The sequence below is a fragment of the Xenopus laevis genome, chromosome 3S (genome assembly GCF_017654675.1).
Source record: "Xenopus laevis strain J_2021 chromosome 3S, Xenopus_laevis_v10.1, whole genome shotgun sequence".
Classification (NCBI taxonomy): Eukaryota; Metazoa; Chordata; class Amphibia; order Anura; family Pipidae; genus Xenopus; species Xenopus laevis.
Genome location: NC_054376.1, coordinates 105,588,574 through 105,732,752, shown reverse-complemented (window position 1 = coordinate 105,732,752; position 144,179 = coordinate 105,588,574). Strand labels below are relative to the sequence as shown.

The window sequence follows — 144,179 nt, the reverse complement described above, 5'->3', positions numbered from 1 at the left end:
ATCAGGATACAGAGGTCAGAATCGTCATGAACAGGTAGGGGTCACAACAGGTAGTCAGAACAAGTTCAGAATCAGAATAGCAAACAGCTAAAGGCACCAGGAACAAACCTATAACGGGCAAAGCAAACTAGTATGATGACCCTTTAAATATTTGAATTTTTGCGTGCCGTGCGTGACCCTAGAAGACCGGCGCCTAGGAAGGAAGAGGACGCAGCGGGCGTCCCTGCCATGGGGGTGACAGGCGTCCCTGCCGAGGGGGTGACAGGCGTCCCTGCCGTCCCCCCACTAGACCACCAGGGTAAGCTCTTAAATGTGTTAAATCAGTTTTTTTCTTTAGTATATACAATAGAGGAGTCTGAGTTCCCAGGCTCACTTTATAGTTGCACTAATGGCTCAGCTCAATCTAGCCAGTGGCTGACTCAGGATATGATTCATAAAGCTTTAATAAAAATTAATGTAAACAAGGCTCCAGGGTCTGATGGCATACACCCCTGGTTCTAAGAGAGCTGAGTTCAGTTTTAGACCAGCCCCTATTTCCGATTTTCTCAGATTCACTGTCATCTGGTATTGCACAAATATAAGCCTACTGAGTGGCCTACTGAGTGGCTATATCTCCTTGCCTCTCCAGCAATCACAGGGTATGCTCACTTTATAGTTAACCCCCTGACATATTGTTTTCTACACAGGTCTGATACCTTTTGTTATTTATGCTTCCCTATTAAGCATGCATATGAGCTTGAGCCTATCTCCTGACAGCCCTATATATGATGTACTACCTACTTTCCTTCTTAAACAGATTTTTTTCCATATTATTATTAGGGGCATCATGCCACCCGGCCGCTTGCTGATGAGCACTGGGGACACGCACGGGGTGCGCTCATGGTGCAGGCCGGGGCGATAGGAGCACGCAGTCACGCTGTGGATGCACGCTAGGACCACGCAGCCTAGGGGAGCAGGCCCTGACAAGAAGCACTTAGCCACTGAACATCTGACTCTGAAAGAGCATATTTGCCTGGTAATTAGGGTTGCTACCTCACCCTTTTAAACTGAAAACATATAAAATCCACAGCCTGCATGGCTAATTAGCAATTCATTTAGATGCATGATGCATGGCTGCACAAATAGCTGGCCATAGACGTAAAGATCTGATTTTCGGACCGTGTGGAGAGTCCCGACCTTGTTCTCGGTGATGACAGCTCCTTTGGTTTCCTTCGGCTCCTTTCGTGGCTTCGGATCTTTTCACGGCTTAAGTTCTGCTCGTGTCTTCGGGTCTTTGGGACTTCAGGTTTTCAGGTCTTCATAACTATGGCACTTTGGGACATTGGCACTCCGGGACTTCGGGTTAAGTGCACGCCGGGGGTAGGGTAGCCAATTTTCTTATATTTTTTACCGGCTGATGGGGGGCGGGAACAAAAGGGGCGGGCCGTGACTTCAAAAGGGGGGGGTTATTTTCATGTATTTTCTAACCCCCAAAAAGTAGATTTTTGTTTTCCTGACAATCTAACCAACAAACCAACGAAGATACAAGCAGAATGTTTACATGTAACTCTGACTGCTATCTATGGATGTTCACACAAAAGAAAAAGATATGCTGGATTTTTTCTACTTGTATGAAATTTGGCACAGAGTATTTGCTAGGGATATCCTGCTTCTAAAAATAAGGCAGGAATCTGGTCATCTTCAACTGTAATAAACAATTCAATCTTTTACATAAACACCATTCTGCTAATCAGACCTACTTTAGTTTTATGATCTAAAAATATAGAAAAATGTATGATCTAAAAATATTGAAAAATATAGGAGTAAGGTAAAATGATTTAATTGAAAAGAACTGTAAATTTCTTTCTTTGTTATTTTCCTGGGGAGTGCAAAGTCCATTAATTAGATTCACAAGGATGTAACCAATCACAGGCTTTTGTGTCTACTCAGTAGAAAGATCTGCTCTCCTTCGCAGGCGCCCTCATACCCTTCAGTGTATTGGGTTTTGAAGCATTCTACAACATAACAAATGCTGTGTGGTGTGTCATCCACTTAAATGTGCAGTCCAAATTACAACATTTTGTGCTTTTGGATATATTTCAAATCTAATTGCAAGTTCAAAGATCACCATGATCTTAAAGTGTTTCTTTTATTTTAATTAAACATCAACGTAGCATGGAGAAGCTTTAGCAGAATTAATATTCAGAGGGAAAATAGGAGACTTAAGGTGGCCATACACGGAGAGATCCGCTCATTTGGCAATGTTGGCAAATGAGCGGATCTCTCCTCGATATGCCCACCTTGAGGTGGGCAATATCGGGCTGATATACCTTGCACCTAGGGCCCAACGATCGGATTCTAACAATGGGTAACTGGCGGTCGGATCGCGGGACCGCATCAACGAACAGATGCGGCCGCGATCCGGATTTTTAGTCCTGTCCAATCAACATCTGGTTGACTTGTCAAATATCGATCAGGGAAGCCCGTCGGAGGGCCCCATACACGGGCCAATAAGCTGCCGACTTGGTCTGTCGGCAGCTTTTATCGGCCCGTGTATGGCCACCTTTACATGTATTTTAGTGTATAGAAACAAGGAAGCTGTATTACCATCTACTGAGTTGGAGACCCCCTCCTGCCCTGAACCATTGTTCTGTGGATAGGTCAACAAATTGATTTCTATCATTACATGTGCTGAGCCTTGTTTAGTAAGCTTTGGAGACATGGCTGACTTCTAGCTGTTGCTGCACAAGTCATAATTGCACTTAGGGTACAAGGGATGCTTTCTATTTTGATTTGATGCAGAACAAACTGATTTTTCCCTTGGTGTGAGGGGTGAGGCAGCAGAGCCGAAAGAAAATTTAGCTTGTTGACCTGGTAACCTGAGAATTTTTAAATCAGAAATGTGATATCAGAAATAAATCAGTCAATAAATCAGTAAATCAGAAATGTGATATTTTTAAGTGTCTCCATAAATGCTGAGATTTTATTTTCATGATAGTCCGCCATAATTATGGCTGCAGCATAAATTAACAAACATTTCATTCTATGTCATTTTAACAATAATGGTAATGTATACGGCATGTTAAATTGGTTTAATGTGTACATTTTGGATTGCTTGTGTTTGCTGCATTGCTTATTTGTTCTGTTCCTACATGTGCTTGCTCAGAGAAAATGTTAGTGCTTAATACTAATCCAGGATCAATGACCTGTAAAGTTCAAGTGTTGTTGGAAATACACCCAGACTGTGCCCATTTCCCCCCTGAAATACTCAGACACTCAATGCTGGGAAAAACGGATGAGCTCTTTTTTAGTGATTGAAGTGGTGCAGGTTTTATAAGTAAAATGCAGAACGCCATTATATTTTACTGGAAGACACTATAAAAGAGAATTTACCTCTGGTCAAGGTTTCCCGACCCACACATTTCTCTGCTGTTTATTCAAACCTTTTAAGGACAATGTTCTTGTTTACTGAACAGTTTTCTTCCAGCAGAACCGAATGTAACATTTAGTGACTCATTTAGATTTAACAAAAGTGAATTGTTTTTGATCTGAATGCTTACGAATGTGCAATTGTGCAGATCAAAGTTTCAAGGCAAAGATATTAAGTATAATTTCCATACTAAATGGATATTCTTGGTGCCATTGTCTCTTATGTGGGTTCAGTCCATTGATGCCGCTGTTTAGGTTTTACAGCCCCAATATTTTGTCTATTATGGATATCATAACTCCATTCACCTTCTTTCATCTACACTACTCACTATGTGCCTATATACTGTACAAGAGCTAATTAATCATTTATGGGGTTATGTAATAGAAGGCACTAAGTTTACCCAGGTGCAGTAACTTGTAGCAACCTATCAGTAGGAAGCATATACTGGTCAGCTGTTTAATGTATATAGGAAAGTTGCTGATTACAAAGAAACATTTTAAGGTGGAGATCCATGTTAAATTAACCAGATATGAAAATTCTTTGACACATGTCTCACATACATCATCTCCTTACCCCAATTAACAAAGCACTAAACAATACTAGTCTTTCAACATACAACATAGTATTGTACCGAAATTCTCATGAGGCGGAACAGACATTTTCATGCTGAAACCTCCTGAGGCAACCCTCAATACATGAAACCCCAGGAGTCATTGCGCTGATAACTTACTAACAAATTATTTGGAAAGGCCGTGACCTGAATGTCCCTGGCACTTACGTTGGACTTAAACTCCAATAAAGTCTTACTGTTAATGGATTCATTTTTGTGAAATAACAAGCTTACCAAATAATGTCAATTTGCTTTCATGATTAAGTTGTATTTGAAAAATCTAAATAAAAACCAAAACAAAAATTAACCAGATATAATATATGCATTTTTTTTTTTCAGGTAAAAATGCCAACTAGCCGCCACAGCTCATCGCAGGAATCTGGGCCTGTGTGTATTTGTGGCAAATATAATGCCATCTCAGAGAACTGTAATATGCAGACTGGTTCCCTTCATACAAACCACTTCTGAAGTTTTAATGAAACAACTGTAATGAGGAGCAGGACCAGTTGTGAGTCAAGGCTCTGCTGATTAGAATTGATTTCTGGTAAGATTCACAGCACTAACACAATATTATATGAATGCTATTTCTCTGCAACAGATGCAATCAAATGGTTTTTCAGTTCTTGATGATCCTGGATACCTCAGTCCTTTGGGTTCATTAAAAGAGAACCAAACCCTTTATATTAAAATTCTCCTATCACCCTACCCTACATAGACCCCTTCCCTGCTCCCCCCAGCCTAGGTGTTACCCTCGGTAAATGCCCCTAACTACTTACCCCTCGTTGCAGATTCAAGGCATCAGAGTTCACGGGCACCATCTTCTTCTCTTCGGTAATCGTCATGAAGTAAGTGCCGTATGGGCGCATGTGCAGTTGGAGCAGTCTTTCGGTTTTTGACAACTGTGCATGCAGGGATTTTAATATAAAGGGTTTGGTTCTCCTTTAAGTTGCAGTTAAGATCACAGAGCCTTTAAAGTAATGATCATAAATTGGCCAAATCACAATGAACTGCGTGGCATTCTCACAAGCCATCTAATGGAAAACTTTCACTGAAAACTGAAAAGGCCTGACAGTTAAGGAGGTGTGTGTATTCTAGCCCTGGGGTGAAAAACAACATCTTCAGATAATTTATGAAACCTTTGTACGAGAACCTCTTACACACGGGGCCCTGTATCTTCACTTTACTACTTATATATAGTATTGAAGTGGGAAAAATATTTGTTCTATCTCACTTGCTTTTTGTCATGTTTTGAAATATTTTTCCAAATTTGACATTAGCTATTTGTAGAAAGATAAATGATTTGCATCTGTAAATTCATATCAGTGGAAAGCTGCCAAAAAATACTGAAAACTATTGTTCCTCAAACTCTGAGCCCCACTTACAGTTCTGATGTGGGCCATGTTCCTCGTACTTTTTCACAGATCTTAAGTGCCAATCTTGTTTTCTCCTTCAGTAAACCTAACACACATAACTGCTACCAAGTTTTCAGTGGAGACAATGCAAACAATTATATATAATTGGCATGAGTAAAAGTATGCAATAAAAAGTTGCTGGATACTTGGCAAAATCTTTGTAACATTGCCAAACCTTGGGGGAAATAGTTTTTCTGAGTCCTAAACAGTCACTGGGTCTGATGAGCTCTCAAGAGTCCCATCTGGAAATGAGATAATATTGAAGGCACATTTTACTTTGAATTTTATACTTCTGGGGGTTATTTAATAAAAGGCAATATGTTTGCCCAGGAGCAGGAACCCATAGCAACCAATAAGCAGGTAGCATTTACTGGTCATCTGTTTAAAAGCAAACATCTTATTGGTTAGTATGGGTCATTGTTCTTGCGCAAATTTAGTGCTTTTTGTTACATATGGAGGCTGGTGTTCAACCTGTTACACCTTTATCTCCAGCAGGGAGAGTGCTGAAGGCTCTACTCTGCCAGTGTGGTACTGTATTGTAACATTCTTTCAGGCCCTGTACCAAGAAATGAAAAGTCTGCTGGGTAAGATGTTAGATGGGGAGTGGTCACAAAGATCCAAATTCAATGGGGTGCTGCCCATGGTCCTGATATGGAAGAAGTAAGATACTTGTGTAGACTATGAGATGCCTTCACCCTCTCATCAGACTGGAATAAATAAGAGCAGTGCTAGCGGGTGGAGCTTTACTTGTGGGCATGTGCACGCAGGGGGGTTTGGTGCAAGCAGGTCAGGGTGTACCCTTGCAGGGAGGTTCATGTGAGAGGGGGACGGGGGTGCACAGGGGCACATCAAGTTAAAATCTGGCACTGTAGTCCACAAGAGGCCCAGTTTAGTGAAGAGACCGAAAATGGCCGTCAGAGGCAGTTTTGCTTAACTTTGCGAAACACGCATTGGGCCATTTTGTGGCACACAGCTCTTCTGCAATTTCCACTATCCCTTATTAAACTGACCCCTAGTTCTCAGCAAGACAAATGAGCCCATATCTTTGACAGCTGGAGGGGCAAAACCTGGCTACAAAATCCAAATGCAACCCATCGCTCTGCTTCACTTTGAAGAAGAATAGTGAAAGTGTCAATAAGATGACAGTGTTGTTTTACGTGAGGAATGAAGTCTGATTTCTAAGGGCATTTGTCTCAAAATACATGACACAAGAAGTAACCCCATCTATGCTTTGATTATTTTTAACTACACTAGACTTAATTTGTAAATTAGCCTCGGCTTGTCAGTACGGATGTGAATCTACAGTATATGATTCAAGTTACATCCCGATAAGAGCATTTTATTCTCTTTGGTAAATTCCCTCTGTATTTTATTGTCACTGCAAAGCTTATGGAGACATAGGGGATTCACTAAGCGTCGAATTTGCGCTAGCGTCCACTTCGCTTACATCGCAAAACTACCCCAGGCATAAATTTGCCAGGACAACGCTAATTCACTAAAATCTGAAGTTGCGTCCAGAGCGCCAAAAGTTGAGCTAGCGTTGCCTAATTTGCATACGGCGGGAAGTTTAATGGACGTATATGTTGCAGCAAATACATTACACTACACAAGCCCGGGAAACTTTAATAAAATAAAATAAAGTTGTGATATTGCCCTACACATGAGCCCAGTGTATAGTTTATGTGCCATATGTTAGGAAATGTAGGGGGGAAGCCGGGTACCCCAGAAAAAATTGACGCTCTTTTGCAGGCTATCACCCTGAAAAATGAAAAGTCGCCAGCGTTTTTTGGGACTTAGAAAAATTTTCAACTATTTTTTGAGGAAGTCCTATCTACTCTATTGCACTTCTCCTGGTCTGAGGTGGCGAAGGCAAGTCTGGCGCAAGCGGTAATGTTCAGTAAAATCCGCATCTTAGTGAATTTGTGTAGTTCCGTCCCTTAGTCAGAGCGCAACTTCGCCAGCCATTAGGGAGCAAAGTACCACTAGAGTCTATCTACTTCGCAAGCGAAGTTAAGCCTGCACCCATTAGTAAATCAGTGAAGTAACGAAATGACATCACGCTGGCGAATTTTCACTAACGTTAGTCACTTCGCCCTTTAGTAAATCTGCCCCTAAAGCTTTAAATCCAAGAAAAATGGAACAGGAAACAGTTATTTAAGTAACTCTTGGAAGGGGATCTTGCAGAATATTACAAACCAATGTATTACAGTCCTCTCCGCCAGTATATAAATGAAAGGAAAAGCAAAGCTGTTCATATTTGCTCTCTTTTGTCTGTAGATAAATAAAATGCCTTGTTATCCAACATTTGCTTTAATCTCAAAGGAGTGCCAGACAAAAGAGTGTTTACTGTAATGATTAAGCTAAATATACTGTACACAAAATCAGAAGGGCAGCCTGCGGTATCTTCCTAAGCCCTTCATGTGCAGGGATTTTAGAGAATGGCAAGTAATGTGAGATATATTTAGATCTGTGTTTACTTTCAGATAAACTCAAAGTCCTGCGATAGAAGGAACAGACTGACTTGAATAAAAGGCACGTTCAAGCTCCATTCATGTAACTCACGTTATAAGATGAATTTTAATCATTCTGCGTGCAGCGAATCAGTAAATCTGCTACTAGCGTTCAATAAGTTTGAAGGCCATTGAAGAGGAATATTGTTTCTTGTAAATGTTATACAGGTATTGGGTCCGTTATCCATATGGATGAAAAGGCCATTGCTCATAAACTCCATTATAATCAAATAATCCACATTTTTAAAAATGATACCCTTTTCCTCTGTAATAATATCAAAATAGTACTTTATTGTAAAAAAATTAAAAAAAACTTTATTTTGTTTTATTAGGTTTATTTAGGGGCAGATTTACTAAGGGTCAAATTTCAAAGTTAAAAAAACGTTGAAATTGGACCCTCGAACTGAAATTCTTCGACTTCGAATATTGAAGGATTTTAAGGGGCACATTTACTAAGCTCGAGTGAAGGATTCAAGTAAAAAAAACGTCGAATTTCGAGGCTTTTTTTGGGTACTTCGACCATCGAATAGGCTACTACGACCTTCGACTACGACTTCGATTCGAACTAAAAATCATTCGACTATTCGACCATTCGATAGTCGAAGTACCGTCTCTTTAAAAAAAACGTAATTAATCCTCGATATTCGACCCTTAGTAAATGTGCCCCTTAGTGTATTAGATCGATCAAATAGAAATCGCTTGATTGACGATTAAGTAGTTCGAATCGAACAATTCGAATGATTTTTAGCGATCGATCGAAGGATTTCTATTCAACCAAAAAAAACGTAGAAAAGTGCTGTGGAAGGTCCCCATAGGCTAACATTGCACTTCGGTAGCTTTAATTTGGTGAAGTTTGAAGTCAAAGTTTTTTTTTTCTAAACAGTACTTCGATTATTGAATAGTCGAATAGTCGAACGTTTTTTACTTCGAAATGTTCGAATCGAAGTTGAAGTCGAAGGTCTTCAAAACAAAACTTTGAAATACAAACTTTTTTAACTTTGAAAATTCACTCAAGCTTAGTAAATATGCCCCTTAATGTTTACATGATTTTCTAGTAGACTTAAGTTATGAAGATCCAAATTACAGAAAGATCAATTATCCAGAAAAAACCCAGGTCCCAAACATTCTGGATAACAGGTCCCTTACCTGTATATGCAAAAAGTAACAGTATTATGAAGTCAATTAGAAATCAGTAAGAAGACCTGTAAATCTATAATCTATAAAGGTATTAATATTGTTCTCGAAGCAGCGTTGGTATTCTCCATTCTCCCCCCACAGCAGGATTAATTTCATCATTCATTAGGGAAAAGAAACTATAATTTTGAAGGAGATTAAAAATATAGGTGGATAAAAGGTGAGATTAAAAATGGGAATCACTAAAACCAGAATTCCAAACCCTTAAATGTGACTTTAGATTCAGTTCAATATTCAGCAAAAATGTTTGTGGTGGATTTGGTATACGGAGAAATCCAAAATGATGGACTGGTGTATTCCTGTGGTCAGTGGAGATATTATTACAGGGGGGGGGGGAAAGGGTCACACGTAAGATTTGAACTAAATAGGATCTTATGCCTGAAATGCATAAGCAACAGCAATAAAATAACTTAAGCACTCATTTTGTTTTGATAATACTTGTCGGAAGATCATGTCACTCTATCTCTCCCTTTGATAGTTAAATGACACTAAGCATTATTCTCACTGAAATGTAATGGGAAAATGACTTCTAGCAGAACTTTTACCCAAAAACTTTTAGAAAAGAATGTAATGTAACTGCTGCCCAAGAAGCCCACAATTACATCAGGGGGTTGAAAATAAAGCAATGTTCTTTCAGCAAAGCCCCTACGAACTTTCACACAGCAAAGAAAACAACACACGTTTGTCTATTTATGTGACTAGAAGTGACTTGTCATGCAAGCAAAGTCCCTTCCAAGTGGAACTAATCATAAAACTAATGCAATTACTGAAATAATAACAATTCACATGATTGTCCCACGACAAATAATATGTTACAGAAATATTTGATGGATATTTCAGCGCTGCGCAATATGTTGGCGCTCTATAAATATATGTTAATAATAAGAAAATAAACTTTTCTATGAGATTATTTCATATAGGGTAAAATCTCTGTACTATAGAGTAAATATTTATATGTCTGTAGTTTGAAATTGCCCTAAAATTGATAAATAACCAACTGAATTTAAATTAACATTTATATATACAGAGAAATACAGAATGCAAAACTAAATATATAGTGATGGGTGAAACGTGAATGACACCGGCGTCAATTTGCGGGCGGCAAAATTGACACCGGCGACAATTCCGATGCCGACGGCATTTGACACGCAATAATGGGCGTCTGTCTACTTGTCGCCAACTTTGGAACTGTCGTCAGCGTCAAAAAAAAAAATGTTGACGCCAGTGAATTCTGCAACAATTCCGCAAATGTATTTGCCGGCAGCAAATGTGGAGATTCGTTGCGAATTCTCGTCTGGTGAATAAATTCGCCCATCACTATAAATATAGTCATATATCGGTCCTTGAATTAGCACAACATGAGGCTGAGAAGTTGGGAGCACAATATAAAGGATAGCAGACTGAGGTTAGCCGCTGCTCTTACCCTTGCAGTACGTCAGAACTAACCCACAGCAGTAACCAGTCTTTATAAAAGAAACAAATCAAACTGTCTTGTGTAGTTTTTCTACAGTTCATTTTACAGGTTCTGTATATTTCTGTGATAAGCACATGGCATATATTAACTATAGGGGATGAGATAACATTGGAATGTACCAAAGACAGTTGCCAAGAGTGGTGAGCCCAAGACTATTCTCTAAGGGCACCGGAGCTTTTGTAGTAGCAGTTTAATGTGTTTGGAAACAGAAAAAAAAGAGTCCCATGCTTAGTGGGTGAGATATATTTGTTTCTTATTCTATGCAGAGTGGAGGAGCTAAATGCAAAGGTACTATACCTGTTAGAGATGGACTAACTATGAAGGTTATAAGAAACAAGGGAAGGTTGTGCTCACCACTAATTTTTAAAACCATTAGGCGGGGGTGCAATGAGGGTGTGACCACATAATACAAGTATAGAAAAATACAAGAGTCCACTGCACTCAACCCATTATCAATAAATTTCAGACAGCGACATTTTGTGCATACTGCTACTAAAAAAATGCCTTACCCTTTAAACAAACCAGGGATTGTTTGGTCCATATATTGTAATATATTTAAGCTGGCAAACTACGTCAAAGTCATCCCATATCTGGCCAGTCCTACACTCAAATTGCATCTACATAGTAACATAGTAAGTAAGGTTGAAAAAAGACACATGTCCATCAAGTTCAAACTTTTTTTTTTTTTTAACTACCTATCTGCCAGTTGATCCAGAGGAAGGCAAAAAACCCATCTGAAGCCTCTCCAATTTGCCTCAGAGGGGGAAAAATTCCTTCCTGACTCCAAAATGGCAATCGGACTAGTCCCTGGATCAACTTGGATTATGAGCTATTTCCCATAACTCTGTATTCCCTCACTTGCTAAAAAGCCATCCAACCCCTTCTTAAAGCTATCTAATGTATCAGCCTGTACCACTGATTCAGGGAGAGAATTCCACATCTCACAGCTCTCACTGTAAAAAACCCCTTCCGAATATTTAGGCGGAACCTCTTTTCTTCTAATCAGAATGGGTGACCTCGTGTCAGCTGGAAAGACCTACTGCCAATAAAGCATTAGAGAGATTATTATATGATCCCCTTATATATTTATACATAGTCATCATATCTCCCCTTAAGCGCCTCTTCCCCAGTGTGAACATCCCCAATTTGGCCAGTCTTTCCTCATAGCTAAGATTTTCAATACCTTTTACCAGCTTAGTTGCCCTTCTCTGTACCCTCTCTAATACAATAATGTCCTGTTTGAGTGATGGAGACCAAAACTGTACGGCATATTCTAGATGGGGCCTTACAAGTGCTCTATACAGTGGAAGAATGACCCCCTCCTCCCTTGACTCTATGCCCCTTTTAATACAGCTCAAGACCTTATTTGCCCTTGATGCTGCTGACTGGCATTGCTTGCTACAGCCAAGTTTATCATCTACAAGGACTCCAAGGTCCTTTTCCATAATGGCTTTGCCTAGTGCAGTCCCATTAAGGGTATAAGTGGCTTGAATATTTTTACATCCCAGGTGCATGACTTTACATTTATCAACATTGAATCTCATTTGCCACTTAGCTGCCCAGATTGCCAGTTTGTCAAGATCCTGTTGCAAGGATGCCACATCCTGGATGGAATTAATTGGGCTGGATAATTTTGTGTCATCTGCAAACACTGATACATTACTTACAACACCCTCCCCTATGTCATTAATGAACAAGTTAAATAAAAGTGGACCCAATACTGAGCCCTGGGGGACCCCACTAAGAACCTTACTCCAAGTAGAGAATGTACCATTAACAACCACCCTCTGTACCCGATCCTGTAGCCAGTTACCTATCCACGTGCAAACGACTTCATTAAGCCCAACAGACCTTAGTTTATAAAGCAGTTGTTTGTGGGGCACAGTATCAAACGCTTTGGCAAAATCCAAATAGATCACATCTACTGCCCCCCACTGTCCAGAATCTTACTTACCACATCATAAATGCAATCAAATTCGTCTGACATGACCTAGCCTTCATCTGATTCATTAAGAATTCTATTGCTTCATTATACATTTTACAAAGGGACTAAGTTTTACCTGCAACTTACTTGCTGCTTTCAAAGTAAAACTCCCAAACTTGGCTGCCCTTTTATTAGACACCAGTGGGATCACCTGACTATGGCTGGGAAGGGTGGGAACTACAACATGGAGCTGGCCACTGCTCCTGTATAAACTATAAGAAACAAGGCAAAGTTGTGCTCACCACTAATTTTTAAAACCATTACGCAGGGGTGCAATGAGGCTGGGATATTGCAATATATGGACAAACAATCCCTGTTTTGTTTAAAGGGTAAGGCATTTTTTAGTAGCTGTAAGCACAAAGTGTCTCAATTGATAATGTGTTGAGTGCAGAGGACATCTTGTATTTGTCTATAACTATGAAGGTTCTAAATTTAAGAAGTATATTATATGGTTCCCATGTGAACTCTTCCACCAAGTGGTATGGGACCAAGTGTCGTTGAAGAGCATTCACAAGTCCTGCCTACTCCAAACTTTTTGTGAATTGGATGGGGTGCAAGTAAATAGATATTAAAATGCAAGGAAAAACTTCACAGATGCCAACGGTCCTTCCGTTTCTGAAAAAGCAATACCTGGGCTTAACAATTGTAATTCATTTTAAAAATACAAAGGGGAGATCATTTATCAGAATCTGAAAACTTCTGATAATAGTCAGACCAAATCCGCGTGGATTTTTTCCCCTTATTTATCAATACATTTTATCAAAAATTTCCTGTTTGAGAATATACTAGATAAAATCATTAAAAAAATTGAATCGTCCACATTTTTCGGACTTGACGCCTGAAACCTCAGATTTTTTCGGATTTTTGCCCAAAAACCATGAAATTTTAAGATTATTGCACAAAACCCAGCATTGATCAGAGTATCAACAGGACTTCCCGCATTGACTTCTACATGAACTCTGCAGGTCTGAATTAAAGTACTTTTTTATTCAGACTTTTAACACCCTTTGGGTTTAATAAAAAAAAATCACAAAAAATTCGGATTTTATAGTAAAAAAAACTAGAATTTTTGAGACTCCTACAATTTTATGAAAATGGATGTATTTTGTAACAGAAATCTAACACAACTACAAATATACTGTAACAAACATTCATAAAAAAATATAGTCATGGTAGTATTCTTTCTTATTCTTTGTTCAGGTATGGAATCTATTATCCAGATGGCATGGGACCTGGAATTTTCTGCATAAGGGATATTTATTAGTGATGGGCATGCGCCAGGCATGGATTCTCTGCAAATTTCTGAGTTTCGTGGCCCGCGAATGTTTTCGCAAAATTGTGGGGAAAATTCAGCAGCGAAAAATCCGCTGCTTCAAAAAAAATTGACGTGCATATATAATGATTCTTATGCCCATTGACTTTAATCCATTTGGACAAAATAGTCGCGCATATAAACATTTTTAGTAAAATAGTCAAACCAAATCCGCATGGATTTTTTCCCTTTATTTATCAATACAAATATCCCGTGCGGGATTTTTCCCCGAAAGCCACAAAATCTTCAGATTATTGCACAAAACCCAGCGCAGATCAGGATATCAACGGGACTTCCACAATTGACTTCTACATGAACTCGGCAGGTCTGAAATGGAGTACTTTTTTATTTTGACTTTTAACACCCTCTAGGTTTAATAAAGTTCTGCACCTGTGTAAGCAGGGGCCATTCCCTGTACAGTTCCCAAAAAGTACTATACATCACATTTACAAGAGATACCTTGGAGTAGTGAAAACATTGCAGGCAGAAAAGTACCATGGGTCCGATTGCTTTTAAAGATGAGTCTGGTATTTTGTAACAGAAAACTAACACAACTACAAATATACCAAAAATTCATAAAAAAAAAAAATATAGTCATGGTAGTATTCTTTCTATTCTTTTTACAGTTATGGTATCTATTATCCAGACTGCATGGGACCTGGGATTTTCTGCATAGGGGATATTTATTTTTATAAATAAGCTTAAAATGATTTGTGAATAAGCAGAATCTTGAAATAAATCCAATTTAGAATTTGCACACTTTTCTGTGTAGTTACAAAAACAAGAAACTATGAATCCTAAAGGATAGAAATATATGCACAAAATGTAATGAACTTGAGCATTACTTCTACCACATCTCAAGTTTCTATTTAAACTTAATTACATCTTCCAGACTACAAAGTAAAAAGAGATTAAATGAAGCCTTTACAATCTGAGGGATTGACTGCCATTGGTATAGATACAAATGGAGGCAATATCATAGGTGCTGGCACAGGTACAGGGGGCTATATGACTGGTAAGGTGGGAAATGGAAATGCAGGACTGGGTGGGGGGGGGCACTGATTGAAGCCTTTGCCTTGGGTGCAAAAATACCATGGCCCGGCCCTGCCTCCCTGTGTGTGTGCCATTCTCTGCTTGCCCAGTGCTGCTTGCCCTACCCTACCTGTGTAATGTAAGCCTGTTAGGGGTTTGTTAGTATTTGGAAATTGTTGTTAAGGGCCCCTAAGGTGTTTAATCAAGTGTTGGGGGTTGTTGTATTATCCACAGGGGAGGATGAGGCATATGGATTTAAGGGGATGTTTTTAACATGACTTCAATTTCTCACATATGAGTGATGAGGGATTTCCCTGCAGTGAGCACCAACCATTTGGTTTTTTGGTGTGCTACCACCGTTAATGTGGATACGATCTTAAAAGTTCTTGTGGTAATATGGGTGTGGTTTACAGTGGGTGTGGTTAAAAAGGGGGAGTGTCCAACACTGACTTTCATTATCGGCCCTCCTCCACATACGCCAGTAAAATTTTGGCCCTCGGTACCACAGAACTTGGACAGCACTGCACTAACCTATCGTTTATTTGCAATGAGTCTGCTTATCTCCCTAGTTGGTACATTATTTTCATTACGATTGCTGTCAGGGGCAGAACATCGGCTGATCTGTTCTTTTACTACTTTATTTGATCGGAATGGTTAGTGGCAGGTCGGGAGAGGATTCGAACGATCGGATCTTTGCGTCTATGTCCAGTTTTAATTAATTTTGTGTAGGTTCAGAAAGGGCAAACATGAGGGGTTCTTGGAAAATGCAAAACAAATTATAGTATATTTTCAGTTCTGGAGCAGTGTACTTGAGTACTGTAAATCTTCCTCTAAGACATGTAGAATTCTTAACGTATATGGTAACACTGAAAAACACTGAATATGAACAGAAATGGAGTGGATTCCTTGAGCATTTCTAACTGCTGATCGCAGTTATTAGACCGATTAACCCCTTTAAAGATGGAAAAAAGCCCACATAACAAGACTTATCTTAAAAATTCAATACTGATTTTTGCAATAGTAACAGTTAATGGTTTATGATAAAATACATTTAAAATATTTCAAGAACAGGAAGGATGAGCAAAGTTATGCATCGCCCCTTCACTGCTGCTTCCTGAGCCTCAATGAGGTTACTTGACCTTCCCAATCATAAAGAGCGAAATGCATCCAATGTTCTATACTGCTGACTTGCAGCCCTTGACTGGCTGATCCACGGAGGGCACTGAGCCTCTGCAGTAAATTTCCATGATATGCTTGTCTGGTATTTGTCGCAGTTTTGCTGCACTCATTCCTATTAGCTAGTGGTTCATATTTTGCTGTAAAGCTGATGCATCTGATGCTGTTATTTACTTCTTCAAGGCAAAACTAAAGGAGAAATAGATATGCTCACACCCTGCTCTAGGTCACCTGAGCAATAGACTCTTGAGATCATGCTTTCATGTGTATCTGACAATTATAATATGTTGTAGATCAAACCAGTATCACAATCGCTACCCAGTTTTCCCAAAGGGCCCCATATAAGCCCACTGTACCACACCAAAACAATTCTAAACATTTTCTTCAATACCCCTTTGCATCAAGGATGATAAAAAGACACTTCCAATAGCTAGGCCGAAAAATGTCTGGTAGTCTACGTAGCTAGCCTGCTATTCAGTCTTATAAGTAGTTTAACAAGATGACTGATTTCAGATTAGTGCAGCATGTGACTCCAATTAAAGGATAAGTAAACTTTTAAAATAAGTAAATGTAAAATTGATAAGTGGGCTATTCTAAGCACTTTTGTAATGTACATTCATTATTTATTTTGTTATTATTCCAATGACTACCCCAGTCATGTGACTTGTGCCTGCACTTTAGGATGGAAGTATTTTCTGGCAGGCTGTTATTTATCCTACTTAATGTAACTAAATCAGTCTCAGTGGGACTCGGCTTTTACTATTGAGTGTTTTTTACCAGGCAGCTGTTATCTTGTGTTAGGGAGCTGTTATATGATTACCTTCCCATTGTTCTTTTGTTAGGCTGCTGGGGGGGGGAGGGAGGGGGTGATATCACTCCAACTTGCAGTACAGCAGTAAAGAGTGATTGAAGTTTATCAGAGCACAAGTCACATGACTGGGGGCAGCTGGGAAACTGACAAGATGTCTAGCCAGATTCAAAATTGAATATAACAAAATCTGTTTGCTCTTTTGAGAAATAGATTTCAGTGCAGAATTCTGCTGGAGCAGCACTATTAACTGTTTTCCCATAACAGTATCCCTTTAAGGGATACATATACTGTTAATATGAATGAATTTAGTTACAACAGCACCACCTGCTAGTCATTTTCCAACCAGTTTGACAGCCAAGTAGTCAAGGAAATTGTCAGGAGAAAGAAAGAGGCTGCTCTGATGTTCTTCTGCTTACAGAGGACCTGAAGATGGACGTGTGGAACTTCACTGGAAGAATCTGCATCGAAGGGTAAGTATGGAGTATGGGGCATTTCCCCGGGGGGTAGTTAGCCTGGGGGAGGAGGGAGGGGGTCTACCTGGGGTGGGGGGTACAGGTTTTTTTCTCCACAGGTTGAATTCTCCTTTAAAAGCAAGAAGTTGCTGCTGTTTCACTTGTGTTGAGAAACTTCTCCTGAGGGCCAAGAACCTTCTGCAAAAAAACACCTTCAGGTTCATTTTTAATATATTATAGAATGGCCAATTCTATGCACCTTTTCAATTGGTCTTCCTTTTTTTAATAGTTTTTTAATTATTTGTGTTTTTCTTCTGATTCTTTTCAGCTTTCAGATGGAGAGTCAATGGCCCCATCTGTTATGTAAAGCTATACATGTATTGTTATCAGTGTCGGAACTACCGGGGGATCAGGGGGTGCGAACGGGCCAGGGCCCGCACCCCCTCAGGGCCCCCCCGGCAGCCCATGTGCCATTGAAAATGCGGCCGTACGGAGGGGGACGGGGCCCGGCTGCGCGTCACGCACCAGGGCACGCCCCCCTCTAGTTACGCTACTGATGATCACCTTCCTGATCAGTATGATCAGTATGAACTAGCAAGAGAAAAGATTATGGGACTAAACATGAGCGCTTTGTTCAGAGTTGGAGTCTCATCCCATGGGCACAGACCCAAACAGCAGAATGAGATCATGCAGGGTTGTCTGCAGTGCAAGGCATAAAACTGGATCCAGGCAAATACTTATCAAAATGACTGTAGGATTTAAACCATAGGTTACTGGCCTATACATCAATTAATATACATTTTTTCTTCCTGGAGTTGTAGTTCAAAACAAGAGGAGCACACCAACTAAGGCATCCCTGTTTCAAGCATGTCAATTTATTTTCCCAACTTAGCTGTTACTTGGCAGCAGAATGCCAAAACACTGTATTCATTTTATTCAGTATAAGGAAACACCAGTAACCTTCTATCCTGGGCAATTAGTACTTATGCTAGAGGGGGAGACTATTACATTTAGGACCTTCATTTATGAATCATCAGGCAGGGTGCCAAAAAAATTAGAAAAGCATCAGCATGGAGAATACATCGGCCCCTTTATTCAGCAATGCTGTATTCATGAAGGGTGGGCTGGGCAGTACATGGATATCCCCTTGGATGCCCCCCTCGTTTGCCTGTCTGAATACAGTGCAGGGCTGCCTTGCACTTTGTTATGTAAAATGACCTCAAGATCTGCTTCTTATAAGAAGATATTAAGGGAATTATTCTTTAATTAACATATGGATTTTGGGAGCATTTTATCTAAAGAAAGAAAACTGAGCTTGACACATTTCAATATAATCTTTCAATAGAAACATGTGAACAGCAGCAGATGCAAATGGAAGACTTTAAGGCAGAGAGAGATCCGTCTACAAATGTTTGACATGCAACTGTGGGCATAGGAACTGCCAGTCTACAGTCTGTGAGCGCCACCTACAGTATAGACCAGAGTGTAGCATTTCCTCTCCTTCACAGAACAAGACCAGCTACAGTACTTTGTACTTATAGGTAATTATGCTACTAAATATCTAGGGCACAAAATATATAAATGATGTAATGGTCCAGGGTTTATGTCCTGATTCAGACAGCTGTGAACTTGAAAAGAAGAATTGTTACACAGGAGAATATCAAATATTAACCATTATACTAGAACCCTTAAATCCCATACTGTATATTGGTTGCAGCTTAATTATCATAGCAGACTCATAGTTGTCCCAACAGATGTCTATATGACATTTTAAAGGGATACTAAAGCCTATAATAGAATAGCGCTAGAAATTCTGTATTTAGTAACGTAAACATTCTGAACTTACTGCACCAGTCCAGAGCCCGAGAAGCCTAATTAAACAAACAATTTATGCTTTAAAAGTTGGCCACAAGGGGTCACCATCTTGTAACTTTGTTAGGCCATCTTTACAATACCATGACCATGCACATGCTCAGTGTGCTCTGGGCTGCTGTTGGGAGGCGGAACATTGGGATTGTTATACATTTTCAGAACAGTAACAGAGCCAGTGGCTCTATTAATATGCATAGTAATCCTCCAATGAGAATCACAGCTGTTCTGTGTGAATCTGACTGCATGTTCTTTGTTCCTGCAATTGGAGTTGGGAGCAGTAAGCAATGACGGAAAGCACTAATCAAGTCCTTTATCCCAATGTCTGATTCCAGTGTCATATAATGAGGCCACAAATTATGTAATTATCTCTGTATGTAACAAAATAGCAAGATGGCTGACATAGTGCTGGTGCTCATTGGTCAGTTCTCTTGCATCTATAATTAAGTATTTCTTCAACGTCTGTAGAGAACTAAGGGGGTCTAAAAAAAAATCAATACTCAAAGGAATTCCATAAATGATTCTACCCGAACAATCCCCTGGGCATAGAGACACAGACATATCCTCGGGATATCAGAAGAAAACACTGGTGGGCCCAGGCATCAGTGGGCCCTCTTGCTTCTAACCATTTAGCCTTTTTCATGGTCATTCCCTATTTCTTTATGGGAAAAAAATGCTTAATAATGGAAGAATATAGCAGGTAGATATAAAAGACTAGGAGAATAAAGTGGCTGAGTAAGGAGAGGGGGAATAATAGTTTGGAAAGTGGGCCCATGGTCTAAGGTTTTCTGGTGGGCCACTGGAATCCCAGTCCGACACTGTACCTGTGTATAGGTTGTCAATGCTTACTAAACCTGAGACTGTAACTTTATAATACATTGTCCTTCTTTTTTCTTGCTAAACCAAGGGCAAACTAGCTGCAAAGCCAACAGTCATTAATAGTTACAAACTAAGAAGAAATATTTGTGTTGCAGGTGCTCCCATCACAGTGGAGCTGAGAAAAACATCCATTGCGTGTTTTACTGTATGTGGTTAGAGTTGAGAGAGTGACATAAACCACATGAGAAGTTCAAACGTCTAGAAGAACCTATGGCGAAATCACAATTTTCTTCATGGAGGAAAAATTCCCTCCTACATATAATAATTTGTTATATCTGCCAGCACTTATTAAATTACAAACGTAAATAAATTAGAAACCTTCCTCCAGCTAAAATTACACTCTAGTTACAAGAGCTTCCTGGGGGGCATTAAATATTTGGCTTTTGCTGAACACATTTAGCAATTTAGTGAGGGGGGGGTAAAAGTGCCCTTTTCAAGAACATTCTGTTACATCATACAAAAGCTGAAAAGAATTTATAAATGTAGTTTATACTCATTGCATTGTAAGAACATTCTGACTCTCTATAATCCATATGTGTAGCCAGTAGATGGGCTGATGTATGTTTCCAATGGTATCAGTGTTTAGTGAAGCACAATAATATATAGGGCTATGTATATTTTCTCCATCCTACTTAAGAAGATGTAAGTAGTAGGCAGGTCTTTATTTTTAGTTCCCATCTACTGGAAGTGAAATAGTAAAGAGCGGTAGCTAAATAAATGCTCCTAGGTTGGGAAGGGGTCCCAACATCATTTACTTGGGACAGAGCTAATACAGCATTAGATATTTTAAAATATTGAAAATCACAATACTATGAGTTTGTGCCAGCATGATTTTATGTGTAATAGATTTTGCAATTTAATTGCCCTTTATCAGGAGGTGAGCAAAAACCTAAACTCTGGGATGGCAGTGGATGTGATCTACTTAGAGTTTGCTAAAGCACCTAATACAGTACCACACAGAAGGCTACTGATTAGATTAAGGAATATTGGACTGGAAGATATGGTTTGTAATTCTATAGAGATTTGGCTGAAGAATAGATTGGTGGAGAATTTTCTAATTGGACCAGTGTTATTAGTAGAGTATCACAGGGCTCTTGGCCCTTTTATTTAAACTTGTTATATAATGACCTGGAGGTGATCATTGTAATTACTTTCACTCATTGTGCTGATCATACAGAAATGTTCATGGACAGCACTGAACAGCAAACTGCCAAACAAGGCCCTATGTTGGTTGCAAGGTTATTCTGGTAGAAATAACATAAATGTGAGTTATATTCTAAATGGCAATGTGTTGGGGGTATCCTTAATTAAGAGGATCTTGGGTTTTTGTGGATAACAAACTGTGTAACTCTAGGCAGTGTCATTCAGTCGCTAGTAAATCAAATAAAATACTGTCTTGTATAAAAAATGGCATTATTTCAAGGGATGAAAACATAATTTTGCCTCTTTATAGGTCCCTGGTGAGGCCTCAACTGGAGTATGCAGTGTAGTTTTGGACTCCAGGTAGGTAGGTAGGTAGGTAGGTAGGAAGGAAGGTAGAGGTGACATGATTACTCTTTACAAGTACATTAAAGGACATTATAGACTGATGGCAAGAGATTTTTTATCCCATAGAAAGAACAACACACCAGATCTACATCTTATTGGTATAGCTATTGGTATATATAGTTATACAGTATATGAATGTATAGATAATGTATAGAATGTAGAATGTATAGATAGGTCTATATACACACACCTATATCTATATCTATAGACAAATACAAGAGTCCTCTGCACTCAACCCATTATCAATATATTTAAGACAGCGACATTTGTGCATACTGCTACTGAAAAAATGCCTTACCCTTTAAACAAAACAGGGATTGTTTGTCTATATATTGCAATATATTTAAGCTGGCCAACTACGTCAAAGTCATCCCATATCTGGCCAGTCCTATGCTCAATTTTATCTGATTCATTAAGAATTCTATTGCTTCATTATACATTTTACAAAGGGATATATATCTATATATATATATATATATATATATATGTGCAGTTGGGCACATTTTAAATGGCTGAACTTGATGATCTTTTTTTCAATCCAACTATGTAACTTTGAGGGATCTTAAGAGCATAGATGGGGTTGTAAGCTAGAGCAACTCTTTCTAGAACCAAGTATGCAAGTAAAGTACATTCACAGGAGGGTGTAATGTTGCTGTTTCTACCATCCGACAGCAACCAACCAACAGATTCAATAAAATGTTTTCTCTCAAGCAACTGACCAGTAAATGCAACCTATTGTTTGGTGGATTTGGGTTTAACATTGTAAAATATGTGCAATGTTTGATACAAGACTATTAACCTATAACTGTAGCATTTACTGATCAGCTCTTTAATGTTGGTTGATGTGGGTTACCAGACCTGGTTACTCTTTGTGCTTTTTATTAGTTTACCCCATGGAGTTACTTTAACTGTGGCAAACTTTGCACTTGTCTCTACATCATCCAGTACCCTGGTATACAGACAGAAAATATTACTTCTAGGACCTTAACTGTCTAAGTAGCAAGGGTTTAAAGGAGAAGGAAAGTATTCTTCCACTTGGGGGTGCCAAAAGTTAGGTACCCAAAAGTGATTGTATTTACTTACCTGAGACCCCGGACCGGTGCTCCTATCAGCAGAAAACTGCCGGGGTTCTTTCTTGTCGTGACTGTGCATGCGCAGTAGAGTGAAACGCCAAACTATTTCGTTCTACTGTGCATGCGTCTGCCCTGGGAAATTTGAAAAAAGTAGAAGCCGGAAGAGGATCGCTCCGTGGTGCTCGCTGGAAGAACCCCGGGCCAATGCAATTTTCTGCTGATAGGAGCACCGGCCCAGGGTTTCAGGTAAGTAAATACAATCACTTGGGTGTGCCTAACATTTGGCACCCCCAAGTGGAAGAAGACTTGCTTTTTCCTTTAAATGAGTGGTATATAGAAGGCTGAGAACCTCAAACATATAATAGGGTTGTTTACGTAAATAAGTATGTTATAGAATGTCTATTCCAAGCAACTTTGCAATTGGTATATTTTAATATTTTTTTTAATTTTTTGCCTACCTTGTGTTCCTCTTTCCAGCTTTCAGACAACAACTATTACTCTGTGAGGTTACAAATTCTTGATCTTGTTACTTTTATTTCTTATCTTCCTCTTCTGCAATTCTTCACCTATTCATATTGCAGTCTCTTATTCAAATCACTGCCTGGTTGTTAGAATAAATAAGACCCTAGCAACCAGATTGTTACCAAATACCAAACTTAAAAGATGCCAAACTAAATAGCCAAATAAACGAAAAGCCACAAAAAAATAAAAAATGAAGACCAACGGTATACTTTTCATATACCATACAAAAAGTTAATTCAATGGTGAACCACCCAATAAAGATACATGTAAAAAAAAAAAACGATATTTTCTTATAAACGCTATGTAAAGCTATTACCGGTAATGACTGGTCTCTTGACAAGCGGATGCAAGTTCAGTGTTAATGCAATTTTGTGTCATACATGAGAAAGAGTAGCAAAAGTCCAGTATTCTTTGCCAGCAAAAAGGAAACCACCAGAATACTCAATTATCATATTCCCCTGATTATGCTGTTCTTTACTAGTGTCAAATCTGATTTCCTTTCTGGCATTAGTAGGACATAAATACACATTTTGGTTAAGGATAATTTTTTGACATACGTTAAAAGAAAAAAAAAAATGTACTGGGAAAACACAGATTGTACTAGTATTTGTTTACCCTCTAGGGCAAATCAACAGATTTGTACGGCTGTAAAAATAGATTTATGTTTGTCGTATCAAATAGTTTTGTATTAATGATATTTGCCACTATTTAAGTATATGGAGTGGTGTATTTGTATAATTTGGAAAGTAGGGTTCATAAAACATTAAACCAAGAACCCTAAGAACTTTTACAACATACACTTACATAAATTTGGAATACTCTATAAAATAAAAGTTTATTGCACAAACATGTAATAGGCCCAACCCTGGCTGGCAAGCTGCTGTCACTATATAAATGATTAGGTAGGCCTTTGCTGTGAAAAGGACACGTGGTACACACGGATGCAATTAACCAAGGCAATACTTGAAGCTGATAGTCCACTATTTTTCTACACCATGAGCTAATGGTTAGACTTTCGAAGGGGCCATTGCCCACAAGTTGTATTTATTTTGTCTATTTTGGCCAAAGATTATATTCCCACATGATATTTTCATTTATTCAGAAAAAATGTAATTGCATTTATTCACAGGGCAACCCTTTTGAAAAAAAAAAAAGTGGTATAAAGGTGATACCTTGGCTAATTAATATAATCATAGTAAGCTTTCAGAACATTTTAGTTCCTTTTTCAAGCTAATTACAATGAAGCTGTGTGTAACACCCGCAACTGGTTTTGAACCCCGGCACATAAGCGCAGGCACGCGTCAACTTGGGCGCCGGCGTCGAGGCACCCACGCACGTCAAATCGGACGCCTGCGCCGGAATGGACGCTCGCATACTTAGGAGCAATGACCTCTAATTTAGGGTCTATTGGTCCCTGGTGTGTCTGTCTTCCTGAGCCTGCTCCTGATTGGTTCCTGTTCCCTTAAATACCTTCCTCCTCTCATTGCCCAAGCTGGCTTCAGTTCCTACTGTTCCTGCTAAAGCCCTGGTTGTTTGAGTTTCCTGGTTTTGACCCTCTGCCTGTTTTCCTGACCTCCGAACCTTCGCTGCCTGAATCCGACCTCTGCCTGCATTTAACTACGCCTTAGCCTGACCCCTTGGTACTTCGCTTCTCTGAAACCCATCTTCTGGAAATGACCTTTGCCTGCACTTGACTACGCCTTGCCTGATCCCTTGTTACTTCGCTTCTGGTAACTCGCCTGGCTTCTCTACCACCTCCGCAGCAGAAAGCCCGGGGCCCCAAAAGGGTGTCGGTGAATACCGGAGCCGTAGAGAGGTTCCTGTTACCATCAGTTCTCCTGGATCAGCTACCTTCCTCAGGGATCCGAGGTAAACAGATCGTTATACTGTGGTGTTCTCTGGTATATATACAACATTCAGCTCATAGGTCAAATGACCAACAAAAAGGAATATCAATCTATGTGTAAGGTGTCAAAGTCATTTACGAGGGGATCTGCAAGAGACAAGCAGATAAGGTACAAGATAATGTGTGTGTGTATTTCTCTTTCTCAGACTTTGCACATCACCGATTCACTATAAGCAATAAAAAACTGGACACACCAATAGGAAATCATTTCAATAGCCCTCATCACTCCATATAGGATTTAAGAATTTTGGTTCTTAAGAGCAATTTCAAAACGGGTAATGAAAGAAAAGTGTGGGAATATAAATTAATGGAAACTTTTCACAGTCTGCTAGAGTGAAATTCCGCCACTCTCCATTCATTTCTATGGGATTTTGAAAGGCATATTTATCAAAGGATAAAATTTCACCCTTCGATAAATACTCTTTTAAAAATCCAATAAAAATGAATAGAGAGCTGCGGAATGTGGTGATCCCTAACTTCACTCTTTGATAATTATACCCCTAAGAGAGATGGCCTTCCCATACATTAGAGATTTCTGGATAACTGGTTTCTGGATAACGGATCCCATACCTGTACAATGTAAATGTCTCTGTCTGACTGTTTATATGTTTATATCATTTACATGTATGTTCCTGACTCCTGAAACCATTGATAAAAATCAGTTGCAAATACATCTACAAATGACTGTAAAATCGTTTAATAAATGTAATGAATGTATACTGAAAAGTTGCTTAGAATGAAAGTTTCCTTCACCCAGTTTTTGGGATAGGACCCATTTAATGCATAGCTGCCTCTCAGTGGTTGTTCTTTTATAATAAGAAATCTATTTGGACTGACCAGACAGCTGAAGACATTAGCACACAGCAATGTTCATTTTCGAAATAGGTGTACATTTCATTAAACCAAACACTGAGAAAAATAATATCAGATATCTGTTCCCATGAGCTGGCTCACCAGTATGAAGACTACAGCAATCGTAATACTTAAACAATGTAGGATAGGATGGAGCTGACAATCCGCAGGCTCTGCTGCAAAAAATTCCTTTATTATCACAGCATGTTTCGGATCAGCATGGATCCTTTATCCACATGAAAAAGGATCTATGCTGATCCGAAACATGTTGTGATATTAAAGGAAATTTTTTGGAGCAGAGCCTGCGGATTGGCAGCTCCATCCTATCCTACATTGTTTAAGTATTACGTTTGGTCTGGCTGGTGTGGCCTGAATAGGAAAGCGAGCAACTACACAGGTGGAGACTGTGTAGTTGAACAAAACTTCATTTACGAAGACTAGAGCAATATTAAAATAGGTGCCAGCATATTTTTGTAGGGGATAAAGATTGTTTTAGAGACAAAATCAGTTCTGTATATACACAGAGAAAACAATGAGGATCAACAACTGTGTTTGTTTGGTTTGTATCACTTAATAGAAAAGTTTGCTGTACCCTGCTGATGAACAGAACTGCCAAAAATCATCCATTTTTGAAATAGAACAGGATAGCATGCAACACAAGAACAAAATGATCCAGGAGTCGTGTTATCTCAAATACAAAGAGGGTATTTATATGTAAAGCTAGATCTCAGACTTTTGGTGAGGACCTGAAAACTATAACATTCTGTTCGGATGGAAACTTGGGATCAGTCCTTATCAGTATGACAATAAATCCAGCAGCACTTCCGATATGTGATTCAATTGTTTATTCGTGCCGCTAGCAAAGCGTCGTTTCGGGCTATTCCAGCCCTTTATCAAGCCAAGTGAACTGTGTAATAAAACTCTTAAATAAGTGATTTAGGGCGAGGGGTTACAGCTTGGTTCCCACCTCCCAATCTGGGACTCAATTCGCAGCATTCCCAGTAAAACATCATAGTAAAAGTGTTATAGAAATAGTAAAAGTGTTATAATAAAACAGTGTGATAAAATTTATATTACATAATATCAAGTGTTAAAATATGGTATTGGAGCTTCAAAAAAGTCCTTAGTTTTAGCAATAGCCCACCAATAGTCCATGTGCTGTGCAATTGTGCCAATTTTATGTATAAACAATAAAACGATTTAAATTCTGTTTCAATTGGTATTAAATCACTCACATGTTAATGCTCAATGTCTGGAGTGCTCAGTATTTACAGTTGTCAGGACACCAGCAAATCCCAAGATATGAGGAGTAAAATTCTAAAAAGTAAAAATATAACATATTTAATATTGAATCAATGTCACTAGGTATACTAAGATAAATTGTACTAAAGTTGAAACAGTAATTTGTTACACATAAAGCACGATTTATAGGAATTACCACTCTAAATAAACATTTCAGGAGTATACTCTCGATTTAGTCCCCCCAGGACTCAATGTACCTCAATACCCACTTCGACTTCAAATCGAACGATTCGAACTAAAAATCGTTCGACTATTCGACCATTCGATAGTTGTAAGTACTGTCTCTTTAAAAAAAAACTTCGACCCCCTAGTTCGCCACCTAAAACCTACCGAAGTCAATGTTAGCCTATGGGGAACGAACGAATTGCGGTAAATCCTTGACTTCGATATTCGAAGTCAAAGGATTTCAATTCGGCAGTCGAATATCGAGGGTTAATTAACCCTCGATATTCGACCTTAAGTAAATTTGCCCCTTTGTGTTGTCTCACCAACATATGCTAATCCACATGGACATTTTATTAAATAGATCACAAAAGTGGAATTACAAGTATAAAAGTTTGTGATGTTGATTCTCTGCCCAGTATGTGGATGTGTAAACTATTGCCCTTTTGTAATATTGGGATCAGTCCTTATTAGTTACTTAAAACTACGTATACTATCAACCCCTGAGGGCAAAAAAGATGTGTTGTTCTGATCCAGACTAAAGCAAAATCCAAGTATACTATAGGGGTTGTATGCTGTATTGCACCTCAATGATGCACCCCAAAAATCTGCCTGCAGAGAAACAAATTGTTAAAATGGACCCACTATGATTGAGTTGAAATGTAACAATATTTTGTGCATAATAAGGACTATCAGTCCTAATACATCTTTGTCTAACTCAGCGCATCTCCTCTGTTTATTAAATGAGAAATGAAAGTTACATAAATAATGGTCTCGATTCAACTCAATGCTCTACATGTGTGATAAAGAAAATATGTGTTTACCTGCAATAAAGAATGTGCTATTGTACCTAATTCAATTCATTGCTATAATATATTTAAATACATGCACTTGCATATTTATTGAATTATTTAGACAGGGGACCAGGGAATGTGCATTGATTCACTCGCCTGATCAGTAGCACTTCCATTGTACTTAAACATATTATAATTTAGCCTTAGGAGTGCACCCACAACCCCCCTTTTTGTAACTATAATTAAGCTTTTTCAGAATGTGCATTTAAAAGGTTAAAGAAAAATACATAGTATAAAGGTTATTTCAACATAATGGCATGTTCCCATAATTGATGATTGATCCTCCCATCATTTAATTTTGTGGTGTCAGGTTTGATTTGTTTATGTTCATAAATAGTTTATGTTTGTGTTGACTATTCCAGTCTGCCCTTACAAACCCGGGCCGCTTGCTAGTGCCACATACTGTAACAAGTAGATAGGTGTTGTAAAGAAAATCAGCAGTAGCTATGATGCAACACAAATTAACCAAAAATCAAGCTAAGCACTATCACCATGCTATTTTGTTTTTTAAACGATTAATCTGTTTTTTAAATGACCTTTTCTAATTCAAAACAAGTAATGCTATATTTTTGTTTCTAAACCAAGTGTACACTTTGTATCTGTATTTTGAAGTAATTGCTTCCCATCTAATAGTCTTGATTACATCGATTAAGTAAATTGTTAAAACCATCCACCAACCTGATAAATTGTCTCGAAAGGTTGTATGGGTAACTGCCCCTCAGGAAGTAATTTTAGATACGAAACGCGTTGGGCTACAAGTCCGTTCTTAATTTCAAATTGAAATAAAAAATTGTTTAAACCCATACGGAACCTCTGTATGATTCCCAAAATTACCTAAGAAACTACTAGCCGAATATACGCCAAATCCTCTAGCCATCACAACCGCCGTCTGCAACTGAGCCTTCCATCTCTAAATCAAACGACCGAGACCGGTGAATCTTCAACTACCTGACCGGCATACTGCTAAAGGAGGACTGCAATACAGAATCCCATTCATCCGGCTTTAAGATGCTCGAAAAATTAACCCTTCCGGTAAGCAGAACCCTCACCCTCCTTCATCCACATACCGGCGATTCTGCACTATTTATGATTTTTTTCCCCGTTAGGTATACCGCTACCGAAATCCAACGAACCAGGATAAAGACACAGCCGCTAGTAATTAAATTTGAAAAACCCGACAATTACACGTGAGTAGTTCTTGAAGCGGAAATTACCCTTATTACAAGGATAATACACTATCGGGATATTTCCTTTTTTCTTTTAGGTATTTTAGGTAAAAAAAATCCAGCAGCGCACCGTCTCCTGCATACTAATTAGACATATGCTAATGAGCCTGTGGATCCACTGATTTTATCGGTGCAGCTTAAACCCCCTGTCGCGGCCCTTCATCTTTTCAATTTATTTTCAATATAATGGATCCTAGCACAGTTCAAGGTGGCCCTGACAAGACAAACCCACATGGTGATTTTGCTAAAGAAAACCAAGTGAAAGTGAAATCAGATCACCCTCCACCTCCAGACAATGATGTCAAGATTGTTTCACATTGACACTTTGCAACTGGTTTTGTTGTTGTATCTTTATTTAGAGAATAATCCTTTGCATTAAATCTTATATTTTTACTGTTAGCATGTGTCTGGTTGTTTGATTCTCTTCCATATCCATTTTACCGTTTTCCCATTTTCCTTTCATTGGTCATTGGCTATGGATGGTACAAATTAGAGCATGTATGGGGGGAAGACAGAGGCCTACATGGATTCCCCACCCTTACAATAAAGACATTGCAGGCAGTGATGTGTCTGTGGGGCAATATTCTGTTTTTTCTTTAAAGTGCAAAAACATTGTGGACGGCACTCATTTGTTTGCACTTTGCACCCTGTCCTGCACATATTAACAATGCCCTATTTACAAATATTGCTGTTGAGTTACCTATTTAAAAACAAAAATAGTTCTAATTTTATTGTCTTTGAATTGACTCCTAATAAGGGAACACACTGTCAGTATTTCCTATTCACGTTCTTTAAAATAATGTGATTTTAGTGACAGTCACAGCAGCGGTAGAATTTAGGGAATTGTAGTACATGGAAATGACCACAAGATGCCATTAGTGGGTTATTTTAAAAATGAATATGTTGCACCTTTCTACCACTAGATTGCAGCATTCAATCAGCTTATACTACAAATTTCTATGATTTGCAGTTCTCCACAAAAATAGAAAACTGGCCCAAAAAGTATCCTGTGTTCCTTGGCTAACAAGTTTACTCTGACTTGTTAAAATCCCATGGCATATAGGGGGGTCCCCATATATCAATGAATAATATAAAAAAATCTAAATAAATAAATATTTATTTATTACTTATTTATTTATTTAGATAAATAAATATATAAATAAATCATAAATAAATCTCAGTGTTTATTTTTCAAATTGGGTGCTTTTCTTCACACAATACTATGGGTCCTGTTCTGTATTTAAGACATGGACTCTGTCACTCATTCCATTCCCCTACTGAAAAATACCATACCCTTTCAACAAAACAGGTATTTCAAATATTGCAATATATTTAAGATGGCCAACTATGTCAAAGTCATCCCCGGTATGGCCAGTCCTACACTTGAAATGTATTTGATTCAATATATGGGTCATACTGGGGATGACTTTGACGTAGTTGGGCAGCTTAAATATATTGCAATATATGGACAAAATATGGACAAACAATGCCTGTTTTGTTTAAAGGATAAGGCATTTTTATGTAGCTGTATGCACAAAATGTCTCAATGTCTTAAATATATTGATAATTGGTTGAGTGCATAAGGACCTCTTGTATATGTCTATTTATATACAAATGAAGACTTTCCTTTAAAAGTAAATCTAAAGCTTTCCATTGAGCATAAGCAGCAACCAGGCATAAGCAGTATGACTTCTAATTCTTTTCCCCATAACATTATAGAGTATGTTAATGAATTATGAATTTTGCGTGTATTGATTATAAGACAATTTGCTATGGTTTGCAGTTTACCATACATCTCAGACTGTGCAGCTTCATCAGAAATAAGCTTAATAAAACTTCTGTACAATGTAAAAGCAACCTGAATTGTAGGACAGAGAAAAAGGAAAATGTAAGTTATAGAACTGTGTTGGGCAAGAAAGTCACAACTTCACAAGATATTTTGTTCTGGTTGTAGAGCTGCGAGGGTTTACAACCTGCTGATATAACTGCTGATTATGGGACGAGTCTGTGTATAATGGCTAATTTACATTGGATCTCTTTTCCATGCTATGTTGTCTGTGTTACACTGCAATACAATTACATTCACATTAAATAGGTTGTTCAACTTCCAACACTTTTTTCAATTTAGATGTTTTTGAATAGTCCCCCACAAAAAAAGACTTTTCAGTTACTTTTCATATTCTATTCTGCATTTTTCTATTATTGCAGTTTAAAGTTTAATTGTTCACCTTCTTATATCTTTCTAAAGCAGCTCTGGGAGGTGGGGATTGCCAGCTCTTTAAAGGTGGCCATACACAGGGAGACCTACTCGTTTGGCTAGCGGATCTGTCCCCGATTTGCCCACATTGAAGAGGGCAATATTGGGCTGATCCGATCGTGGGCCCTAGGGCCCAATGATCGGATCAGAACGGAGGCCAAACGGGCAGTCAGATCACAGGACTGTATCAACGGAAAGATCCAACGGGATTTTCTTACCTGCCCTATCGGCATCTGGCCGACTATCTTCCAGATATCGATCGGGAAAGCCCATTGGGGGGCTTTACACATTGGCCGATAAGCTGCCAACTAGGTCTGTCGCCAGATTTTATCGGCCTGTGTATGGGGCCTTAAATGTTCTAAATTGATACATTGAGTTGATACATTTCTTATCTTTGTCCCTGCTGAGCAGAATCTCTGAGTTTCATTAAAGGGGAACGCGGGGTTCCAAACTAAAATTTGATAAAGAGGCCCACATAACACAGAAACCCCTAATATAACCATCACAGTTCAAAAAGTATGAATAAATGCCATTTTCTATGCAGCAATCCAGCTGTTTAACAGTTCTTGTCTTTTTGCATCATTTGAAATCCTAGCAGGGAAGGAGGGACTAAACACTGATGTTACAAATTGCAACAACTTCTCCACAGCTTACAGACAGCATGCAGGAACTACATAACCCACAATGCATTGCACTGTGATGTTCTGTTCTTTATTGAAATCACATGTGCAGGGAATTATGGGGTTTGGAGGACAGATAGCTGTTGATACAAAGTAACAGTAGTCAGCCAGCTCTGCAAAGTAGTCAGACAGATCAGCAAGAGAAAAGGGGCTAGGCTAAGTGAACTGTTCCAAGCCATTAAAAATCATGAAAAGTCTGTATATTTTTTTATTTATATATATTGCAAAGTTGCTTGAAATTCTGTTTACTTTTCAAAAAGCTTAAGTTATGTTTGTGTCGAGTTCCCCTTTAAAAGCAGCTGTTAAAATTGATCCAATAGTTGCTAATACTCCACAGATGCTGCTGCACATTGGCAAATAATAACAGTTCAGAATCTTCACTTGGATCACTTAGCTGCCAAATTGGATCATATCATCCCCCTCACAGTTGGACACACACAAAAATATTCTCAAGTATATATAGTCCCAAACATTGATTCAACTAATATAAAGTGGACATCAAAATACCCATATGTGATCAAGATTGTCGTTACTGTGAGTCACCAATAGAAATCTCACTTATGATAATAACATAAATATATAAAAAAGTTTAAAAAAAGTTTTTGAAAAGGACTTCATACATAAGCAAGTGGCAATAACAGGGCTCCTCCTTTGCACCATATGTTTGCTGGCTCCCCTTAACTTGTGATACGCAATTTAAGGGGTGGGTACAAGGCAAGACAGGAAACACCCGTGTGCCTCCTTCCAACCTGACCCTCATGAATACAGTACTGCCAAATGTAGGCAGAGCTGTATTCATGTGGAAAATGCCAGTCCTGTAGGCATTATTGGTGGGGGACAGTATGCAAACAATGGAAAACATTGAAGCTAACTCCTGTTTTTTTGCACTATGCACCCTACCCCAACATTTGTAAATGAGCTCTCTGGTCTCTATGGGAATTACTGCCAGATCAGAAGCACAAGGACATTTGTTTTCACCACCCCGTTTCCCTGCCAAAGTGTAATTGATTTCCATTTTCTCTTTTTACTTGTTGCCATTCTTTGTATTGGCTTTCTTTTCTATTGTTTCAATGTAAGATACAAAACAAATGTACATTCACAGTATAATGATAATTATGAGCCTGTCTATATGGCCTTGTAAAAAAAGAATGAGTGTATACAGAAATGCTTTCTCATTTTTTTTTTTTGTAGATAAAGCACACACATTATTTTTTTTGTGATCAGTTTTTCACAAGATTTTGTGTGTTTCGCAATAGGTATGCACTGGTGTATATATACATTAGCACAAAGTTTAACTCATTTAGGGTGAGACTTGCAGAGAACATTTGTAGAATTATTGGTGAAAAGCTGACAGCTATGGAATTTGAATATCAGGCAGGCTATTAACATCTTCAAATGGGTCACTGGACCTCTGCCATTGACTTCTACATGAACTCGGCAGGTTTTAGATGGCGAATAGTCGAATTTGAGTTGTTCCCAGGGTCCAAGTATGATAAATTTTGAATTCAAATTTGAGTTTGGATTATGCCCAACTCGAATTTGTGAGTTTTGACCAAAATTCCAACTCAAAAATTCGAACCTTAATAAATCTGCCCCAATATAATATATATAATTTTTTGCTGGGATATTAGAAATATATATCAAAGAAGGATGGTCCCACCCTGCTTTAGACCCCCAGGGAAATAAAGGCCAGAGTTATGGACAATAGGGGAAATAGTGCTGGTGTGGAGGGGTGAATGTTCTTTGCACAGGAGTGAAGGCTGCATGAACGTTAACAAAAGCTAGGACTGTAAGCAATATGGACGTGCCATTATTGTCTTAGAATTAGTAATTAGAGGATTTGTGTATATACCAAGTACTTGATGGAATCCCTGTCAGGTTGTACAGCGTTTTAAATCTGTGTTGCTTGATGTCTCAGCTGTTTCCCTTCACAAGGTCTTGTTAGAATGTTGCGGCACTGATGAATTTGATGTGCTGTTACTAGGATTTAGCTTTTGTATGCACTTGTCTGGTATCTGCAGAGGTGGGTGCTTTAGTACAGCTCTCACTGATATCTGTCAACTCCTCTCCCACTTAAACATGACTCACTATGGGGAAAAGCCTTCACTGCAGCAAGATCGTTCATACACCCAGCTGTGTCCTCCACAACAGAAGCCTGACAATCCAGACAAAAGCAAGGAATTTCATTCATGTGCCATTTTTACACGACCTGAGGAAGGACAATAAAGAGTTACTTGCACCTAGCTTTCACTGTGGTTCCTTTAACCTTAATTTTGTGATTTATTTTATTATAGTTGAAACGTGTATTATGTGGCAATGCACTGTTTTACATATAAATATGATAAAGAGGTATTAAAAGATATGTGCAGATTATTTATACAGCACCAACAAGTGCACTTTACAGAAATTGATCATAGACAATTGTCACTGCCCCAGTGAAGAGTACAATTTATGGTCCCTACCATGCACCCAAAATGAAGTCAGGTTGAATCAGGACCCAGTTAACTTGCATGTGGGTAGAAATGGGAGTAGCAGAAGGAAAGTCATTTAGACACAGAGAGAACAGTGCCATTGAATCCACTGCCTGGTCGCTACAGTATGATAGACTTTAGAAACCAGATAACACTTTAAATTCCAAATTGCAGAATGTAAGGTAAAAATAATGCAAAATCCACAAAGAATAAAATATGAAGAAAGTAGGTCATCTTAAAACTTGTTCCTCTTGTTCCTTTAGGAGAAAAGTTTAAAGATGTCTGGTTCAGAATGTTAAAAGACAGGTAAACTTTAAAAAATGTGTGCAAAATTAGTCCTTTTGTAAGCACTTTCATTAATTACTTATTTTTCTCAGTTACAGGGCTATTCAAGTTTTTAACTGCTGCCAATATGACTTTTGTATCAGCAGCACCACCTGCTGGTCAGTTCCTCTGACTGGACTGATTAAGAAGGAAAACAAAGACATGTTCTGATGTTGCTTTGCTTAGGATTGCTGCCTGCCCCTTTATCTTTGTCTGGATTTCAACTTTGAGCCTCTTAACTGTGTGTGTACAGTGTATTGGACTTTTCCTGCCTGTCTGCATTGTTGCTTCCTCCTTGGTACTCACCTATAAGAGCCATCCAGTGTCGGACTGGCCCACCGGGATACCAGGAAAACTCCCGGGGGCCCAGGTGTCAGTGGGCCCTAGTGCTCCTAAACATTTGGCCTATTTTATGGCCATTCCCTATTTCTATGAGAACAAAGAGGCTAAATCAGGGGTGTCCAAACTTTTTACAACGAGGGCCAGATTTGGTGAGGTGAAAATGTGTGGGGGCCGACCATTGAGCTGACATGCTGGATCCCAAGCAAAATGAATTGTGAAACCACTACAATTTATGGGATCTCTTTGTACAGAATATGAGCAAACTTAGGGGAACTGTTCCTGCTGAATTGTGCTTAGTACAGGGGAATATCTATATTGCCATAGTTTTATGGCATCTCTCTGTACAGACAATGAGCAAACTTAGGAGCTGTTCCTGCTGAATTGTGCTTAGTATGTTTAAACTTGCAGCAGTGGGTGTAATGAGGGAAATGGGATCTTTAGTTGTGCTCTCATTTTTCCCCTCACTCTTGAGATGTGCGCGCGAGAGAGAGCGACTAGCAGGAAAGCTAATGTGATGATCATCATTGTGTACACCACGTGCATTATTATTATATTGTGCCTGTATATTAGATATATGAACTTGTAATGACACTGGATGCCGTGCTGATTATGTGGAGCTAATTTTGCTGCTTAAACATTCAGAAAGGACATTTTGGAGAGAGAGAGAGACAATGCAGATTGCACCCAACATACGGAGCCACCCCAGACTATTTGGTAACCTGGCTAAAGATGTGCAAACTCCTCCCTCTCTGGAGGGGTTTGTAGTTCATTCAGATTTGGAAAGAAACAGGTTGCCAGTCTTGGGTACATATTCCTGCTTACATTCATGGTTAAAGTGGAACCTTTTACTATAAAGTACCCTTTTATTACACAAAAGTACCCTTTTATTACCCAAAACAGATTTTTTTTCGTCACATAACTTACCTATTCCCATAAAAACTTGGCTCCTGTACAACACAGTTCACAAAGAGCACAGTAGTGTTATACATCCAAGTTATTTATTCATGCATATTTACAATCAGTAGAGATTAGGGAACGAATTATAAATAAGAGTCTATGAGGCATTTATGGACACACAATTTGTAGACAGCCCCAGCATAGGAAAAAACTGCCATCAGAACTATGTTTTTGGAGTTCATATCAGTAGGTATTGGATTACATAGAATTACATTTAGACATATGCTGCTGACTGTACTGATATATAGCCATATGGGATGTGTATTCAGTGGGGGGAGAGAGAGAGAGAGAGAGCGCGCATGTGCGTACTGGATTCCCGTAGTATCGCAACAGTTGGGCAGCATTTCCCCCGCCAAGTCTTCTCACTTTACCTCACAAGTGCGCCGGACGTCACAGGGCCCGGAACAAGCGGTTGGCTGGTGATCTTTTTTTCAGCAGGGGGGCAGATCTTTTTCTCCATGATGGGCCGGCCTTTCAGGTTAGCGGGCCCTGATTGGTGGGAGAGCAGAAAACCAGACTGTTTACCGGGTAATCCGGCCCTGGCTGCGGGCCAATCAAAGATCAACCACGGGCCGCAGTTGGCCCGCGGGCCGTAGTTTGGACACCCCTGGGTTAAATAGATGGAATAATATGTTATAGTATGTATAACTAAAGAGACTAGGAGAAAAGAGGTTGAGTGAGGAGAGGAATAATAATAGTACTGAGAGTGGGCCCTTGGTCTAAATTTTCTTGGTGGGCCCCTGGTGTAAGGTTTTTGGGTGGGCCCCTGGTGTCCCAGTCTGACACTGGAGCCATCAGGCCCCGGCACAGCTAACTAAACCCTCTTTTTTATAGGCATCCTAAGGATACTGAATTCAGGAATGACATATAAGTGATTTTTGTAATGGTTTTAGTGACCACAAAAGCTCCAAGGGCTTGAGGTGGCAGTCACTGCAGTAGGTATGTTCATGTTTTTGATCCGACCATCGGGTGAGGTTTTCCCTGGGTCCCAGGTACTCCAATGTGACGCTGATTGGGGAGTGCAACAATTGAAGCAAGAAGTGAAAGCAGCATTTGCAGAGAAAAGAGAGTGAAAAAGACAGAATTTGGGACTAAGATGGACTGGGGTACATCAGCCATTTTTAGAGAAGAGGAATGGAGGAGAGGTGTATTTAAGGCTAGGAGGGATAAGTCAGTAGAGATTGGGGAAAGTATGGTATGGATAGGAGGAGTTAGTGAGAGGAGCAAGCCTTGGTTGACCCCTGCCTGCCTGGAGATTATGATTCTTGACACCTATCTTGACCTTTAGCCTGTCTATATATTCTCTAATCAACTACTTGTAGAATCAGGAGGCACAAGTTGTCATAATTCAAATCCTACAACATCCACCCATGTGGCTCAATGAAGTTAAAGTTAGTTCATTATATTTATATTACTTCCAGCACTTGTTCTGGTTCTTGTCTGCAAGTCATGCGAATGACCTCACATTCCTAAACTCCCCATTTTGGTCAGTGCCCACAAGCCTGCCATGGTTTCCTGAACCAATGTTCAGTTCAGTTTTAATTGTAGTCCTTCCTCTTTTGGTGAGTTCTTTGGTGGTGTACATTATCACTTACTGATGAAGATTTTAGCTGGGCCTCTGCTTTAGTTGAAAAAGAAGATCTTCTACTAGATTATTCTTCTCCTCCATTCAACATTGGACTTGGGGGTTTCCACGTCAGGGTCCCCGAAACCCCCAAGGGCCTCCTTCCCAAGCCATAAATTCCTCTCTGACCCCCTCCGTACCACCACCTCCCTAGGAAAAAAGCTGGCTCCTAGCTCTGTGGAAGTGGGTCTGGCCTGGCGGGACCCACAAGGGCTGGGGCCCACCATTCTGACCCTGCCTTAATCTCCTTCTTTAACAAGGTTTTTGATGCTCTTCTATTTATTTGTCAGGAGTTTTGCTCTGTAAACATAGAGCCATAAAGTTCGACAACTTGGCAGCTGGAATAGGGTGGAACAATGAGACTCTTGTTGCTGCCTTTTGACAAGGGCTTTCTAAGTATCTGAAGAATGAAGTAACTGCTCAGGACTTGCCTCAGGGTTTGAAAGATCTGGTGGGCCTTTTATAACATTGACACTTGGCTATGTAAACACAGTCTGTGAAGAATTGTTCCTTTAGGACTGTCTTTTTTTGCCATGTGATTAGCCTCTTACTGTTACTTCTTCTGCTGCCTTTAAGGTTGAGGCGTTCAGCTTATGTCTCTTTTTACTCAAAGTCTGTTTCCTTTGAAACCTTTTTGAAGTGTTGGTAAATTGGAAACTTTATGGAAGCATTGTATTCCTTGTTCCTTGTGGCCTTATTCTCAGCACTGGATTTGCAAATGAGGTGCCCCTAGGCTGGCTGTCTCCTTCACCCCTACCCCCAAAGATCACGCCCCCTACCCCCCAACGCGCTCACGCAATTAATAACTCACCTATTGCTGTATTGTCTGTAACTCCACTCTCTGTGTCTGGAAATATAGATATCCATGTTTTATATACTGAAATTATTGCTCTAGCCTAAAGTTTCAGCTTGTCAATAGCAGCAATGATCTAGGACTTCAAACTTGTCACAGGGGGTCACCATCTTGGAAAGTGTCTGTGACACTCACATGCTCAGTGGGCTCTGAGCAGCTGTTGAGAAGCTAAGCTTAGAGGTTGTTGCAAATTATCAAGCAGAAGATGAGGTTTGTTTGTAATAAAAGCTGATGCTACAGGGCGGATTATTAAATTCTGATGCTAATTGCACTAATTCTGTACTGTCATGTAGTAATTACCTGTATTAATTACTAATCAGCCTTATATTGTTCTATGTGTACTGTATATTGTGAGTGTGTCCCTAAGCTCAGTAAGTGACAGCAGCACAGAGCATGGGCAGTGAATCAGCAGAAAAGAAGATGGAGAGCTACTGGGGCATCTTTGGTCCTTTACTGCTAAAAGGATGTGGTTGCCTTGAGCTGGTACAGAAGCACAAAACATAATGTACAACATTTCCTGCTACTTCTTTAGTTTAACTTTCCTTGTACTTTAACGGGATGGTTCACCTTTTAGGTACAATGGCCAATTCTAAGCATAATGCCTCCTACTGCTCATGTGCCACCAAATACAGGAAGAAGAGCGCTCGGGCGAAGATGGCGCCCGTGAACTCCGCAAGGGAGGACCTGCACGGAGGGGTGACTAACATGTTAGGGGCACTTGCCGGGGGGAGGTAGGCCGGGGGGAGGAGCGAGGGGGGCCTCTGCAGGGGAGGGGAGAGGGATTTTTGTGCCTAGGGGGTTGAATTCTCCTTTAAATCCAATTCTCAAAAGAGCAAACAGATTTTTTTTATATTCAATTTTGAAATCTGACATGGGGCTAGATATTTTGTCAGTTTCCCAGCTGCCCCCAGTCATGTGACTTGTGCCTGCACTTTGGGATGGAACTACATTCTGCCAGGCTGTTATTTCTCCTACTTAATGTAACTGAATCAGTCTCCGTGGGACTTGGATTTTACTATTTAGTGTTGTTTTTAGATCTACCAGGCAGCTGTTATCTTGTGTTAGGGAGCTGTTCTGTGGTTACCTTCCCATTGTTCTGTTGTTAGGCTGCTTGGGGTGGCAGGCAGGGGGTGATATCACTCCAACTTGCAGTAGAGCAGTAAAGAGTGACTGAAGTTTATCAGAGCACAAGTCACATGACTGGGGGCAGCTGGGAAACTGACAATATGTCTAGCCCCATGTCAGATTTCATAATTGAATATAAAAAAAATCGGTTTGCTCTTTTGAGAAATGGATTTCAGTGCACGATATACTTTATTTAGTAGTCAGTAGCCATCGTTCTCATTCTATGTATGTTACCCTTATTTTACAGAGGAAGAACACTTTTAAGTTAAAAGGTAAACGCCTGTTCCAGTCAGTGTAGCGACTATACTAGTACATGAACTCGCCATGAATTACAGAGAACTTCCAGTAAACTGCACCACACACATCCACTGTCTGAACAGAATTCCAAATGTCACAGCAACGTCACAGAGAACGGGGCGGGGACTGTACTAACAACTGGGAGGTGAGTGCGTGACGTCACCTGCGCGGATACGCGCAATTATTCCCCTTTACTGTCCGTGCCCGCTTTCGGGGCTGCGCTGCGTGAGCGCGCCCGCCTGCCTCTTTGAAGGCGAGAGAGCGGTAACGGCCGAGCCTGCCCCCGCCGGCGGCACCCATGGGAGGGTGTGTGGGAACTCACCACGACTCCTCGGGAAGCCTGAACGAGAACTCAGACGGGACCGGAGGTGGGTGAGGAAAGGAGAGATGGTGGAGGATGATTGGGAGGGAGATCAGGGGGAGGAAGGGAGATAGGGAACAGATCCGCTGCTCTTTTGTCTCATATTGGCCCGATGCACAGAATCACCCCCTGTGGTGGACTGTACCAATCTGCTTCTCCGCTTAACCCCTCCTGACAGTCAAAGTGGCAGCACCCACCATTCCTGAAGGGCCCTAACAGCTGAGCTAGTCCTTATGGCTTGTTCAGTGCTGCACATAGTAACCAACATGAATGAACCTGTGCCAGTAGCCGGGGATACACCGTTTTCTTCATTAATAATAATAATAATAATAATAACAACATATCTGCCTCTACTGCTGCTAATAATAGGCACAATCTACTTATCTGTCTGATTATATGTGTATAATATACAGCTCTGTGCTTTCATGATTCATTGCTTTATTCCAGCAGGTAGAATTAAATGGTTATACAAAAAAGACAATATGTTGATATAGTGAATAAAGTACCCACTCTTGTAAATTATAAGGATATTATAAGGTGTTTTTATACAGGTCATGGAACTCCAAGGTAACTTCTAATATCCTCATATTTTACAACTGGGGGTACTTTATTTATTATAATACACAAATTTTAGTGAGTCATGTGACAGAAATGACATCACTACTCACCGTTTATAACTGATGACATCAGAACTTGTATAAGGATATAATACACAAAAGCCATGAATATCTTGTAATTTATATCCTTATAAACGGTGAGTAGTGATGTCATCGGTTATAAACGGTGAGTTCTGATGTTATTTCTGTCACATGACTGAAACTTGTGTATTATAATAAATAAAGTACCCCCAGTTGCAAAATATGAGGATATTAGAAGTTACCTCGGAGTTCCATGACCTGTATAAAAACACTCGGCCTTCGGCCTCGTGTTTTTATATGGTCATGAAACTCCTTGGTTACTTATAATATCCTTATAATTTACAAGAGGGGATGCTTTATTCACTATAACATTTACAAGATATTCATGGCTTTTCTGCATTATATGTGTATAATATACAGGTCTGTGCTTTCATAATTATTTGCATTATTCCAGGAGGTAGAATCAAATGGTTATACAAAAAAAATCGACAATATATATAGTGATTAGTGAAAGTACCCCTATTGTAAAATATAATGATATTATAAGTCACAGAGGAGTTCCATGACCATATAAAAGTATGAGGCGAAGGCCGAGTGCTTTTATATAGGTCATGGAACTCCGAGGTAACTAATATCCTCATAGTTTCTAACAGGGGGTACTTTATTATAATACACACGTTTTAGTGAGTTATGTGACAAAAATGACACCACTAGTCACTGTTTATAAGGTTATAATTGACAAGATATTCATGACTTTTGTGTATATATATATATATATATATATATATATATATATATATATATATATATATATATATATATATATATATATATATATATATATATATATATATATATATAAAATCATGGGAGGCTACATATGGGTCACAGACAGGGCACTTTTCCTTTAAATGTGACACAACCCCCCCAAAAAAAAAAAATATGTTTTTTTCCCAATGAAAGAAATTGTAATTGTTTGCAGCTCTCCAAGATACGTTCATTGCAACTTTTTAACAGTTTTAAAGTTATTTATAACTATTACTGAATATTTAGAGCAGTATATATCTGTCTCCTGTTCTCTGCCCTGGGATGCTCTTGACTTTTGAAACTATGTAGCAGAAGCCAAAAAGATTAACTGATGTGAAAGAAGCATGGTTGACTTCAGCTACAATGTGACAGCACCAGCAGTGCAGAAAAAGGACAGACCGACGATACTTCCTATGAATATTTTTTTTCTATGAAAATTGTATTTTGGAGTCTAATATGTGCGCATATATATATATATATATATATATATATATATATATATATATATATATATATATATATATATATATATATATATATATATATATATATATATAAACAGTGCCTATCTTTTTTTTAAAGAGATGTGGTAGGGGATAGTAGAGAGGTCCTCCTTCCTTCCATTCATTCTGTACAAGAAAGTATTCTGGCACAGTATTCTGCAATTCAACTATTTGTGAAGGGATGCTGGGAGTTCCAGTGAAAGTAGAAAGGCTGAACATTATAGATACCCCCTCAGCCAAAGCAAAGCTAGCTCTGTGTCTGCTACTAATGAAATTCAGATTGTCCACCTGGGTAACTCAACTCCACATGGGCCTTCTGAGATCAATGTGACCGTTATTGTCCCATCACTGTCAGAAGAAGAAGAAAACTAACCTTAAACTGTCACGTCCTACTGCCATCCTGCTATTAAAACTCCAGCAGTAAAATCAGTTTGCCTTTAGTTATATAAAGGTTGTGCCGCCATTTATAATGCCTTTATTACTTGGGGAAGAAGCCCCCCGGATGCGTGCTTGTGTTTTCATTTGATAGGATTTATTTCTGGACTATACTTTACTCAGCTGGCAGATTGGCTGAACGTTGTCATGAGAGTTATATAATAAATGTTTCTGTCAGTATTCTCCATTTTTTAACCTTGTACACAGTCAACGGATCTTGCCTTGCTGGCCTAACGGATCTACTTTCATTTTGATAAAGGCCTTAATTCATTCTGACACAGATGTGAAAGTCTAGCACGTAGGGAAGCTGACCCGCTGCAAGGCAGATATTCCTTGAACTGTGCAGCTTTAAACATCTGCTAGTCTGGCACCCACATGCTCTGCTGCTGCATTTCACTCCCACCCTTCAATGCCACAAGCTTGATTTGTCACTTTAATTACTCTAACAGGCATACGTACCGCCAACTGTCCACGATTGTTAAGGGCAGACGGGGAAACACAATAGTTGGCATATGTTTTTGTGAACTTATGTGTTTGTCCCCATCATGCTGAAGTTCTTTGTTAGACGTGGACTGTCCTTCCGACGCATTTCATCCCACAATGTCCAAAGCACTGCCATTGGCTGAATGTGGCCCATTGCATGCCTGATAACTCGCTTTTAATGTATTCATCAGGTCTGGATATATATATATATATATATATATATATATATATATATATATATATATATATATATATATATATATATATATATATATATATATATGTGTGTGTGTGTATATATGTATATATATATATATATATATATATATATATGTGTGTGTGTGTATATATGTATATATATATATATATATATATATATATATATATATATATATATGTGTGTGTGTATATATGTATATATATATATATATATATATATATGTGTGTATATATATATATATATATATATATATATATATATGTGTATATATATATGTGTATAATATATATATATATATATATATATATATATATATATATATATATATACATATATATATATATATATATATATATATATATATATATATATGTATATATATATATGTATATTTATAAATGTATAACTCGGAAAATTGTCTGATTGCTTAATAAAGTTGGGCAACCGGGCATTGTTGTGTTAAGAGGGAATTGTGGGTTTGCAAATTTTGCTCAAATACAACATCTAGGGTCATCTGACTATTGTAAGTTGAAAAGCAGCTGCAGAACTGCTGATCTTAAACCCAAAACATTTAATTTTGCCTAATAAAAGCAATTCCAAAGAACATTCCAGTATATGTGTATTTACAGGAGAAGGAAAGGCTCTATTTACTTGAGAGTGTCAAAAATTAGGCACCTCCAAGTGATATAACTGTATATACTTGCCTCACACCCGGGCCAGTGCTCCTATCAGCAGAAAACTGCACCGGCCCGGGGTTCTTCCAGCGAGCACCACCGTGCGTTCAGCTTTCGGCTTCTTTCATCACACGAGTGGCAGTAGCGCAAAAAGCCAAATGTTAAAGGGGAACTATTGCAAAAATGAAATATAAACTTCATCATACTGAAATATGTAACTTTCTAAATATAAACAATTAAAAATTCTGTACCGTTTCTGAAATAATCAAGTTTATCTTCACTATTCCTCTCTCAGCATCTGTTTCTCTTCATTCTGTCTTCATTCAGGAGTTGGGTGTCAGATATTCATTGACAGTTAAGCTGGCCATAGACGCGACGATTCTTCTTGCCGAACGACCGATTTTAGGGAAGCCCGACCAATCCTTCGAAATTATCGTGCGGTTAGTGGGATTCGAACGATCGTACATCTTACGATTTTTCGGCCGACATCTGTCAGGAAATTGATCGGCCAGGTCAAAAAATTCTGAGAAGATCGTGGTCTCACGATCAGGATCTGATCTTTTAAAAATCTCAACATCTATGGCCAGCTTAAGATCCAATATATCTTATAGGGGAGGCTTCTTTTTGCCTAGAAGATGTATTAGAGCTCTCTCTATTAAAATCACCAGACATCATGTCTCTCTGTATGCAGAATTTATGCAAAAGCAGTTATTTGTTAGATTTTGTTTGTACTGGAATCAGTTATTTGAATGAGCTCTAATATATCTGCTAGGAAAGGAGCCCCCCCCCCCCATAAGATAAATTGGATCTAACTGCCAATTACTATCTGACATCCAACTGCAGCAAGAAGCGAGAATGAGGAGAAACAGATGCTGAGAGAAGGATAGCGAACATAAACTTGATCTTTTCAGAAATGATGCAGAATATTCAATTGATTGTATTTCCAAAGATTCTTAATTCATTATGCTTGAGCTTACATGAAATTTCAATTTTTGCGATAGTTTCCCTTTAACGAAGAACTTGTTCTGCTGCGCTTGCATCTGCCCCAGGAAATTTGAAAAAAAAAAAAGAAAGAAAGCCAATCGCTACGTGGTGCTTTCTGGAATAACCCCTGGACCGGTGCAGTTTTCTCCTGATATATACAGTATATATAATATATATATATATATATATATATATATATATATATATATATATATATATATATATATAAATCACTTGGGGTAGTAAAAAAGTAAATAGGCCTTTTCATTTCCATTAAATGTGTATTATTTGCAAGTAACCACTGCTGAAAGCAGTGTTTGGCTGTTTTCTTCTAATCTCCAACTTGTAGAAGAGTGAAATCTTTTCAAAACCGGCAGAATAATACTTATAGCAATTACGTTTACAAACAATGTCAAAACCACTGGGCATTTTTAATAAATGGATGTTGGAAAGCTTTTTCTTTCATTAGGCAAAAGTCAAATTTTTGTCCAAAAGGGCGGTTGCGCTAAAATGGATCAAAATGTTGCAGTTATTTATTCAATTAATGAATTCATTAAAGGGGTTGTTCAGTTGGTTTCAAATAGTTCACCAGAAATAAAGACTTTTTCCAATTACTTTCTATTTTTTATTTGTGACTGTTTTTCTAATATTGAAGTGTAAAGTTTCATTTTTCACATTCGAAAGCAGCTCTGGGAGGGAGGGGGGTCGCCGACTCTTTAACTGTTCTAAATTGATACATTTAGTTGATACATTTGTTATCTTTGTCCCTGCTGAGCAGAATCCCTGAATTTCATTAAAGGCAGCTGTTAGATTTGATACAATAGTTGCTAATATTCAACAGATGATGCTGCTGAAAAATGTATCGAGTAAATGTAGCAAATTATAACAGTTCAGATGCTCCTGTATCACTGAGCTGCCAGACTCAAACACCAACTTTAAACTTACATTATGGGAAAACGGTAAAAAATAAAAGATGGAAAGCGATTGAAAAAAAGTCTTTGCTTATGGTGAACAATCTAAAAACAACTGAACTGAAAAAGGAAAACAACCCCTTTAAAGGCACACTTGCAGGGTCGGACTGGCCCGGGCCCCCCTCCGGCACCCCCTGCCACTCCGGTGCCGGGAATGTGTATGTGCATCAGTGCACACGAGTGCACGTTAGTGCGCTTGCATGCTGCGCAACGCTAGTGAAATTTAGATTTTGTCGCGGGCTACTGGGAAGCAGATCTGGGCTGGTGGGGCCCACAAGAGACTGGGGCCCACCAGGTTTTACCTACCTGTATTAGACATTTGCACTGCCTTTCCAGCCCAGCATAACCGCTACCTGCTGAGCTCAGTCAAGACAAACCACCACTCCACTGGGAAGCCATCTGTATAAGCAAACCCCTACTTTCCCAAAGATGATGCCTTTGTTAGGTTTTGTGATGAGGAACAGTTTATGATACAGAAAACTCAGCGGACTGCTGATTTGTTTTCATTGTGCTAATACAAACAGGAAGTAGAATGTGACATTAATTAAAGTTTCACATTTAAAGGGATACTGTCATGGAAAAAAAAAAAATCAAAACACATCAGTTAATAGTGCTGCTCCAGCAGAATTCTGCACTGAAATCCATTTCTCAAAAGAGCAAACAGATTTTTTTTATATTTAATTTTGAAATTTGACATGGTGCTAAACATATTGTCAGTTTCCCAGCTGCCCCCAGTCATGTGACTTGTGCTCTGATAAACTTCAGTCAATCTTTACTGGTCTACTGCAAGTTGGAGTGATATCACCCCCTCCCTCCCCCCCCCCCAGCAGCAGAACAATGGGAAGGTAACCAAAAAGCAGCTCCCTAGCACAAGATAACAGCTGCCTGGTAGATCTAAGAACAGCACTCAATAGTAAAATCCAGGTCCCACTGAGACACATTCAGTTACATTGAGTAGGAGAAACAAAAGCCTGCCAGAAAGCAGTTCCATCCTAAACTGCTGGCTCTTTCTGAAAGCACATGACTTGGCAAAATGAACTGAGATGGCTGCTTACCAATATAACAACTAAAGAAATATACACTTGCTGGTTCAGAAATGAAATGTTATATTGTTAAGTGAATTATTTGTAGTTTTAACAGTGTAATTTATAAATAAAAGCTACATCATAAAAATCATGACAGAATCCCTTTCTCTTTTTTTTTTTTTTTTTTTTTTTTTAAATGCAATATATTGATTACAGATACTGAAATTGATATCCAGGGCCGGATCTAGGGGTACTTCTTAAAGGGTTTTCCCTCACTGTGTGCCCTCCCTCTCTGCCATTCTCCTGTCACAGGGGACCCCGCTGCCCACTACATCCCCAGGGTAAACTTTTTTCTTTACACGGCCTTTCCATAATTCGGAGCTTTCTGGACTATGGGTTTCTGGATAACTGATCCCATGCTTGTATTTTATATGCATTAACGACTAAATAAAACTGTATTAATAAAAGTGCCAGTTACCCTAACATGAACATAATGCTCCTATAAATTAATTATTTTTATGGAGATGTGTATATTCTTCTAGGGGGAAAAATGTAACTGTGTTTGATTCACTGGACTGGATTATTTGGGGGAATAATGGTTTTGACTTGGCTTGTAGTTTCTGCCACCACTGCATAACTGAACTCGTTGGCGCTGATAATGACAGTGTGGTACGTAAACCCTTGTGCAGCAATAAAAACTCCAGAAATGGCCTCTGCTTATTTAGCAAGCTCCATGACACTTGAGAGCAGTGTGATTTCAGCAAGTTTTACACACCATTTACAAAGCCTTGCCTTTGTAAGCAGATCCTAATACTAATGTAGGTTTGTCCTTCCTCAGAATGAGTATGAGGACTGAGTGTAAATGCAAGCCTTAGTGACGTATACTGTATATGTATCTAGAATGCTTATGTTGTCTTTTTATATGATGCTGAACATAATATTATTCATATTAATGCAAGAGAGGAGATATTTTTGTTATAATTGCATTACTTTTCTAGCCAGTACTGTCACAATGGACCATTTTTTGGCACAGTGTATTATTGACAGCTTTGCTTAAGGTTGTGGTCCTCGTAAGCAACATATTGTTTTCCAACCCCTTGGATGTTGCTCCCAGTGGCTTCAAAGAAGGTGCTTATTTTTCAATTTATGGCTTGGAGACAAGTTTTGGTTGCATAAAAACCAGGTTTGCAGCCAAGCAGAACCTCCTGTAGGCTTTCAGTCCACATAGGATTACCAAATATCTTACTTGGCACCTCCAGGGACTTTTTTTATGCTTGTGTTGCTCCTCAACATTTTACATTTAAATGTGGCTCACAGGTAAAAAAAAAAGATTGTGGGCTCATGGCTTAAGGCAGGGGTCTCCAACCTTTTTTACCTGTGATCCACATTCAAATGTAAAAAGAGTTGGGGAGCAACACAAGCATGGAAAAAGTTCCTGGGGTGACAAATAAGGACCATGATTCGCTATTTGGTAGCCCCTATGTGGACTGGCAGCCTACAGGAGGCTCTAACTTGGCAGTATACTTAGTTTTTATGCAATTAAAACTTGCCTCCAAGCCTGGAATTGAAAAATAAGCACCTGCTTTGAGGACACTGAGAGCAACATCCAAGGGGTTGGAGAGCAACATATTGCTCACGAGCTACTGGTTGGGGATCACTGGTTAAAGTATTGGAGACCTTCTTTTTCTTAGAAAAATGAGGATGGGGGCTATTCTGGACAGCTTACCCTTTCATGTGGATGTGCTGATTGAACAGTGTTTTTCATATACCAATATTGCGATTCTAGTGAGTCCCATCAGGCCCAGACTGGCAATCTGTGGGTTCTACAATAGAAATCTGGCTCTCGCACACCCTTTGAGAAGATTATTACAATGATGTCTGCTGCACAACGGTAGAGGTCTGGCAACCCCAAATCCAATCTAGAAGCAAAACAATCCAAAGGCACACAGAGCTGATGCAAGCAAGGAACACCTTGCACGTTTAATGCGGAAGTGCAGTGCAACGTTTCGGGGGCACGCCCCGTATGCTTGACATAGGGGCGTTCTGGCAAATGCCAGAGGGGCTGCTGTAAGTTGCCATAGACATTTATTTATTGAGCTGGGTGGGGGGGGGCTGTTTGGGCCTCTGTGAACCTGAAACGCCAGGGCCTATTTTGATTCCCAGTCCAGACCTTAGGCCCATGTTAGTATTCCTTGCATTAGTTCTAAGCTGAATTGTACTTTACAGTTGTTCTGGTCTTTCTGTGAGCTGAGATGTGACCCCCTTCACCCACCACATCTCTTTAAAGTAATGTCCAGTACAGGTGCATCTAATTTGATAAGCACTTTTTCCTGACGTGCGAGTATTGGGTTTATGCCATATTTAGGAATGTGGTTTTTGGTAGTCTATTGAGACAAAGGTCATTTTATATTGTAATTATTGCAAAAGTTTTGTTATTTATTATTGACAAAAATTACAGCATAAATAATTTTTAAAGTCCAATGTACATGTGAGTGAAAGAGGAAAAAATGCTCAGCATTAGTGACGAGCGTAATTTTTCGCCCCGTTTTGCCTCAAAAACGATGGCCATAGAATGGGTAAAAAAAAAAGTTGCACATAAAAAAAAATTGATGCCCCACATCGCGCAACATAAAAAATTGACGCCCATAGACATCAGTGCATTTCTGGAAATTCTCGCAGTTTCCTGAATTTCGCCCATCACTACTCAGCATATCTACAGGACCATTTTTATAACCCATATTAACTATTGCACATCGTACAATTCACTGTGCACACAAACAAACCATACTTATTTGGTCACATGAGCCAATTAACAGACAGAGTTGTGTCTTTTGCTTCAACAATTCTTCCTGTTACACTTAGAGCTGCAGTATTTCTGGTCAGGTGATCTCTGAGGCAGCACACAGACCATCACAAAATGGTGGCTGAAGGCAAGAGATGTAAAATGGCAAGATTTACTTATACATAGACCAGTTTGGTAAGAATCTTTAATATGCCACTTAATATGATGTAAACTTATACCACTTACATGATATAAACTATATGTTGCTTAAGTATTCATTTTGGGGGTATAGTTTTCCTTTAACGGTCAGGGCACACGCTCAGATTCGGGGAGATTAGTCACCCGGCGACAAAATCGAGGCGACATCTCCCCGAACTGCCTCCTGCCGGCTAGGATGGCACTCTGCGCTTTTCCAAAGTCACCTGAAGTTGCCACACTTCGGACGACTTCGGAGAATGAAGTGGTCCGATTGGGAGGCAACTCGGGGAGATTAGTTGCCCTGAATAAGAGGAGATCCCCCCGAATCTGAGCGCGTGTCCTGACCCTTAGAAGGTATCCTGCTTTAGTAGTCTTTCAATATTAATGTAGCATTGCTTTCCATAGTTGTCATGTTTATACCCCAGACATTTGGCAATCAGGATAATGTCATGCTGTGTCAATTTCAAATCTACCTTGAGTGCATAGTAACAGACTGATGCGATAGATGTAATGTTCTCTGAAAGTGGGTAGGAATTAGGCTGATTATTATATCTGCAATAATATAAACATGTGACTTTTTTTGGTAAAACGCCACCTTACTTTTGGGTGGGAGCTTTGTGCTTTAATGACACCTTATGAAATTCACACTGATAGCGCTCCTGTGTTGTAAGCAACAGAATAATATTTGAAATCAAATAACTCTTCATTAAAGTGAATTTACTCCGTATAAAAATATCCAAATTGCAGGTGGGCAACCTACTAAACACCATGAATGTGCATTTCAGGAGGATGAGTCTAGCTTTTCACAGAAACTGCCTGTTAAATGAGATTATTATCTGCCGTCAGTATTTCTCTGCTTGTCTATATTACTTTCTTTTCAGATTTCAATTTCAAATCAGTCTTTCGCCATCTCTCTAGATCATGCATTACACCTTCTCCTTAACTTTTATTGCCTTACTTCTTGAGCTGATAAAAGGCATTACTTAAGAAGAGCGATTATGGCTTGCATCCCAGTTTTGTGTTTGCTGAAGATATTGGGTATTGCGGCATGGCACACGCGTCGCTTCGTATTCCGAAGTCGTCCGAAGTTTCAACTTTGGCTGTGACCTTACCCTTATGCCAGGGTGTTTTACCAGCTGAGAAAAGAAAAGTCTGCTCCTATCTACTTCAATTTTTGTGTGTGCGCTGACATACTATGCATTGGGGTGTTGGTACACTCATTGGGCAGTGCACACACAAGACAGGGCAGATGGGAGCAGATTGCCTTTTCTCCACTGGCATAAAAAAATGCACGGGCTCATTTATAAATAGGGAATCCTTAAAGGAGAACTCCACACAAACATAACTTTTTGGAAAGTAAACGTATTTTCAAGCAACTTTGCAATATACATAGATTCAAAAATATGCAGACTTTTCATGATTTTTAATGGTTTGGAATAGTTCCATAAGCCTAGCCCCCCGCTCTCCTGCTGATCTGTCTTGACTACTTTGCTGAGCTGGCTGACTACTGTTACTTTGTATCAGCATCTATCTGTCCTTAGCCTGCATCTTCCAAACCCCACATGTTATTTCAATAAGGAATGGAACAGTGGCGTAACTATAGAGGAAGCAGACCCAGCGTTCACAGGGGGCCCCAGACCTTGGGGTCTGCTTCCTCTATAGCTTGGGGTCAGCTTCTACCTGTTGTTAGCAGGCGGGAGGGGAGAGCAGGGAAAGCTGCTCCCTGCAGTCGGGCTCGGCCCCATTAACGATTATTTCGCCAGGGGAGCCCCTCCAAAGATTTTTTGCGGGGGGCCTGACCCAGAGTTTTTACTCTGCTGGAATGGAACATCACATGGAACAGTGTAATGCATTGTGGGTTATGTAGTTCCTGCATGCTGTCTGTACGCTGTGGAGAAGTTGTTACAATTTGTAACATCAGTGTTTAGTCCCTCCTTCCCTGCCAGGATTTCAAATGATGCAGGAAGAGAAGAACTGTTAAACAGCTGGACTTCAGCATAGAAAATGGCATTTATTCATACTTTTTGAAGAAACAGGTAACTGTGATGGATATGTTACGGGTTTCTGTGTCAAATTTTGGTTTGGAAGTTGGAGTTCCCCTTTAAACACTTTGCTACCCTAATAATTGTTTGAAAACCCTGGCCTGAAGTCTTGAACTCATGGACATCACCAGATTCTGGGTTTCCTCCTTTTTAATGCTCTGCCAGGCCTTTACTGCAGTGGCTTTCAGATGCTGTTTGTTTGTGGGCTTTTCTGTCAGAAGTTTAGTCTTCAACAAGTGAAATGCAGCTCAATAGGGTTCAGATCAGATGACTGACTTGGCCATTCAAGAATATTCCACTTCTTTGCTTTAATAAACTCCAGGGTTGCTTTGGCTGTATGTTTTGGGTCATTGTCCATCTGTATTATGAAACACCTCCCAATCAATGTGACTGCATTTAGCTGGATTTGAGCAGACAGTGTCTCTGAACACCTCAGAATTCATTCGGCTGCTTCTGTCCTGTGTCACATCATGGATAAACACTAGTGTCCCAGTGCCACTGGCAGCCATGCACGCCCAAGCCATCACACTGCCTCCGCCATGTTTTATAGATGATGTGGTATGATTTGGATCATGAGCTGTTCCGCGCCTTCTCCATACTTTTTTTCTTGCCATCATTCTAGTAGAGGTTGATCTTGGTTTCATCTGTCCAAAGAATGTTTTTCCAGAACTCTGCTGGCTTTTTTAGGTGTTTTTGTTAGCAAAGTCCAATCTAGTCTTTCTATTCTTGATGCTTATGAGTGGCTTGCACCTTGCAGTGCACCCTCTGTATTTACTTTCATGCAGTCTTCTCTTTATGGTAGACTTGGATATCGATACACCTGCCTCCTGGAGAGTGTTTTCACTTGTTTGGGTGTTTCTCTTTACCATGGAAATGATTCTCCAACCACTTCTTCCGTGGACGTCCAGGTCTTTTTGCGTTGCTGAGTTCACCAGGGATTTCTTTCTTTCTCAGGATGTACCAAACTGTAGATTTTTGCCACTCCTAATATTGTAGATATTTCTCGGATGGGTTTTTTCTGTTTTGCAGCTTAAGGATGGCTTGTTTCACCTGCATGGAGAGCACCTTTGCACCGCATGTTGTTTGTTAACAGCACAATGTTCCACATACAACCACCCCCCCCCCCACAAATAAACTCCAGGGCTTTTATCTGCTTCATTGATAATGACATAACGAAGGAATTGCCCACAACTGCCCATGAAATAGCCTTTGAGTCAATTGTCCAGTTACTTTTGAACCCCTGAAATGAAGGGATTGTGTTAAAAAAAAGGCTTTAGTTCCTCACATTTGTATGCAAAACACTGAATTAAAGCTGAAAGTATGCAGTTCAACTGCATCGGAGTTGTTTCATTTAAAATTCATTGTGGTAATGTACAGAACCAAAATTAGAAAAAAGTTGTCTCTGTCCAAATATTTATGGGCCTAACTGTAAATCTATATTATCAGTTTACTAACAGCTAGCAGTATGCACTATACAATGTACAGTGTTGCATTTTGTGTGATTCAAAAATGTACACATTTACAGATATTGAAAGGGTTAAAGGATGGGGCAACTGTGCAGCTGTTTTGCAGTCTACTGAGTAACAATTCTGAAGCGGCGAGGCTTGGTCCGATTCAACGCGATGAGAGGAAACTGATACAACGAAAATAAGGTAAGTAATAGAAATATAGGACCTTGTCGCTGCGTGCATACCACACGGCTATCGGATAAAGACGCAGCATTCGCCGTTGTGTCGTGACGTTTCTATTACTTACCTTATTTTCGCCGCATCCGTTTCCTCTAAGTGTGTTGCTTCTAAAGAAGACGCATCGTGTAGTTCCAGCCTTAATCAGATGCTGGATCAGTTATCTGACCTAAAGTAGGCCCTCTTTACCCAATGACGAAGTGTGAGTAGTTAAATGAGACCAAGTTGTTTTTACAGTTGCCTTTCCCATCCAGTTATTGAATATTAAATCATGATTTGTTGGTCGCTGAGACGTATTGATTGCCTCAGCAGTGTAAATGTGCCCACATAGCAACAATACATTCAATCTAGGTCATGAGCATAACAAAAAAACACATTGGATTTGCTTATTACAAGGGAATAAAACAATGCCTGGCACATTTCTGTCATATATTGATGTAATAGACTAAAACATTTCATATATATTTATTATGAGTAGTCATAATAAGGACACCAGCATTTCAACCTGTGCATTGGAGCTTTGTTCTATGATTGTTTATCCAGCACCTTCAGTGTTAATATGAAAGCTACAATTAGAAGGATTCTCATTAATAAGTGAGCTCCATACTGTCCCATTGATTTTTTAACCTGTAATTGCAAAGGTTACCGAGTAAAACCAAGTTGCTCCCATATCTGGTGAAATAATTGAAGTTATTCTGCGCTAAATCTAAGCATGCAGTTTGACTCTTTGGCCATTGGGGGGCATTACTTAATTCCATGGCCATTTTATTTTAGCATATCTAGTGGTATGATGGTCCCTTCCCACATTAATAAGTATAAATATGGAAACTTATACAGATGTGTTTGTAGAAAAATCAATCTACAAAATGTTAAATGGGTTGTTCACCTGTAAATTAACATTCAGTATGATGTTAAAAGTGATATTCTGAGCATATCTGCAATTCGTTTTCCTTTTTATCATTTGGGGTTTTTTAAGGTATTTATGTTTTTTGTTCGGCAGCTCTCCAGTTTGCAATTTGGTTGCTGTAGTCCAGATTACCCCAGAAACCATGTGTTGATTTGAATAAGAGACTGCAAAATGAATATGAGGTGACCTGAACAGAAAGTAATGTTGAGTAAGAAGTAGTAAAACGGTAGCCTTATAGCGCGTTTGGTTTTTAGATCAGAGTCATTTGAAGCTGGAAAGAAAAAGAAAAAGGCAAATAATTAAATAATAAAAATGAAGGCCATTTGAAAAGTTGCTTAGAATTTCTATAATATACTAAAAGTTAACTTATAGGTTAACCACCCCTTTATGGTATACAGTAAGGGGGTTATTTATCAAAATCTGAAAATATGAGTATTTTCTGCCCCTTATTTATGAATACATTTTTCTGAAAATGTTTGTATTTTGCCTGACGAAGGGGCCTTGCTGCTCCGAAAGCTTGCAATGTATTTTTATTGTTGGCCAATCTAGATATCACTTTTACAATACTTTTTGTATTTATTTGTTATTTTGTCTGTGCTGGAAAAAACCGAGAAAGCATGGAATCGTAGAAATTTTTCAGATTTTCCACCCGAAAACTCTTTATTTATTTTTTTTTTGGATTTTTGCCCAAAAACCACAAAATCTTTGGATTATTACGCAAAACCCAGCGTGGATTAGGATATCTTCGCGATGTCTCCCATTGGCTTCTACATGAAATCAGCAGGTCTGAGTTGGAGTATTTTTTCTTTGGACTTTTAATACCCTCTGGGTTTAATAAATTCTGAAAAATTCAAGGTTTTTTTTCCACTAAAAATTCGTTTTTTATTGTACAAAAAACTCGGACTTAATAAATAACCCCCTAAGTGTGACAGTTTCCTGATATTGAGTAAAAACTCACAAATCAACATCATGCTTCATGGGCACAACTGATTGCAGTGATCCCCAACCAGTGGCTTATGAGTAACATGTTGCTCACCAACCCCTTGGATGTTGCTCCCAGTGACCTCAAAGTAGGTGCTTCTTTTTGGATTCCTGGCTATGGTTCCATAAAAAACAGATGTACTGCCAAACAGAGCTTCCTGTAGGCTTCCACTTCCACGTAAGGGCCATCAATAGCCAATAACAGCAGTTATTTGGCATCCCCGTGGACTTTTTCATGCTTGTGTTGCTCTCCAACTTTTATTTACATCTGAATGTGGCTCATGAGTAAAAAAGATTAGAGATCCCTGATTTACAGGAAACATTAACCCAAGCATGTGGTGAATTAATAATCCGTTGCTCCAGTTCTCCTTTTTGGCTGTTTACTCATGGTGCAATCACAACAATCTGATGGGCCACATCACAGGATAGCCTGCATTTATGCTGATGATCATATGTTTTAGAAAATGTCTCTTTTGTATGAAAAATTCATTGTGTGGTTTAATTAAAATAACTCTGCGTGTCTGGACACAATCAGCAGCCTCCAGAAGTTCATAAGCAAACCAGTGCACGAGTCCAGCTCGCAAAATGCAACTTCATTGTAAATCCGTTTTAACGTTGTTTAAAAAAAATAATGTTTGTACTTGTTTGGAAGTTTTGTTGTAGCCACTCAATTTTTTTTTTCTGTTGGTGACATTACATTGAAAATGTGAAAAATGTTTACAGAGTTTGCAGATTTTGTCATTTCTCCAATTTCACGCATTACTAAAACTATAGCTGGCATAGATAGTTTAATTCCAGTACAATATTGTATTTCTATGCACCTTCTACTTTTTTTTTTCATCATTTCCCCCAATTAATAAAGAGCTTTAAGATCTACTTTTAGCAAGACATCACTGTTGACAATCGAATTTCATTTTCTTTCCACAAATCTCAAAAAAATGTGCGGTTTATCTACATTTTTTAAAAAAGCAAAAACAATTGAGATGTATTAAGTGTAAATGTCCAAAGTGGAAGGTCAAAGTAAAGTTCTCAACAAGCTACAGGTTTGGGGCGCAGCACCCGGACCTCCAACGGAGAGCAGTGAGTGACCCTAATCTTCAAGACTATAAGTTAAAGTAAGCGACGGGTTTGGGGCAATTGCACCCGAATCCCATCCTAAACTTGGTGAACGTTCAAACTGTAAAGTTAAAATGATTAAGAAAAGACGCTGAACGCAACAATCAATTAAGTTGGTAGCACCTGCATTTACCTTGTATTAAGTGTAAAAACTACGAAAATCTCTAATGCAAAACCTCACCAAGTAAAATATGTTGAGGTGCAATAGAAGTTTCCTATCTAGGAATTGTCTGAAAATTATTATCAATAATCTTGTTGAAGTCCTCAATTTCCCATTGAAGTATGTAGTGAAGGGTTTTTGGTTACATTTTGCTACCAATATTATCCAGTACTATATCAACAACTACTTGACTTTCTTCCAACTTCTTCCAAAATGTTTCAGGATTCATATTTAGGCAATTCCAATTTTGCCAGTTTATGTTGAAGTACAATAGGTTTAATACAGATTCAAACTAAAAGTTCATTTTTTTTTAAATACTTGACCATTCCCTTTTAGGAAATTGTTTTGGATGTTGTGGATTATTGTTTCAGACCTTAATCCAAATCAATTCTGTAAATGCCTGCCCTTAAAGGGGAAATATACCCGCTTTTCACCATAAGTTGTAAAGTATGTTTGAGTTTTTGCCCTATTGTTTTAATCACACACAAAAATCTATATTTTTTATTTATTGAGCTAAACAGGACAAACAAGGAAATTAAAGCTACTCTGTGTGATTAGAAGTATATAATCATTCTCCCTTCAACTTGAATGCCTAATTTAAGATATCAAGGAGCAGAATGACCGATCTATATTCAGATCAGGCTACAGCTGTAACTAGAAGTTACTCTGAATCCATTCCTTGGAATTTACTTACTGCTATATGTTGGAAGCTATATCAAAGTGTGTGTCAAAGCACTCATGAATACACTATGCAATGTTTTGATGACTATTGGCTTTCATGTGTAATTACTTACAGGTTCAATTCCAGTATGCAAATTTGTTTGTGTAAACCCAGACATTTTTCCCTTAAGGGTGACAAAAAACAGAACTGGAACAGTCATCTGTATCCAATAAATCAGAAGAACGATGCATAGTTTTAGTTTCCTGTTACCTTCAGCACCATATACTGGCTCAATTAGAGGATCATGACTCACTTTTAATTAGACGAGCAATGTACGTGCTTTATTGTTCTAGGGCAGTGATCCCCAACCAGAAGATCGTGAGCAACATGTTGCTCCCCAACCCCTTGGATGTTGCTCTCAGTGGCCTCAAAGCAGGTGCTTATTTTTGAATTCCAGGCTTGGAGACAAGTTTTGGCTGTATAAAAACCAGGTGTACTGCTAAACAGAACTTCCTGTAAGTTGCCAGTCCACATAGGGGCTACCAATAGCCAATCACAGTCCTTATTTGGCACCACCCAGAAACATTTTTCATGCTTGTGTTGCTCCTCAAATCTTTTTACATCTGGATGTTGCTCACAAGTGGAAAAGGTTGGGCACCCCTGTTCTAGGGTCTGTCCATTTTTGTCTGATGACCATATTAAGAGAATCCTCAATAATTCCCCCCAAAAATTGAACTGTTCCACAGGCTCAATAAAATTGCCTTAAAAGCAAATGAGTGTCATTAATTAGATTAGAGTCTTACCAAGGGAATGACTCAATAAACCCATGATGTTTTTTGCTGAACTACTTTTAAAACAGTTTTAGCATGTGATTCAAACTTAAACGTGATATATGATGGCAATCAGGTCCAGATTGATATTCAAATGAGGCCCTAGCACTTCAAGAACACAGAGGCCCACACCAGCCCAATCTATAGAATCTTTTAGCAGCCCCTCTGGCGTACGGCAGAATCCTCATATTGACAGTCCAGGCCTGATTGCAATCTATATTTCACTTAAAAAAAATAATAATTTGTAAAATAATGTTGACTCTTTTTACGACTCCTATTTATTGCTCAAAACTCTCGCATATTTCTGAAGTCTAGGCTAATTTGTCTGTACTTTTCCTGTGGAAAGCCCTTGCATCGGAAGTAAGCTAAGTTCATATTTGTTGCCTATTTAGAAGTGGTTTTCCTGCTTTGCAGGGCCTCGCTACCTGTTGTGTCATCTTTCTCAGACTTTTGTGGGTTCTTTCTCCGTTTTGGGACCAGGAGAGACAGGTTTGTAATGAATACTCCAGGCAGGGGCGTTTCAGGGCTCCTAAAGTTTCCTATTTAAAAATTTTAAACTCGTCTCATGGCAGCTGTGCCCCTGACTCCAGGCATAGCAGAGGGCTACCCTGACTTATACCCTACACAGAGAGAGATCTTCGAGCTTTATCAGCATAGGCAGTATCTTGTACAATGCACAATTCAGCCAGGAACATTTCAGGGTATAGTGACCAGTGTTGCCACCTGTCTGGTTTTGACCGGAACAACCCGATTTTTTGAAGAGCTGCCCGGTTTTCCAAATTCGGAAAACCAGGCAGGATGCCCTATGATTGACGTGGCCATTTCACAACCCGCTTCACGCAGCATCATAGCCTAACCCCTATTGCATCATGGCCCTGCCCAGATTCAACCAGGACAAAAAGTGGCAACCCTAATAGTGACCATTTTATTTACTGTCACTTCTTATCTTGGATAGGACTGAATTTTGCCTTTGTGATCATCCATTTTAGGCCAACAATTTTTTACTAAACTAGTGAATTTCTGCTTTGGTATATATTTTCCTTTACCCTGTCCATTTCTTACTTGATGAAGCCTAGCATGTAAGGGTTCCTTTTGTTTGTTTGAGTACAGACTTAAAGGGGAAGGAAAGGCTAAAATGAAGTAAGCTTTATTAGAAAGGTCTATATAAATACAACAGTAAACCCTCAAAATAATGTTTCCCTGTGTCTTCTGTCAAAAGAAACACAGCATTTATTTACTTCTATTGTGTATACATGGGCTTCTGTATCAAACTTCCTGTTTTTCAGCATAAACCTCCAGGACTGGGGCTTGAGCATGCTCAGTTTGCACCTATCTCATTTTCCCCCACCCCTCCTTCCTTCCCTGCTGTAATCTGAGCCCATAGCTATGAGTGAGCAGGGAGAGAATCAGGCAGGAAGTGATGTCACAACAAGCTAATATGACAGCTGCTATCCAAAACAAACAGAGAGCTTCTAGAGCTGTTTACTCAGGTATGGTAAAGCATTCTGCAGAATAAATATAGTGTTATAGCTTGCACTATTGTGGCTAATCTTTTGGCAATAAACTGCTTCGGTAGCTTTCCTTCTACTTTAAAGGGCATAAGAAATTTCCAAGAATGAACTCACCCAGGGTGCTTCTGTGAGCACTTTTGCAATTCACATTCATATATAGATAAAACAAATACGTGTGTGTGTCATTGTCTTTCATCTGGTAAAAAATGTGTCAAGTTGTGCAAAATTTCCTATAATCTATATTTCCCCCGCACATTAGTATGGTATAAAGCACTAAACTCAGGTAAGCTTTAGCTAATATGCGCATATTTTAGTTCTGCAGGAAGAATGGGGAAATCTGTATTTATGATTGATTTTAAAATCCATTGTCCACAAATTAAATGCAAAACAAGAGTCTGTTGCATATAAACGCTGCATTGTATATGCAAATTGTATTTTGTGATGTAAGACATGGTAGAAATATGGCATTGAATTTCCATTATTCTTGTTTTTATGAGCTTGCATGTGAAATGGTTTTGTGTGTATTGTAAACATGGGGTGTTTAATGTGTTTGCCTTGTCTGATATGGGCAGCACCGCTTTCAGCCTGTCGTGCAGTGACTGTGTTGGATTTATTCACAGCTGGCAAGTTAATGTGGGCAAGGCCATTGTGCAAGGCTGGTGACATCTGCTTTGCTGAAAAATTCGCAACGTTCTATTGGTGTAGATTAGATCCACAGTGCTGTGCCTCATTGTGCCCAGTGTATACCTAGAAACCACAACTCCAAATATAAGAACCCAAGCAAAGGAGTGCTAGCCAATCCATCAAGTAAATGCTAAATGGAAATATTCAGCATAATGCCACTTGGTGAGCAAACACTGAAAGCAGAAAAAAACATCCTAGCCAAATGGCTTTGCTGCAAATTTTACTGAAACCGGCCCTCTCATCATTGTTGCAGATCTCCTTCAGAGAAATCGCAGTCCCTTGAAGCAGATTCTCAACATATATACTTCTCAGAGATGGTATAAACACAAAATGAAAAGTATACAATGAGACACAGCTCTGCATATTGAATGCTGAGCAGTTGGTCAGTATACAGCAATGCAGACAGCATTTGGACTTAAAACACATAATCCTGGATGGTGGGGTGCGGAAAGTAAATTGGGACAGTTGTAAGGCATGCACCTGTAGCAACCAATAAGATGCTTGCTTTCAACCAGGTGACTAGGAAATGATACCTGTTGATTGGCTGCCTAAGGTGATAAGCACCTTAGTAGCAACTTATATTATTTATGTTTAAAATCTATTCTTAATAACATGCCTTCTGGGGGTAGTAGACAACATCATTCCACAGAGACACCTTAAAACACTTTTTGGAATACTTATGCAAAAAAAAAAAACCACTGGCTATGCACTGGATGGGTACAACACCTCCCACAGTAAAGGCCTGGAGGGAGTTGTTTAACAAAATGACTCCTCTATATAAATTGACATACCAAAACAGAGGATCTAACAATTCACCAAGGTTTGGGGTCCCTGGTGTGAACTGGACCATAGGTTCTTCAGCAAATTCTCAGCCTGTATTAACTGAGAATATTTTCAGGATAACCTGACAGCTGTACACGTCGATAGGTCATTTTGACAGTGATTCTAACTGTATGGTTGTGAAAACCCTCTCTGATAATGATACTTTAAAAGCTTTATGAGAATTTATGCTGTAGAGCAGAGGTGTTGGCTTAATTCACCCCTTTTCCTGTTTAACGTTTGATGAGATCCACCCTGGATTATAGTAATAGCTCAAGTAGCAACAGATTAACAGGTGACAATTGACAACTATAATATGACACATAGGGTACAATAAATAAAATAGTTGCAAAATAAAACAACTAGAGGTGCACAGTCAAAGTGCATTATTAATCAGGAACACGATCTATGTAAGGCCAACATAAATGATGGTATCATTGCAGATTGTTGAGTAGGGTAGCCACCTTTTGTGGGGGCTTCTTACTGGAGGGGAGGTGGGGTGATGTAGCTGGGGCAGATCCACTGAGATGGCTAGAGGCAGAATTTGGAAGAATCAAGGGCTACTTAAAGGAGAAGTAAAGCTTAACTCAGGGGTGCCCAAAAGGTAGATCGGGATCTACCAGTAGACCTTCAGTTGGTGATCAGTAGATCTCAACACTGTCAACAAACATCTTGTCTAAATCATCATCCTATTTCATGCTTTTCATTCGGATATTTATTATATTAAGGTTACATTAGAAATAAATGTACCGTATATACTCGAGTATAAGCCGAGTTGTTCAGCCCTCAAAATATGCTGAAAAACTCAACCTCGGCTTATACTCGGGTCAAGTGCAAAAACGGTCACCGGCGTCTAAGAATAGTCGCCGGCACCTAAGAATAGTTGCAGGCTTCCAAGAATAGTTGCAGGCTTCCAAGAATAGTTGCAGGCTTCCAAGAATAGTCGCCGGCGTCCAAGAATATTCGCCGGCGTCCAAGAATATTCGCCGGCGTCCAAGAATGGTCGCCGGCATCCAAAAACGAGACGCCGGCACCTCCAATGGGAGCAGAAACCCTCAATTTTTTGATTGAAACTTACCAGAAGCTGCTGCATTTCTCACCCTAGGCTTATACTCGAGTCAATAAGCTTTCCCAGTTTTTGGAGGTAAAATTAGGTACCTCGGCTTATACTCAGGCTGGCTTATACTCGAGTATATACGGTATGTTAAATATAGCAATATGCATTTTCTCATAAATTAAAATTTAAGCTATATTTTCCATAGAACAGAATGCCAACAATGCTTTTATGGATGTAGATCATAATGGGACAACATCACTAAAAGAAGACCCTGCATTAGAAAAGTATGGGCACTCCTGGCTTAACTAATAAAGTAGGCTAGAAATGTTGTACATTATGTTTTGGGCTTCTGTACCAGCCCAAGGCAACCACAGCCTTTTAGCAGTAAAGATATGTGTCTCAAAAGATGCCCCAGTATCTCCTCATCTTCTTTTACTGCACATGCTCTGTGCTCCTGTCACTTACTGGGGCAAATTTACTAAAGGGCGAAGTGACTAACGCTGGTGTAAATTCGCTAGCGAAGGAGATAGACTGTAGCGCTACTTCGCACTCTAACACCAGGCGAATGTTCACTCTGGAGAATAGACGTAACTACGCAAATTCACTAAGATGTGGATTTTAATGAACGTTACCTCTTGCGTCAGACTTGCCTTCGCCATTTTTCCAAGTCTCAAAAAAAGCTGGCGACTTTTCAGTTTTGCAGGGTGATAGGATCGTAATCTTTTTTAGGGTACCCGGCTTCCCCCCTACATTTCCTAACATATTGCACATAAACTATACACTGGGCTCATGTGTAGGGCAATATCACAACTTTATTTTATTAAGGTTCCCTGGGCTTGTGTAGTGTAAAGTATTTGCTGCAACATATACGTCCATTGAAATTTAACTTCCTTCGGTATGCAAACTTCGTTTTGCTTGTCGAATTAACGCTAGCGAAACTTCGCCCTGGACGCAACTTCGCATTTTAGTGAATTAGCGTTGTCCTGGCAAATTTTTGCCTGGCGAAGTGTCGCGATGTGAGTGAAGCCGTTGCTGGCGAATTCTGGAGGTTAGTGAATTTGCACCACTGAGCTTAGGGACCCACTCAATATACAGTACACATAGAATAGAAATGTCACAATATAAGGCTTATTAGTAATTAATACAGATAATTACTACATGGCAGCACAGAAACCAGTGCAATTAGCATCAAAATTTAATAATCAGTCCTGTAGCATCAGCTTATATTACAGACCAACTGAGCATGTGAGTGTCACAGACACGTTCCAAGATGGTGACCCCCTGTGACAAGATTGAAGTCCTGGATCATTGCTGCTATTGACAAGCTGAAACTTTAGGCTGGTGCAATAAGTGCAGTATATAAAATATGGCATATTTAGACATGTTCATTTTTACGGTTTAGTTCTCCTTTAACCACAAGTTGGAGGTGAAACTGGGCAGGGAGGCGGTAAAGTTAGGGAAAATACAAATCTATTCTAATTGCATTGCAGTCAATTTTAAGCACAAACCCCAGCCTTAGCTGATGAGGTATTCGGTAACAAGGTGGCAACCATAGTGTATGTGATGAATCCACCGCACTCCTGCAATTCACCTGTAATGCATTGGTGGTGCTGGCCCTCCTTTGACCTGGCTAGGTTTTTATGGATCCGCACACACTTTTTTTCCTGCAGTTGGGGAGCTAACCCAATTTATTTGTTGGTTATTATAATAGTGGTAAGAAAAAAAAAAAAAGAGTGTGTGTGCAGCAGGCCCAGACTGGCAATCTGTGGGTTCTGGCAAATGCCAGAGGGGCTGCTATAAGGTCCAATAAGCCGTATTTAGGGTGCTGTTTGGGCCTCTATCTGGGCTGATTGGGCCTCTGTGTACCTGAAATGCCAGGGCCTATTTTAATTCTCAGTCCAGATCCGTAAAAATTTTGTGGCAACCGTAGTGTACCCATAATATGTTACAACTAGGTTGTTTGTGTGACTAGAATTCGGATGTGGTATATTTTTTTTAGCATCAGTTCAGGCGGGTGAGACCCTAATCGTATGTACTAAAGAGTAAGGCAGTGACTTAATCTAGCTCTTTGATTAACGCTAAATCAGTCTACAGGGGAGGAGTTACTATTAGTACTGAGAAACACATCACTCGCTTGTCTAACCCTACCCACATTTTTGTGGTTTTGCCTGGGCCTTTAATGAACCCCTCAATGCCCTCCTCCCCCAGTTTGTAAAATATTAAAGCATTTGATCTATATCAAACTATTTATACTGCAAGTGGGAATGATTAGTTTTGATTAATCCATTCTACAAAGTGCATGGCCTCTTTGTCTTAAATATGAAGAACAGCTTTAAATTGGTCTCACATGTCTGTATAGTAATGTCTCAAGCCTCTTAGCCAACATTCTTTGGGACGTGACCACGGAATTCTTTGTTATGGTAACAGAACAATATAATGTTTAATTGCAATGACTTGCCAAAATGTGACTACTTGAAAAAGAGAGAACTTTTCTAAGATGTGGCTATATTTATTTCTTAATTAGATGACGATCCTTCCTTTTCCCGTTTAATTAAATGTAACAAGCAAACGAATCCCATTATTTAGCAAAATAAATGTATTAAAGTGAAACTTTAGTAAGTTATTATATAAACATTTACAGTAGAAAACAAAATACCTTTATTTCATTGTTGAATATAGTTAATTGCTTCCCGCAATTAAAGTTATGGTTTTTATTTTTTTGTTTGTTTGTTCTCTGATATGTGCTGTGTTGTTTCTTTAGCAAATTAGGCGAAAGAACCTTTGGTAATTTCAGAAACAGTTAAGCAAAATCATAAGTGAATCCATCTTGGAGGTCATTTATTAACACCGGGCAAATTTGCCTGTTGGCAGTAACACATGGCAGCCAATCAAATTGTTGCATTCAGTGTTTTACCAGCGACTGGCTGAAAAAAAAGCCAATCACTAATTGGGTACCATGGGTTACTAACCACAGGCAGATTTTCCCAGTGTTGACCACTGAGCCCCATTCACATATGTATTTTAGGGATCCGGGAAAAAGGTCAGCCATAAGCAGAGGGCCATAAATGAAGGTTAAAATGGTAGAGAAGTCTAAATCTGTTCATTAGAGCACCAAACGCTACAATTAAATTTTTTGGCCTTAGTCAGCATGATGCTTTTCAGCAAAGATGGGAAAAAAGATCATCTCTGGATATTGTTGTTGTTGAGTTAGACCTTTATAAGTAAGCAAAAAATTGGCCCGTACCCAACACTAACTTACCCTCTCCTATCCCAAAATTTGTTTGACCCAGTTGATCTTTATTCCTTATACAGTGCACTTATGTTGCAGGCATTGTGCCATGAACACAGTTTGGCCCAACACCCTTGACACACCAAAAAACTGTGTTTTAAAGGAGAACTAAAGAAGTAGCTAACAATGTACATTATGTTTTGTGCTTCTTTATCAGCCCAAGGCAACCACAGCCCTTTAGAAGTAAAGATCTGTCTCCAAAGATGCCCCAGTAGCTCCCCATCTTCTTTTCTGCTGATTCACTGCACATGCTCTGTGCTGCTGTCACTTACTGAGCTTAGGGACCCACTCACAATATACAGTACACATAGAATAGAAATGTCACAATATAAGGCTGATTAGTAATTAATACAGATAATTACTACATGGCAGCACAGAAACCAGTGTAACTAGAATCAGAATTTAATAATCAGCCCTGTAGCATCAGCTTATATTACAGACACACCTCATTTACTGTTTGATAATAAGTGACGAGCCCTAAGATTAGCTTCTCAACAGCTGCTCAGAGCCCACTGAGCATGTGATCCAGGATGGTGACCCCCTGTGACAAGTTTGAAGCCCTGGATCATTGCTGCTATTCAGATGCTGAAACTTTAGTCTGGTGCAATAAGTTCAGTATATAAACTATGACATTCTTAGCCATACTCATTTTTGGGGTTTATTTCTCCTTTAAGTCCAAACCCATCGGAACCGTGGGTTCTGCAGGTCCAGGCTAGCCCATTAACACTATTATAGGGAGTCACACAGATCCTATTTTCATATCATATGAAGAATCCTTCAGTTTAGGAACTTTTTTGTTACCTCTTTTTCTTGGTGTGGACAACCTGTTGGCTTCTTCCTTGAAAGGGTTTACTGCATGCTGGTTTTTAGACATTGCTTGTATAATTTAAATTGAAAAATCACATCTGCATATGACATTCAACTTTTCCATGTTAACAAAATTTTTTTTATTTTTTACACAAAACGAATAGTAGCTTTTTATTAAAATGATCTTTTGCACACTCTCTGTAATGTACTATAACCTATTAGTCTCCTAAACAATTTACACCCCTAGGCTTCATTGCTCAATAGCCCCTCCACCCCCAACCAAGACCTTCACTGCTCGCTACCCCATCTCCCCCAACCCCTCCTTGCACACCATCTCAGTTCCCCAATTGCCTCTGCTGCTGTCTCTGCAGGTTTCAAAATTAAATATAAAGAAATCTGTTTGCTCTTTTGAGAAATGGCTTGTAGTTGTATTGGCTGGTTGCTAATGTTTATTACCCTAGAAATTCAGCAGCAACTTGAATTCAAAGAACAGGACAGAAGATGGAAGATGTATAGTAGTGGGTCTGAATTAAAAAAATATATATATATACTGCTAAAATTGTCTTTTTCTAACAATGGAAAAATCTTTTGTATCCTAACACAATTTTCAGATGTTTTTTAACTGGTGCTTTGTTATACTGCAGTGTTTTTTTTGTTGGATTAAATAGTGTTGGATTAAATGGCTCATTTTCTTTTCACTATTTGTTGCAATTGTCAGCAAAAAGTACTTTATATAGCTCTCTTACATGGGCACTTGATTTTGTGAGCAAAAGTAAATCCCTCGTGTTGCAAACAGCAACCCTTTGAAAGGAGAGGCTTCTTCACATTCTTATAAGGAAAATAAACTTTATACACCAGGGGGCAGATTTATCAAGGGTCGAATTTCGAAGGTAAAAATATTTCGAAATTCGACCATCGAATTGGAATACTTCGAATATTGAAGTCGAAGTCTTTTTTACCGAATTTGACCGTTTTGCAGTCGAAGTAAAATCGTTCGATCGAACGATTAAATCGTTCGAATCTAACAATTCGAAGGATTTCAGCAATCGATCGAACGATTTTTCTTAGACTTCAAAAAACTTACAAAACTGTTCTAGAAGGTCCCCATATGCTAACATAGCACTTCGGCATGTTTTATTTGTATTGAAGTTGAAGTTTTTTTTAAAGAGACAGTACTTAGATTATCGAATGGTCGAATATTCAAACTATTTTGCTTTGAATCAAAGTGGTAGTATCCTATTCGATGGTCGAAGTATCCAAAAAATGACTTTGAATTTCAAATTTTTTTAATTCGAAAATTCCCTCGAATTCACTTCGACCCTTGATAAATCTGCCCCCTGGGGTTGAGCAAGTTTTAGGTAAAGCTGCAGAAAAGCATCTCATTTTATGTATTACAATAAAAGCAGAAATATAAGGATTTCTCCAATGGATAAATAGTGTGTTCAGTTTCTAGTTTATCCACATCTTTAAGGACAAGCAGTTTGAGTAAGAGTATTGGGGCGTCTAACAGAAATATTGGTTCCAGTAAAAATCAAAACCCACTACAGTAAAGGACAACCTGAAGTTCAATGAAACAATAGATGTAAAATTTATAGGCCAACTAGTGAAGCCAGTAGCAGTAAAAGTGTACTGGCTCCTGCAGGTCGAAAGATTTGAGACAAAGCTATGTACAAAACTGTTTGCTTTGCTGGGAAGGTTTATTGGTTTGTTATTCCAAAAACTGTAAAATCAAATTTTCATGAATGGAAACTACAGTCTGTTTGGAACTGGGGTTTATATTAAAAAATAAAACAGAAGACTTTTCAGTAATGATGTGTTTAAACACGGTTTTTCAGCTAGATCACCAGAAATAATGACTTTTTCCAATGACTTTCCATTTTCTATGTAGTATAAAGTGTCATTTTTTCACCTTCTGAAGCAGCTCTGAGAGGGGTGGGGGTCGCCGACCCTGTAAACTGTTCTAAACGGATACATTTGGTTGATACATTTCTTATCTTTGTTCCTGCTGAGCAGAATCTCTGGGTTTCATTACAGGCAGCTGTTAGAATTGATACAATAGTTGCTAATACTCCAGAGATGCTGCTGAGAAATGGATCAATTCAATGTTGCAAAATTGGAAAAGTTTAGAATCTGCACCTGAATTACTGAGCTGCCAGACTGAAACACCAGAGACAGGAACATTCAACTTTAAACTTAAATTTTAGAAAAACAAAAAATAAATAATGGAAAGTAATTCAAGTAAGTCTTTATTTCTGGGGAAAAAATCTAAAAACAAATGAAAACTACTAACTTGCACATTTTAAGGGGCATATTTATCAAGGGTTGAATTTCTAATTGAAACAACTTCGAAATTCGAATTCAAAAAGACCAACCGAAATGAAGTCAAAGTTTTTTGGGTTTTTTTGGTCGAATAGGTCCTTTTTCGATCGAATATGTCCAAATTAGAATCGTACAAATCAAAGTAATAGCGCATTCGATCTAATTCAATTTGAAGTTTTTCCCAAAAAAAACTTTTGGTTCTAGGAGGCCCGACAAAGGCTAAAACAGCAATTCGGCAGGTTTTAGATGGTGAATGGTCGAATTTTTAAAGAGACGGTACATGATAAATTTCGATATTCAAATTTTTTTTTTTTTTTTTCAAATCGAATTTGGACTATTCCCTAGTCGAAGTACACAAAAAATAGCTTGAAATTCTATTTTTTTTTTTTTTTTTTCAATTGAAAATTCATGTCAACCTTTGATAAATCTGCCCCTAAATATCAGGATCTTTACATACCACATATGGGGGAATGTAATAAAAGTCGGTAACGGAAAAATATGCGCAATGCGACAAGTTATGCCTTTTTCCTTTGCATGAATTTAATATAACTTTTGTGAACCCTGAAACTGTTTAGAGACCACTTCCGACAGGGGAAGAAGATTTGGGAATTTTTTAGTTTGCGCCAATCAGCAGTAAATGTAATAAAACTTCTTACTGAAAAAGTTGTTATGTTTGCTCCAAAAGATTGACACCTTCAAGCACATCTTAAAAGTGGGCAATGCGCAATGAAAATTCACAATGTAATAGCAGTTTACATAAGAGTATTACATTGCGAAATGCGAATTTTAATTCTTATTTGTGCAAATTGTTTTGCTCTTTGCGACTTTTATTACATTCTCCCAATAGTTGGTTATTCACATACATATTTTGGTATCAAACTAATCAGATGACCTTTTCAGTTATGTGTACCTTTGTACCCAAAGATTCTAAATTTTAATTTTTCAGACAATTTGCTCAGTTTAGTGAAGATTTACAGTTTTGGAGCAGAAAGGCATATTTGCATCTTTTTTAGAAGCTTTACATAAATTGTTTTTGGGGGTGTTTTAGGGTTACTTCTGTTGCACACATGCTTCTGGGTCAGAAAGTCCACAATGAAAATTAGATGCACTAGTTACATGTTGACCTTTCTAGAAACCATATATATTTAACACCTGTATTTGATACTAATTTACTCATGTTTTCAAGCATTTATTTTCTGCAATATTGTTTTTGTACCCAAGATAATGGGAAGGCATATTTGTCTGTTTTCATATTTGAGGGAAAAAAACACAATTGCATTAAAAAAATACAACAGAACTTATGCAACTTCTTTTTCTGCAGTTTTTTAATTTGTTCTTTAATTCTCAAGCACTAGTATATTTAAAGGGCATCTAAAGGCAAAAAAATAAAATCCCATTTTTACTTTCTTCAATGAAAAAGAAACCTATCTCCAATATACTTTAATTAAAAAATGTGTACCGTTTATAAGAAACCTGACTGTATGTAGTGAAATTCCCCCTTCATTTACTGCTGTGGATAGGAATTGTCAGATGGTCCCTAACTGTTGAGCAGGGAAACAATCATACTTATGAACAGCAGGAGGAGCCCCCGCCTTACTTCCCAGCCATGCAGAACTCAAGCAGCTTTGTTTATGACGATCCCTAAGCAGCCCAGACCACACTGAGCATGTGCACAGTCTTAGTCTTGCAAAGATGTTTAACAAAGTTACAAGATGGTGACCCCCTGTAGCCAACTTTGAAAGCATAAATGATTTGTTTGATTAGGCTTGTGGTACAGTAAGTTCATGTTTATATTTAGTATGCAAAATACAGCATTTCTAGACTTTACATGCCCTTTAAGAAAAAAAACTTGATTTGTCTTTGTTATTGGTGTGTTTGAATGAGAACGGACTGTCAGAAGCAGATGTGTTTCATGAATTATAAAATAATTTCTTTACTTTATATTTTTTTTTTGTATAAACCAAAAATTTAATATTTTTATGGTCATGTGTTTGTCTTGTTACAAAATTTGAATGAAACATTAAGGGGCAGATTTATCAAGGTTCGCATTTCGAGGTGAAGGGAGTTTTTTATAACTCCCATCAACTCAAAATTCTAAATAAAAAAGACCAACAAAATTTATTAAAAAAAATTAAATTTTTTAAATTTGAGTGAATAGGCTGTATTCGATTGTTCGAATCAATTCAGATCTTATTCGATCGAATTAGATTCAAAGTATTTTCTAAAAAAAAATTAGATTTTTCAAAGTCCACAAATGACTCTAAATAGGTTCTAGGAGGTCCCCCATAGGCTAAAACAGAAATTCAGCAGGTTTTAGATGGTGAATAGTCTGTCTAAATTTTAAAGAGACATTACATGATAAATTTCGATATTCAAATCAAATTTGGACTATTCCATAGTCAAAGTACACTTAGGGGCAGATCTATCCAGGGTCGAAGTTCGAAGTTGAAAATACTTAGAAATTGGACCATTGAATTGAATTACTTCGACTTATCGAATATCGAAGTTTTTGTTCATCAAATTTGGCCATTTGCGGTCGAAGTAAAATCGTTTCGAAGGATTTCAGCGATCGATCGAACGATTTTTCTTCTACTTCAAAAAACTTAGAAAACTGCCCTAGATGGTCCCCATAGGCTAACATAGCACTTCGGCAGGTTTAATTTGGCGAAGTATTAAAGTCAAAGTTTTTTTTAACGAGACAGTCCTTCGATTATCGAATGGTCGAATATCCAAACTATTTTACTTCGAGTCGAAGTCATAGTATCCTATTAGATGGTCGAAGTATCCAAAAAATTACTTTGAATTTTGAATTTTTTTACTTGCCCCTAAGGGACTGATTAACCAAAAATAAAGTTTGTGAAAAAAATGCAGACCTGGGAAAAAACAGCAGCAAAATTTGTGCACCTTTTTTTCTCAAATGCTAGCCTATTTAAAGAAAAAAAATTCCTGCGTGTGTTTTTCACAGAAAAAAAAAGTCACATGCCAGTGGGAATCTCATTGTCCCATTAATTTTTAAAGTGGCTGAAAATCTCTGTTTTAATCAAGTGGGAAAATAAATAAATACAATTGCTAGAGAACATTCCTTTGACTTCTATACAACTTCATCAATTATTACTTGGCAAGTTTTTTCTCGCGACTTTTAATAAATTCTAACTCTTCTGTGTTTTGGAAAATACTTGTGTGTGTTTTTTTTTTTTCTGCGTCTGTGTTTTTTTTCTCTGCGTTTTTCTCGAATCGAGAAAAAAAGCCAACTTGAATTTTGATCAGCCCCCTAATTTTCAAAACGTATGTATTCCTGATAGAGCTAAACTGAAACAACAGGGTTGCATGAAATGCCAAGAAAATATAGAAACTTTTCTAATTATGAGAGACTAAGGGGCAAATTCACTATGCGCCGAAGCGCCCAACGCTAGCGTCAATTCGCTAGCGTTGGCCATTTTCGTTGCTTCGCAAATTCACTAACGGACGCTGGCGTAACTTCGCACCCTTACGCCTGGCGAATTTGCGCAACGGACGTAACTACGCAAATTCACTAACGCACGCATTGTACTGAACGCTACCTTTTTACGCTAGACTTCCTTCGCCACCTCAGACCAGGCGAAGCGCAATAGAGTAGATAGGGATTGCTTCAAAAAAAGTTAAAATTTTTTCTAAAACGCTGGCGTATTTTCTATATTATGGGTGATAGGCTGAAAAAGATCGAAAACATTTTTGGGGCTCCCCTCCTTCCCCCCTACATTTCCTAACTCATGGCAAGTTAACTATACAGTGGGCACATGTGTAGGGCAAAATAAAAATTTTATTTGATGTTTTGAAGGTTTTTCCAGGCATTTGTAGTGCTGCTACATATTCCTCCATTGAAATTTGAATTTGGCGCCGTTTGCAAATTAACCATCGCTAGCGTAACTTCGCTTCGCTTAGCGAATCAACGCTAGCGCAACTTCGCAACCTTACGCTACCCCTGAGTGCAACTTCGGATTTTAGTGAATTTGCGAAGCGCTGGCGAAACTACGCCTGGCGAAGTTACGCCTAGTGCAACTACGAATCTTAGTGAATTTGCCCCAAAGCGCATAGTGAATGGATACCTCTAAATATAACAAAAGTTATTACAATAGAAAACTTTTACAGTTTGTGGTGACGAGAAGCGATCGACAACTTTTGCCTCCAACATTAATTATTAACAATGTATCCTCGCAGTCGAGAGAAACTACACAGACGGGAACTTTGTAGAACCAAAGAATGAAAGAACAAGAAAAGATCTTCAGATGTTCTGTTGTATCTATAAAAACAAAGATAGGAATTGTCCATGACTGTTGTATATTCAGTAATTCTTTATGGATGGGGAAGCAGCGCAGTCAAGAAGCAGGACAGCAAATGTATTGATGCCTTTGAAGACTTTTGAGCATAATGTAAACGGCAAGAAAACAATTCCTTGACCTGATCAAACCTGACCTTCCACTTGAAGCCCAAATTACCAGATTGAAACGGCTTCATCATCTCATATAGCAGTTACCTTAGTTAACGTTGTGCTCAATAAATCGAATGTGTGTAACAGGCCTAAGTGCTGCCAATCAGTATTTCATATAGTTTAGCAGCACTTTTGCCTGAATGTTTATGACTGCAGTTCGCTTAGAAAGTGCTTCTAGATTTACACAGAGCCACAAATGTACGTGTGTTTACAAGTAATAAAAGGTATAATTCTTACTGTCTCACCCTGGGATAAAGGGGACCCTGCTTTTAAGGTTATTATTTATACATAAGCCTTTCTGTTGCTAAATTGCAAACCTCTTTTTTACTGTACCATAAACAAAAAAACATCCATTAAGGCTAATGTCACGCTGCTCAGGTTTTCCTGCTGATCAGAGAAAACACTGATGTCGGCCCATGTCTTTAGTAATTTATGTAAATGGTATGCGCCTGTCAGTTCTCACACCGGGCAAATTTCTGTCATGTTACCCCATGTGAGCAGTGACAGTAGGAGATAGGGTTGCCACCTTTTCTGGAAAACAGGCAAGGGGGCAGGGCGAATGATGTTGGAGGTGGGGTGGGGCCGGTGACGTGGGCGGGTGGTTGCAGTCGGGGGCGGGATTGGTGTCGTTGGGGGAAGGGCTGATGACCTAGCAATCGGCGATTGGCTGATCGCCATGTCATTATTTTAAATGTCCTGTCTGGATTTCCTGATTTGGAAATCTGGACAGGAAGGTTTCACGTGGACAGCCCTTCCAAATACTGGGCTGTCTGGGTGAAATCCAGACAGGTGGCAACCCTAGTAGGAGACCCTTTATGCCCCTTAAGGTTTACTATGGGTTGCATCTAATTATTGGCAGTGGAGTAGAACCATCTTATGTTCAGACAAATGACAAATCAGAAGCTACCTGTTGTGATCTTCAGTGTTTTGATCAGTGCTTAATTGAGGGACTCTAGCTGAATTCCTCACCTTCTATCGATAGCAAATTGCATCAAGTAGAAGCAGGTGGTGAGATCATGGGGTGGGATGTCGAAGACGGAACTTTGACGCGGCAATCAAGTAGAGTCCTGTCCAAATTCACAAATTTGAACTGGATGACAAAACAAAGCTGACGGGGTCAAAACCAGACAGGTGGCAACCCTAGCTGTGTCTTGAAGAGGCCATTTAGCATGTTCTTTGTAATCAGTGGACTAGTTTCAGAATGAATGCTTGTGGATTTTAAACGCAAGTCGTTTAGTTGATCTTGTTTCTGCACGATGGGCTTCGCAATGTAAGAAACCTGATAAAGTGGCAGATAACAGTAATGTGGTTTCCAGTACATTTCATGAAAAAGGAAGTTATAGATGGGGGGATTGAAAGAGAACAGCAGGTAAATTCTCCCATCTCGTTGACTGTAGTCAACCTGGATTGGAAATGATCTGGGTGCATCTTGGGTCCACGGGACCCACCCCAGGCCACACCAAATGCCCATGTTCCACCCCATGGCCGTAACTACAGAGGAAGCAGACTATGCGGCTGCAGGGGGCCCAGGAGGTATAGGGGCCCCGTGAGGCCCAAATAATGCTCAATTTCAACATATATTAGTAAAATAGGACAACCTCTGGATATGTTGGGGGCCCTAAAATTAATTTGCTGTGGGGCCCAGTAACATCTAGTTACGCCACTGTTCCACCCTGTCCCTGATCATGCTTCATGCTCCGCTGCTTCTGATGATTTGGGGTGAATTGCTATGCTAATCAATGGAGTGGGTAATTAATAATGCAGATGAAAAATACTGACAGCGATTGACTCATTTGTTGCAATCGGGTTGACTACCAATATACATTTTTGAGTTGCCCTGTCTGTAAGTTTTTTCGATCTCAAATATACGAGTGAATATGCATTCTGATTTGTTAAAATAAAAAGAGCTTTATGGACTGTGATTGTTTTAATGCCAATTCGTTTTGCCAAGTATTTTGGGGTGAATGATATCCAGGAGACAGAGGATGATCCAGCGGGCTATTGCTTTTATTTTGTCTACTGATGGTAGCCATACCCTGACCAATACCTATGGTGTCTGCCATCCAGACAGATGCTGTATGACTGGCTACTCACAATGACCAAGTTATATTGTTCCATTCATTTAGGCCAACTGTTGCTCCAGTTACTTCATCATCTGCCGACGTACCATGCTTTAGCCGATGGGATTTTCTGTACGGGCAGATCAACTATAAAACAGTACTTAATAAATCTAAACCAAATAGAGGGTAACCAGTGGAATCTGTATGATCTCTGCTGGTATTTCTTCCAAAGGAGGCGGCTATTTTTCGAGAGCAAGTAGTACTGATGTAATAGATTTTGCTTCTCGGCATGTTTCTGTTGTACAGTTAAACCTCTGAGCCACATAAAGAACAGTAGCGTTGGTCTGAGCTGCTTAGCAAGGCTATTCAGGTTAATAAATTATTTATAATGTTCCTTTTATGTTCATATGATCTGCTCTTGTGGAATAATTAAGGCATGTCATTGACCCTGTAGTCTATTAAACTTTAGCCTCCTTCAAAAAAACAGATCAGAACATTTATTTCTTAACAACTGTTTAAACTTCCTGGATTCTCTTCATTTGTGTTTTAGAACTTCTTGTTCCTCGGTGCTATAAAAGTTCCCCAGATGATATGAGGCCATAAGTCAGTGTTCTACATTATTCATGGCTGAGTAAATCCTTTGAGGAAGCCTTAAAGCTCCACTGTTGGCCCGTAGCAGGTAGCAGTAAAATCCTATTCACTTTGGGGCTTACAGCTTAAAGCAACAGCGTACACCTATGTTTAGCAGAGGATTAAGAAATATAGATTCCAAATGTTTTAAAGGAGAAGGAAAGCTACCAAGGCAGTTTATTGCCAATAGATTAGCCACAACAGTGAGAGCTAGAGTGCCATTTTATTCTTTAGATTGCTTTTCCATACCTGAGTAATCCGCTCTATCTAGAATAGCAGCTGCCATATTGGCTTGCTGTGACATCACCGCCCTGCTCACTTATAGCTCTGAGCTCAGATTACAGCAGGAAGGGGGAAGAGAGGAGCAAACTGAGCATGCTCAAGCCCTAGCCCTGGAGGTTTATGCTGATACAGAAGCCCATTTGTACACATAAGAAGGAAAGAAATGCAGTGTTTTTATTCATAGGGAGAAGCATTAACTGATATAGACCTTTCTGAAACAGCTTACTTCGTTTTAACCTTTCCTTCTCCCTTGATAAAAAAAAAACAGCTCTGTTTTTGTAATTGTTGCATTAAATGGCAAAGATGGAGACATTTTCATATGCCTGACTGTCTGACAATTCCTATCCACAGCAGTAAATGAAGGGAGAATTTCACTGTATACAGTTAGGTTTCTTATAAAAACGGTACTTTAATTAAAGTATATTGGAGATAGGTTTCTTTTTCATTAAAGAAAGTAAAAATTGGAATTTATTTTGTTGCCTTTACATGCCCTAACTCTAGGCCTATGTGGCAGCTAGAAGGACTTACAGAACTTTTGTTGTGCCTGAGCACAATCCTTCAGAAAGTGTTTATGCAGCCAGGCCTTTGTTTATGTAGCAAAGCAATTATAAGGGATGATGCCTTCAGCTGAACTGGGAGTATTCACGTTTTATTGCAGTCACATTTGATCTGTGCCAGTTTGGCATGAAAGCAATGAGCAAATCCTCCGTCGCTTTGTAAGAAGAAACCCGGGAAACAAGCCGATCGCTTTTAGAATTTCACATTTCTTCGTATTGTTTTGTAGATATACGTTATGGGTGTTGGGTTACTGCTTCTATTAGTATTCTGTTTGTGGCTACCTCACATTTCTAGCTGTAAAACAATTAGGGGCACATTTACTCGAGTGAAGGATTAGAATAAAAAATACTTTGCATTTCAAAGTTTTTTTTTGGCTACTTCGACCATCAAATTGGCTACTTCGACCTTTGACTACAACTTCGAATCGAATGATTCGAACTGAAAATCGTTCGACTATTCGACCATTCGATAGTCGAATTACTGTCTCTTTAAAAAGAACTTCAACCACCTACTTCATCACCTAAAACCTACTGAGCACCAATGTTAGCCTATGGGGAAGGTCGATTTTTTTATCGAAGGAAAATCGTTCGATCGATGAATTAAAATCCTTCGAATCGTTCGATTTGAAGGATTTATTTGTTCGATCTAACGATTTTTCCTTTGATCGTTTGATCGAACGGAATGCGGTATTCGAAGTCGAAGGATTTTACTTCGACCAATAGTAAATGTGCCCCTAAATGTATTCAATAATATAGTAACTGCTATGGAATGGAATGGCTGACCCTTCTCCATGCAGCTGCTGTGCAACACTGAGCTCTTTCACACCGAATATATTGAACTGCTTCATCTATAATAAATCTGCCCCTTAAAGGGTTTGTTCACCTTTAGTTAACTTTTAGTATGATGCAGAGAGTGATATTCCAAGACAATTTGCAAGCATTTTTTTATATATATTTTATTATACATGGTTTTAGATTTATTTAACTTTTTATTCGGCGGCTCTCCAGTTTGCAATTTACCCTACCAACCATGCATTGATTTGAATAAGAGACTGGAATAATAATAGGAGAATGTCTAAACAGAAAGAGGAATATTAAAAAGTAGAAATAACAATACATTTGTAGCCTTACAGAGCATTTGTTTGGGTAGATTGGGTCAGTGACCCCCATCAGAAAGCTGGAAAGCGTCTGAAGAAAAAAGTAAATCATTAAAAAACTATAAAAAATAGATTTTTTCGGAATTGGCCATTCTGTAATATACAAGGGGCAGATTTATCAAGGAAAGTGAGATTTATCACTCCTAGACTCCTTGAAACAGTCGTAATTTGAATATTCGCCACCTAAAACCTGCCGAGTTCATGTACAAGTCAATGGCAAAGGTGTGCTGAGCCATTTGGAGATGTTAATAGCCTTCTTGACATTCAAGGTTTTTTTTGGGGAGAAAAAATTGATTTGTACAAATCGAATACGATTCAAATTTCCAGTCTATCGAATATTAGCCATTCAAATTTTTTCTTCGATAACCTCCCAATCAAATTGTGAGTAAATTAGAATTTAAAAAAAAAATCACATGAATTCAAAATTCAACCTTTGATAAATGGGCCTCTAAAATTTAACTTAAAGATGAACTACCCCTTTAATGTTAGACTGTACCATATCAACCCGTACAGTTCTGGGTTAAATTGATTGCACCATTTTTATCAATAGACAAAAATCTGACGATGTGATAAACATGTTACCGTTGCTCTGTTTTGATTAATGTTCAAGCAATGATTTGGGTCCATCTTGTCTCATATTATGTCTCTTTTCAGTGGCTTTAGGTCGTAACCAGCCCTTAAAGAAAGACAAGCCCAAATGGAAAAGTGACTACCCTATGACAGACGGACAGTTGCGGAGCAAACGGGATGAATTCTGGGATACTGCACCAGCATTTGAAGGACGCAAAGAAATCTGGGATGCTTTAAAGGCAGCAGCACATGCTTTTGAGAGTAACGATCATGAACTGGCCCAGGCAATCATTGATGGTGCTAGTATAACATTACCACACGGTAGGTTCTTCAGACTGATCCAATTCTTAGCATTAACCCCCACCAAAACTTGACTAAACATATTTACAGCGCAGGACATAGCCCAGTGATGTACATAAAGGCACAGAGGGAAAGTTACTTGAACTGCATCTAACGACAGCAGAAAGTGTTAGAGCTACTTCTCTGATGGAAAAAAGCCCTCTGTGAGCTCCATTGTTTCTTTAGGAGAGAACAGACTACTGTAATGGTTATAAATCATTCATCTTTTTCTGGTATAATCTGTTTTTAGACCATTTCTTAAAGGGGAACTATATAGCTTTATCATACTGAAATAAGAAACTTTCTAAATACAATCAATTAAATATTTGGCATTGTTTCTGAAATAATCAAGTTTATGGTCACTATCCCTCTCCAATATATCTTATAGGGGGCTCCCTTTCCTAGCAGATGTATTAGAGCTCAAATCAGTGTCGGGCTGTTCCGGCAGGACACTGGGAAAAAACCCCCGCGGGCCAGACCCCCTCCCTGGACATTCAGTTTTCATGTTGTTTGCGCATGCGTGTGCCGCCGTACGGGCACACACATCGAGTGCGCCTTTGCGTCACAGCAGGAGGGCTGGAGAGGGGCCCTGGACTGCAGTCCCGGTGGGCCCTGGGCCCCCCAGTCCAACCCTGACTCAAATAGCTGATTTCAGTACAAACGAAATCTAACTAAATAACTGCCTTTTGCACATATCCGGCATGTAGAGAGACAGGATGTCTGGCGATTTTAATAGAGTGAGCTCTAATACATCTTCTAGGCAAAAGGAGACCCCCCTGTAAGATATATATTGAATCTAACTGTCAATGAATATCTGACACCCAACTCCTGCATAAAGAGAGAAGAGAAACAGATGCTGAGAGAGGGATAGTGAAGATGAACTTGATTATTTCAGAAACAGTACAGAATTTTTAATTGATTGTACTTTGAAAGTTTTGTATTTCAGTATGCTGAAGCTTGTATTAAATGTTCATTTTCGCAATAGTTCCCCATTAGATTTAAGATTTGTTTTGTACAAATCTAAAGGTAGGTGTTCATTTTACCCATTCTGCCATATAACTAGTAAAGCTATTAAGTTGGGCAGGTCCATCTGCAGTGCAGATCCCTTGAGGTACTCTGTTAACTCTTTTGTAGTTTACAATCTAAAACTCGGTAGTTGATTCCTTGTATCTTTTTAAGCTTCCTTATTTATATCGCTAGTTAAAGACATGTTGCTAACATGAAAAAAAAATCACAAAACTGTATTGGCTGAAATCTGATTCACAAATAGCTTTATGGTTTATATAAGTTACAATTTATTTGTGGGTTCCTTAACTTAATGTGGTCTTCTGGGTGCAACCAACCCTGCTGTGAGTCACTGGCAGGTTTTGCCTGCTCTAACTGGTGGATTTCAGTACAAGTCAGCCATTTGCAATGCTGATTTGTTTGTATTGGGGACAGAAAAAGGTTGAGGAAGCTTATATTAAACCTTTACCCCTTAATAGAAAAAGAAATCTCTTGAGAAAATACTAGTTAAATTTAAGATTACATATCTTTATAGCCCAGAGGCAAAGCCAAAACCTAAACCTTCAATCTCAAAAAAAATTAAATATACCAATTTATGTCACCTGGGCTTAACCTAAACGCAGGTTATCTGTACTGAGAGTCTCGTTTACAAAGATCTACTTTTTGAGCTACATATGTGAATTGAAGCTGCCATACTGCTTGCTTTGCCAAGAAAATATTAAGATGATAAGAGTGTCCGTAATACTGCCTGTGTTTGCCAGTTATAGTGAAAAATGTCTTCCAGTTACCAAGAAATACTTTCCAACAAGGGATCACTCAGACATGGCAATCACTAGTTATATTGAACGAGAAAAGTGCTTTTAGCTGAATCCAGAGTTGCTGATATCCATTTGCAATCCATATTACTTATGTCTCAAGTCTAATTCTATGTTGTGTTATCTTCACTTATGCATTTAGCGGCATCTCTCCAAAAGCAATCCAACGTGCTATAAATGTTATAAAGCCCCAATGATATCTCAGCTGTGTATAATAGGATCCTCAGCAGTTTCATTCTGCACTGTTTGTTTTCACAAGGACGCTGCCAAACCGCTGATTTAAAGTTTCCTATTTTATCTTGAGTGCTGCTAAGCATCCCTAGTGGGAAACTGCAGTGCTCATACACTTTGTATATACAGTTACTTATTCCGTTCATTATTCCCTTCCAACACATGGAGCCTGCTCTGCAGAGCTTATTATCTAATCTTCCTTTTCAGTGCCACCAGGAGCAGAATACTGTATACAGGGACCTGGGTCTTTCTGGATAATTGATCTTTCCATAATTTAGATCTTCATACCTTAACTCTACAGGATTTTCATGTAAACATTAAATAAACCCAGCAGGCTTTTCGTGCTTTCAATAAGGATTATTATATTTTAGTTTGGTTCAATTACAAGCTACTGTTTTATTAATACAGGGAAAAAGGAAATACTTATTAAACGTTTTAAATTATTTGGATAAAATGTCTATAGGTGATGGCCTTTCTGTAATTCAGAGCTTTCTGGATACCGGGTTTCCAGATAAGGGATCCTCTACCTAGTACAATCACAACATAAAAATTGAGTGGGAAACAGGCAGATGCTTAAAGGGGACCTGTCACCCAGACACACAAAGCTGTATAATAAAAGTCCTTTTTTAATTAAACATGAAATCCAATTTCTATTTTTTATTGAAGCATTTATAGCTGTTTTAAGCTCAATTAAAAATCTCAGCTGTCAATCAAATATTGTCTGCCCCTCCTCTATGCCTTAGAGGTGGGGCAGACAATTACTTTCACTTTCCATTCACTGCTCTCCCCACATTCCCCCCTCTCTTCACCATTAAATTGAGTAGCCAATACATGGGGATGGGCATTGGGTCCCCCATTCTGGTGAACAAACGATTCTGAGATGATACAAGGCTTGTCTTAATAACAGTGTCCACAAAATGGCTCCTGCCTGCTTGCTATAATTATGAATTCCTGGACTGAAGGAAATAAGATTCAAATAATTTATACAGTGTAATTAAAGTTCATTATGCTTGACTAATGTGATAAAATAGGATTTTGAATATTTTTTTTTGGGTGACGGGTCCCCTTTAAAGGGAACCTGTCACCCTATGACATTTTCCAAATCCTTTTCCATTGTATTAGTTGAGCACGATTAACTTTACTTACACTATAAAGTATTAAAAAATGTTCCCCTTCAGTCTTAAAATTCACAATCACAGGAACTGACATTTTGTGCAAGCTGTTATTTAGACAAGCTTTGCATTCTCCCAAAATCTTGCTTATGTGCCTGAACGGAGGGACATATTACACCTGCCCATTCACGGCTACATAATTATAATCCGTGAGGAAGGAGGCTATTCTAGTAACACACTATGGTTTGCTTTAATAAACCACCTGCCCCAATCCTCTCTGGCATGTGTTGTCTACTGCAGAGCACAGAAAGGTAAAAATAAACATTATTTTAAAGGAGAAGGAAAGGCATTTTCTACTTGGGGGTGCCAAAAGTTAGGCACCCCCAAGTGATTGTATTTACTTACCTGACAGCCCGAACCTGTGCTCGTATCAGCAGAAAACTGCACCGACCTGGGGTTCTTCCAGAGAGCACCATGGAGCGATCCTCTTCCGGCTTCTTCTTTCTTCTCGGGGCTGCGCATGCACAGTAGAGCGAAAAGCCGAACTTAAATGAAAAAGCCGGCTATTTAATTCTACTGCACATGCATCTGCCTGGGAAATTTGAAGAAAGAAGAAGCAGGAAGCCGATCATTCCGTGGTGTTCACTGGAATAACCCCCGTATTAGTGCAGTTTTCTGCTGATAGGAGCACTGGCCCAGGGTTTCAGGTAAGTAAATACAATCACTTGGGGTGCCTAAATTTTGGCACCCCCAAGTAAAAACACCTTTTCTTCTCCTTTAAGACAGACATCTGTTTTGAGTTGCATTTAATAAGTAAATGTTTATGTTTCAACTTACATACAAATTCAACTTAGGAACAAACCTGCAGACCCTACCTCATATGTAACCCAGGGACTGCCTGTATATGTTGACATTGTTCATTAATTATGGCCTCATGGGGCCCCCTATAAATTAGGAATGCACCGAATCCACTATATTGGATTTGGCTGAACCCTCGAATGCTTTGCAAAAGATTTGACCGAATACCGAACCAAATCTGAATCCTAATTTGCTTATGCACATTAGTGGTGGGAAGGGGAAAAAAAATTTTACTTTGTTGTTTTGTGACAAAAAGTCTCACGATTTCCCGCCCCTAATTTGCATATGCACATTTGGTTCAGTCGGGCAGAAGGATTCGGGCGAATCCAAATCTTGCTGAAAAAGGCCAAATCACGAACCAAATCCTGGATTCGGTACATCCCTCCCTACTATAAATCCTGGGCCCTCTGCAGCCGTAGGGTCTGCTTCCTCTGTATTATGCCCCTGATAGGTAAGTATGTCCTGTCTGTTTGTGATGGGTGAGAGCAGGTTAAGAATCATTCATGGTCCTTGGCATGTCCTTCCAGGCAGGCCTGGACTGGCAATCTGTGGGTTCTGGCAAATGCCAGAGGGGCTGCTATAAGGTCCCATAGAAAGTCAGTAATTAGTGGGCTGTTTGGGCCTCTATGTGGGCTGATTGGGCCTCTGTGTACCTCAAATGGCAGGGCCTATTTTCATTCTCAGTCCGGACCTGCTTCCAGGGCATAGTACTACTTCTTCTAAGAATAAGTAATGAGAACGAGAGGTCTTGGAAAGTCTTTATGATTTTAACTTTACTAATGCATTGTTGCAACTATTGTTATTATATGTTATCATGGTGGATAGTGATGGGTGAATTTGGGCTGTTTCGCTTTGCTGGAAAATTTGTGAAAGGCCGCCGGCGTCTAGTGTTTGACTTTGATGCGAATTCGCGCCTGGTAAATAAATTCGCCCATCACTAATGGTGGATCCTCATCTAGTAGTTAGAAGATAACAAGCTGCTTCAGAATAAAATGTAAATGACTCACCGAGTAGTGAATGTGGTCCGGGTGCACCAGCCCTAGACCACCAGCTTTAGGGAGCGCTACAACAAAGGAAAAAATCAGGGCGGACCAGCACTTAAACGGATCCACCGGACCAGATAGATTCAATTAAAAAATATTTTTATTTATACAAAGTTAAACTAAGCGCCCTGAATGGGTGCGAAACACGTAGGGTGTATGGTGATGCAGATTTATATTTTTAACTTTGTATCAATAAAAATATTTTTTAATTGAATCCCTCTGGTCCTGTGGATCCGTTTGAGTGTCGGTCGGCCCTGGTTTTTTCCTTTGGATCCTCATTTACCCTACTGTCACCTTGCCAATAAACGTTTGATGGGCTTTATTGTGAAGCTCCATAATGCGATTGCTGCCTCTGCGATGTTTGAGGAGCTCATCCTAATTCAATAAAATCTAAAGCCATAGCTAACTCCTCTGCCCCAGCAACTCCAGTGAAATATATTGCCAGTGTTGTTTCTCTTTGTGTGTCCTAAACATTGTTTTCATTTTATGGAATTTCTTCAAGATCAGCATCACACTCTTCTCCTCTTCCATCTACATTACTAATGCAGCAATGATGTTATACCTATAAACTCATATGATGTTATACCTATAAACCCATATGCAGGATTCACGCAAATAGGCAACTCCTTGTGTAGGATAACCTGTGATATTTTTGTGATTTATTATCCTTGACTTTGTTTTTGGAGTAGATCACTTGGTTCATCATTGAACTGTGGCAATATAATATTTAACCATCGTTTTTATATTTTTGTTGATGCTGTTCTTTTTTTTATGCTTTTTTTTTTGGAAGATTTTGGCAAATTTGCCCAGTCTTATAAATAAGCCCCCATGGTCTGTATTCTGACTAAGCAACTCTTAACAATGGCTGGGTCAGACTGCGCCTTATCATTATGAAAACACATATCCCAAAAGTAGAATTCTATTGAATAATAAAATCTCTGGATAAATATATTCTTCTTTCATGGAGTGCTTAGCAAACACAGCAGCATGAAATCTGACTAACCGTAGGAGGCCATATCTGTCCTCCAGTAGCATCTTCTGTAGATACTTATATTTTATCCAGTCGCGTCTCCTTTCTAAGGCTGATGTTGCAAGTTAATATAGTGAATAAAGTACCCCCTGTTGTAAAATATAAGGATATTATAAGTTACCGAGGAGTTTCATGACCATCGAGTGTTTTTATACAGGTCATGGAACTCCGAGGTAACTTCTAATATCCTCATATTTTGCAACTGGGGTACTTTATTTATTATAATACACAAGTTTCAGTGAGTCATGTAACAGAAATGACATCAGAACTCACCGTTTATAACTGATGACATCAGAACTCACCGTTTATAAGGATATCATTTACAAGATATTCATGGCTTTTGTGTATTATACATTTATAAAGATTTGGTGAGCAGTAGGAGTTCTCGTTATCACCCAACTACATCTTGCGCTGAAAAAAATACGTTTCAGTGATTGAGAACTGCTTTATTAATTTAATTCAAACTGTGCCCAGGGGACGATATTGTTCTGTTTTTTTATATCACGAGTGCTTGGACATAACAAGTTATAGAAACCATATTCTTCCTTAGAAGTGGCCATACTGCCGCCATGCTATGTTATTAGAGTGAAAAGGTAGAAAAGGCACCCTTTTGCTAATCTACGGGAAGCCTCTCTAGCATATAACATGCTTAAATAATTATTTTACAACCTTAGATCACAAGGCACAGCAATCCTTATAGAAATATGCGAGGCTTACAATTTGTAAGTAGTCTCCTGCTTACAGCTCACATGAACGTGAAAAATTTAAAGGGCATGTAAACATAAAAATCTTGCCTAGAGAACAAAATTAGATTCTAAACAACTTTCCTATATACATACATTACAAATGTTCAGTGGTTTGTAACTACAATGCCTACTGAAATCAACAATTGTCCCTTTCTGCTGATTAAAGAGCCTGTGAAGCAGCATGCAAGACTGTCATCTGCTACATTGATTCAAGGGTCAGAACCAGCAGTGCTGTTCCTATTTATTTGTCTCTGCATTCATCCTCATCACATTATTATTTATACCAATGCCATTATTCATATTACAAGTTGCAGGTTAAAAGGGGGGTTCCCCTTCCACACACTTTTTTCAGTTGAATTGTTTTCAGATCATCAGAAATAAAGACGTTTTTCAATTGCTTTCTATCTTTTATTTTTTATAGTTTTTCCCAAAATTGAAGTTTAAAGCTGAATGTTCCAGTCTGGCAGCTCAGTGATCCAGGTCCCCCCCCCTCCCTCCTCCCAGAGCTTCTTTAGAAAGACATAAGGTGAAAATTAACTTTACAGTTTGAAAAACCAGGGCCGCTCCGGAGCGGCCAGTGACCAAGGACGGCAAAAAGCCGCCTCTGGTAACTTTAAGAGACGAATTTCCATTTTTAAAAAGGAAATCCGGCTTTTCTTGTGCAGCGAGCGCAATAGCGCTCGCTGCACTAGCGATGCGGCCCTCCTCCACCCGCTCCGAAGCTGGAAGTTAGAAGAGTGGAGCAGGAGATGGGGCGGCATTGGGGCTGCTGCCTCAGGTGGCCGCAGCCCCTGAAACGTGCCTGTGAAAAACGGTCACAAACAGAAAGTAAATGTCTGAACTGAACAAGTCACTTTTCTCTGAACTGGTGTTTGAGGTTAAACCGGAAATTTGGCTTTACTAGTGCGAGAGAGATCACAATTGCGCTCTCCGCACTAGTGTTGCGGCCTCCCCCCCTGACCCCCGCACAGTAAAGGTAAGGGAGCGGCATTGCAGGAGCCACCTCAGACTGTTGTGTAGTCAGGGGGGAAGTCATTCAAAGCTGAAAAAGGCGAAAAGACACAGGATAAACAGCTGATAACAGATAAGCTTTGTAGTATATAATGGGATTCTTCACAATGTATCTGTTATGTACTGTGTATCTTGGCTTAAATGGCTTCCCCTGTGGCTACACATCAACTTGTTTATGTAAGCTATAGTTGTGTTTCTGAAGCAAACACACACATTTTACTAGTGCAGGGCAACAGTACGTTATATATTGTCATTCCTTTAAAACACTTTCATTTTATGATGTTACTGTTCCTTTAATGGCTTCAGTCTGAGAGGCTAGTAGCCCTATCACACAGGGCATTATAAGCCTTATGTACAGTTCCGATTGACCGTAACGGTGCCAACCCCTGGGGCATTCATAATACTCTTGAAATACTTTTTACTGCCTGGTGTGAACTGGTAAGAATGTGACAACAATTTAATGCAGTAGAACTCTGCTTTTATTATGTACCAGGAATTTACAGTTTCCTAGAAATGAGCTGATTATTCACAATCCAAGCACTATTCTTTTTTACCCATCCTTTACATTTCCTCAATATTTACATTGTTTTTTCCTAGTCCCCTTTAAAGTGGGGTTCTACTGTATTGAAGTAGAACCCTGCTTTATGTACCCGGAATTTACTAGCGGAAACTTCACAGTCCATTGTAGGTAATCATCGCTAATATTTCCCAGCCCCACTCCTGAATTTTATGTTATCACAGAAATTATGTTGATTTTCAATGACCCCCGGGAAAACACAAAAGTGAGCTCTACCATATATACTGTAAACAGGGTCGGACTGGACGTTGGGGGGCCCACCAGGTTACAAACCTCTTGGGCCCCCTCTTGCGTATGCGTGAATGGCGTTGTGCGGTGCCGCAATTCGTTTTTGTTTGGGGCAGGCAGATCGAGAGAGGGGTTCTGGGCCGGGCCCATCGGGTTTTTTCCCAGAGTCCCACCGGCTCAGTCCGACTTTGACTGTAAATAGCCATCTACACAGTAAAGATTTGGAAGCTATCACATTAAAATGAATATGGTATTTACAGGCCTTGTGGTTCCTAATACTAATAAACCGTTAATGCACGGTTCTCTGCTTTCTTCCATTAATGATTTACAAGATAAAGGACACATTCCAATTTATAATGGAGACTTGAAAGTAAGCTAGCAATATAGTAAAGCAGAGTGGGAAGCAAAGACAACACTGGAGTAAGGTAAAGCTAACCTAAACATTATTCAAGTAAGGGCTACTAAAATGGTCTATGGTTTAACTGCTTGCCTGCCACTCATCTTAAAATTTACAGTCTGTGGATAAAAGGCTCTGCCTGCCACTGATCATATATTTTAAGATCTGCAGCATTTTCCTCTATGAATGGCTGAACAGATATTTAAAGGAGAAGGTAAACTACGGAGGCATTTTATTGCCAATAGATTAGCTGCAATAGTGCAAGCTAGAATGCTATACCATACCTGAGTAAAAAGCTCTAGAAGCTCTCTGTTTAGTATAGCAGTTGCAGTATTAGCTTGGTGTGACATCACTTCCTGCCTGAGTCTCTTCCTGCTCACTTATATCTCTGGGCTCAGATTACAGCAGGGAGGGGGAGGGAGAGGAGCAAACTGAGCATGCTCATGCCCGGGGCAATGAGGTTTAAGCTGAAGGCAGGAAGTCTGATACAGACGCCCATGTGTACACAATAGAAGGAAAGAAATGCAGTGTTTCTTTTGACAGAGGACTCAGAGCAGCATTACTTTGAGGGTTTACTGGTATATTTTGGTGGATCTTTCTGATAAGGCTTACTTAGTTTTAACATTTCCTTTAAAGCACTCTGGCATTGCAGTATGTCACCACCCTTGATCTAATTATAAAGGAATAGTCATTAAGGTCCATTGGTCCTTTTTCTTTGTTTTGTTTGCGATGATGCTCTTGGATGTACAACCCCTTTAATCTCGATTGAACTTCATGTCAAATAATTACATGTCTTTTTCCAGATTAGAGATTCTCTGGGGCTGTTACCTTGTCCTCATCAGGTTTCAGCTGTGGAATATATTGGAGCTTCATGAATAATACAAGATAATAACTGAAACGTGCTGGAATCCTGGCATACCTTTCACTGCTTCTGTACACCTGGGCATTGCTTCTGATCATATATCATTTGTTAATTGCTCTGTAAAAGGAGACTCTGTGGAGAGGTTCCATTCCTCAGTGCCTGGTGCTCAGGTGTCTCCTGCTGAATTATCTGACTGAAAAGAACTGGATAGAGAAATGCTTCTGGGTTTAGCCTTAAATTGATGGGCAGCATCTTGTACAGGTATGGGATCTGTTATCTGGAAACCCGTTGTCCAGAATGCTCCGAATTATGGAAAGGCTGCCTCCCATAGACTTGATTTTATCCAAATAATCCAAATGATTTAAAATGATTCCTCTGTAATAATAAAACCGTATCTTGTACTTGATCCAAACGAAGATATAATTAATCCTTATTGGAAGCAAAACCAACCTATCGGGTTTATTTCATGTTTCCATGATTTTCTAGTACACTTAAGGTAAAGGTCCTTTATCTGGAAAGCCCCAGGCCTGAGCATTTTGGATAACAGGTGCCATACCAGAGCCAGGCCAACCCGTGCAGGCGCCCTAGGCAACCTGGCGGGCCACGGCTCCGGCTCATGCGCGAAACTTCTCTCCAGCGTGCATGCACGAAACTATGCTCCAGTGAGCATGCGCAAAATGGCGTGCGCGCATGCGCTGGAGCGCATTTACGCGAAAGATACCAGCGGCAGTCGGGGAGAGACGGAACCGGACATAGGGTAGGCGACAGAGCAGCTTTGCGCCCTAGGCACGTGCCTACTCTGCCTACCCCTAGTTCCGGCACTGTGCCATACCTGTAATACCTAAAGGTTTTATTAAAAAAAGCATGCATCCTCCAAAACTGCTTGGTTTGTTCAGTAATGCTTGGGGAAATGTCTGCTCTTACCATATTGTCTGCTGACTGCTTGGAGAAATGCTTGGGAATCATTTTGTAGTTAAAGAAGAGGCTAGGACAAGAGGCGATGAATGCTAAACAAACAGGTAACAGTTTAAAGCTGTGATTGGATTCTTGACATGAGAAACATGTAAATGGTTTTCATCATATTTATTGGACTAACAATATGGACCAAGTAGAAGCTTTGCAGCTTGATTCAACCTGATTCATGTGAATCAGGTTGCTATAGAAATGGGTTTATTAACCTTTTTTGGTAGGGGAAACCCAGAAAAAATGAGTGTATACGTCAACTTTGCAACCAAACAAATTGGGTTAGAATCAATTATGCATAGCTAATTTGGATGAAAGTAAACAATCTGTCAGTTTTATTACTTCCATGTCGTGCTTCTAAGTTGGCATCCCCTTGCATGCCAATGTATTTTTCTATGGAACAAATGGAAAGTCAATACCTTTTGTGATGCAGCAAATGCCCAACTTTATTACTTAGGGCTCAAGACACTTTAGACACTATCAAAACATTTCAGGACCACGTGTCCCTTCCTCATGTAATAAACATAGAATCCTTTATATTTTATATTTCAGTTAACATAACTTGTTCTGGTGCGGCACATTTTACAATATGTCTGTCCTATTATCTCTGCATTTCCCAAATTTGTTGCTTCATTTTTATTGTAGTGGAACATTAGGAAAGCTGTTTTACTAACAAATGGATTCTGGATGTTTAAGGCACATTCCATGGCACAGCTCTAATAGTTTTGGGATTTGGGATTTGGGATTACTATATGAGCACATCAGAATGAATTGATTATGTCATTTCTTGGAGTATGTCCTAAAACCTGTTGCATCAGAGTTTGGTTTTCCATTTGTTCTCCACTCTGTTAAAGTCGGACATACATTCAAGGACCTGGGGTTTTGATTCATTAAAGGGATACTGTCATGGGGGGAAAAATTTTTTTCAAAATGATTCCGTTAATAGTGCTGCTCCAGCAGAATTCTGCACTGAAATCCATTTCTCAAAAGAGCAAACAGATTTTTTTTATATTCAATTTTGAAATTTGACATGGGGCTAGACATATTGTCAATTTCCCAGCTGCCCCAAGTCATGTGACTTGTGCTCTGATAAACTTCAATCACTCTTTACTGCTGTACTGCAAGTTACGGTGATATCACCCCCTCCCTTCCCCCCCCCAGCAGCCAAACAACAGAACAATGGGAAGGTAACCAGATAACAGCTCCCTAACACAAGATAACAGCTGCCTGGTAGATCTAAGAACAACACTCAATAGAAAAAACCCATGTCTCACTGAGACACATTCAGTTACATTGAGAAGGAAAAACAGCAGCCTGCCAGAAAGCATTTCTCTCCTAAAGTGCAGGCACAAGTCACATGACCAGGGGCAGCTGGGAAATTGACAATATGTCTAGCCCAATGTCAGATTTCAAAATTGAATATAAAAAAAATCTGTTTGCTCTTTTGAGAAATGGATTTCAGTGCAGAATTCTGCTGGAGTAGCACTGTTAACTGATGCGTTTTGAAAAAAACATGTTTTCCGATGACAGGATCCCTTTAAGAAACTCCCAAAAGAACGTGGTGGACAGATTTTCGGGCGAATCCTTCTGCCCTTCCAAACCAAATCCGACTCCTAATTTGCATATGCAAATTAGGGGTGGGAGGGAAATCTTGTGACTTTTTGTCACAAAACAAGGAAGTAAAAAATGTTTTCCCCTTCCACCCCTAATTTGCATATGCAAATTGGGATTTGGATTCGGTTTGCTACTCGGCCGAATCTTTCTCAAAGGATTCGGGGGTTCATCCGAATCCAAAATAGTGGATTCGGTGCATCCCTATTAAAAAGAGGTGCATAATGCCCATTTAAAGGGTTTCGCCTTTTAATTACCTTTTAGTATCTTGTAGAGAGTGATATTCTGATTCAATATGCAGTTGGGTTTCATTGTTTATTTGTGTTTTTTGAGTTATTTAGCTTTGTATTCAGTAAAACTCCTGTCTGCCGTTTTAGCAATCGGGTTGTTGGAGTCCATTTACCCTAGCAACAATTCATTGATTTGAATGAGACTGGAATATGAATAGGAGAGGCCTGAATAGAAGATGAATAATAACAAGTAGCAGTAATAATAAGTGTTTAGCCTTACAGAGCATTTGTTTTTTAAATGTTGGGGTCAGTGACCCCCATTTAAATGCTGGAAAGAGTCAGAAGAAGAAGGCAAATAATTCAAAAAATAAAAAAAAACCAACTGAAAGGTTACTTGGAATAAGCCATTCTATAACATATGAAAAGTTATATTAAAGGTGAACTACCCTTAATATAACAAGAATAATATATATATATACCTTAAATGTTTCTACTGAACATAAATTCAGAAAATGTTAAAGGGGTGGTTCACCTTTTAATTTACTTTTAGTATGTTATAGAATGGCCTATTCTAAGCAACTTTTCAACTGGACTTCATTATTTTTTTTTATATATATTTTTTTTTAATGATTTGCCTTTTTCTTTGGACTCTTTCCAGATTTCAAATGGGGGTCACTGACCCCATCTAAAAACAAATGTTCTGTAAGGCTACAAATCTATTGTTATTGCTACTTTTTATTACTCATCTTTCTATTCAGCTCCTCCTATTCATATTCCAGTCTCTCATTGAAATCCATGCATGGTTGCTAGGGGAATTTGGATCTTAGCAACCAGGTGGCTGAAATTGCAAATTGGAGAGCTGCGGAACAAAAAGCTAAAAAACTCAAAAACCACAAATAATAGAAAATGAAAACCAATTGCAAATTGTCTCAGAATATTCCTCTCTACATCACACTAAGAGTTAACTCAAATGTGAACAACCCCTTTAAATTCAGTGACCTAAAATTACCTGAGAAAGATAGTTTTTCTATGTCAGTGCCCTAAGCCTGCTTTAGTAGATTTGTAGATTTGCCTGAATTCTCTCCGTTATTCTTTATGATCCATTGTGTCACTGTTCCTCAAGCCATTTTTTATTGCAGTATATTTGTTTTTCCATTAGAGAAAAAAGCATATTTTGTTCTTTTCACTTGAACTAACCACAAATCATTTGCAGTGCTGTTCATTTTGCTCTATCAACCAGTTGTTTTAAGTTTAAATAGCAGAAAATAGCTCCATCCAACTTCAGATCTTCCCAAGTTACTTGTTTATAGGTAAAGTGGTAATGGGAAGCCAGTATTCCTCAAATATTGCCCTCAAGGATCCTTGAAATACCAGTTCTACATCCTCCTCAGAAAGCCTGGTGTATCTCACCAAGCTAAAAGGCATTGATTCACAGCATACATGTATTCAAATCATGGACTGGGATGCTATAATGTTCATCACACAAATGTAGATCAGTTGTCTACCCTATACAGATAGAATCACAGGGGGACAAAAAGAGAAGATGGTTAATGGCATTGAACTCCTAACAACTATGGCCTCCACACAAAGACACACTTATAACATGGGTCCAATAGAAGTCAGCTGACATATTTTACATTATTGTAATTATGAAGTGAGTAAGTATGACCCTTGGACACAGTGGGCCCCCAAATACACTTTATTAATCTGTCAGGAGCCAAGACAGGAATATTGCCAGAGTCGGAGCCAGGACAGGAACATTGCCAGAGTCAGGAGCCAGGACAGGAACATTGCCAGAGTTGGGAGCAAGGACAGGAACATTGCCAGAGTCGGGAGCCAGGACAGGAACATTGCCAGAGTTGGGAGCCAGGACAGGAACATTGCCAGAGTCAGGAGCCAGGACAGGAACATTGCCAGAGTTGGGAGCCAGGACAGGAACATTGCCAGAGTCAGGAGCCATGACAGGAACATTGCCAGAGTCAGGAGCCACGACAGGAACATTGCCAGAGTCAGGAGCCACGACAGGAACATTGCCAGAGTCAGGAGCCAGGACAGGAACATTGCCAGAGTTGGGAGCCAGGACAGGAACATTGCCAGAGTTGGGAGCCAGGACAGGAACATTGCCAGAGTTGGGAGCCAGGACAGGAACATTGCCAGAGTCAGGAGCCACGACAGGAACATTGCCAGAGTTGGGAGCCAGGACAGGAACATTGCCAGAGTTGGGAGCCAGGACAGGAACATTGCCAGAGTCAGGAGCCAGGACAGGAACATTGCCAAAGTCAGGAGCCAGGAATGGAACATTGCCAGAGTGGGAAGCCAGGACAGGAACATTGCCAGAGTCAGTAGCCAGGACAGGAACAGGCAGGACTGCTGGCACGGAAGCTGGAACAGGCAACTGTTGGGGTGCAGGTACAGCAGTAGAGACTGGCACAGGCAGCTGTCCCAAATGTAAGCTGTGACAATACCATATTATGGGGTTTTTCAGAATTTGCAAAAAATGTTACCATTAAAAATGTTAATGTTATTGCTTGTTCTTCCTATATGGCTTGGTTATGTGAAGTTACTTTAAGACATGACAGCTTGACCAGGGCTGGAACTAGGGGTATGCAAAAGAGGAACATGGCAAGGGCGCAAAGCTTGGTGGGGGGTGCAAGGCATGTAAGTCCCCTACGCCTAGTCCAGCAATGGTATCTGCACCTGTTCATGTGCACGCACTTGATTACACGTGGATGCACATTGCATGTGGCCCTGTTCGAGGGGGGGGGCAATATAAGTCAAGGGGAGAAGTCCCAATGATTTTTTGATGTGTGCTGGGTTTTTGGCAATATCCCAACGTTTTTGGGCAAAATTCTGAGTTTTCCGGTGAAAAATCGTGAAAATCTGATTTTTTTCGCGATTTTTCCGGATTTTTTCTTGCAAACAAAATTTTCGGGAAAGTGTAATAATAAATAAGCCCAATAAACCTGTGCGGAGGTTTTTTTTTTTTATATAAAATATTGAGATAAATTCGAACTTTGGTAAATAACCCCCTTAGTTTTGCAATGGACAGACAGGTGTTCATATACTTTTGGCCATATAATGTATGTGCATCTCTGTGCTGCTAATACTAGGATAGTTACAATTATATGAAGCCGTTTAACTGTACCAGTAAACTGGGAATGCAGCTTTAGAGCGGCAGTACAAGTTTAATATTCTTACTTCGAAAACGCATTCTTTATTCTTATTGATTCACAATGAAAGCACATTTTTTCATGCCTTTGGGGAGCTTAAATCGATTGAACTGCTCTCCATTCACATTCTCATGGCCAGACCCATTCAGGCAAGGGTTATTGACCCAGTGCATAATCTGAATCTTGAAGGAAAGACTTCAACTAAAGATACATAATAAAAAGCTGTGAGTGCTGACTAATAGAACTGTATAATAAGGGACTGAAGGAGAGGAGTGTTTGTTTTTCCTTAGAAAAGTATTGTTGAAACCAGTAAATACAAAGTGATGCTAAAGAAATGGTACAGTGAAGCACAAGGAGAAAATGACAGATAACATTGAATGGCCAGATTAGAGGGAAAATATACTGGCATTATTATCTGTATAGTTGTTAAGGGATCACATTCAAAATGTTGTCCTAGTCAATGGCATTATGAGCAGCAATCAGCATGGCTTTATGAAGGATGGGTCATGTCAGACACATTTGATTGCTTTTTATGATGAGGTAAGTAAGATGCTGGACAGTGGGGGGGGGGGCAGTAGATGTGATCTATTTGGATTTTGATACCGTGCCCCAACTAGTGGCAAATGAGATTCAATGTTGATAAATGTAAGGTCATGCACCTGGGATGTAAAAATATCCACTTATACCCTTAATGGGACTGCACTAGGCATTTTACATTATGGAAAAGGACATTGGAGTCCTTGTAGATGATAAACTTGGCTGTAGCAAGCAATGCCAGTCAGCAGCATCAAGGGCAAATAAGGACTTGAGCTGTATTAAAAGGGACATAGAGTCAAGGGAGGAGGGGGTCATTCTTCCACTGTATAGAGCACTTGTAAGGCCCCATCTAGAATATGCCGTTCAGTTTTGGTCTCCATCACTCAAACAGGACATTATTGTATTAGAGAGGGTACAGAGAAGGGCAACTAAGCTGGTAAAAGGTATGGAAAATCTTAGAAAGACTGGTCAAATTGTGGATGTTCACTCTGGAGAAGAGGCGCTTAAAGGAGAAGGAAAGGTTAAAACTAAGTAAGCCTTATCAGAAAGGTCCATCTAAATATACCAGTAAACCCCCAAAGTAATGTTGCTCTGAGTCCCCTGTCAAAAGAAACACAGCATTTCTTTCCTTCTATTGTGTACACGTGGGCTTCTGTATCAGACTTCCTGCCTTCAGCTTAAACCTCATTGCCCTGGGCAAGAGCATGCTCAGTTTGCTCCTCTTCCGCACCCCTCCCTTCTCTACTGTAATCTGAGCCCAGAGCAGGGAGAGACTCAGGCAGGAAGTGATGTCACACCATGTTAATACTGCAGCTCCTATTCTAAACAAACAGAGAGTTTCTAGAGCTTTTTACTCAGGTATGGTAAAACATTCTACAGAATAAATATAGCATTCTAGCTTGCACTATTGCAGCTAATCTATTGGCAATAAAATCCCTCCATAGCTTTCCTTCTCCTTTAAGGGGTGATATGATAACTATGTATAAATATATAAGGGGATCATATAATAATCTCTCTAATGCTTTATTTAGCAGTAGGTCTTTCCAGCTGACACAAGGTCACCCATTCTGATTAGAAGAAAAGAGGTTCCGGCTAAATATTCGGAAGGGGTTTTTTACAGTGAGAGCTGTGAAGATGTGGAATTCTCTCCCTGAATCAGTTGTACAGGCTGATACATTAGATAGCTTTAAGAAGGGGGTAAGATGGCTTTTTAGCAAGTGAGGGAATACAGGGTTATGGGAGATAGCTCATAGTACAAGTTGATCCAGGGACTAATCCGTTTTGGAGTCAGGAGGAATATTTTCCCCCTCTGAGGCAAATCGGAGAGGCTTCAGATGTTTTTTTTTTTTTTGCCTTCCTGTGGATCAACTGGCAGGCAGATTAAAAAAATAACCAAAAGGTTGAACTTGATGGACATGTGTCTTTTTCAACCTTAGTTACTATGTTACTATGTTGTTAGGTGCAGTAAGCTGTAGTTTTTGGTAGAAGTGAATAAAGAATTCTCCAAAGAAATAAATGGCTAATATATGTTCCAACCCCTAATTCGTATGATTATGTCTGAGAAAAATAAAACATGTTGCTAACAGGCTCTAATGTTACATCAGTCAGAAAATGGTGGATTACTATACAGATAGGATGAAAACCCCCCACCTATTTAGAGCCAGGGCCACTGATTACAGAGCATAAATTACTAAAACAAATATTCAGAGTGGGTGTGTCTAATCGGTGAAATATTTAATATAGGGAATAGCATTCCCACCTTTTAAGCATATTTGAAGTCACAGAGGAGCTTCAGGACCTTATAAAGGCAAATTATTTTTTACAATGCACAAATACAAAACGGAGAACCAATTTTAGCTGATGACATCACAAAGCAACATTTATTCGTATACACTATTCATGACTTTTTTGTATTATAAAGTGGATAATACACCACTGTAATTTATAAAGATACAAGTCATCAAGGAGTTACATGACCATATAAAGGCACAAGGTTACAGGCTGATTTTGTACTTCTGCTCATCCTCCCTGGTAACGTTTCGGGGACACTCCCCTTTGTCAAGCAAGACAAAGGGGAAACGTTCCCCAAAACGTTGCACTATGCATTGAATAAAATTGCCTTGCTGAACGCAATTCTTGTGTACCGGTGACATTCTTCATACATTGGACAGGAGGTTGCCTCCATCACTGAGCAGCAGGAGGAGAGATTTGGTAACGTACGGTGTGCGGTTAATATTTCCCAACTTTTCTGGGAGGAAATGCTAGGAAACGGTGTAAATAAGCCCCCCCCAAAAGAACTGAAATGCGTGGAGGGGCCCTTATTACAGCTCCTAGATTGACTGTAATAAAGTAAAGATGTGCGTTCCACTGTAGAAACCCCTTTTTTTTTTTTTAGGTTTTGGAAGATTAAGACCATCACACAGGTGATGCTTTGAATCTCTACATTTATGCAGTGATCTTACCCCCCAAGTCTGGGGTTAATGGCGTGCTCATTGGCCATTTGTGCAGTCAGTTTACTGTTATGAAATGCAGGTGCCACAGTGTGTATTGAAATGTTTAGGGCCACCATCATTTTTTTTGCTCTGTATGTGTGTTTGTTTTTTAGGTAGAACTCTGCCTGCTTTATTCGTTTTTGGAGAGGGTGTGGGGCTGATTTCTAGTTATACTAGTGCTGGGAAAGATACACAGAATATTATGGATGTCTCTTTGTGTTCTAAATGGTGCATTCTGACTTAGTGATACTGACACTTAAAAACTACTTTTTAATTGTAGGGACCCCGCAGGGTTAATTTTCCTTTCGTTCGGAGCCTCATGGCTGAGAGACAGGGTTTCCTAAGGGGCAAAGCCCTTGATTGGTGCAGCATGGCTGATCCCAAAGGCAGCCACAAGGTGTCGCTATGCACCAATATAAAAGGAGAATGCCATGTGCTCACAGCCATTACAGTTTTAAAGTCTTGCTGCTGAATCTTGTTTCACTGTGGAGATAGTGAATCCTATCTGGCAAAATTTAGGCTAAAAGGGAGTTCGATAGGCCTGCCAAGGTTGTTCAGGATCCTCCAGTGCTTGAAAGCTCAACCAAGAATGTTTGGAGTTTGGATTGCCGGATTTTCATGTTCACACTATGTTGAGAGCTGCAGTTCAGCAATGGATGTCGGACAACCTCGTGCTATAGACAGCGTTGGGCGCAAATACCTGAAGGATTCAAGCCTTGTTATGTGCTCGACTGGGAGAGTCTGGAGCCCATATAGAATCTTCGTCGCTGTGGATGCCTGTCAGCTCTGTGTGAGACTACCCGTCTGTATGACTCCTTTGGGGTGAGTGTTACCTGAGGGAAGGGGTAGGAAAGGATAAGGATCCAGCAATCTCCTGTTTGGAGAAACAGGCTTTTTGTGTGCCTGCCAGTTGGGAAAAGTACTGGGGCAGGTAACGCTACCTGGAACATTGTACTCTTTGGGGAAAGGGAATTAAGACTCTTGTTTGCCAAAGGAGTTACGGGACTTTGCGTGGCAAGGAGGGCCAGGATCTTGGACTGTATATATTTCCCAGGGGATGGGTAATGAGAAATGTAAATGTGTTTACTTGACCTTTAATGTTATATAAAAGTTATTTGTGTGAATGTTTTTCCTATTGGGGCCAACCGCAGGTTTATTCCCGGATCCCATTAGGTGGAGGCACTTCCAAAGAGGAGTTTCCCAGTACCTTTCATTTAGCAAAGGGGACTCAGGACCTGCATCGGTAAGAATTATGTGATGTGCAACCTTGGCACCAGGGGGTGGCCAAAAATGGGTTACAGTGGCGTAACTACCGAGGAAGCAGACCCCGCAGCCGCGGGGGGGCCCGGGAGTACAGGGGGCCCGGACGGGACCTGCTTCCTTAGTAGTATGGGGATACCCGCATACCTCTCAACTGTCCGTTTTTTTTAAAGCTCAACCCGCTGTCCCGTATAGGCCGACATCCTGAGCAGGGGGGCGGAACCTGCAGAGTGTACAGTGCAGCTGCTTCCAGCTGAGAGGCGAGGCATGCTTGGATGGGCTCTTCTAATTCTTAACTCCGCCCCCCTGCCCAGTGCCTGGAGGAGTTAGTCAGTGTAGTGCCGGACTGTCACATGGCACAATCTCACTTACATTCTTCGCTGCTGGGCTGGCCTGCTGCCAATGGCTGGATCCCAGTACTGAGTGCTCATGGCAGATGCTGATCTTCCTAGCTGCCTTGTTACTGCTGCTGGAACTGTTCGAGCTGAAACCTGGGGGGCGGGGTGGATTTAGGGAGCAGGTTGGATCTGATGCCATGCAGCCAGGCAAGCTTTACTATGTGTGTCAATTACAGTTTGAGTGTGTGTTTCTCTGTTTGTGTGTATTTTGTGTGTGTGTTTGTTACTGTGTGTGAGTGATTGGTACATTTGCTGCTGTGTGTGTGATGCTCGCTGTGCCCACACTCATGCCCCTTTTCCCACTCTATTTACACAGTGCCCAGGCAATAAACTGGTAGCAGGTTCTTCTCTCTCCCCACTAGCCCTGGGCCAAGGTTGTAGCTCTCCGGGTGTTGGTGCTGGGAGTTATAGTTCAATAACATGTGGAGGGAAGCCAGCCAGACAGGTAGGACAGATGGTCGTTCCCTGCAGATTCCCCCCTCCTCCCCCTTCTACCAGACTATCAGCATAGAAAGAATGTAGGGCGGTAAGAATATAAATCACATTTATTGCACTGCCTTGTGGTCCTTTAACCCCTTTCCTTGCCTTAATGTGCAAATTTGCAATTGTGCCATCTATGAGTTCTGGGGGTATTATACATGAAATTCTCCCACTATTATATATGTGCAGAGGGGGCCCTGGCATCCGAAGTTACGCCACTGATGGGTTACATATATATAAATGTACATCAAAAGTTACCTATAGGTCATGCTGATATATAAGTAGCTTTCAAAGGCAATAATACGATATATGTAAAAAAGAGTTTAATTTCTGGTGTCAGTATCTCTTTAAGAATGTGCCACTTATAAGGGTATCATTTACAGCTGGGCCTATTGAGAAATGGCCAAAGTGTAGAAAATATAAACTACAGTACTGGCACACAAATTCTAATCGACTTTGAAAAAAATTTGAAAATTTTGAATATTGAAATTTATCATGTACTGACTCTTCAAAACGTTTTTTTTTTTTTTTTTAAATACTTTGAATCGAATTTGATCTAATACGATCTTACGTCGATTCGAATACAGCCTATTCAAAAAAAAACTTCTATTTTTTAATAAATTTTGGTTGGTCTTTTTTTATTTGAATTTCAAAGTTATGGGCGTTAAATAAGAGCTTTGTGTGAGCTGAGCATGGAAAGAGCTGCTGTTCATCTGTTCTGCTGCTGCTGTGGGTACAGAGCCATAGGCGGATGGTGATTTTTTTGTTTGGGGAGGCTAAAAAAAAATTTAAGTATCTATATGCAATAAGTCAACAATAGACTTAACAACAATTCTTTTATAATTTTGTGTCATACATAAATGTTTTTTTACTTTAAAAGTACAACAACATTTTTTAAACCTTTTTAAAAGAAAGATGCACTTTGTAGCACGGCAAGGTGATATAAAATATATTTTTATAATACAAAATATACTTTTTCATCTTCATTCAGTCTCATAGCTTTCCCTCTGTTTGAGCACTTAAAGGGCACCTGTTGGGCAAAAATATTATCCCCAACCAAATGTGCGGGCTAATAGAGCCTGCACTCCAGTTGGGGGTTACTATTTTTTTTTGAAAAAAAAATTGCCCCCTGCAAGCGATTGGACACCCGCAACGGGAGGGAGCTCCCTGTGTAAGCGACCATGTCATACATAGAGCATGCACATAAAGAGTCACGTGCATAATGAGTAAGTTCGCTCATTATGCACATGCGTGTGCCCCAACATGGCCCGATTGTCAGGGCCACCATTAAGGGGGGGGGGGACAAGTGTCCCGGGCATGAAGGGCCCACTTGAGAGCACCAAAGCCGTGCGGCCATTTTCTAAGTCCCGAACAGCCGAAATGCGGAAGTGCCGAAAAGCCAAACAGCCGAAGGACCTGAAGCCACCAAAACAGCCGAAGCCGAACTCTTGAAGGGGCAAAAAGACCCAAAGTCATGAAAACAGTCGAAATTGAAGTCCTGAAGCAGCGAAAAGACCCGAAGTTGAAGTCCTGAAGCCACGAGTTCAATTTTACTGAACAATTTGTGTGTTTTTTTTTAATCCCGTTGCCACCAAGGTATTATTTTAATATTCTATAGGCCCCTGCCACCGAAGTTTTTTTAAAAAAAAAAATATTTGGGGCTTCAATTTTTTTAACTTGTAAGGGGTGCCCTAGCACCAATGTTTTTTTTAAAAGATATTCTTTGGGGCCACAATTTTTTTTAACTTGTAAGGGGGGCCCTGGCTCCAGTGTTTTATTTTTTAACTTATAAGGGGGCCCTGACCATCAATAGCTTTTTATTGTGTGTGGGGGGGTTACTTTTTTAGCGCTGATGTCTGTGTGGTCTTTGGGCAGGATCTGGCTTGGGCACCAGTGGGGGCAGGGTCCAGGGGGCCCCGAAAAATTTGTTGTATGGGGCCCCGTGATTTCTAATGGCAGCCCTGCTGCTCGTACCAGGAGCTCCCTCCCGGTGCTGGTGGCTTTGCGATGGCGGGGGAATTTAAAAAAAACAAATGTTACCCTCAACCGGAGTGTTAGCCCATACCTTGGGCTATAATATTATTTCCCAACAGGTGCCCTTTAATATTAGATGAATTCAATACTCACAACTACCTTACATTCAGCTCCCAGTATGTTATTTTTTTCTTTCCCACAGGGACCAGCAGGCCCAGCCCTCACATCACTTCCCCACACTTCATTTGCTGCATTTCCAAAACTTTTTAAGCCCCCAAAATAACCCCTCCAACTAAAACATTCCCCCATAAATCCCAGTAGAATTCATATTCCTGCCTCCCCACACTCCATTCCCAGCAAGATTAACTCTTACAGCCACAAAAGGCTCTCAACCTTACACTTGTGTCTGTAGTATTTGGTATTCTAGAAATCCGCAAACAACTCCTTCAGCTCCCATATACAACAAAATCATATATAAAGAAATGCAGCCACATTTAATGCATGAATAGCAGGATGATTATTATTAATAGGTAATTATATTCCACACCTTCTGCTGCTCTGAGCTTCAGTTTTCCTGCGCTGTAGATTTAGCCCCGTGTAGCCCCTCCCCCTGCTGGCCAGGCAATTGTTCTTGGAAGCAAGGGCAGAGCAATAGATTTTGAGCCTAGGAACCAAGGAACAACTCCTGAGACAGCAAGGTGGAGTATATCAGGCTTGATTGTTACTGTCTTACTCATCACTTCTCTATCACACCCATCCCACGGAACTTTGCCAGTGCCAGTGCTAGATCAATCACTTTTGATTTTTAGTTAGAACCTTCTCCAGCACAATATTTCAGACAAGGTAGGGTACATTTACAATGGACAAAGGTTTGGGAAGGCTTAGCCTTCCCAAGCCTTAATTAAAATCCGCCTATGTACAGAGCTGTATATATCAGAGGTGTATTATTTCTGTAGCGTGGTTCAGTTGTGCTAAGTATGACAGTTAAAGGTACCCGTGCATAAGTAACAGTCATTTATTTTGGCTCAACCAGTGAAGCAACACATGACATATTTGCTTTCATGTAACTGCACAATGCTAATCACAGCTGTTTGGTTGTGGGGCGCTGGAACGTATTTGTACTAGGCCAGTCATTGAAAGCACACCTATAATTATCTATAATGTTTCATTACAATCAAATACACAAAATGGCACAACTGCTGGCAGTGGCTACTTTAATGTTCCCCTTTCGTCCTGTTCGTGGTGAGAGCTAAAAGCCCAGCTGCATGGCAATTTCACATGACAGTTTGTGGTCCTGGGTGGTACCATTCCAGACCGGCTGCAGTACATCTTGCAGGAATTGATTGTGAGCTATAGTGTTTCCTCCCTCGGGTGTAATTCTTGTTTTGTGCTGTTACGGGGACTAAATCATAATCGGTTAATACTTATTCCCTTCCATGTACTGAGGTCTTTACATTGGCCGGGTTTCATGTTGTCACTGCTCCATAGAGGAACCTGATCCCCAGAATGTACCATTTAATGCTCATTTCTGACTCATAAGACTTGTACAGAGGAAGCGCCAGTAACCGCAAACCATTCAATTCCATGTCTGCTCACCATGCTCAGGCAGAACAGCGCCAGCTCACACCAATAAAGGCAACAGCTCAGTTTAAAAATAAAAACTGGTAAATAGATAGGCTGCGCAAAATAAAAAATGTTTCTAATATAATTAGTTAGCCAGAAATATAATGTATAAAGGCTGGAGTGACTGGATGTGTAACATAATAGCCAGAACACAACTTCCTGCTTTGCAGCTCTTTAACTCTGAGTTAGTCAGCGACTTGAAGGGGGGTCACATGGTAGATAATAGTTCAGTGAGTTTGCAATTGATCCTCGCATTCAGCTCAGATTCAAAAGCAACAGTTATGACCCATGTGGCCATGTGTCTCTGATTGGTTACTGCCTGGTAACCAATCAGTGGAAACCAAGAGAGCTGAAAAGCAGGAAGTAGTGTTCTGGCTATTATGTTACACATCCAGTCACTCCAGCCTTTATACATTATATTTTTGGCTAATTAACTATATTAGAAACGCTATTTATTTTGCACATACTATCTATTTACCCAGTTTTTATTTTTACCCTGAACAATTCCTTTAATGGGGAGCATCTGAGAGATGTCCCAGAGATTATCAGAGTGCTTGTATTCTCAGCTCCGAGCCACATGAGGAAGGGATATCTGCTCAGCTCATGGGTGCCATCTGCAGGCAACAAAGAGTATGCGCTGGGAGCTGTGACAGTAGTACTTTTAAAAATCATTTTCAGTAAAATCCCAGAATATTCCTACTGGTCGACAAAATTGAACACATAAATAACTCATGGCAAAGACTAGTAAATGCAATAATTACTGGGGCAACGGACGAGTTGCAAAACACCCACTAGCCCGTACAGAACAGGAACTAATAGACAGGATTGAACATGTCGGAAGGATGGAATATCTGACAGCTGTGAAAAATATGTTTCGATAACATATGATATAACTGGGACACCTTGCCCCTTAGGGGAAAATAAACCCCTCCAGAACAAAAGTTTACAGGTAAACTGCTGATAAATTAAAAGTGTAAGGTTGATCTGATATCAGAAGTGAAACTCTCAGAAAACAAGGAATGGCCACTCCACAACTGATGCTTTACCCCTGAATGGTCACATCCTAAAGACCCCCATACACGGGCCGATAAAGCCGAGTCGTCGGCTTACTGACCCGTGTGTGGGACCCTCTGACGGGCTTCCCCTGATCAATATCTGGCTGAAAGTTGAGCAGATTTCGATGGGGCAGGGTAAAAAATCCCGTCGGATCACAGCCGCATCTGTTCGTTGATTCGGTCCCGCAATCCGCCAGCTGTTATACCTGTTGTTATGATCCGCTCGTTGGGCCCAGGATCGGATCAGTCTGATATCGCCCACTTCAAAGTCGGCATATCGGGAAGAGATATCTGCTCATTTGGTGACATCGACAAACGTGAGGATCTTTCCGTGTATGGCCAGCTTTACTATACGACTATCTGACTCTGGTCGGAAACTTTTCTATATGCTATTAGTTCTACTGTATATGTTATCATTTGATTTTCTATACTTGATTTTCTTTTGTTTGTCTAAGATGCCAAATGGACAAAACATGGTCAAAACAAAATAAAAATAAAGTTAACAAAAAATCATTTCCAGGTATTTGCAAATGTAATTGCTATTGAAAGCTATTGTTTTGCTGCTTCCGACCCTTGAAATAATGTAGTAGAAGATCTTTCTTCTCCAGCCACAATGTCCCTGCATTCTTCTTTATGAATCTGTTAATCAGCCGGCTTCGGCTACATCGTTTTAATAGTTAGAATATTTTGATTAATCCCCAAAGCTAGAAGTGAAAATACTACAGTAGAACCCCCATTTTATGTTTTTTTTTTTCAAGGGACCAGAATAAAATCATGTAAAATCAGGGAAAATGTAAAATCAGGGGAATGTGTTATGCATAATATATAGGTGATTTTTGAGATATTTAGATTTTTATTCGGCGCTTCAGTTTCAATTTCAGCAATCTGGTTGCTAGGGTCCAAATTACCCTAGCGATCAGTCTCTTACTCTTGCATAAAAAAATGGAATATGAATAGGAGAGGGCCTGAATAGAAATTAGCAATAACAATACATTTTGTATTTGCCTTACAGAGCATTTGATTTTAGACCCTTATTCAGTGTCGGACTGGCCCACCGGGACCAGGAAAAGTCCCGGTGGGCCCAGGTGTCAGTGGGCCCTCATGCTGCTAAACATTTGGCCTATTTCATGGCCATTCCCTATTTTTATGAGAAATAGATGGAATAATAGATTGTAGTATGTAGAGAAAAGAGACGAGGAGAATAGAGGTTGAGTGAGGAGAGAAAGAGTGGGCCCCTGGTCTAAGATTAATTGGTGGGTCCCTAGTCAAAGGTTTTTGGGTGGGCCCCTGGTGTCCCAGTCTGATACTGCCCTTATTTGAAAGCTGGAAAGAGACAGAAGAAGAAGGCAAATAATTCAAAAACACTAAAAAGAATTAGCCATTCTATAACAGTTATTAAAGTTAACTAATCGTTGACTAAGGTTCACTAATCTAAGCTAAAGATAACTAAGCATTGAAAAGCATGTTGTAACAAAGGCACCTCATACAAACTGCTGACCAGACATTTTGAGGTTTGGCTAAGGCAGTGGAAATTGTAACTTATCTGTGCAGTGAAAGTGCCGAAATTTAGCTCAAGCACCAACTGATGCCCCTTGCTTTATTTTTTCCATTTCTATATTTTATTGCGGGATATCTGCCCCTTACGCAACTCAATACATGGTGGGATAAAAATACAGAGACTTGCCACTGTAATGCACGCTCAGATAGAAATACAGAGTATGTAAGTATGAAGCTGGCCACAGATGGACACATAGTCATACCAAACAAGGTTTCATATGATTTTCAGGCTGACTGTGGACTGGTATACACTAGAACACCCATTTTATATTTTTCAGGGGACCAGAAAAAAAGTGTATAATCCAGGAATATGTAAAATCAGGGAAATGGATTATGCATAATATATAGGTGGGACCACAAAACAACAATGTAAAATGAGGGGAAACTTTAAATCAGAAGATGTAAAATTGAGGTTCTACTGGATTTTTTGGACGATGATGATCGGTCCTTTATTCGATGGTACAGGTTAGAAACATTTTGTCGGGTAACGATAATATCTCTGCATGTATTGCCTGTTTGACAATATCAATCGGTGACTGTCACTACTATTTGTTGGACGTAACTTTCAAATCATTGCTTTTTGTAAATTAATGACCAGAACATTGTCTACTTTAATCCTACAATTTAAATCTCAGTGGTTAGTTTAAAGGGCATGTAAAGGCAAACAAATAAAATCCCATTTTTACTTTCTTTAATGAAAAAGAAACCTATCTCCAATATACTTTAATTAAAAAATGTGTACCATTTTTATAAGAAACCTGACTGTATGCAGTGAAATTCCCCCTTCATTTACTGCTGTGGATAGGAATTGTCAGATGGTCCCTAACTGCTGAGCAGGGAAACAATCATACTTATGAACAGCAGGGGGAGCCCCCGCCTTACTTCCCAGCCATGCAGAACTTAAGCAGCTTTGTTTATGACGATCCCTAAGCAGCCCAGACCACACTGAGCATGTGCACAGTCTTAGTCTTGCAAAGATGTTTAACAAAGTTACAAGATGGTGACCCCCTGTAGCCAACTTTGAAAGCATAAATTATTTGTTTGATTAGGCTTGTGGTGCAGTAAGTTCATGTTTATATTTAGTATACAAAATACAGCATTTCTAGCCTTATTCTATTTTAGACTTTACATGCCCTTTAAGGTCGTGGCATTGAAACACATCTCGATATCTGAACATTCGTTGGTCACAGAATAAAATCGCAATGTTTTTGGCCAGCTAAAGATAGGGTTCCCCACTGCCGAACCATAATGGCAGCTATGGACTCACTTTGTTATGAGCAGAGTTTAGTGGTTCTCGGGTAGTATTATAGGCTAATGCTTGATTTCAGTGCAGGTATTCCATCCACTGAGCTGCTGCTGTGCCATTTATTATGCTATTGGCACATAGCATTCTGTGCTGCTTTATACAGGTGCTTAATAGATGTAATGCACTAGGTGGCGCTCTCATTCTGGAAGACGTTCAATAGCGAGTAGCCATCTACTATTCTATTAAACAATATATTAAAAAGTAATGATTATAAAGCAGCCACTGAGAAGCCTTTTTAGAATGACTTTATATTAGCTGATGATCACAGAGAGTAGAAATCATATGCTGCTACCTTCCACGAGGATCATTTCACTGTGCAAGGCTAACAGCTTTTCCCCTCTGCATCGGTTTTACGCTTCATACACAATGTTTATACATTCTACCACATGGCAACACAAGAGTTAATTGATCTCTGTTCCCGAAGGGTCTGCACCTGTAGCAGCAAATATACATCTTCAACTGTTTTTCTCTGTATCCAGCATTTATGTCCACTCCACAATTATGTAACTCCCAGCCCATGTTATGGTTGACCTGCCCCATAGGAATGATAGAAAACAGACCAGAGTGACCCTTATAGCAGATACTGGTAGTATGGGCACATGCAGCTTTTGACAGATCTCTCCAGAAAAAAAGGGTTAAAACATATTAAAGGGAAACAAACTTCCAAAGCAAAATTTGAGAAAGAGGACCACAAAACACAGAAACCCCTAATATACCCACCACAGTTACCTGTTTCTTCAAAAACTATGAATAAATGCCATTTTCTATGCTGAAATCCAGCTGTTTAACAGTTCTTCTCTTTCTGCATCATTTGAAATCCTGGCAGGGAAGGAGGGACGAAACACTGATGTTACAAATTGTAACAACTTCTCCTCTGCTTACAGACAGCATGCAGGAACTACATAACCCACAATGCATTGCACTGTGATGTTCCTTTCCTTATTGTAATCACGTGTGCAGGGAATTGTGGGGTTTGGAGGATGCAGGCTGAGGACAGATGGCTGTTGATACAAAGTAACAGTAGTCAGCCAGCTCAGCAAAGTAGTCAGACAGATCAGCAGAGCAGGGGGCCAGGCTTGGGGAACTGTTCTAAGTCATTAAAAATCATGAAAAATCTGTATATTTTGTAATTGATGTATATTGCAAAGTTGCTTGAAGTTATGTTTACTTTTCAAAAAGCTTATGTTTGTGTGGAGTTCCCATTTAAGCATAGATAACATTTCCTAGGAAAGGTGGAAGCCTATTTGTAGCAAAACATTAAAGTTTTTCAGCAACTATTCCTAATATTGTTCTCTTTTTTTTTTTTTTTTTCCCCCAAAGGTGCCCTTACAGAGTGCTACGACGAACTTGGAAACCGCTACCAGCTTCCTGTTTACTGTCTTGCGCCACCAATCAACATGATAGAAGAAAAGAGTGACTCCGAGACTCTAGATATCCCCGAGCCACCCCCAAACTCCGGCCATGAATGTCAGCTAAGGCTGCGCCTCTCCACGGGAAAGGACCTTAGGCTTATGGTGCGCAGTGCGGACACGGTATATCACATGAAGCGCCGCCTCCACGCAGCTGAAGGGGTGGAGCCTGCCAGCCAGCGTTGGTTCTTTTCTGGCCGGCCACTGACAGACAAAATGAGACTGGAGGAATTAAAAATACCCAAAGACTTTGTAGTACAAGTTATAGTAAGCCAGCCTATTCCAAATCCCACACCGGTAGAGAACTGAGCCCCTAGGTACCCACAGCATTCTCTTAACTCTATTCCTTCCTTCAGTCACCCCTTGCTCTGTTTATACTCCTACTGTAACCTCCTTTCCCCCCCCACCCTCATTTTTTTTAAAGGTAAAAATGGTTCTATATCTTGAGCTGTCAGAGTGATGCAATGCATTGCCGGGCCCTTGGGCAGCCATAGGATTTCATATTGGATTTAGTGCACATTCGACTACAGAAGGAAGAGCCGGGCCTTCCACTGAGGTCATGGGGGGAGGGGGAAGATAAAAAAAAATGTTGTGTTTCATAATACAGCAACTAAAGACTTTTTATTATCTGGAGAAATGATCTTTTTTTATCTTGTTGAACTGTTTGTTGAGCATTTAGCATTGCACTTTTAAAAGAAAAAAAATCTAAAATGAAGTTTTGTTATTGTTCTTATAACATTACAACATTATTTCTATTTCACTATATTCACAGGGGCATAATCCACGTTGTTTCTGGGCAGAAATGAAATTAATTGTATGGAATCTCCCACTGCTACTGAAAAAAGAATTTGTGTATGAATGATATAGATATATATATATATTTATTTTTTATTCTTAAATATCTGTGTGTGTTTAAGAAAACGTTTAAATAAATTTTTTTAGGGATGCACCGAATCCACTATTTTGGCCGAATACCGAACCGAATTTGCATATGCAAATTAGGGGTGTGAAGGGGAAAACTTTTTTTACTTCCTTGTCACATGATTTCCCTCCTCGTCCCTAATTTGCATATGCAAATTAGGATTTGGATCGGGTTCCGCCGAATCCTGCTGTATAAGGCCGAATCCCGATCCTGGATTCGGTGCATCCCAAAATATTTTTTGATGATTCCAAAAGGAAAAATATGTACTGCTGATACAATGAATTCAGTACCAACAGCACCACCTGCTGATGATCTGGATGGCAGAATAAAGAAAAAGCAAAGCTCCGCAACTCAGGAGAATTAAGCAGCCAGTGGGGAAAAAAGCATCCTCTGATAACTTTAAGATCTTTTTAGATTTTTAGATTTTTTTAAAATGTAAATGAGTCTGTACATTCCCAGCAGTTCCCTGACTGAGAGTTTTAGCCTCTGCTGTTTCAATTTGGCTAGCAATTGTAATAGCCATTGCAAGGGTTAAATCCTGCTCTAGGAGCAGTCTCTCTCTAATGCTAGGTGAGTTTGTTTTTTCTACTATTTGGTCTCTTAGCATTTCATCTGTTCGATTCCCAAACTCACAGGTGACAACCAGCTCTCTCAAAGCCGCTACAAATTGTTCTGTGGATTTGCCATTATGTTGTCCGCGTTGGCGGAATTTATATCTTTCAGCAACCACATTTACTCTTGGCACGAAAAAGTTCTTTATAGCAGTAAGGGCAGTTTCATGTCTCATCAGGTAATGGTAATGTATAGAATGTACACTGTCCCTCTGCTCCCAGGCAGTGAATAAGTAAAGCACGCTTTCTAGCAGCAGAAATCTCCCCTTGGTCAGCAGCAATAATGTAATTTTCAAACATACGGATCCAGGCAGTAAAAGGTATGGTAGGATCACCAGGGTTTGGAAGAAAAGGTGCAGGCTGCTGCAGAGGTAGAAGAGACATCTCATCGCCAATTGTTATGTTTTGGGTAGCCGAGGATGAGTAGAGTATAACTGCTTTATTAGCAGACTCATGCAGCCATTACACGACAGTAAGCAACTCTAACACCACGAGCTGTATGCACAGTATAAGTCTTGAGCACAGTGACATCTACAGGCCATTTGTATAAACACCACAAATGGCACTCTCTCTTCATTAGTAAAGCAGCCTCCCCACCCATTTGGATGCCAAAGAGGTAAATGCTGAGCAGATGGAGTTGGCATCGGGGCTGCTGTCTGAGCCGCAGAAAAGCTGGTGAGAAAGAGAACTGCTCTGATGTTGCTCTGCTCTGGAGAGACATTAGAAAAGTTATCTGATCTATTTCCTTAGCAAAGCTGCATCAGAATCGTTCTCTTGCTTTGCACATTCCTTCCACTGAATAACTCCTCAAAAAGGGCAAATATAAATACTCCAGATCCTTGTTTCAGAAAGTGGGAATTCTGCCTCTCCTGATAATACTGCAGGTCTCTATGGCAACTGCTGCAGCCTGAAACTTGTTCCATTGTGTCTTCTCTAAACTTCCGCTTGACCACGGCCATAACTGAGTTTGAGACCCCAGATCTATTTTGCTATTTTCCTCCACCTAAAAGGAATTAAACTTGGATTTTTTTTTCCTGCTGCCTAAAATACAAGTGATTTTACTTTTTACTTATCATTATACCATTTATGCCCCCATACCATGGAGGTACAGAGAGAACACAGAAGAGTTCCCAAGTACCTGATGTGAGGATGGAACCTTTCTTTCTAAATAATATCACCTGTTATTAAGATATGGATAGTGCAACATATTTTGTTATACCTAATGAGAACTCCTAGTTATACAAATATTCAAGTTGTGAGCAACTTTCTGGGCTCTGCTAATGAATGGATTTCCTGCAAACCTATACAGGTATGGGACGTATTATCCAGAATGCTCGGGACCTGGGGTTTACCGGATAATGGATCTTTCCATAGTTAAGATCTTCATAATTTAAATCTACTAGAAAATCATGTAAACATTAAATAAACCCAATAGGCTGGTTCTACTTCCAATAAGGATTAATTATATCTTAGTTCGGATCATGTACAAGGTACTGTTTTATTATTAAGGAGAAAAAGGAAAATCATTTTTAAAAATTTGGATTATTTGATTATAATAAGAGTCTATGAAAGACAACCTTTCTGTAATTCTGAGCTTTCTGTATATCGGGCTTTCGGATAACAGATCCCATACCCAGAATACTAATATTGTTGCACAATGAGGCCAAACAACACAATTCACAAAACCAAAAAGCTTTATGAGTGCTGTGTTCTTCTTACAATGTTTTATATACTGTATGTCATTTTTGTTGGGTCAGCCAATACCCACATGACCCATGTATGGCAACTTGCAGCACTTCTATTTCAAGCGTTTCAGGTTACAGTTTTGTTCTTCACTGAATATAAACAATATACCTTAGTAATGATGAAATATCTAGTATTGCTAGGTGAGTCTTGGCAATTTGTGTTCAGTATTCAGCCACTGTGATTAAACTATACCCATAACTCCCAACTTTTCGGGACAGTCACTATTTTGTCAGCTCAGTCCGCAGTCCCGGGTTTCTTACTGGAAAGTCACAACTTTCTGTTTGATCTCCTGCACTGACAACAGCCAGACTCACACTGACTCACAACAGCCAGAAAAAGATACAAAGTTTCTTACTTAATTGGCTTTTGGCAGAGATCCCAGAATACATGGCAGGTGCACTTGGAGACTAGCAAAGAAGAAATTGTAACTTGTGATGGGCGACTTTATTCGCCAGGCGCAAATTTGCAGCAATTCGCCACCGGCGAATAAATTCGCAAAACAGCTGCGAAAATTCGCCAGAGTCCGGTTTTTGGACACCGGTGCATTTTCACCAAAAAAACGGATGCAGTTTTGCGAATTTCGCTAATTTTTCGGTGAAGCGAAACGGCGCAAATTCGCCCATCACTAATTGTAACAGTTTAAGATAAGCAGGAAACTGTGACTTGCAGCTTAAAGGGCAATTCACCTTCATTAGCAAAACTCTAATAACACAAAAACCAATGTGTTCAAACTTTCATAACCTGCCAAATTTTGTAAAATGAACATGGTAGTTAGGGGGTGTGGCCACACCAATGGGCATGGTCAAAAAAACTTTTTTTTTTCCTCTTTCTTTTTCCAAAATGTTTGGAGGTATGTATACCTACCCGTCAGTGCATAGATCTGTACCAGTCAACACTTAAGAATAATTGACAGAAAGTGTTTGTGGGAACACTCAAAAGCTAAAGTAAAATATGAGTAAAGAAAAGTGCTGATCTGGCCACAGTGTCGGACTGGGATACCAGGGGCTCACCAGAAAACCTTAAACCGTGGGCCCACTTTCCAAACTATTATTCCTCCTCTCCTCACTCTTTATTCTCCTAGTCTTTAATCTCTACATACTATACTCTATTCTTCCATAATTAAGCCCCTTTTCCCCCATAAATAAATAGGGAACGACCATGAAATAGACCAAATGGTTAGAGGTAAGAGGGCCCACTGACACCCGGGCCCACCGGGAGTTTTCCTGGTACCCGGTGGGCCAATCTGACACTGTCTGGCCAGGTTTACTACAAACATACAAACACTCCCTGCTGGTAAAACCCCTATATGGTGGTCCCATCTACCCCCTTGGTGAATGTTTGCTTTTCAGTGGTGTTATTCTGCAGGATGAATGATCAAACTCCCATGTGGTTGCAGCAAATGGAATTCTTATGGGTGTTTGTCATAGAGATGTGTCATGTAAAAAAGCCACAATCTGAATGAATCAGCCTGTGAGACCAATGGCCAGATCAGGAGACACCTTCCCAAGAGCTTTAAAAAAAAAAAAAAAAGAGGAAAGAAAGTTAGTTTGTCCTTTAGGGTTAAATCCTCCTGCCGATCCTTCCACAGTCTCCCAACTGAATACGAGAAAAGTCACAAGAAAAAAATGGACCAGGGCCTGGGGCACCGGAGAAATTAGAAACAGTATATAGAGCAATAAGTTCCAATTAGGTTTAAATCGCACCCTGTGTTTGTACACAACTCTATACTGTGTGTTTACTCAGGAAGGGTCACACTACCATGTACAGTGCACTACTGGTTAATTCTAGCAGCCTTCACCAATCTGGCTGAAGTGCCTACTTACAAGATCCTAGGTGGGGGTATTGCATGAATTTTCACAGATGGGGGTTATCCTCACAATGTACCTTTAGATTCCAATAAGGGAAAACAGAAATCCCATAGCATAAAACCGTTTATTAAAAATATCTTTAAAAAAGTTTTGCACTCACATTTAGTCTTATAAAGTCAGTCACATATAAAGATAAGTCTTTGTGGGTTCCCAATAATTTCCAAAGAACAGTGTTTGCCGGCAAGTTATTTTTTCTACTCCCCGTGGTGTTCCCCCCCGCAGCTCACGGTGACGTCAATGCCACCTGACGCGTTTCGCCACTCTCATTGGCTTCCTCAGAGGCATGTGGTCTGTTTCCCTATTCCCGTTAAAAAGGCAGATTGCTCCCGGTTGCCATGCCAACCCTCCAAAGGCTGGTGGCTTGCGTTTCAGTGCTTTACCAAGTGTATACATTCCAACTGCTGGGTTTGTCCAGTTCCGTTTCCAAACGATCTTTTCTATAAAAAAAACATTTCTGAAAACCCATGTCCTAAAGTTTTTCGTTAGGATCCATTTTTCCCTTATATATACTTTTGCATGCATTAAAGGGCATGTAAAGGCAAAAAAATAAAATCCAATTTTTACTTTCTTTAATGAAAAAGAAACCTATCTCCAATATACTTTAATTAAAAAATGTGTACCGTTTTTATAAGAAACCTGACCAATGCAGTGAAATTGTCCCTTCATTTACTGCTGTGGATAGGAATTGTCAGATGGTCCCTAACTGCTGAGCAGGGAAACAATCATACTTATGAACAGCAGGGGGAGCCCTCGCCTTACTTCCCAGCCATGCAGAACTCAAGCAGCTTTGTTTATGATGATCCCTAAGCAGCCCAGACCACACTGAGCATGTGCACAGTCTTAGTCTTGCAAAGATGTTTAACAAAGTTACAAGATGGTGACCCCCTGTAGCCAACTTTGAAAGCATAAATTATTTGTTTGATTAGGCTTGTGGTGCAGTTAGTTCATGTTTATATTTAGTATACAAAATACAGCATTTCTAGCCTTATTCTATTTTAGACTTTACATGCCCTTTAAGTACATTCAATTGGTACATACAGACTATCAGGTGTAATCTCTCTTTGTAATTATAGGGGGGTTATCTTCCCACATAAGGTTCAATTAATTCTATCAATTTAATTCCATACTATGAATCCATCAGTTTAAAAATCGGATAATAATCATCACTAATTTCCTTGTTGCCCCAGTCGCTGGTCCATTTCTTTATTGCGACTCTTCCCAAGAGCTGCAACCATGCAGACAAATACTAACCTTTGAAACATATGACCAGAGGTATATAATTAGCAAGGCCACAGCTAGGGGTAGGTAGGAGAGACAATGCCTGGGTCCTCTGTCATAACAGGCATGAGGTGGGACACCGTTATCCGGTTGGCCAGGTCCAGCACTGATAGGAGAACTATGTGGAGTTTACTTTGACATGGTATGGCAGTTTTATCATCATAACCATGTAATTAATAATCAATTTTTGAAAATGTCTGCACAGAATAAGCTACTAATTAAACGGGGCCAGGGTGGTGTATTGATTAGTCCTCTCTTTTGTATGTTCGTAAGTATTATTTATATATTGTCGTTTGTTTGTTTTATCAGAAAGTACTTGATAGCCCCATAAGTCTAGCTGGTCTGTCCCCCCCACCGTTGTGCTTATAGGGTCAACAAATGGGTTTTGGTTTTTGTAATGCCATGATCCGGCCATCCATCTTTGGATGCAATTAGACTCACTAAAGGACAACCTTTGAGAAAGGGAAAACCAGACTGGCTGTTATCCTTTTGAATGTAACACTTGTAACAACCTATTTACTCACTGAAAGGAAACATGTTCTGCTTTATAAATGTCATGTGCTACATTTTACAGTTTCCAAGGAAGATTATTATGAACAAAGCTTTATATACCCCAAGGCCAACCCTGGGAGGAGTTGTAGAACACTGTTATTCTGTTGTGAGTTTTTCCAAGTGTTGATTATTATTGCAGTTTTTCTATCCTACCTTTATGGATCTATCCAGTGATCTTGGGTGCAGTTTCCCTTTATGATGGCTTTGCAATAGCTGAAGGCTTCCCATAAAATCAGTGATCCCCAACCAGTAGCTCGTGAGCAACATGTTGCTCTCCAAGCCCTTGGACGTTGCTCCCAGCAGGTGCTTATTTTTGAATTCCAGGCTTGGAGGCACATTTTGATTGCATAAAATCCAGATGTACTGCCAAACAGAGTCTCAATGTAGGTTGACAGTCCACATAGGTGCTACCAATAGCCAATCAAAGCCCTTATTTGGCACCCCAGTAACATTTTTCATGCTTGTGTTGCTCCTCAACTCTTTTTACATCTGAATGTTGCTCACAGGTGAAAAAGGTTGGTGAGCCCTGCATAAAATCAAGTGCAAGACAGGAGCTGCCTGGGATGTTCTTGTAAGAGAGTCAGAGGAATGTCAGTGTCACCTCATTTATGTAAATGCCAGCTGCTGACACTCAGTTCAGGCCAAGATTCCTACTTTGCTGTCTACGATACTTTGTTTCTTGTGTGTGTGTGTCTCTTACAATTGGAAATCTCAATTATTTTACCTTAATGTGCAACTCCGGAGATTATACATCGCAACAAATTTGCCAGATTGTGTGAAGATGATGGGAGTATGAACTCTGGATTGGCAATTCTAGATGGGGCTGATCTCTCTAACAGCCGGGAGACCAGTTTCTCTAGTAGTGGTGGGGGGGAGAGTAGAGTCAGGCCTAAGCAGATTGTGGTTGTAGGGGACTCAATTATTAGGAAAGTGGATAGGGTAATTTGTCGTCCGGATCGCTACAACCGAACAGTTTGCTGTCTACCTGGTGCCAGGGTTCGGCATGTGGTTGATCGGATAGACAAATTATTGGGTGGGGCTGGGCACGACCCAGCTGTCTTAGTGCATATCGGTACTAATGACAAAATAAATGGTAGAGGGAAGACCTTAAAGAATGATTTCAGGGATCTAAGCTCTAAGATCAAGGAAAGGTCTTCCAATGTCATCTTTTCTGAAATTTTGCCTGTGCCACGTGCAAGTTTAGGAAAACAGCGGGAGTTTAGGGAGCTTAATGCGTGGCTCAAGTCTTGGTGCAGGAAGGAAGGGTTTGGGTTCCTAGAGCACTGGGCTGACTTTTCGTTGGGGTACAACCTATACAGCCGTGACGGTTTGCACCTCAATGGAAGGGGGTCCGCGGTGCTAGGGGAAAGAATGGCTAAGAGGTTGGAGGAGTGTTTAAACTAGGCAAGGGGGGGTGGGTGAGATAAAGGATTATGGGGAAGCTAGTGTAGACGGGGCAGTGGGGTTAGTAAGGGGTCATGGGGGAGGAGTGAGGGGGGCATACAGTTTACCAGCTAAGGAGGTCCCTCTGTTACAAGGAAAACAGAATAATACTAACTTAACGTATAATTCTTCACTAAGTAATGCACATTTCAAAAGTAAAAGTAGTAACCTCCGCTGTATGCTGGCAAATGCACGGAGTTTGTCAGGTAAAATGGGAGACCTGGAATTAATTGCATGCTCTAAAAATTATGATATAATTGGTATCACTGAGACCTGGTGGGATGAAACATGTGACTGGATTGTGAATTTAAATGGTTACACCCTTTTTAGGAGGGACAGAGGGATTAAAAAGGGTGGAGGAGTGGGTTTGTATGTAAAGCCTGAATTAAAGCCATGCGCTAAAGAAATAAAAATAGCTGGCACTGGTGAGGGTATAGAATCACTCTGGGTAGAGATTTCGACTGGGCAAAAGGTAACAAAAATAATTATCATTGGTGTATGCTATAAACCACCTCGTATAAGTGTTGAGTATGAAGCCCAGCTACTCTTGCAGATACAAGCGGCTTCACAGCTGGGTCAAGTTGTTGCTATGGGTGACTTCAATTATCCAGACATTGACTGGGGTAATGGGGTTGCTAAGACAGAAAAAGCTAGTAGGTTTGTAAATATGCTGAATGACAACTTTTTATTCCAGCTCGTTCAAGAACCTACTAGGAATAACTCTCTTTTGGACCTTGTAATAACTAACAATACTGAACTCATCTCTAACATTTGTGTGGGGGAGCATTTAGGGAATAGTGATCATAACATGGTCTCCTTTGAGATTCTGTTGCAGAAGCAATTCTATAAGGGAGTAACTAAAACACTAAATTTCAGACGTGCAAACTTTGACAGTATAAGGGCATCTCTGCAACATATTAATTGGGAAATGCTTTTTACAGGGTTAAACACAGAACAAAAATGGGAAGTCTTTAAAATGCTGCTTAATAAATATACTTGTCAGTATATTCCACTTGTAAGCAAGGAACGTCGTTGCAAAGCAAAACATTTTGGTTCAATAGAAGCGTTGGTGTTGAGGTGGGTAAGAAAAGACGTGCTTTTAAGGCTTTCAAGTTAGCTGGTACAGCCGAAACATTTATAAGGTACAAGGAGGCCAATAAATCATGCAAAGAAGCTATAAGGCAAGCTAAAATTGCTATAGAAAAGGATATTGCAGCAAGCAGTAAAAAAAATCCAAAATTATTTTTTAAATATGTCAATAGTAAATAAATGAAGCAGGAAGGGGTGGGACCCTTACTATCAGAGGGGGGTCAGCTGGTTGATGAAAACAAAATAAAAGCTCAGATTCTGAACTCGTATTTTTCATCTGTCTACACATTTGAAGAACCAGTAAGTGAAGGTTTCCTTCTTAACACTCCCAATTCTAGTAATACAACTAATGATGCATGGTTCACACATGAAGAAATTCAAAAGAGACTTGAACATGTTAAGATTAACAAAGGTCCAGGGCCAGATGGTATTCATCCCAGGGTAATTAGCGAGCTTAGCTCTGTGATTGCCAAACCTCTTTACTTAATTTTTCAGGATTCATTGAGATCTGGCATTGTGCCGAGAGACTGGCGAATTGCTAATGTGGTGCCTCTATTCAAAAAAGGATCCCGTTCTCAGCCTCAAAACTATAGGCCAGTTAGTCTGACGTCAGTATTAGGAAAGCTTTTCGAAGGGTTAATAAAGGATAAGATACTGGACTTCATAGCAAATCATAATACTATGAGTTTGTGCCAGCATGGTTTTATGCGTAATAGATCTTGCCAGACTAACTTAATTTCTTTTTACGAGAATGTAAGTAGAGACCTCGATTCTGGGATGGCAGTGGATGTGATTTACTAAGACTTTGCTAAAGCATTTGATACAGTGCCACACAAAAGGTTACTGGTTAAATTAAGGAATGTTGGCCTGGAACATAGTATTTGTACCTGGATAGAGAACTGGCTAAAAGATAGACTACAAAGAGTGGTGGTAAATGGAACATTTTCTAATTGGACCAGTGTTGTTAGTGGAGTACCGCAGGGCTCTGTACTAGGTCCCTTGCTTTTCAACTTGTTTATTAATGACCTGGAGGTGGGCATTGAAAGTACTGTTTCTATTTTTGCAGATGATACTAAATTGTGCAGAACTATAGGTTCCATGCAGGATGCTGCCACTTTGCAAAGTGATCTGTCTAAACTGGAAAAACTGGGCAGCAAACTGGAAAATGAGGTTCAATGTTGATAAATGCAAGGTTATGCACTTTGGCAAAAATAATATAAATGCAAGTTATACACTAAATGGCAATGTGTTGGGAGTTTCCTTAAATGAGAAGGATCTAGGGGTCTTTGTAGATAACACGTTGTCTAATTCTGGGCAGTGTCATTCTGTGGCTACTAAAGCAAATAAAGTTCTGTCTTGCATAAAAAAGGGCATTAACTCAAAGGATGAAAACATAATTATGCCTCTTTATAGGTCCCTGGTAAGGCCTCATCTGGAGTATGCAGTTCAGTTTTGGACTCCAGTCCTTAAGAGGGATATAAATGAGCTGGAGAGAGTGCAGAGACTAAGTGCAACTAAATTGGTTAGAGGGACGGAAGACTTAAATTATGAGGGTAGACTGTCAAGGTTGGGGTTGTTTTCTCTGGAAAAAAGGCGCTTGCGAGGGGACATGATTACACTTTACAAGTACATTAGAGGACATTATAGACAAATGGCAGGGGACCTTTTTACCCATAAAGTGGATCACCGTACCAGAGGCCACCCCTTTAGACTAGAAGAAAAGAACTTTCATTTGAAGCAACGTAGGGGTTTCTTCACAGTCAGGACAGTGAGGTTGTGGAATGCACTGCCGGGTGATGTTGTGATGGCTGATTCAGTTAATGCCTTTAAGAATGGCTTGGATGATTTTTTGGACAGACATAATATTAAAGGCTATTGTGATACTAAACTCTATAGTTAATATAGGTATGGGTATATAGAATTTTAATTAAAAGTAGGGAGGGGTGTGTGTATGGATGCTGGGTTTTCATTTGGAGGGGTTGAACTTGATGGACTTTGTCTTTTTTCAACCCAATTTAACTATGTAACTATGTAACTATGTAACTCTAATGCTGTGGTTTGTGTATGTACATTATGGTTACTCAGATTGTGTAGCATTACAGTTTGCTAATGAGACCTGAGGGAATGATTGCATAATGATTTCCTACTTGTTACGAGGCTGCTGCTTTGACAAATTATCAGGGGAACTAACCTGGATCTCTAGGATACAAAATAATAAACACATCTCCTGCCTTTGGTGACACATTAGCTGGGAATCCTTGCTGAATTGGTGGGTCATATCCGTTGCCAATGTCACTTGTGCTTCTACAATATTACTGTGCCTCTACCAGTGTAATAATGTGACTGATAAAGGCACAATATGCCAACTTGTAAAAATCACTACATCCATGTAATGATGGGGTAAATGTGGGTAGTTCAAACCATCCATTTGCGCATTGTTTAACTGCCACAAAAACCACGTGAGTACAGGGAATCCTGGACATGCCTATCATATCATACAGGCTTCCTGTAGTAGCATACACTGCTCTTAAACCACAGGTTATAGGTGAAAAGAAAATATTGATATTAGACACTATAGTAATAAGATGAAAGTGTCTTCTGTATGGCATATGTGTGTTGTATTGTGTCTATCACTGGGGCTGCTAAAAGAAAATAAAGCTTTAGGACATCCTTTATTCAACTGTATAAGTTTCATTTCAACCAGAAATAGATCTCACCATTATTACCATTATTAGCAGTAGTATAAATAGTATTAAAATGTATTTATAAAGTGCCAACATAGTCTGCAGCTCTGAACAATAAATGGACATATACACTGGACATACAAAAAATGTTGAATGTTGAATCTCTAGTCACTACACTTAGAGCCATTTATTGGTCTCCAATTAGACCTTCAACATTACAGATCTTACTTTAGATTGATTCTTAAAGGGATCCTGTCATCGGAAAACATGTTTTTTTCAAAACGCATCAGTTAATAGTGCTACTCCAGCAGAATTCTGCACTGAAATCCATTTCTCAAAAGAGCAAACAGATTTTTTTATATTCAATTTTGAAATCTGTCATGTGACTTGTGCCTGCACTTTAGGAGAGAAATGCTTTCTGGCAGGCTGCTGTTTTTCCTTCTCAATGTAACTGAATGTGTCTCAGTGAGACATGGGTTTTTACTATGAGTGTTGTTCTTAGATCTACCAGGCAGCTGTTATCTTGTGTTAGGGAGCTGCTATCTGGTTACCTTCTCATTGTTCTTTTGTTTGGCTGCTGGGGGGGAAAAGGGAGGGGGTTGATATCACTCCAACTTGCAGTACAGCAGTAAAGAGTGATTGAAGTTTATTATTGGGGCAGCTGGAAAATTGACAATATGTCCAGCCCCATGTCAGATTTCAAAATTAAATATAAAAAAATCTGTTTGCTCTTTTGAGAAATAGATTTCAGTGCAGAATTCTGCTGGAGCAGCACTATTAACTGATTCATTTTGAAAATTGTTTTTTTTCCATGACAGTATCCCTTTAAGTCACTAGACCACCAACCCTAAAGATCTTACCACAGATATCCAGTTACTAGACCTCCACCCTAGAAATCTTACTAGAAATTGAATCTAGAGTAACAGATCTTAAAATAGATTTTATTATCAGTCACTAGACCTCCAAACCCATGAATTTTACCATAGTTTAAATCTGGATCTACAATCACCAGACCTCTAACCCTAAAGATCTTGCCATAAATTGGTCTCCAGTCTTTAGACCTTCAACCCAACAGATTTTACATTAGACTGTATCCCCAATCACTAGACCTCCATTCCTACAGATCCTACTATAGATTGGTCCCCAGTCACTTTCTGACTATTCTTACCAGTAACATAACTTGTGGAATGGAATAGGGGTCTGAGCGTATGGGTAATGCAGACACTATTAGGGATGTAGCGAATGTCGGAAAAAAAGTTCGCGAACATATTCGCGAACTTGCGCAAAAATGCGAGCGGTTCGCGAACGGTTCGCGAACCCCATAGACTTCAATGGGAAGGCGAACTTTAACATCTAAAAAAGACATTTCTGGCCAGAAAAATGATTTTAAAGTTGTTTAAAGGGTGCAACGACCTGGACAGTGGCATGCCAGAGGGGGATCAAGGGCAAAAATGTATCTGAAAAATCTGCCTGTGTGTGCTTGGAAGAGATAGTGTAGGGGGAGAGCTGTTAGTGATTTCAGGGACAGATGATAGTAAGTTTGCTGGCTAGTAATCTGCTTGATACTGCTCTGTATTGGAGGGACAGAAGTCTGCAGGGATTTGAGGGACATTTTAGCTTAGGTAGCTTTGCTGGCTAGTAATCTACTGTTCTCTTTAAACAACTGCCATACGTTGACCTTGTAGGCATTGTTTGCCCAGTTTTTTTGGACGCAGCCACTGAAGCACAGTTGCCAGAAAAAATATGCCATATAAATGCTGAAAATAGTAATTTTTCGCCATACGTTGACCTTGTAGACATTGTTTGCCCAGTTTTTTTGGTTGCAGCCACTGAAGCACAGTTGCCAGAAAAAATATGCCATATAAATGCTGAAAATAGTCATTTTTTGCCATAAGTTGACCTTGTAGGCATTGTTTGCCCAGTTTTTTTGGTCGCAGCCACTGAAGCACAGTTGCCAGAAAAAATATGCCATATAAATGCTGAAAATAGTAATTTTTTGCCATATACGTTGAGTCAACGTATGGCAAAAAATGACTATTTTCAGCATTTATATGGCATATTTTTTCTGGCCTCTGTGCTTCAGTGGCTGCGGCCAAAAAAAACTGGGCAAACAATGCCTACAAGGTCAACTTATACACTACTACAGCGATGGATACGGATTACGTAAAATATATTATGGCTGCTTGAAAAAAGTCACTCCGGTGTTTTTTCTGGAGACGGTAATATTATGGATATTTAGACAGAATGTGAACAAGGTCACACAGCTAGATGGCAGTTGGTTGAATAACACACTGGGCAAAAAATGCCTACAGGGCAAATAATGCCTAAAAGGTCAACTTATACACTACTACAGCGGTAGTAAAATAAAAAAAAATAAATAAAAAAAAATGAATATTAAAAAAAAAAATTAAAGTTGGTGCTGCTGAACTACTAGGAGCAGCAGATTAGCACACCAGTCCCACTCCCCAACACTGCTAGACTAATAGCACTGGGCTCTTATAGTAGTAGTAGTAGTAGTAGTAGTAAAACAACAAAAAAATAAATAAAAGCAGTCCTTACAAGGACTACTGTTATTGCAGCAGTCAGCAGATGAGATCAGAAGCAGGACAGCTGCCCACTGCAGCTACATACAGAGCACTGCAGTAGAAGGTAGATTACTAGCCAGCAAAGCTACCTAAGCTTAAATGTCCCTCAAACCCCTGCAGACTTCTGTCCCTCCAATAACAGAGCAGTATCAAAACGATTACTAGCCAGCGTTATCTGTTTTTAACATGTGTTTTAATAACTGAACAAATAATCTGAGCATTTAATCAGCTATAGAAAATATCCCATTGTTTGACCATTCTCTTCTCAAGCTCTCATGACATGAAATGTTTACGCACCGCCAATTGTCAGACAACAGTGAAGTGCTCACTAGATTGTATGATCGCGTTTGCCATTTCATTTGCTTAAACGCTGCCATGAGGCATCACAAGAAACACGTTGATGTGTCGGCTAAAGATATTACAAGCTTCACTGATAAGTAATTGTGCAATGGATTTGGAGCTGCTTTCAAAGGAAATCCCTGCATAAAACGACTGGCAACAGTCATTTTAAAAAAATGATACTGACTTGCAGTTTATTTTAAAGTGGACCTGTCACCTACACATAAAAAGCTGCATAATGAAAGTCCTTTGCAAATTAAATATGAAACGCCCAAAAAAAATTTCATTAAAACATCCATACCTGTTATAAAGGTGTTTAAATATCTAAACTGTCAATCAAATAATACCTGCCCCGCCTCTATGCCCGTGGCATAGAGGAGGGGCAGTCAATTACTTTCACTTTCCATTCAGCACTTCCTACATGTCACTGCTCTCCTCACATTCCCCCTTCCCTCATCAGACTCTATAATTGTGTAGGGCACTGCACATGGACATTAGGTCCCCCATTCTGGTGCATACACAAGATTTTGGGGTGATACACAATTTCCCTTAATAACAGTGTCCACAAAATGGCTGCTGCCTGCTTGCTGTGATTGTATAATTCCAAGACAGAAGGAAACAAAATTTAAATAATAAATATAGTGTAAGTAAAGTTTATTTTGCTCAACTTACATGATAGAAAAGAATTTGAAATTATTTCTTAGGGTGACAGTTCCCCTTTAATTGTTTAAAATAAATATGTTTTTCATTATGCTGGGGAAAAAAAGACTATAGCTATGGCCCCTTTTATCCATATTGCTCAGCATCTGGGGTCTTTCTCAAGGTATGGATCTCCATACCTTAAGGGCAGAGACACACACTGCGATTTGGGGAGATTAGAAGCCCGTCGACAAATCTCCTCTTCTTTGGGGCAACTAATCTCCCTAAACTGCCTCCCCGCTAGCTAGAATGTAAATCGCCGGCGAGATGGCACTTTTGGAGCGCTTCATTTTCTGAAGTTGCCTCATGAGGAAACATCGGGTAACTTCAAAAAACAAAGCCCTCTGAGTACCATCCCACCAGCGATCTACATTCTAGCCAGCAGGAAGGTAGTTTGGGTAGCTTAGTCGCCCCGTAGAAGAGGAGATTAGTCGTCGGGCTTCTAATCCCCCCGAATCGCAGTGTGTGTCTCTGCACTAAGTCTACCAAAACCACTGTGTAGTGGATTTGGAGCTGCTTTTAAAGGAAATCCCTGCATAAAAACAGCAAGGACTGGCAACAGTTTTCCTGTATTTTTTTTTCAATTAAAAAATGATACTGACTTGCAGTTTATTTTAATTGTTTAAAATAAATGTTTTTCATTATGCTGGGGAAAAAAAGACTATGGCGCCTTTTATCCATATTGCTCAGCCTCTGGGTCTTCCAGATAAGTGGTCTTTATTAAGGTATGGATCTCCATACCTTAAGTCTACCAAGAATCATTTTCATTAATTTGGATCTTTTTGGATAACGGGTTTCCGGATAATGGACGTCTGTTTGCACTTCTGGTGGAGGAAGAGCAACATGGACGTTACAGTATGAGAGTGCCCAAATAAGGCGACCAAAGGAGCTGATCGCGAAAGGATATCAGCTTTTTTGCAATTAATGCAAAACATTACCATGAATGTGGGAGAAAAGGATGCTTAGCAGCAGGGCTAAACTACACAGAGATTTTGAGCAGATTTTATTGGTCATATTTTACCTGATATTGCCGTGCAACACCTCTCAACAGCACAAAATTTGTAGAATACTGTGAAATCTGATCCCCCACAGCAAAGTCTTTCCGACACCTTTAGTTTGATGAAGATGCAGCATGCTACATTCCCACCCAACAGGGGTGTTATGTCGGATGGTGTGATTGCACCCCCAGTACTTACACAACTGACACAGTTGTACTTTAAGAAAGTAAGGTTTTTGAACAGTGTCCCCTTTAATTGGTTATTGGTCATCTGCATGTTCAATGCATCAACCATTTAATGTACAGCACTGCAAAATATTCTGGCACGTTATGCATTCTTAATCCATAGACTTTAATGGGCTTCGGCGACTAGCTGTTCTAAAATAATTGCAAGCTCAAGTTAACATGGAAAACAAAGTGCAAAGTACAGAGTGTGTACCAGAATTTAAAAAGAGGCAACCAAATAAACACTAAAAATTTCTATATAATTCCATATATTCGCAGGTGGCATTATTCACTCAGTAGTTACTCAGATATAATAGGGGTCCTCTACTACAACTTTAGATGCAAGTGCTAGAGCACAAAGGGCACATTAGGTTTTTCTTTTGTACTTAGTCAAGCTGGGACTGGCTACCCACAACCTACGGTGCATGTTTGGAAGGACTAGTGGGACACACCCCACCACTGATTTGTAACACAGTCCAGAAAGATTTTGTTAAGTTACAATATAGATATACTATTCATCATTGCCAGCACAATGAGGGCAGAGACACGTGTGGAGATTCGGGGAGATTTATTTGCCTGGAGACCAATTGTCTCTTCTTCGGGCGAATAAACTCCCTGAACTGCCTCCCCTGCCTTCCCGCCGGCTAGAATGTAAATCGATGGCGGGATGGCACTCGGATCGCTTCATTTTCTGAAGTCGCCCGAAGTTGATGAGGAAACTTCGAGTGACTTCAGAAAACAAATCGATCCGAGTGCCATCCCGCCGGCGATTTGGATTCTAACTGGTGGGAAGGCATTGTGGGTCGATTAGTCGCCTAGAAGAGGCGATTTGTCGCCGGGTGACTAATCGACCCGAATCTTCACGTGTCTCTGCCCTAAGGATGGTTTTCAGAAATGTACATTTTAATAAATGATTAACAGGGACCAGGGGCACCATCGCGAGGGACAGTCATCCCAGGCCATGCTGCACTTTCCTGATTAGCCAGGTCTCCTTCAGCCAATCCAATGTGGGCTCTTCTGAATTGCCTGCCAAAGCTGCTGGAGGTGCAGAAGCCAAAGCCGAAGAAGATGGAGCAGCTGCCAGAATAGGAAACCACTGAGGTAGCCCTGACAGGGACACAGTAAGGCAATTACCCCCTATGAAAGGTAGGGTGTAAGGACACTTTAAATGTTATGCAGGAAACTTAAAGGGGACCTGTCACCTTAAGAAATAATTCCAAATCCTATTTTTTCATGTTAGTCAAGCAAAATAATCTTTATTTATACTAAATAATTTATTTAAATCTTGTTTCCTTCAGCCTGGGAAATCATAATTATAGCAAGCAGGCAGCTGCCATTTTGTGAACACTGTTATTAATGCAAGCCTGGCATCATCTCAAAATCTTATTTCTGTGCCAGAATGGGGGACCTGATGGCAATCTCCACGCACAGGCTACATAATTAGGTAGTAAGGAGGGAGGGGGAATGTGGAGAGTGTACATACATCTAGGAAGTGCTGAAAGGAAAGCAAAAGTAATTTCCTGCCCCACCTCAATGCCTAAGGCATAGAGGAGGGGCAGGCTATATATGATTGGCAGCTGAGATTTTTAAATGAACTTACAACAGGTGTTAATGTTTTAATAAAAAAAAGAATTTGGATTTCATGTTTAATTTGAAAAGGACTTTATTTATACAGCTTGTTATGTTTGAGTGATAGGTCCCCTTTAATGCTTAATACTTCATGCTATAGCAGTTCCTGAGGACAAAGGTCACATTATGCAGGCAAACTTCTGATTGGAGGAGACTCCTGGATTTCTGGTAGTTCCGTTCTCAGTTACTGCTACAGTGTCTGACACCAGAATTTAGCACAGAAAAATGGCAAACACAAAAATAATCAGATGAAAAGAGCCATTGACCTTAGGGGAAAAAAATAATATAAAAAAAAAAGAATTCCAATTTAAATTGTGACTGCTAATTACAGTAATAATGTACTAAATAACAGGAGAGCAAATTATAAAATATGGACACTAGAGGGTGCAAAGTACTAAGTCCTTTGTGGGATAGATATGAGCATTGGGTAACCGCTTTTCCCAGTTGCTGTGATATATTCTGTGTTGGGATGTATTGTAGACCTCCAGCTTTGCTAAACAACAAATTCCTGTAAATGAGTAAGGATGCACGTACATGGGTGCTTGTGATAGGTGCCTTAGATTGTAAATTCCTCTAGGGCAGGGCTGATAATCTGTGCAAAAATAGAACTGTGCTAGGCAAGTGTATGACTGATTTAAGTGTTTCTGGGGTGCTTGTAGGATGAATCAGATATGGAACCACTGGGAAAAGATGTATTTGATTATTCTTTCATTTCAGTATATGGTTGCAAGGAAGCTTTTTACAGCAGAGCAGGAGAGGGGCTGAAAGGAGAAGGGTTAATGCTGGGGCTAAAGCAGAGTGTTGATTCTGTACTAAAGAGTATTAAGATGAATATCGGGGTCAGTAGAGGGAATATAAAGAGTCAAGTTACACAGTAACACAATTACAGCCTCAGGCTCCTATGCAGCTTCAATAGCATGTTATACTCAAGCAGAGGGGTGTAACTACAGAGGAAGCAGACCATGCGGCTGTTGGGGGCTCAGGAGGAATAGGTATAATTCAGGAGGTATATATATATAATTCCTGTACAATTTCAATACATATTTGTAAAACAGGTCAACCGCTAGACATTTTGGGGGCCTGAAAAATAACTTGCTGTGGGGTACCAGCAATATTTAGTTATGCCACTACTCAAGCATGCAGGGGGACTTATGGCTCTTAGGATTTTACTAAAAACAAGAAAAAGCAGTAAAACCCCACACTACCTCACTAAAATTAATTGAGATCTAATTATATAAGTGCTTAGTGCTATTATCATCATCATTTATTTATATATTATATATTATAATCATATGCTTAGTTCTCAATGAATTTAGCACCATCATACAATTAATGGTATTTCAATCGATTGCGTTATATACAAATAATTAAAATGATTAAAGTGCTTAAGTGCTATAAATTAGGTGCTGTGTCTTTCAATAAAATGTATCTACACACAATTGATGAATAATCTAAAAGTTCATGGTTCTTATATGAATTAAATAAGGTGCTAGTGCTGTAGTTATAATTTTAAAGTGAGTTCATGGTATCAAACAATTAAAAATAAAGCGTCAGCAATTCATGAATAAAAGTTAGAAATTTGAAAATAGTATAGAGGTGGAGTTGTCCCAAAGAAACTAGCTGCGTTGTTCTAAGCCGTGGGACACTACATGTGGAAGAAAGGCAGAATACTGAGGACTGTGGTCTCGTTACTACGTTTAATTGTCTTGTAAGGAGAGCTAACTTTGCTATAAAACCACAAAACCAATTAGGACCGCTTCAAACTCACCACCTCTTGGCTGCTCCCCTATAATGCCGGGTGCTCAGTCCGCAGCGTCCTCACTGCCAACATATAATACACGAACAGGAGGACAGCACTCCGGTAAAAAAGCAGGTTTTTATTGCTAAGTACTGTAGGAATACATAGGCCTTACGCGTTTCGGGAACACATTCCCTTAATCATAGGCTTACAAAATGAATCGTGCACATGCATTATATACAATAGGTCTATGGCGACCTCTATTGGTCGTCATGATTATCACTGCTAAAAACATATTTTATTATTTATATCAATGAAAGTGACAATGTTCTGTTAAAAAATGTATAAAATAAAGAAGGGGGAGAGGAATTGTACGCCTTGGATATTTTATATGATTTTCATTTAATTTGAAGTATTGACCTCATCATATTATCTTAGATAATTATTATTAAGGTTTTTAAAAGTGTAGTTAACCTGGTATCTTATTTCTATCTTAATACATTAATTTAACCTTTTCTAGTTTTATATATTTATAATTAAGGATATAAATGTATATATATGAAAAGCGTGATCCTGGGGAATAATAGCGTTTTCTGTAATCAGATCCCACTAAACATGGATGGGTTGAGCTTCTATAAATTTGTTGGGTTATACATTTGTATGGATAAGCTCAAACGTCCTGGTGAACTATCCTGTGCCCCATCTTGAGTCCAATTAATGTGTATTTAAATTATATCATTATAAGTATGTAATATCATATCTTGTATTTAGGCCCTTTGGTGTTCTCGTTTCAAGTTTCAGGATCCAGAAAGCTTCCCTTAGGTTTATGGAATGTAATGGGTCACCTCCTGTAAAGGGTATCTTTACCTGTTCAATGACTTTGACGGCCAGATTTGCTATAAAACCAACAAATCCTCAGTGCCTTATAGATAAAAGAGAATAAAAGGAATGAATGCTGCGTTAGTAGCGCTACAATTCCATTAAATTTCTCTGGATCCGAGATTCAATTAAAGTTTAAAAAAGGTAAGATTTCAATAATAAGCTTTTTTTTAAAAAAAGGTTTGAAGGCTCGTCGACGCACTTCAGCGTCTATAAAATTTATTTTTAATTGTTTGATACCATGAACTCACTTTAAAATTATAACTACAGCACTAGCACCTTATTTAATTCATAAAAGAACCATGAACTTTTAGATTATTCATCAATTGTGTGTAGATACATTTTATTGAAATTCACAGCACCTAATTTATAGCACTTAAGCACTTTAATCATTTTAATTTTTTGTATATAACACAATCGATTGAAATACCATTAATTGTATGTTGGTGCTAAATTGATTGAGAACTAAGCATATGATTATAATAGCACTAAGCACTTATATAATTAGATCTCATTAATTTGAGTAAGGTAGTGTAGGGTTTTACTGCTTTCTCTTGTTTTTAGTATCCCTATTCTGGTTTATATACCTCTACACAGCCTGAAATTGGATAATACAAGTGAGTGAACATTAATTACAAATTAACTATATTTTTGTTTGGGCTCTTAGGATTTTAACATCACCTTGTGGTAGATTTTTTATGTGTACCACCACACAGGAATGCATGAGATAACTAACGGTAAAATGTGCCTGTACTAATGGCATTGTGCTAACCCACCAATTGCAAGTAAGACGCTGCATGTAGGGTTGCCACCCGGCTGGTGTTTGACACAATTACCGGTAATATAATTACTGGTAAACTTGTAACATTCCATGAATCCCTATTCATTTTTTTTTTTTAAAGGTTTACATATCCTTTAACTGACCCAAGTATAGTACCTTTGGGAGGTCATGTAAACACTGAACACAGATATGATTGGACAGGCACAATTTTATCTACCTTTGGTGTTTACATGTCCTTTTAACTACAGTGATCTTGATTTGTTCACTTAGACCTTGAAGCACACACGCAAAGCCAGGTTCCCACACTTGTTAGAAAACTAAAGCATAGGAGTAAGGCTCCTGATATATATGGCACATTCTCCACTGGTGTTTTCAGCTTGTGAAGAAATGCCTGAAGCTGGACCTGGAACATAGTATTTGTACCTGGGTAGAGAACTGGCTAAAAGATAGACTACAAAGAGTGGTGGTAAATGGAACATTTTCTAATTGGACCAGTGTTGTTAGTGGAGTAGCGCAGGGCTCTGTACTAGGTCCCTTGCTTTTCATCTTGTTTATTAATGACCTGGAGGTGGCCATTGAAAGTACTGTTTCTATTTTTGCAGATGATACTAAATTGTGCAGAACTATAGGTTCCATGCAGGATTCTGCCACTTTGCAGAGTGATTTGACTAAATTGGAGAACTAGGCAGCAAACTGGAAAATGAGGTTCAATGTTGATAAATGCAGGTGATGCACTTTGGCAAAAATAATATAAATGTAAGTTATACACTAAATGGCAGTGTGTTGGGAGTTTCCTTAAATGAGAAGGATCTAGGGGTCTTTGTAGATAACACATTGTCTAATTCTGGGCAGTGTCATTCTGTGGCTACTAAAGCAAATAAAGTTGTGTCTTGCATAAAAAAGGGCATTAACTCAAGGGATGAAAACATAATTATGCCTCTTTATAGGTCCCTGGTGAGGCCTCATCTGGAGTATGCAGTTCAGTTTTGGACTCCAGTCCTTAAGAGGGATATAAATGAGCTGGAGAGAGTGCAGAGACTAAGTACAACTAAACTGGTTAGAGGGATGGAAGACTTAAATTATGAGGGTAGACTGTCAAGGTTGGGGTTGTTTTCTATGGAAAAAAGATACTTGAGAGGGGACATGATTACACTTTACAAGTACATTAGAGGACATTATAGACAAATAGCAGGGGACCTTTTTACCCATAAAGTGGATCACCGTATCAGAGGCCACCCCTTTAGACTAGAAGAAAAGAACTTTCATTTGAAGCAACGTAGGGGGTTCTTCATAGTCAGGACAGTGAGGTTGTGGAATGCACTGCGGGGTGATATTGTGATGCTGATTTAGTTAATGCCTTTAAGAATGGCTTGGATGATTTTTTCGACAATATCAAAGGCTTTTGTGAAACGAAACTCTATAGTTAGTATAGATATGGGTGTATAGAATTTATGTGTAAAATGTATGGAATGGTGTGTATGGATGCTGGGTTTTCATTGGGAGGGGTTGGACTTTTTTCAACCCGATTTAACTATGTAACTATGGACATGCAACCTGTCATTTGCTTTCAGTGAAACCACCTGTCGCCTCTAGTTGCTGCATTAGTCTTAGAAAAAAAGGTTGTTTTTATCTGATGACTTTGCCTTGCCTCCCCCACCCAGATTTTCTGTGGATTCCCATGTTCTTCACTTGCCAGGAAACTAAAGCAGAGGTCTAGGGAACAGTAGTTGTTGTGTTAAATGCATACATCCCCTTATGTGTTTCTCAGTATCATCTGTGCTTCCTTATAATCTCTTCAGCTCAACAATTTCTCCAACAGTATCTGTAGCCTTTGAGTTCACCAGTACTAAAGGTAGCTACAGACGTAACAATTACGTAACAAAGATTGTTCGTTTCAATACACGCGTGTAGAGGTGAATCATCAGATATGCAGGTAAAAACAATTGAATTCTGCCTGATGATTCAGCACTAACAGTGGCAGATGTTGTAAAAGGACGGCTGATAGAATTTTAATCACCACACTGTCTGAGCAATTAAAATGTCCAGGCATCACAAAGGCAAACTGTAGAGCAGGGGTGGCCAAAAGGTAGATCGGGATCAGTAGACCTTTAGCTGGTGATCAGTAGATCTCAAGACACTGTCCACAAACAGCTTGTCTAAGTCACCCTCCTGTTTCATGCTGGCGAGGCATTTTCAGGCGACTGTTGAAAAGCGCATCGCCTCGTGTGGTTAGCACAGGCGTTTTTACATAGGCGCCCATACAAAACTGTCGCCTGCGCCGGTCGCGGCGACTGTCGCGGCGCTTTGTCGCCGCGACCGCAAACGCGTCGCTATCTCCCCGTGTGGACTAGCCCTAATTCAGATATTTATTATGCTAACGTTACATAAGAACTAGACGTTTAAATATAACAATATACATTTTCTCAGAAATTAACATTTAAGTAATATTGCCATGGAACAGAATGCTAACAATGCTTTTATGGATGGAGATTATAATGAAATACCATCACTAAACATTAGTAAAGTATGGACACTCCTGCTGCAGAGCTTATACATTTTATACAGGTAGAGCAGGACTTCCTTATCCTATCGGAGATACTGTGATTGAGAGTCTTCTAAAGCTGAATCTAGAAATTCAAATTCATGCACGAGGGCTTCCTGATTCTAGTTTGCTATGTTAGGGATCATTTGAGTACATTATATCCTGTGGCTCTCCATAATCAGTAGAATTATAACCTCTCATTGATTGCTCGCTCTTTTCGCAAGCCATGGTCCAATATCTTGCACTAATGAGATCTAACAAACTCTGTTTATATGAATGATGAATTTGTTCATCAGTGGGGGTCCCAATGGGCCCACCAACAGCTAACAGGTCTGCTGCTTCTGTAGTTACACTCCTTTTAAGGTGGCCATACACGGAGAGATCCGCTCGTTTGGCAATGTCGCCAAACGAGCGGATCTCTCTCCGTTATGCCCACCTTGAGGTGGGCAATATCGGGCTGATCCGATCGTGGGCACTAGGGCCCAACGATCGGATCCTAACGCATGGGAAACGGGCGGTCGGACCGCATCAACGAACAGATGCGGACGCGATCCGACGGGATTTTTTGTCCCATCCGATCGAGATCTGGCCGACTTTCGGGGAAGCCCGTCGGGGGGCCCCATACACGGCCAATAAGATGCCGATTTGGTCTGTCGGCAGCTTTTATCGTCCCGTGTATGGCTATTATTAGTCAATAATAGATTGGATGAGCTTGCATAATTCTATTTGACCTATTCCAGTTGTATTAACAAAATGGAAGAGTTTGATATCTAACCTGTCAGGACAGATGAACCAGACTGAAACTAATGGATTGCCCTTGTAGTATTCTTTATTTTGCCCTTCTTTTAACGATATAAAGGTCATTTGGGGGCCCAGCATGTAATACTGGAGTACTAATGTTTCCCCTTTAAGTACCAAACCATGCTAAATTGGATGCGCTCAAACCCTACTAACTTATAAATATATTCATAATATGCAAGCTTAATTCCTCACAACGCTCACCCTATGACTGGGTGGGTCCAGGTGCAAATGCCCCGAAACTTTCGCTTAGAACAATTCAGATACATTCAATAATAGCAGGTCACTCACCGCTCCAGATCTATGGTCCCCGCAGCTTGGGAAGACCTCAAAACGGATGCACTTCCAAATTAGCACGCACTCCAGTCCACGGAGCATCAGACAGAGGTGAATATTAAAAAGCAACTTTGTTTTCCGAACAACCCTCCTAACAACCCTCCTAACGCATTTCGTGTGATCCCACATGTATTCATGTGGGAATGACCCCAGCAAATACATTTCTTTCTTCTTCAATCTTTGACTTTATCATCAGAGCTATTACAGAACCAGGTTGCTTTACATTAAAGGGGTTTTGTAAATTAACTTTAGTATGATGTAAAGAGTGATATTCTGAGACCATTGGTTTTCATGTTTTATTATTTGTGGTTTTTGCGATATTTCGCTTTTTGTTCAGTGGCTGTCCCGTTTGCAATTGCATCGATCTTCGTTGCTAGGGGCCAAATTACCATAGCAACCATTCAATGATTTGAATTAGAGGCTGGAATATGAACAGGAGAGGCAAATAGAAAGATGAGTAATAAAAAGTAGTTATTGCAGAAAAATGGTATCCTTACAGAGCATTTATTTTTCAGGTGGGGTCAGCGACCCCCCCCCATTTCTAAGCTGTAAAGAGCTGTAAAAGTGTCATAAGAAGGGAAATAATTGAAACACTACTGTGGGAACAAAATGAAGGAATCAGCCATTCTATAACATACCAAGGGGCAGATTTATCAAGGGTCGAATTTCGAAGTGGAAAATACTTCGAAATCCGACCATCGAATAGAATCCTCCTACATTTGAATTCGAAGTCGGAGTATTTTATTCATCCTACTTCGAATCGTACGATTAGAACGATTTTCGTTCGAATATAAAAAACTTCGAAAATTGCTCTGGAAGGTCCCCATAGGCTAACATAGCACTTCGGCAGGTTCAAGTTGGCGAAGTATTGAAGTCAAAGTTTTTTTTTAAAGAGACAGTACTTTGATTATCAAATGGTCGAATAGTCGAACGATTTTTACTTCGAATTGAAGTCGTAGTATCCGATTTGATGGTCAAAGTATTCAAAAAATTAGTTCTAATTTTTTAACTTCGAAAATTCCCTCGAATTCACTTCGAGCCTTGATAAATCTGCCCCAGATGAAACAGGTGAAAGTGTTTTAATTACAGGGGCCGTTCACCTTCCAAACATTTTTTTTAGTTTCATGGTTTTCAGATTGTTCCCCAGAAATAAAGACTTTTTTTCCCCCAAAAAGTAGAACTATAGCCTCCAATGGGTGAAAACAATTGTCGTGCGACCTACAGGGACAGGGAAAACAGAAAGCCGCTATTGTGGGAGTTGAACCTGGCGCAGCGCTTATCTCTTGACGTCCGTCACAACAAGTCAACGCCCACTGCTGAACAGACACGCCCCAAAAGGATTTTGTACAGTGCAGCCGCTAATAAACGCCCCTTCCAGTGGGCGGGGTTTGGGGCGGGGTTTGGGGCGGGGTTAGCGAAGCGGCGTTCCTGACCGGGGGGTGAGCTTCTGCTTCAGTACTCGCTCAACACCAGTGGCTTCTGTGCTTGGGCTATGCAGCGTCTCCCCAGCTCTGTGTGGCGCCCCCCATTCCTTCCCCGACTATAGGAAAGTCCACTCGCCGATAGGCAATGGCTTTCGCCAACTTCCGCCGCATCTTGCGGCTGCCGAACTTTGAGAAAAAGCGCCTGAGGGAGTACGAGCACGTCCGGAGAGACGTGGACCCTAACCAGGTGTGGGAAATCATTGGGGAGCTGGGCGATGGTGCATTCGGTAAGGTGTATAAGGTGAGTCATGTCTGTAACAGCAGCACCCCCCTCCTTGCCAGCTTTGAGCTCTCCCATGGGACATTGAGGGGAGAATGGCTACTATTTGAGCTCTCCCATGGGAAATTGAGGGGTGAATGGCTACTATCAGGGCTGGAAAGGTGGAGAGGTCTCTCTCTAATCACTTTACATATACGCTGAGGCTAATTTATAAACACTGGGCAAATTTGCCCCTGGGCAGTGACCCATAGCAACCAATCAGTGATTAACTTTTTTTTTCAGCCACCTGCAGGTTGAATACTGAAAGCAATCATTGGTTTGCTATGGGTTACTGCCCAGCTGCAAATCTGCCCAGTGTTTATAAATAAGCCCCCAGTGTGTAGTTCTCTAGCTGTAGCATCATCACCCCTCTAAGAAAGGATTCTGGGAGTTGTAGTTCTCTGTAGGATGTAGCGATGCACTGGCTGTAGAAGAAGGGGTGTAACTACGGAGGAAGCAGACCCTGCAGGTATAGGGGCCCCAATGAGACCCTAATTCATATACAATTTTAATAAATATTGGTAAAACAGGTTAAAGGGGTCCTGTCATCGGAAAAAAACATGTTTTTTTCAAAACGCATCAGTGAATAGTGCTACTCCAGCAGAATTCTGCACTGAAATCCATTTCTCAAAAGAGCAAACAGATTTTTTTATATTCAATTTTGAAATCTGACATGGGTCTAGACAGTTTGTCAATTTCCCACCTGCCCCCAGTCATGTGACTTGTGCCTGCATTTTAGGAGAGAAATGCTTTCTGGCAGGCTGCTTTTTTTTCCTTCTCAATGTAACTGAACGTGTCTCAGTAGGACATGGGTTATTGAGTGCTGTTCTTAGATCTACCAGGGAGTTGTTATCTTGTATTAGGAACTGTTGTATGGTTACCTTCCCATTGTTCTTTTGTTTGGCTGCTGGGGGAAAAAGGGAGGGGGTGATATCACTCTGAAGCTCCCCACAGACGCGACGATTCTAGTAGCCGAACGACCGTTTTTAGGGAGTCCGACCAATCCTTCGAAATCGTGCGGTTAGTGGGATTCGAACGATCGTACATCTTATGATTTTTCGGCCGACATCTGTCGGTCCCAGTGCAATCTATCTATGTTTGCAGGGCCAAGCAGGCAGCTCCCCTTTGTTTTCCTGGCAAATTGGTCTTTTTAGTTGATGATAAATTCGTACGATCGTTCTGAGAAGATCGTGGTCTCACAATCAGGATCTGATCTTTTAAAAATCTCAACATCTATGGCCAGCTTAACTTGCAGTACAGCAGTAAAGAGTGATTGAAGTTTATCAGAGCACAAGTGCTGCTCCAGTAGAATTCTGCACTGAAATCCATTTCTCAAAAGAGCAAACAGATTTTTTTTATATTCAATTTTGAAATCTGACATGGAGCTAGACATATTGTCAATTTCCCAGCTGCCCCAAGTATCCCTTTTACTGTCCAACCTATGCCTTTTATATCTTTGTAATCCCTGGCATCCTCCAGCAACCAGTCTTGGGGATGTAAAGCATCTATACCTATAATGAGCTCCTTGTTATGGAATGTTAATTACTCATGCAGTGATTAATATCACATAGCAATTCAGTTTTGAAGGTGGAACTTCTAGAACTGAACAGAATATCGTCCATGGAGCTAGTAAAGTTGTGTGTAGCTTCCGTGTAAACGGCAGGCAGAGTTATAGTGACAGTTGGCTAACTTTGGGCAAACTGCAATTTTTTTTTTATTGTAACTAGAAAGCCATCGCTTTCAAGGAGGGAACACAACAGTTTATTACAGATAACAAGGTGGGTTTCATACCTATAAATGCACATAGTTACATAGTTAAATCTGGTTGAAAAAAGACAAAGTCCATCAAGTTCAACCCCTCCAAATGAAAACCCAGCATCCATACACACACCCTCCCTACTTTCACATAAATTCTATATACCCATATCTATACTAACTATAGAGTTTAGTATCACAATAGCCTTTGATATTATGTGTGTCCAAGAAATCACCAGCCACAAGGGCAGAGACACACGCTGCTATTTTGGGAGATTAGTTGCCCAGCTGACTAATCAATTTGGCTTTCCAAAGTCACCTGAAGTTTCCTTGTGAGGCAGCTTCGGAAACCGACGCGCCGCGAGTGCATTGGCGCTGGCGTTTTATCATTATAGCAGCGGGAATGCAGTTCGGGGAGATTGTCGCCCTGCAGAAGAGGTGCCCCTGCATGAAAGTGTAATGCATGAAAACCTTATGCACTCGATCCACCTGTGTTTGTGCAGTGACAAGTGCTTGCCATTTAGGTCACTGGCCACCCAAAGGAGTAGTTCAGACCATTCTGTAGTGCTGTCCTGTCAAGGATGCAGTGTGTGATACTAGCTCAGACACAATAGCACTGCCAGAATTCTGAAGCATTATGTATAATTGAATCACTCGTCTATGGTATAAGCTGGTGAAGGCAAGTCTGGCGAAACATGTAACGTTCAGTAAAATCTGCATCTTAGTGAATTTGTGAAGTTACATCCATTCGCCAGGGGGAAAAATTCGCCTGGCATTAGAGTACGAAGCAACGCTAGCGTCTTATCTCCTTCGCTAGCGAAGTGATGCCTGTGCCTGTTAGTAAATCGACGAAGTCCCTGCGGACGGTAATGTTAGCGAATTGTTAGCCACTTCACCCTTTAGTAAATCTGCCCCCTAGTTGGTTTCAGATAGTTCACCAGAAATAATGACTTTTTTCCAGTTACTTTCTATTTTCTATGTTACCATTTTTCTAATATTGAAGTGTGAAGTGTCATTTTTCACATTCTAAGGCAGCTCTCGGGAAAGGGGTCGCCGACCCTGTAAACTGTTCTAAATGGATACATTTCTTATCTTTGTCCCTGCTGAGCAGAATCTCTGGGTTTCATTACAGGCAGCTGTTAGAATTGATACAATAGTTGCTAATACTCCAGAGATGCTGCTGAAAAATGTATCAACTAAATGTTGCAAAATTGTAATAGTTTGAGTCTGGCAGCTCAGTAATTCAGGTGCAGACTAGAGACAGGAACATTAAACGTAAATCTTAGATTTCGAAAAACAATGTAAAGTAATTGAAAAAATATATTTTTCTGGGGAAATAGCTGAAAACAATTGAACTGAAAAAAGTGTTTGGAAGGTGAACAACTCCCGTAACCATTTAATTTGCACTTTTGCATCAAGGGCATTTGGGTTGGATTGCAACACTGAGGTGCAGACATCGTTTGACTTGCTGATGACCCAAATTGGGCAATGATGGATGTTATTAGCCTTTTTTCAGCACAACTGCTGTGTAATAGATCTTCTAATACACTTGTTTGGATGGCCAAATCATATCAATGGTCAGAGCAGACCAATGATTAAAGCGGGTATAGACATCTTTCCATGTTATTTAGATTGGTCAGTGCTGCTATATGAAACAAATGTAAATAACCCTGATTTACTTACCGACATATACGCACATACTCACTCTCCAACATCATTTACAAAAAAAATAAAGCAATAACAAACCATCAGGATGTTGATACGAGCAGCTGTGACTCTGAGTGGCTAGCGTTCTAGGTGTGTCAAGGCTGTGTGGTCATGATAAAATTGTGTGAAGCGTAATCAAACACATTCCAGGGCTGAATGAGGATACAAATATATTATAACAGAAAAGTATAGTGTAGAACTCTGTAGCCATTGCTGAATTTACTGACTTAAACAGGCTTTTTGCAAAATGTGACCTTTTAAAATAGTGGACAATGTAGGAGTCATAATTTTACGCACATGTCTGAATCTCACAAGATAACCTTCTGTGAACACATTTGTGAGTGGACATGTATTATATGCAGGGGCGTAACTATAGAGGAAGCAGACCCTGCGGGGGGGCCCAGGAGGTATAGGGGCCCCATGAGGCCCTAATTCATTTACAATTTCAATAAATATTGGAGAAACAAGTCAACCTCTAAACATTTTGGGGGCCTGAAAAATAATTTGCTGTGGGGCCCAATAATATCTAGTTACGCCACTGATTATATGTTATGTATATTTTATACACACACACTCAGTGAAAATAAATAATTAACCTGTAATCATTGGCATAAATGGGTAGTACCTTAGGGAAAATGAGTGCCGCCTTATTCAACTTTCTCTTCTTTTGTGTCTCAAAATAACCTGTATGTTAAAGATGTGAACAATGTATAAGCTGTTTGCCACCTGTGCATTTATCCCCTGCAGGGAGTGCACACTGAACTTCTCCATTACGTCAATAAAATGTCCTTTATTTCTTTATGCCATCCCATAAAATCATTATGAATCAGATGTTATACCAGGGAGTTACTATTGTCTTATGCATTTCAAGACAATTGATCAGAGATGTATCTTATTTTCAAACATGAGCTGTTTGAAAAACCTTTAACCACACCCCACTCCATTTCTTAAAGGTGAGGTATATAATAATGGTAAAGTACATGTTAATACCACTAACTATCTCATTCAATTATAGTAAGATATATTATAAAATGCTTCATATGTAAGGATGCTGTGTAATATGATCAGAATAATTTTGCAGAAAGACCAAATACCTATTTTGGTAGATAATTTAACATCCCACAAATAACAATTCAGTTCCTGGTTTAAGCCCCCATCATTTTCTATGCAGTGATCCCCCACCAGTGGCTTTTGAGGAACATTTTGCTCACCAACACCTTGGATGTTGCTTCTAGTGGCCTCAAAGCAGTATCTGATTTTTGAATTCCTGACTTAGAGGCAAGTTTTGGTTGCATAAAAATCAGGTGTACTAGCAAAAAGAGCCTCCTATAGGCTGCCAGTCCACATAGGGGCCTTCAAATAGCTAATCATCACCCAAATTTGGCACCCCAGGAACTTTTTCCATGCTCCTCAACTCTTTTTATATTTGAATGACTCATGGGTGAAAAAGGTTGGGGACCTGCACTCTAGAGTCTTAAAGGGCATGTAAAGTCAAAAATAGAATAAGGCTAGAAATACTGTATTTTGTATACTAAATATAAACATGAACTTACTGCACCACAAGCCTAATCAAACAAATAATTTATGCTTTCAAAGTTGGCTACAGGGGGTCACCATCTTGTAACTTTGTTAAACATCTTTGCAAGACTAAGACTGTGCACATGCTCAGTGTGGTCTGGGCTGCTTAGGGATCATCATAAACAAAGCTACTTGAATTCTGCATGGCTGGGAAGTAAGGCGGGGGCTCCCCCTGCTGTTCATAAGTATGATTGTTTCCCTGCTCAGCAGTTAGGGACCATCTGACAATTCCTATCCACAGCAGTAAATGAAGGGAGAATTTCACTGCATACAGTCAGGTTTCTTATAAAAACGGTACACATTTTTTAATAAAAGTATATTGGAGATAGGTTTCTTTTTCATTAAAGAAAGTAAAAATGGGATTTTATTTTTTTGCATTTATATGCTCTTTAAGCCATTCTCGAATGGGACAGGTACACTTACTAAAATTCAAATACAATTTAAATGTATTCTATCTACCCAAATACGTATCTCCTCTAGCTGTCCCTATTCTAATAAATCTTCCCCATTTACTGTATTTATGATCAAATAAATCAAAGTGCCCCGTGGAGATGACTCTCGCGTATCTGTGAATTGTACTAGTAACTGTTTGGATGGGCGAAATGTTTCGCCTTGTTTCGACGTGGAAATGACGCTCATAGACTTTTATGGAGTTGCACGTCAAAAAAATTGCAGCGCACCCGCCGGCAAATTTTTGGTGAAACTAATGGGTCAAATACAACGGACAGTAGAGCAGGCCAGAGTTTGCCTTTGCCATAAAAGATTTGGATTCCTGATCTTTGGACCCAACTTATTTCTTATTTTCAGTTTCAGCAGGTTGGCTAAAAGTACAAGAACTGTTACCTACTAAAGAAATAGGAGAAGAATTTCACTGGCACTCAAAGGCTGGTGCAAGCAGGGATATACCCTTGCGATTTATTGGCAGAAAGGTGCAACGTTTCGGTGATGTACCCCTTTGTTGGGTACATCCCCGAAATTCTTCTCCAGTGAAATTCTTCTCCTACGCATTATTGGGAGGGTGCCGACCCCTCCTTCACCGTGCACCAGGCGTCTAGGATTGAAGGCCAGGGTGTGCGAGCGGTTCCTCCTTTCCAAACTACTAAAGTAGTGCCTTCGTTTTTCTAAAAGTGCAATACGTGAATATTTCATTAGCTGATAAATATTGAGGCACTGAGCGGCACACGTTGGGGTGGGAGCAGGAATCTGTAGTTTAGAAACCACTGGAGGGCTGCAAATTGCCTCTCTTTGATATAAATGCTCCGCATACCACTCATGTATGTGGGGATTGTACTTCTAAAATACTGTGACCAGACTTGCAAAGATAGAAAAAGCAGCATCTACATCTGCCAGATCCAGGTATCTGTGTTCACATTGCAGACTCTATAATTAATAGGAGTGCCTTATCTAGTCCACATAGATGCTGACATGATGTTGTGTGACCACATGATAGCAAGTGCGCAAGAATGAAGGGCTTATCAAAAAGTGTAAAGCATAAGTGTACATAATATAAACATCACCATCAGCATTCTTAACAGTTAACAGAACTTAAATAGGTTAGAATTAATGCCATTCTATCTCACTGATTTCTAGAAACATAACTGTACTGTTATTTACAGCCCTGCGCTGGATCCCTGCCAGACTGCGTGTGACTAGTAAGGCTTTCTGTACTTGCCAGAAATTTCCCAGAGTCATTACATTGGCCCGGGAGTTTTGAACACTTTTTTTTTTTTTTTTTTCTGTGTTCTTAAAATAACGTTGCAGTATCTTCTAGAGTAGACTCATTAATCAAATTGCTTCTTGGTTACATCCCTGTGGGTATGTTACATGTCAGCAGTGCCAGTTAACCAAGCTCATATCAACTTAACTGTTGTGTTTTTATTCATCTGACGAAAAGCCACTTAGCAACTGGCCATGCATGAGATTAGAAAGGAGCAGGTTTTTATACTATATGTGTGTGTGATTGTGTCGTGCTGATGTGTTACAGTGAGTTCAATGTACACAATCAGGCACCAGAGAATGCAATAGCTAAACATATAATTATGGCAGGAATGTCCGTGCAGGTATGTGCCTCTGATGGGAGAAAGGAGTGGTCACTATTGTATGTATAGACTCATATTCATATGTGGTTTGCTTGGCATTTTACTGCAACACACCCAAAGAGTTT

General features: G+C 39.7%; 2 protein-coding genes across 3 annotated transcripts in view; both read left to right on the top strand.

Moving 5' to 3' along the window:
- The first annotated feature begins 40,705 nt into the window (after positions 1-40,705).
- ubtd2.S (ubiquitin domain containing 2 S homeolog) lies at positions 40,706-110,202 on the top strand. Of its 2 annotated transcripts, XM_018254343.2 has the most exons (4): positions 40,728-40,867; positions 54,148-54,274; positions 79,257-79,493; positions 109,403-110,186. In XM_018254343.2, exons 3-4 carry the CDS (start codon positions 79,319-79,321, stop codon positions 109,798-109,800), a joined length of 573 nt encoding a protein of 190 aa, XP_018109832.1. In that variant the 5' UTR covers positions 40,728-40,867; positions 54,148-54,274; positions 79,257-79,318; the 3' UTR covers positions 109,801-110,186.
- A 26,497-nt stretch (positions 110,203-136,699) lies between these two features.
- Positions 136,700-144,179, top strand: part of stk10.S (serine/threonine kinase 10 S homeolog) — an 80,374-nt gene continuing 72,894 nt past the window's right edge. Inside the window, 1 exon segment of the mRNA NM_001085695.1 lies at positions 136,700-136,957. Coding sequence (NP_001079164.1) covers positions 136,802-136,957 — 156 coding nt within the window. The 5' untranslated portion in view covers positions 136,700-136,801.

What these genes read in the sequence shown, in the direction of transcription:
- ubtd2.S (XM_018254343.2), top strand. Translation starts at nt 79,319, where the DNA reads ATGACAGACGGACAGTTGCGGAGCAAACGGGATGAATTCTGGGATACT. An exon ending in TAGTATAACATTACCACACG is followed by an intron (nt 79,494 to 109,402) that starts GTAGGTTCTTCA and finishes TTTCCCCCAAAG; the next exon opens with GTGCCCTTACAGAGTGCTAC.